Raw genomic sequence first — 140,735 nt, forward strand, 5'->3', positions numbered from 1 at the left:
TATCCAAAATTATACAGCCAGCATAAACTGGACCAAACCCAAGTCTTTTAAGGTTTTAAATGTAGAGTTCATGGACTCCTGAAGGTCTGCAGGTGGGCATCGTAGGAAAAGTTCGTGCGTATGTGTGTTTTGGGGGGTGGCATTCCATATATTTCACCGATTGCTCAGAAGAATGAATCAGACATCTTGGATCTGTAGTCTGTACATGATTAACTTTTTCTCTGATACAGCTGGCCAAACTGAATTTTTTCTCCCTTGCTTTTTGATAATTCTTCAATGTCTATAAAATTTCATATTCAGAATTGTTTCCTCTGCTACCGCATTTTGTTTACTTCTCAACAAAGATGCATACTCCGAAAGGGAAAAAACCTATACAATTCAAACCTTTGACAGCCAGAGTTATTCTGCCTCCAGTCCTTCCTGGGCGCTGATTGCTCTGGACACCGTGAGAGAAGCATGCAAACCTTTTGGGCCTGACCTCTCTGATGTTTTTTTAAAGGAAGGGTTTCACTTAAGAGGCACAGCAGATTAGTGTTCCTGTGGTATGAATCCAGGGATTCCCTCTCCACCAGGTTCCTGCCTAGCAGGCAAACTGTTCGTGTTGAACTCACCAAAACCCCGCGCACCAAAGAACCATGCAATTGTCTCTGCCTCTGGGAGGCCCCATTTCCTGTCATCCATACATTCATGTAATAAGCATTATTGGAGTGCCTACTAGGCTAGAGGAGGTAAACTAATGAACAAGCCAGACCCCTGCCGTCATGGAGTTTATATCCAAGCACGAACTTGACCTTAGTTTCTCAAACTAAAAAAAGCCATCAGGGTGCTAGTGGAACGCGCTCTCTGATGTGGAGACACAGACTCAGTCCTTCTCAAGCTTCAAGTCTGTTGGGAGAGAGATTCCAGAACGGCTCAACTAACCGGAAGTGAAATTGACCAGAGCACAAACTAAGTCCACAAGTCTCGAGGGGAGAGAGCGCAGTGAGGGTGGTGAGAGAAATTCCTGGAGGAACTGCATCTCGCTTTAAGTTTGAGCCCTAAGCCGAAAATCCTAGCTCCACTTCTACGAGATGCCCCAGCTGGTTCCCGCTCAGTGTGCCAGACTGAATAAATCTGTACCTGGATTTGATGGATGTTTAGCTACCCGGGGAAAAAAGTCCTCTAGGAAAGGAGGTGTAAGCAAAGCCTCGGGCTTTCTGAATGGACTGCATCCTAAGAGCTGGGGTGATACCACGGCGGTCTGCTGGTTGGGGTTTCCTCCAGGAAAGAATGTGGAAGCAAGATGTAGTCCTCACGCCTGGCCTGCTGTCACACCGCAAGTATTTCAGACCATCAGGCCTCCCTCCGCTGCCCACTTACTCTGCCTACGCAGCTAGCTGATGGCCTCCAGGCCAACCCCCTCCTCCTCCCAGGTCTGCTGCCCTGAAGCCCTTCCCAGGAACTCCCTGGCTCCCAGTGCCCAGGGGAGCGGCTCGTTTCAACTGACACGGTTCATTTTACCAATCAGGGAGAAACCACATCTGATTTCTGCAGAATCACAGTTTCTGCTGACAAGCCTGGATTTGTTGGCTGGGAAGGGCCTTCTGAAGCCAGACCCTGTACCATTCGCTGCTCTGTTTTTCCTTAGCTTCAAGGGAAGAGGTGTCTTTATTTGCATAGTAGGAAGGTTTGAAATTAGAAGAGGTGACAAAAGGGCATATGAATGAAAAGAGCACAGGATTGAGAGTGTGGGGATGTGGGTTCTGGCCCCTACCCCAGCACTATTCAGCTTTGGGCAAGACACGTCTTCTGTGTGAGTCCCAGCAGCTTCTTCCTCTGGAAGTGAGAAGGCTGGATCAGACGCTCCTTCCTGTCTGGTAGACTGAAGTGGTTAAGGATGGAGATGCTGGAATCAGGCTGTTTAGATTGCATCCTGATCATCGGCTTACTCCCTGGGTGCCCCCCGGGCAAGGTTCTTGATAGCGTTGTCTCAGCTTCCTCCTTTAAAACAATAGACACAAAAACACCATCTGCCCCGCGGAGCATGTGTGAAGATTGAAAGTGATAAGGGATGTAAGTGCTTAATACAGTGCTGTGTCGATCAGTGAGCACACTCCTTGTTAGCTAGTACTGTGAGCCTCGCTCCTCCAGCCTCTGAATTTTGAGTTTGGGACCCTGAGAAATGTCAGATGATGGAATGAAAGGCACAGGAAACATCTGGCCCTGATCCCATTCTTCTGATTCTCCCTGCAGCAAGCTGGGGCACTAGAGCAGGAGAGCAGGACTTTGGCTTCTCCCCATGGCTCAGGATGCCCTGGGTGGACTTGAGGGACGTGTTGCCTCGGAAGAGGTGCTATGGTGACATGTTTGTGTTGGCAGGATCGGGAAGGAAGTGAGTGTGCCTGCATGGGCTGTTATACAGGAACTCAGTCTTTCTATTCCATTGGAGCAAGTTGATAGCTCATTTCTAAAACAAAGAGTTCAGAAATGCAACAAAGGCGTGTTCCTTAGAATTACGAAGCTAAATAGCCAAAGAGGAAGCTGAATGTTGAAAACTGTTCCCTACAGAGCGTAGGAATAGGTAGGTAGGGAGGTCTGGGGCAACTGCCTGCAGGTTTCATCATATACATGCCATCTAAAATTACATACCTGGAAATCTTTGATTAAAAATAAAATTAAATTAGAAAAAAACAGATAAATGCAATATATTATCCTAGGGTCTGTGGTCAGGGGATTTGCTGTTTAGTGAAGGAAGTTCCCGTCTCATATGTTCTTACAAAATTCACAGAAGTAACATAAGTTTACCTTCATCAGTTAGGTTCATGGTCCTTTTCCATTCTGGCCTCCCCTCTGTCACACTTCCCCTGATGTCAGGTGACATTAGAGAGGCCACAGTACCTAGGGGATCTGAACAAGGAGCAGCTGACTTGGGGATGCATTTGGTCTTTAGAGAGTTGTATTTACATGGCTTGGAATCACATCTGTGTGTGGTTAAGATATTGCTACCCATCCTGGTGGAAGAATGGCATTCAGGAATATTCCTTCCACCCATTGTGCTGACTCTTATGACCGGAAGTGTGTGGATATTAGAAGAGAAGCAAAGTTTGAGATGTATGGAGCCAGAAGAAAATGTGTCAGCAATTCTTCCAGGCATCAGACATGTGAAATTGTAAGGCAGAGATCTGGTTTTCATTAAAAGCGGAAGTGGAAACATTTACTCAGTAATGCGGTATATATGATTAGAAATGAACCATATACTTTCTTCTTTTCTAATGGAAATGTCATGAAGTAGAATTTATCAGAATTTCTGTGTTTGTAGGACATAAACCTGTAGCATATTTTATGCATGTCAACTATTGGTGACAAAAACTCAATTTTGAACAACCATACCAAAGGAAAGACTGACTTATTTTTTTAAATCTTCTTTAGAGAAAATAACAGTTAAAAAGTCATTGTCATAGAAAAAGCAAACAAAGAGGCATTAGGTAGTTAATTCATAAAAGTGTAGAGCTATCTTTCAGGATTTTGTGGGGTTTTGGTATTTGTCAACTTAAAAAAATTTTTTAACTAAAATTTTTTTTCTTTTTTGGGGGGAGGAGATAATTAGGTTTATTTATTTTATTATTATTATTGTTATTATTATTTTTTAACGGGAGTGCTGGGAATTGAACCCAAGACCTTGTACCTGCTAAGCATGTGCTCTACCACTGAGCTATATACCCTCCCACTGCCTTGTTAGCTTTTAAAGATTTGTAATTTGTTGTGTTTATTTCCCATTCTAAATAAAAATATTCACTTTTGTCCTTAATTTTGAACTTCTATTTTAAAATTCCTTTTCATAAAAAGCAACCCATGAGTTACAGCCCCAAACAAGCTGAGTTTGGCCCTGGTTGGGGTTGAAGTCTGTGCAGGGTCCAGTGGAGAGTTGATAGATTTAGCAAATAAAAATACAGGATGCCTCGTTAACTTTGAATTTCAGATGAATAAGCACTGAAATGTGTTCATCTGAAACTCAAGGGAGAGGGTGTAGCTCGGTGGTAGAGCGCATGCCTAGCACGCAGGGGGTCCTAGATTCAGTACCCAGTACCTCCGTTACAAATAAATAAATAAAAATAAACCGAATTACCTGCCCTTCCCCCCAAAACACCTCAAAGTTAACTGGGCTTGTTGCATCCCTCCAGTGGGAATATGAAAGAAACAGGAGTCAATTCAACCAGGGTAGGTGTAAGGAGAGGGAGGGGAGCGGGAGAGGGCAAGGAAATGGGGAGAGAATTCGCAAGGAAGCCCCACTGGGCTAAGTCTTGAAAATGGGTAGGTTTTGCAAGGCAGAAGAGCACAGGGAGTGAGGAGGCAGTGAGATGTGGGGGTTTGTCAAGAGAGGTGAGGCTGGAGATGTGGACAAGGTCCAGATTGCGATGGGTCTGAAGTGCCACTGGGAGCAGCCTACCCTTTGTCTTGGAGGCTCCCTGGGGCCCCGCTGGCAGGTTTAGGCTGGGGAAGCACACCGCATGTAGGTTTGCATTTTAGACAGCCTGGTGCCTTGGAGAGGGTAGGTTGTTGAGAGTGAGACCAGGTCAGCGAACCAGGCAGGCAACGCCTGGACTCTTCCCATGACCCATCCCCGGCTCCCCGGCTCCCCATCTCCAGTCTCCACTGGGGACATTTCACGGCTTTTGAGCCACTGAATCCATTGACACAAGGTGCCAAACAAGAACTGGGGCACTAGGTCTCCAGGTTGTGACCGAGAGCCCTGGAGGGTGAAAAAGGAGAAGGAAATACCAGGAAGATGTAGCATAGGTGCCCAACGTGGGTTTGCCCTTCCCTCCCCAGCAGCCCAGGAGTGGCCAGTTTGAATTTCCTCAGGTCATCAACTTCCTGGGTGAAGGCAAGTCAGAACGGCTTGGCTTGGGAGAGTTATGTCACCTCCCCTGCTAAACAGGCCTGAGGTTCCCCACAGCTTTACATTCCATTCCACTCCTCCTGGTGCTGAGATGGGAAGGCAGTGCAGGCTTAGAAAGGCACTGGGCTCTAAAATTAATAACAAAGCTTAGCATCTTCTAATCTTATGATGTGCCAGGCACTGGGCCAAGGGCTACATTTGGTCATTTAATCTACACGCCACGCCTACATGTTGAATATTCATGAAGTGTGATGAACGTCACGTTGCAGAAGAATAAGCAGATGCGCAGAGCTTAACCCTCCGGCCTTCAGTCTGACAGCCCGAGGGGCCGAGGTAGTCCGCCCGAAGCGGGCTGACCCCCAGCTTCCCAGCCGCCAAGACGCAGGGAGCACTGGAGGGGAGCTGGACACACATCACGCATTTTCCCTTTCTTTTTTTTCGGTGGGGGTTGCGTAATTAGGTATTTATTTATTTGATGGAGGTACAGGGGATTGAACCCAGGACCTCGTGCATGCTAAAGCACACACACTACCACTGAGCTACATACCCGCCCCCTGTTTTTTCTTTCTCTGTGGGCTTCCTGTTGTGGCATCTCTGTCCTGAAATGAAAACGGGGTCAGAATACAGTCTGAACACAAGGGGATGAATGCGGGCTGAGAGTCAGCATGGACAGTTTTGCAACCCGCTCACCTGTGAGGCCACCATCTGTGAGCTAGGAGCCAGGGGGCTCAGGCAGTGCCCACCTCCCCTGCCCACCTCCCTCCCTAGGGAAGCAGGGGTTGGGGTGGGGGAGTTCTCGAGACTCAACAGTAGCTCTTTCCCCCCTCCCCAGAAGGAGCAAAGAGACACCTATTAAGTCTTAAAAAGGCGTGGTCTCCTTTTCCAGGTGCCTGGCACACAGCACCAGAATAAATAATATTTATGGAGTACTGACCGTGGGTTAAGTTTATTAGGTCATTCAAATGCTCACAGTTTAATTTACCTATTTTATGGAGCTTCAGAAAGGTGTTGAGTAGCTTGACCAGGGTCTCACAGAAGAGAGAGAGCCAGGGTTTAAATCCAGAGCCACCCTGTGACCACTACAATCTACTGCTTTCCTCAATGTGTATAATTTCATTTTGTCCAAGATGCTGGACAACAAGGCTTGCAGCCCCCAAGCCTCCCTTCTCTTGCATCTACGCCCATAAAAAGTCCTCCATCCTCCCTGTCCGCCTTCCTTCTCTGCCAGTGCCCTTCCCACCCCTCGGTCCCCCAAGTCTGGTTGTGGGGCAGTTTCTGTCATAATTGCACCCCAATCCCTGAGTTGCTTCAAGCTCTATTTATTTTGAGAGGTTGTGTTTGGGGAGGAAACTTTTTTATATACCATCTTTCCATTATGATCACCCCAAACCCTGATTCTTGAAGAACTTGGTGGTATAGAGTTTGTGTGAAAAAGTGATTTAGATGGAGAGTCTTCTAGCCCAAGAGCAAGGATTCCAGGCTCTGCTCCTGCCTCTGCCTCTGGCTGCTAACCCGGTTGCCTCTCAGTCTCTTAGTCTTTCTCTGTCTTCATTAAGAATAAAAGGGCTGTCCAAGGGACAAGATGAAGAGGAAAGAGACGATGCCCAAAGAAACCTTGTGTTTCTGCAAAAGGAAAAGAATGTTCCCCACGAAGTTAAACGCAATAACATGTGGAAAGCATTTAGCGAGTGCCTGGCACATGGTAGGTGGTGAATAACTCAAATGGAGCGAGCTGGAGCCAGGACACCTGCTGAGGCTGGGGACTGGCTGCAGAAGGGCGTGGTTGTTGGGAGGGTGCTTACTGGAGTTTGCCTGCAGGGTATAGTTGGTGGTGAGCTGCAGCTCTCAGGAAAGTGGCCTAGCTTGGATTTTTTCCGTATGGACACAGAATTGCAAGAAATTCTTATTTGCATAAAGATGGGATGTTCAGTTTTCCTAGAGTCTGCATGTCAAGACGGAGAAAAAAGAGGCATTTCTTAATAATGATTAATCAGCTGCATCTCAGAAGAAAAGGAAAGCTCAGGAAATGAGATACTAAGCGAACGAGGGGAAAAACAATCTTCCCCCAGAATGGACCCACCCAGTAAACCTTGACAGCACTTCCTCGTATTCACCTGCATAAAAGTGACCAGCTCTCTACAAGTGGCAAGCAGCAAGGAGCAAGGAGTGAGAAGACACCAGAGCAGCTGGGCAGCACCTGTGAGAGGTGAGGCTCGGGCTGTCCTTCCGCAGAGGCTTTTGTTCCTCACCTTCCCAGCCCTCATCCTTCAGAGCTGCAGAGAGGTGACCTGTTGTCGCTGGACACGGCCGGTGTAGTCCCAGGAGCTGGGTATTTTGTAGAATCCATGCAGAGGATGAACTTCTTGGTACCTTATTTTCAATAAGAAGAGAGAGCGAGTGGGAGAGAGGGAAGGAAGAAAGAAAGGAAAGGGGAAGGAATCTAGCATTTATTATAACCTTTTTGTTCTAGGAACTGCACTGAACACTTTATAATTTATGTATTTTTAGTCCTTTGCGGTAATCAATATCTTTAACAATATCTGATTCAGTGGGACCCGATCAGAAATGCGTTCCTGTTTGTCCGGGGTAAGGGGGTCTGCTGCCTTCTCCGGCTGAGATCCCAGAAGGACAGCGCTGTAGCTGGGGTGGTGCAGTGGTTAGGAGGGTGGATTCCAGAGCCCAATGCCTGCCTTCACATCCCGGCTCCGCCGCTTGGTGGCTGAGTACCTTGGGCTGGTTACCTCACCTCCTTAAGTGTCAGTTCCCTCTTTAGTAAAGCAAGGATGGAAACAGAACCTACATCACAGGGTGGCTGTGAGCATTAAATATAATTGTGGAAAATGCTTGGCACGGGGCCCAAGGCACTAGGATAAATGTTAGCTACTACTGTGATCTGAATCAGCCGTGAGGTCTGGCGTCGCCTCGCCAAGTGGAAGGAGATGCCTTTCTCCTCCACACCGTGTCTGAGGCTCCCGGTGGGGGATGAGCGGGCAACGCCCCACTCTTCTGAGAGTTGCTTGTCAGAAGAAAACCTGTACTCCCTTCTTGTCACTTGGCTTTCTAGAAGTACCCAGGTGCCTTTTGAGGAGACAGCTCTGGGGGATTCTACAGTTTTCCCTGCTAATGGGGTCTTGTTTTGCTAGAAAGAGAGAGGTTGGTAGAAGAGAAATCAAACTCTTTAGTATAATGCCTGCTCTCCAGTGAGGTCTCAGTATACACCTGCCCCTCACTGGGAATGGTGCTGAGTTAAGGAGAGGTAAGGAAAAACGGCTTTCTAAACAGGATTTGCTGTTTCTCGGCTTTCTGGAGAAAAGCCTGGGACTCCGGAGGAGGATCTGGGCTTGGGAGGAGCGGGGACAGGTGTGGCTCACGCTGTCACACAGGCAGCTTCTTCAGTTGGCTTCCTGTGCGTGGTGCCGCCCTCTCCTCCACTGACGCACACACTACACTTACCCCGCGCACACATGGCGGGAAGTGAGTGCTCGGTGGGCACCGTGCAGGATGCTGGGCAGAAGCTGGTCTATTTATGTGTGTCGCCCTGTGACTTATCTTTAATGCTCAGCCCTGTTTGTGAAACGTGTGCGAGTGCTGGGGAAAGTCAGAGAAAGAATTCAACAGGCTGCACAATTATGCTTTGGGCGTGTTTCTCAAGGTGTATTATCCGACACCACTGAAGGTGGGTCAATGAAAAGAGGCAGAGAGGGATGCAGGAACTAGAAGAGGCAGCAGGCCTCTCAGCTGTGGCCCCGGCTAGGGGCTAGCGAGCTGCCAACATCTCCCCACTACCCCCTGACTCAGTGGATGATGGAGGGGAACTGCCATCTTGCCCTTTGCTGGTCTCTCTCTTTTTTGTGGTTAGTTATTAGATGCCTTGCACCTTCCTTCCTCCTTTTCTCATCTTCTCTAGAAGGTGACATCTTCACAGTGGGCTTCAAAGGAAAGATTTTCAGCAGATGCACAGTGAGGGTTTATAATAAAAGGGTGTCACCTATTTTGGGGACAAACATAAAAAAACCAAATATGCTTTTATGATTTTTCGGATCTGTTGCCTAACTCCTAAGGCGTGGATTACCAACCCTGTTTTTCCTATTTAATTTATTAGAAGCAATGCCTCTCACCCCTGTTGAAAAGTGAGCCGTGTTGAGTCATGGGAGTGATTTATATACAAATGTACTCCCTGGGAGTTGGGAGAGCCACTGGATCAGGCTTTCTGGGGGCGGAGGTGGGGAGTGGGGAGAGGGGAAAGCTCACTCAATTGATTCAAGGAAACCAGATGAGGAGACACATGCCCCTGAAGTCTGCAAGGCTAGGGTAATGAATCCTTTCTGGGTTGTCACCCGATGTGCCTCGGGAGGTCAAAAGGAGAACTCAGTCAGGGGTCTCTTCCATTGCTCTCCACTCTGCTGCGAAGCTGACTTCATCCCTTCCTGTAGGACATGAAGGCACAGTGTGTTCACCTCTGTCTCCTGGGTGCGATGCTTTTCCTCTGCTCAGTGCACACCCGGGATCTCAGGAGATGTCTGATTTCCACAGATGTGCACACTATAGAAGAGAGTTTCCGAGGAATCAAAAAAGCCATCGTGAGTATGGGTTTGGGGTGAAGGGGGCGTGTATCACTTTACATCTTAACTTGAAGAGCCAGTTCCTTCTCATTACCTTTGGGTCTCCGGAGAAGATGGAGAACTCACAGCTTGTGTCTGTTCTTACGTTTTCCTCCATAGCAAGCTAAGGACACCTTTCAGAATGTCACCATCCTGTCCCCATCGGAGACCCTGCACAGCATTAAGGTATTGGCCTGCATCTGCTCTTTCCTCCACTGTCATTTTTACGGTGAAGTGGCCCTGAGCTGAGGGAGAAGTCCTCACCCCGTGCTCTTCTCTTTCCTAACCTCCAGTGCCCTCTGTGTGCTCCGCCTTCTAGCTTGTCAGTGGATGCGGGAGGGGACACTTGTGTCTCAGGGACTTTGAACCCCTGGGAGGGAGGGATTAAAGGAGCACCACTTACCCAGGGAGGGGCTGCGGCGCCACACGCTCAAATGGGACAGGGTGTCTGTGCCTTAGGCTGATTCTGGAAGGTTTCATGGGGAAAATGAGCAGTGACTTAAAAGCTGAGGAGGCTGTCGGTTAGTGCCTGAAAGAGAGGAAGGGGCTTGGGGAGAATGGGTGTGTAAGATGGATGGATGCGTGTCTGAGGATGGAGAGGCAACCAGGCTCTGTGTGAGGGACGTGAAGGCGAGTGGAAGAGGATGAGGAGGACAAACACGTTGGAGTCATTTGACCAAGAGCCTTGAAAGCCAGGCCGAGCCTCAACCTTACAAGAGAGGCAGTAGGGAGTCTCTGCAGGGTTTTTTTTTTTAATTTTTATCTTTATTTTTTTATAGCCAAAGACTGTATGACCACAAAGCCCTTTACTTTATTTTATTAAAATTTTTTTTAAATTGAAGTATAGTCAGTTTAGAATGTTGAGTCAATTTTTGTACATGCCCAATAGTTCAGTCGTACATATACATACATATATTCATTTTCATATTCTTTTCCATTATAAGTTACTACAAGATATTGAATATAGTTCCCTGTGCTGGACAGTAGACACTGGTTCTTTACCTATTTTACATATAGTTGTTGGTATCTGCAAATCTCAAACTCCCGACTTATCCCACCCCCACTTCACTCTGGTAACCATAAGTTTGTTTTCCATGTCTTTGGTCTGATTTCTTTATGGTAAATGAATGTGGCCACTTCCTAAATACTATTTCAGCCAATGATGTAAGAGACTCACAGGATCTCACAGCTGGAAGGGGCTCCCAAGGCCATCTGTTCCCAAACCATCATTTTCAAATGACCAAACTGACACCTTAGGAGAAAGAGTGGTTCATGGTTGAGCCAGGAAGACAGCCCCAAGTCTCATGCCTCTGTCTTCAGATTTTTTGTCCTCTCAGGGTCTAGAAATAGCTGACGTGGCAAGAGGAAAGGAGTTAATGAGGATGCAAGTCTTTACCATATTTCTTCTCTCCCCGCTTTCCCTGATAAAACGAAAGTTGCAACTTTTTGCCCCTTTGGGTAAGGACATTGGCAGGAGCAGAGGAAGAGGAGGGTTTTTTTGTGTTGCAGGAAAAGTTTCCATCTAGGAACAGACGCCTGGGCGGGGTGGGGGCAGGGAGCCTTTGCTGCTTGAGTGCTAATGCAGATGAATGCACTGTTGGCTGTAGACCCACCCCTCCCTTCTCAGACTGAGCTATAATTTTCCTGCACTGGCTTTCAAGGCAAGGTGCAAACTGCTGGAAGGAAACTCATCCTGGCCAGCTGCTCTGAGCTGTGCCCTACCAAGCTAGGCGTTTTCCCCTAGAGAAGTCTGCATTCTGCCCTCAGAGGACCTGCACAGATGAACACATTTCTGCAGTTGTCAGTTTCCGTTCTTACACATCTCAGCTCCATGCAGATGATCCCTGAAGTTTAAAAGGGACCAACTGGAGGAGAGCTCCGCAGGGTGGTCAGGATAAACACAGGGTCATTACACTGGAAGAAATACGTGCCCAGCCCACACCTGCTGCACAGCAGCCATTGACTAAATACATGTTGATGGTTCGGAGTTGTTACAGAGAGGCCGACTGCAGCACGGCATAGGGAAGACTTTTCAAGAAGGCCGCTCAGACATTTGTCCTTTCAAAAGGGAGGTGTCTGATTCCTGGAAGCGTTTAAGCAGAAGTTAGTGCTGACATGTTGGAGATGCTGTAGAGAGAATTCTGGTCTATGGCTGGGCTCCACCCCTTGTCAGTTCATCTCCTGGCCACATAAAAAGAGGGTGAGAACTGCGCTCTTCCCTCAGTGCCTTTGTCATCAGTAGCTCTGGTGTTGGCAGGGGAGGAGGGATACTCTGGGACCAATCTGAATTTTAAACAGTGACTTTTAGTTAGCCCACTCCTTCTTGCCCTTATCTAAACAGGCTGCTTTGGTCTCTAAAGTAATGAGGAGAGGGCCTCTGGGGCTTCCTCTGATTTGTGTCTGTAGCCCTCAGATGTGTGCTGTGTGACCAAGAACCTCCTGGCGTTTTACATGGACAGGGTGTTCAAGGACCACCTGGAGCCGAACCCTCAAATCCTGAGAAAACTCAGCAGCATTGCCAACTCCTTCCTCTCCATGCAGAAGACTCTACAGCAATGTGTGCGTCACCACAATGGGATTCCAAGCCTGTGTTTCCCGTCTGCCCCAGGGAGAGTCTGGGATGTGCTGGCCCCGGTCGGCCTTCTGAAGTGGTTCCTGGACTCAAGGGAAATACCCTGCCCTGTTGTCCATCAGGACAACTGTTGAGAATCTCTTCCAGTGGTCCTTTCTTGCCCAGGGCTTCCTCCCTGCGGACACCTATCAGACCCAGTTTCCTCGTGGGCAATCTGCCTGGGGTGACCGACTCACAGCAAAGTATCCGTTAAGCGATCCCGGGGCTGGCCTGTGAGAGAGGCATGCCAAGGAGTCCAGGCTTAGCACAAGCATACCCGTAGTTTCTTGGTTTCTGGCCCTTTGGGGTTTCCATACCAGTTGACCTCTGGGTGTTTCCCTGGTATAGCCTATCCTAAGGGTCACTTCTAAATTCATTGTCACCTATTGAAAACAAACCTCAGAAATAAAACCAACCCCCAACCAAACCCACAAAAACTTAGACCAGGAAAAAACCTGGGTCTGGCCCCATCTCTGCCAACAATTTTCTGTGTGGCTTTGTGGCAAGTTACTTCACCTCTCTGTGCCTTGGATTCCAAATTGTGAGAAGAGGTCATAACCTCTGTCCCACTTATGTTAAGATTCATTTAACCAATTATTTAATTAACTAACCCAACACATATTCATTGAGTGCCTACGCTGTGGGGGCTGCACTTGCAGAGGGGTGACAAGATACATTTGGCACGTATCCTCCAGGCCTTTCCAGCCCTGGTCAAGAGCAGGGTGACTCTATTATTAGTTTTTTTTTTTTTTTTTAATGGTGGTACTGGGGATTGAACCTGTGACCCCATGCATGGTAAGCACACACTCTACCACTGAGCTATGCCCTCCCCGTAAATGCAAGGTGACTCTGAAAACCCTTCTCCTGCTCCGACCCAGGTTTACTGACCTGATTCTCACCTGGGGAGGAAGGAGACCCATCACTCTGCTTGCGGGAGGTGGTGGTAAGGGTGAGCCGGGGTGGTAAGGCCCTCTGATGGGTACTGTCTCCAATTGCTCACAGCAGAAGCAGAGGCTTTGTCACTGCGGGCAGGAAGCAACCAATGCCACCAGAATCATCCATGACAACTACGATCAGGTAAGGGCCGGGATGAGGGTAGGGAAGACAGACAAGAAGGAGCCAGATGGAGAGTGTGTCAACCCTGCAGCCTCCTCTCCACACTCAAATTCATTCGTTTACTCAACAGTATTTATCGCAGGTCTTCCAATTCTGTGTCTGCAAAGAGTGTGTTGGTCTTAGTTCATTTGCTAATTTCCTGGCCTCCCCTTCCTTATCATTTCTCCACCATTTTCTTATGCCCTCACTTATCAGGTCTATCTTAAATTTTGAGGGCAAGGGTGATACCCTTGAGGTGAGGGAACAAAGATCCCCAGTGAATTGTAAGCCGTTATGTGTGAAACATGCTACCTGCTTGGTGTCACTGTGGCCAGTAACTGTCAGCATCCTCTATGGTGATGAAGAACAGTGCTTCTCACATAGATGTAGATGGAGAATGCATGTCTCGTGGAGAGGGAGAGGTAGAGGCAGGGTTTCTTACATGCAGCATGTAGAAATGTTGTTAAAATGCAGATTCTGGCTTGCAGGTCTGGAGTGAGGTCTGAGATTCTGTGTTTCAACCGCACTCCCAAAGGATGCCCGTGCTTTGAATGGCAAGGAGGCGGGGAGTCTGTTGAGAGCTCTGATTTTTTGTGGGGAGGCTCCATGTGACAATATAGCAACAGCTAAAACTTACGTCATTGTCACTACGAGCCAGATATTGTTCTAAGCAGACTGCAGGCATTGACACACTTACTCCTCATGACAATGCTATGAGCCATTATCTGCATTTGACAAGTTAGGAAACTGAGGCACAAACAGGTTAAATAACCTGGGTAAGTTCACACTGCAATTAGGTGGTGGAGGTAAGACTCTCTCCCAGGTGTCTGGCTCCACAGGACACAATTTAAGACCTTACTGTCTCCTTGTAGTCTTCTGAGGAAGAGCTGGAGTAAGTCAGGAGACTTGAGTCCCAGTCCAGCTCTGCTACCAGCTGGCTGTGTGACATTAGGTAGGACACAGACTTAGAGGCTCTGATGCTTTAATGCATCCAATGGAGACACCATATCTCCCTACCCCACTGCTGGGCACCACTGGGACTGCAACCTTCTGGGAGAGCAGAGGTACTAAAGCAAGCTGGTGTGAACAGAAAAATAAGCAGAACTGCCATTAAAGCAAGTTTTTTTTTTTTCTTGTGAAATAACAGGAAATAGTAAAACAGAGGGCAAGGAATGAAGAACTTTACATTTTATTTATTTCTGACATGATCCAACTGCTGGTTTGTGGAAAGCAATTTAAGTCATCTGCTAGGAAAATAACTGGGGGGGTCTTATGCCCTGCAAATATAATTGTTGAATAAAAAGAAAACTTCCCCCAGAACATGGGAAAAGTGGTGTGAAACTATTCTATGGTCTAGAAAGGCAGGTTCTTAGGACGATTTCCCTGGTTTCAGCTCGAGGTCCGATCGGCTGCCATTAAGTCTCTGGGCGAGCTTGACATCTTCCTGGCCTGGATTGACAAGCATCATCACGGAACTTCCGCTGCCGAAAGACAAGGAACCTAATTATTGAACAGGCCCTGTGAGGTTTCCCATGGGAGACAGCGAACTCTGAAGGGGAAGGGGGGGGGCCTGTTTTCATGCAAAGGAGGGTCTTTTGATTGGGAATTCTCTCCTCTGGTTTTGTAGGGGGAAATCTGGGTTTGAGTACAGCTCACCCTGTAGTTGAAAGTCCCACTGGCTGGGCCCAGGCTGTGTGATCCCAGCTGAAAGTAGCCAACTAGCCATATTTATGATAAAATACATCTATTGAAAGGTCCTGCTGGCCTCCCTGGAGGGAAAGGGTTGGCTCCCCACTAATTTATTGTGAAGTTATTTATCCCATGTCTGTGATGTGAGCTAAGCGATGTCCTGTAGTGATCTTTGTGAATAAACTCTATTCATTACCAATTAGTGGAAGTGTCTTCTGATTCAAGGGGGGAGGGCCAATCAAGGAATCATGAATGGAGACCATCAGAAATGAAAGGGAAAGAATGTGAAACCAAATATACGCATGTATATGCATGACTGGGACACTGTGCTGTACACCGGAAATTGACACATTGTAACTGATGGTACCTCAATTAACAAAACAGAAAACAAAAAACAACACATCGAGGGTCATGCAGTTATTGTGGAACCAGGATTCGTTAAATTAATTAAACAAGGAGACCCTTAGACTGAGTGGCTGGAATGTCATGACCCCCTGTGTAAGCAAACCAAAATCTAAGCCTGCAAATGCCTCAAGGTTATGAAATCTAAATGCTAAGGACAACCAATCGCAAACAGCCAACTGGCTTCAAGCCATAGCCAATTAGGTAACTGCCCTTCTCTGCTTCTGCACCTTGTCCATAGATGTCTTTCCCAGGCTCCCAACCTCGGACAGCTTGTAGCCACTTCCAGTTTGGTGCTGCTGATTTCAGCAGAGTTTTGCTCAAATAAACTGGTAAAAAATTGAATATACATCAGTTTCTCTTTTAACAATACCAAGCACAGGGTGTCTTACCCGAAAGCCCAGGGAATGTGACCTGAGCACCTTGCACGCATGGTGGATGCTGGAAGAGATGCTTTACTGGCTATAATGAGCTGTCCCTTCAGGAAAGAAACATTGTTTTATCAACGGTAGTAGAAGAAGCAGAAGAGGAGGAGATGGAGCAGGAGGGGAAGGCGAGGAAGGATGACTGAGGGGGAAGCTTTCTCTCTCTCTTCTGTATCTCTTGCCTACTTGCTTCACTTTGACTATTTCACTTGTCCTCCTGTCCTTTCTCTCCTTCCAGACTTGACGAATGTGTTCTGATTCTTGTGTTGTCCACAGAGGGCCTGGTGCAGAGTTGTGCTTTCGTTTTTGGTGATGTTGTATTTTTGCATTTGTTTGTTTTCACAGATCTGGTGCTTAATAACTATCTTCTCAGGAACCAAGTGTAAAATTCTCTCCCAAATCATATCTTCTGAGTCCTTGGTCAGCCCCTGTGAGGCACCCGTGAGAAACCTAGGGCTCACCTTCTGCTGCATAGGTGCAAAGAGAGGGAACCCATAGCTCATGGTGGGATGATGCAGGCCCTTTATGTATATGACCTCACTTTAAGCCCAGAGGAGCCAAGGAGTCTCATCCCCACTGTGATCAGCAGAGGCATCAGGCTCAGGGAGGCGAAGGGACTTGCCCAAGGTCACATGGCTAAGGGATGGCAGGTCCAGAAAGTGGACCCAGAGCTGATCTTCCTGGTTCCAGTGCATTCTTCCCTTGCTGCTGGGGGAGTTCACTTTGTTTCGGCCAAGACTGTCTAACCCAGGTTGCTACACTCGATGCCAGCAACACAAATCTTTAAACCCAGATGCACAAAAAGTGGCCTGAACTTACCAGCAACCAGCCTGTGAAGTGACACACAAATTTATGTGTGTCAACACAGAGCAAAGAAGCAGAGGCTGACTTCTGAAGGTGTCACATGCTGTTCCTGGCCCAGCTGAGAGTCTGGGCTCCTCCTAGGGGACGTTCTATCCTCCTTGCATCTTCAGAGTGGATTGCTGGCAGCCACACATGCTCAGGGCAGCAGTCTTTTGGAACCACGGACTTTCCCAGAAGTTTGGCCAAATGGATAAGAGGATAAGCTTTTGTGTGAAATCCTGGCCCTGCCACTTACTGTGTGATCATGGGCAGTTTTTTTAACCCGAGCCTCCGTTTCCTCATGTGCACACATTCAGGAGATTGCGGCCTCTTGGAATTGTTACAAGGATTCAAGTTGCCATTTATTGTAGCTGTGTAGTAGGTGAACAGCAGGTGCTCATTAAAATGATGGTTGTTACTATTTAGTGGTTCTCAACTTTTCTAATCTTTTTTTCCCATAGAACACTATTGTTTTGGGAGAGCCTTCCTCTTACATGTTTTTTAAACTAGCAAGTAAGACGAGGCAAAAGGCACTGGCCCAGGCCAGCCGTGCTGTTTCCTGGGTCTGCATCTCCAAGAGGTTCCCAGCTGAGCTTGTCGTGTGGGTGCCTGTAGGTTCTGGGCCATCTGATTCTCCTGCTACCCGGACCCTGCACGCTCTCCCGCACAAGTCCTTGCTCTGTTACAGACTCAGTGAGAGATTCTTCCCTTTACTTCCCTTGCTCCGTTTACGCCTAGCACCATCCCTGGTGCATCCAAATCACTGGATGTCCCCCGTGCAGCTGTGAACAAATGCCTGCGCAGTGGCAGAAGCAAACGACATCATTCCTGGAGGCAGACTCAGGGGCCAGCATGTCATGTTTGGCCAAGGAGTTTGGGGGAGGAGACATTCTTCAAAAGTTATGAGCTCTAGAGCATTCTAGAGATTGTCTATACTTCCAGCTCTGCTATGGAAAGATCCTCAGTTAGCCCAGTCTCAGTCCTCTGCCATGGAGCCACCGTCAGTAAAGACTGGAGTGTTTATAAGAGAGACCTTTTCTGCACAGGCACAAACAAGGCTCGATCCAGGCACTGGGGCTGGGAGAGGGTTTCAAACTCAGCTTTCACACCAGGAGAGAAGTTTCCTCAGCATGCCCCAGTCTAGATGATTCTGGTCACTTTCCTAGAGACTCTGTGCCTCAGTTTCCTTATTTGGGAAATGAAGAGAATAAACATACCGACCTGGAGGGTTGCCTGAGGATCAAGTGAGTTAAAATTTCGTGAAGTACATAGTGCCTGGCAGCCAACACATGCTACAAACAAACAACAGAAGAGCTTGTGGTCATGCTCTGCTGCTGTCCTAGCCCTACACCAGCCTAGACTCAATTCCGCAAGACAGAGTCCCACCCCCAGGCAGAAACAGTCTTCCTCCTGCTCCTTCTTCTCCGTCCCTATCCCTTACCCCCAATTTGTGTTCCCTGGAACCCAGAGTGGTTTTCCAGGCTTTGACCAGTCTGAGATATCTTGGCGTTCATCTCCTCTCTCAGACTGAGCTCTGGGGAGACAGCTGCTCTGTGAATGGCTGTACTCTGTAAATCAATATTCTTTGAATGAATGAATGAATGCCTGCATGAATGAATGGTTCAAAGCTAGCTCTCCCTTTGACTGTTGGAGGAAGCCTGCTGCTTTGCTTTTTGGCGTTAGGAATCTCTCTGGCTTCCTCTAGTCCACCACTGGAACCTCAATGTCTCTTCCGTAGCCCATAGCAAGGAGTCAGGTCTCCCCTCTGTCTGGCCTCCCCAACTTGGGTTTCAGTTTTGCCCCTGATTGTTGTTTTATGGTCCTTGAGTCTGTATCTTAAATCCTGAAGGTCAGTGCCTCCCACACTAGTCCTGGGCTAACAGCCCTTTGGATGTTATGCTAACCCGGGCTCCCGCTCACGTGGGAGCCACGTGGTCCAGCAGCGCTGTCAGTGGGGACAGAGAACTTGAGAAGTACCAACGTCACCTCTTCTTCCTCACCTCCTCAGTGTCTCCAAAACATCCCCCCTACCTAGCTTAAGAAGAGCATAGCTAATTCTAGATGAGATACCCCCGAGGCAGAGTGCAGACAACGTCCCTCTGTGGTCACCCCTGGGGCGCCTTGTGGCAATGGGATTATGCCCACGTGGCTAGAAATGATGTCTTAACGTGAGAGTTGTTGGCATCAGAAAGCTCAGTCTCTCTGCAGGGAGCCAGCACATGAAAAAGTGCTCTGAATTTAGTTAGGGAAACATACCAATAAACAATTTATTCTGCTGAGTTCCTGGGATGTGTGTGATGTTGATCCAGACCCTGAGCAGCTTAGCAAAGGAGAACAGTCGCTGATTCCTTAGAAATGAAGTCTCAGAGTGCAGCTTCCTCAGATTGATGCTCACAGTTCATTGCATTTTGACTCTTTCCAACTTTCTTCAACCCCTACCTCCTTATCCCACCCAGCACGCACACGGGCACCGTCCCTCAGGTAGTGAAGTGCTCTCTGGTCTCAGGAGTTTTGTTCCAGCTTTTCCTGCTATGAGGAGCAAGGGTCCTTCCGCTCCTGCTGCAGTCTCTCCATCCCCAAAGCTCACAAAATTGTTAGTCCTTCAAAACCTTGCCCAAACTGGATTTTCTCCAAGAAGCCTTCCCGGATATATTCCTTGTCCCTCAGAAGTAATCTCAACGCCTCTTCACCCCCGACCCCTCAATGCCTATGATGAACACAGCCGAATTGTTCTAGGAGAGTCCCCATAACAAACGCACCCATCATTCCTATAAACAGCCTCATTCTTCTCAGGCTGCATGTCACAGCTGGAGAGGTGCAGTTGCCATACCCATGGGCCTTTGCGTCTGCCCTTAGATCAAGGACTCTTAATCTTTTGTGTGCCATGGACCCATGTGACACACCAGCAAAGTCTAGAGACCCTACTCAGAATAATGTTTCTAAATGCATAAAATAAAATGTATAGGATTACAAAATAAACCAATTATATTAAAACGCAGCTATCAAAATATGGAAATGAAATGCTTAATTTACAGAATGTATGAATAGCTCATACAACTTAATAACAAAAAAACCCAAATAACCCAATCCCAAAATGGGCAGAAGACCTACACAAGCAATTCTCCAGTGAAGACATACAAATGGCCAACAGACATATGAAAAAATGCTCGATATTACTAATTATCAGAGAAACGCAAGTCAAAACTACAATGAGGTATCACCTCACACCATTCAGAATGGCCATTATTAAAAAGTTCACAAACGATAAATGCTGAACGGGGTGTGGAGAAAAGGGAACTGTCCTACACTGAAAGGAATGTAGTTTGGTGCAGCCATTATGGAAAACAGTATGGAAAGTCCTCAAAAAACTAAAAATAGACTTACCATGTGATCCAGCAATCCCACTTCAGAAGATACATGCACCTTAATGTTCACAGCAGCACTATATACAATAGCCAAGACATGGAAGCAACCTAAATGTCCATCGACAGACAACTGGATAAAGAAGTTGTGGTATATTTATACAATGGAATACTCCTCAGCCATTAAAAAATAATGCCATTTGCAGCAACATGGATGGACCTAGAGATCATCATTCTAAGTGAAGTAAGCCAGAAAGAGAAAGAAAAATACCATGCAATACCACTCATCTGTAGAATCTTAAAAAAATAAAAACTCTATGAGCTCATCTACAAAACAGAAACAAACTTGCAGACATAGTAAACAATCTTATGGTTATTGGGGAAAGGGGGTGGGAAGGGATAATTTGGGAGTTTGAGGTTTACAAATGTCAGCCACTATATATAAAAATAGATTTTTAAAAAAGTTTCTTTTGTATAGCACAGGGAACTATGTTCAACATCTTGTAATAACCTTTAATGAAAAAAGATATGAAAATGAATATATGTGTGTATATGCATGACTGGGACATTGTGTTGCACACCAGAAATTGACACATTGCAATTGACTGTACTTCAATAAAAAATATGAAAATGGGTATTATATAATAAATGTGATTCTTTATTAATGCATTAATTAATAAGATCTAGCAGTGGGACTACAAACTACTGATCTTTTTAACATCATATTTTATCTTATTTTTTAAAGTGGCAATTTCTATTTATTTAATTTATTTTTTTGAGGGGGAAGGTAACTAAACTTATTTATTTATTTTTTAACGAAGGTACCACTACCACTGAACCATACCCACCCCACTACTGATGTTTCTAATTAGTGATTATTATAAATACGTTGAGCTCTCTGAAACAACCTTAATGGGATACAAAGTATCTGTGACTTCTATCAGTGACAAAGTCACAGGCACTACTGGTATTACTGTATTGTTTCCTTCCCTCGTAATTAAGAAAAAGTTAAGTTTTGATTAAAGGTTAATGAAATCATAAGATGTGGCTTTTTCCCATCAGCTCTCTGCTAGATTAGGAGCGTCTGTTCCCCTCACCATGCTCTGAGGTCCCATGAGAGGTCCTAAGAGACCAAGCCTTTTCCACTCTGGTATTCTCGGGGCATCCAGCTCTGTGCCTGCACAAGGGAGTCTCCACACTGGTTTGTGGAATTAAAAGAAAAAGAATTGAGTACATCCCTACTCTCCTAGGGGAGGAAACTTAATTCAAGTCTGCGTCTGGATTTTTGTTCCCTGACTCCATGTCCAGGAGAGGATTTTCCCAGGGGCTCCCACTTTGCAGGCAGGGGAAGGGGATAGTTAGCCAACTTTGGGGACCCAGGTACGTCAGAGGAAATTTCAGCAGAAAGGATGGGGCAGCAAGTCAGGCTGGTTAAACAGACATGATGGAAAAAGGCAGGAAAGGGAAATGACGTCACTCATTCTGTCAGCTTTGAGGACCGGGAACTGCAAATGCACTGTTTCTGAGGGCATCAGCTGCTCCGCCCAGCCCCACCCTGCAGGGAGGTAGCAGGGGCCACAGGTGGGGTGAAGCTCCCAGCACCACGGGCCTGAGAATGGGAGACCAGTGAGCTGAGGCAGGAAGCCCAGCTGCCAGCAACAGTGACGTCATCAAAGACAGGGAAAACCCTAAACTGCCAACTCAGGACTTGCCTTGAGAGAAAAGGAGTGGCTGGGTTTTCTTCTTGGTTTCTAGAAAATTGTTTCCTGCCCAAAAATGACTTGGTTAAGAAACTGAGTTTATTTCACAAGAAAGAATTCTTCTCTCTCCTCTGCTCACCTTACCTTTTCCATTACTCAGGTACTGATTATATGCTGGCCCCCAGTTTCAAAACCCTACTTCTGAAGTTAGCTTGATGTGCTCATGAGATGAACCACCACTTCCCCACCACGGCCACATCATCCCCCATCCACTCCCTCTGAGCACTGACAATGTGCTAAGCACTGTGCTGCCCTTGAAGAGCTCATGATTAGTGCACAGCTATTACCATGTCTCTCTCCCACTATAAGACCCTTCATGACTCCCTCTTGCCTCAGGGTGAGAACAAAGAATTACAGAATCAAAAGGTGCTGCTGAAAGAGATTCATGAAATTATTTAATTTTACTTCCCCACAATTCACAGAGGAGGAAACTGAAGCCCAGAGAAGGGAAGTGATTTCCCCAAGACCACACAGTGGGGTGAAGGTGAGGCTAGAGCTGGGACATAGGTTTCTAGACGCCCAGTCCAAATTCACATTCCTTGGCACAATATTCTTGTTCCTTGATGATGCAGCCCTGTTTCCAACTTGATCTGCTGCTGTGTCTCTACATGAAATCCAGCTCCTGCCAAGGCAGTTCATTCGCCCGTCTTCAAATACCTTGTGACTTTTGCTGCCCGTCATCTCTGTCCTGAATGCCCTTTGTCAGACCCGACTCCTCCTCTCTACCCTGCTCTGGAGTCCTTGTCCATTTAAATTCTTCTCGTCCCTCAAGGCTCAGCTCAAACCCTCCTCTGTTTGAGCCGCCCCCCCCAGCACGTGCCTTCTTTTTTAAATACAATCTCTTATTGAAGTATATAGTCAGTTTACAAAGTTGTGTTAATTTCTGGTGTACAGCATCCTGTTTCAGTCATACATATACATACGTATATCCCTTTTCATATTCTTCTTCATTATAGGCTATTATGAGATGTTGAATATAGTTATAGTTCCCTATGCTATACAGTGGGACCTTGTTGTTTATCTATTTTATATATGATACTTAGTATCTGCAAATCCTGAGCTCCCAGTTTATCTCTCCCTCTTCTTCCTCCCCTGCCTTTGGTAACCGTAAGTTTGTTTTCTATGTCTGTGAGTCTGTTTCTGTTTCATAAATAAGTTTATTTGTGTCATTTTTTTTAGATTCCACATATGAATGATATTATATCATATTTTTCCTTCCTTTTCTTGCTTACTTCACTTAGTATGATGATCTCTAGGTCCATCCGTATTACTGCAAATGGCATTATTTTATTCTATTTTATGGCTGAGTAGTATTCCATTGTATATGTACATCACAACTTCTTTATCCAGTCATCTGTCAATGGACATTCAGGTTGTTTCCATGTTTTGGCCATTGTAAATAGTGCTGCTATGAACACTGGGGTGCATGTATCTTTTCAAATTAGAGTTTCCTCCAAATATATGCCCAGGAGTGGTATTGCTGGATCACAGGGTAAGTCTGTTTTTAGTTAGCATATACCTTCTACTCATTCAGCAGTACTGATTTTCTTTGTGGTTCTGCAAACCTTATCCTCCCAAAGAGGCTATAAGCATCCAGGGGCCAGAAATCTCCCGAGGCATCGCTAATCCTTGAAGCATCCAGCACAATGTCTTATAGATAATGGGCATTTAATAAATGTTATGGAAAGAACAGCTTTTAAAATCTATTCTATCATACACAAGGAGTGATAAAAATCTACTTTTGTGCTTAAAGGTTTGCGTAACTATGCATATGTTTAAAATCCTCCTGGCAAATAAATGAGCCAGACAGGCAAAGTAGATTTTATCCTCCATTTTACTGATGAATCAGTGCATGCCTGAAATGTAAGGGCTGGTCTTGGGTCACCCAGGGTCTCACAAAGGTGGTGAGAATGTATTAGAAATGAGTCTTCTGGCTCTCAGTCTTATGCGGTCTTTTGTCAACACCTTCTATGTCCTTTCCATAGAAGATACATTTCTTCTGCCAGAATTACCATGGGAAAAGCTTCTCTATTGTTCTCATTTTTAAGGAATGTTACTTACTATAGAAGAATAGTTCATAATGGGTTAAAAGTGTCATTTATTAGAAAGAATACTTGATTGATTTCAACCTCCGACTCTTTTACCAGCTGAGCGACCTTGGGCAAGTTACTTAACCTCTTCTGAACCATAGTTTCCCCATTTATAGAATGAGGGAATTGGACTAGATGTCCTTGAATTCACTTCTAGCTTTAATACTCTAGGAGTGATAGTCTACCATTAGATAAAAAATTCTTGCTAGTGGGATAGCATTCCTTAACCTAGAAGATTCATGAACCTTCCAGGTCCTACTGGAGAAGCTATAGTGGCAGGGGTGCCCGTGGGTCCCCCTCACAAATTAAATTAAGAAATGAATCATTGCAAGCCACTGTCTTTGACAGAGGACCTGGGATTGTACCAGCAGGCAGGGGCCAGCTTGCAAAAGGCAAAGGCTCACAATAAAACCCTGCTTCACATTTGTCCTTACGTGACAACTTGAGGAAGTTCATGTTACGGAATGTTTGGCAATTATTTGCAATTATTTCTGGCAATTATTTGCAATACTGAATCAGCATGTTCTTAGAATGATATGATTAAAATGAATGCTCCAAGAAAAAGTGAATTTCATGATATTGGGAAATTTGAAAACGTTCTGATTTCAGGATTTAAGGATAAGTTGCAACAGCTCCTTGCTTGCTTCACAAACTCTGTAACTACACTCATCCTGTTTCTTGGCTATGAGACGGGTGCTCAGGCATCTGGGTATTGTCTGTGACAGGATGGACTTAGTCCAGTGATTCAGGAATCCTGGGAGGGAGGGTGGAAATTGCTAAAGTGAGAAAGATTCCTTCTGTTTCTGTAGATTCAGTGTGTTAATTTCAGAAGGTTCTCAGACAGGTGAGATCGGTGGTCCGTTCTCTTAACTGAATGAAGATCTTGTCAGGACTCTCCCTGGTACGTAGGGCCAGAAGAAGAACTGGGAATCCTGCCCTTGGTACATTCCCACCACTTTTTTCCAGGGCCCTCTTGTCCCCAAGGACATACAATTTAACGCAAAGAGTAACATATTCTAAATTAAGAGATCTAGGTTGAAGTCCCCATTCTGCCACTGTCTCCTTCATCTTCATAGTGCTTCCCTGGGCCTTGGTACCCTCACATCAATGATGTCAGTAGAAAGAAATGCTATTTTTTTAAAATGAGTTCTTTCATTTACTGGTGGGGGAAACTTGGGAGAACCATTCAACTTCTAAGCTTAAGTTTCTTCATCAGAAAATTGGGTTATAGGGCCTGCTTCAAAGAGATAATAATTTATTCAATACATATTTATAGAAAGTTTGCTATGACCTGGGCTCCATTCCATGCATTTCTACTGGAGGGGTGGATAAGACAGACAATATTCTGCCCTCAAAATGCTCATGTTCTTAGTGGGATTTTATGATAATTACATGAGAATAAGTGTATATGTATATATACGATGTTATATATATATGATGATTATAATAACATACAGAGAATTTAATATGCAAGCCCAGGTACTAGGTTTAGGATACTGTATACATTATCATCATAATAATAATTATTAGGCTGAATAAATTGGGAGCTCAGGATTTGCAGATACACACTACTGTATACAAAATAGGTCAACAACAAGGACCTACTGTGCAGCACAGGGAACTGTATTCAATACCTTGTAATGGCCTATAATGAAAAGAATATGAATATGGATATATATGTGTAATTGAATCACTATGCTGTACACCAGAAATTAACACAACTTTGTAAATCAACTGTACTTCAATAAAAAATTTTTTTTAAATTATTAGGTTGAACTGTAAGACAAGCCAGTACCAGACCAGTCTCAACCTAGCAATATTTTTATTACCCTTAATTCCTCCCCTCCCTAGCCCACACATTTAATCCATCTCCAAGTATTTAAACAGTGTATTTACATCTTCTCAAGTCCGCCTACATCTCTGTCTCTGCTGCTACGAGTTCAGGCCACAGTTAATTCTCTTTGGGACGACTACAATGGCTGGATTTCCCGTCTCCAGTCTCACTTCCCTCAAGTCAGTTTTCTAGGGTGTCTCGCTAATCACATTGCTCTGTGCCGAAGGCCTTCGTAACTCCTTGTTTTTGGATAAAGTCTCAGCTCCTTAACATGACTCATATTACTTCTGACCTCCAGCCAGCTTGTCTTTCACTCTCCTGTCCCCATCCTCCTATTTCACTTTACTTTGGGGCCATTTGGTAATTACTGATGGGTTTGTATGTCTCCATTTTTAGGTTCAGCTAAGCCTGAGATCCTGTAGTTTTACGATATAACATAAGGAAGGAACAATTTTGAATCAACATACTCATTCAACAGTCATCAGGCATTTACCTGCCGAGAGCCATCGAGTGTTGGGACCAGAAAGCTGAACAAAGCGCTCTCAGGCTAGTGGGAGATTCAGATATGGAACCCAAAACTGCAGTTCACTGTGATAAGTACAGAAGACATACACAAAGTAAAGGGGGGCAATGGTGAAAGGGAGGCATCAATTCTGCCTTGGTAGATGGGGGTGTAGAGAGAGACAGAAGTTAGGGTGAGGAGTGTTTTAATAGCAGATAAACTGAATCGGTGTCTTTGCAGGGTGGAATGGGATCTACTCAGTGGATTTGAAAAAACAAAGTATTTTGCTATGGGAAAAGGAGAGACTTCATTATTAAAGTGAAATTGGGATTGTCCATGAACAACTAAGTTTGCTTAATCGTCACGGTTAACTTAGGACCAGACAATCTTGGTGAATGGAAGGGAATTGACTGGCAGTGTAACAGCTTATATTTCCTGAAAGTCTTGATTTCAAATATTCTTGTCAGACCATGTTTCTCAATTTTACTTTAATCACAGTTAAGGATGATCATGGAAAATTGTTTTCTTAACACGGAGGATGGAAAAAGAGGCGTGAGCCCAAGAGATATTCAGGTTAGATATTCACACATGCTTTCCAATATTTATCAAACATGACAATGAAAAGTTATGGTCTTCGTTTTCAAGGAACTTTAGGAAGACATTTAAAGACACTAAAAAGAATGTTCTGATCAAAGGAAGAGTGAAGCATCACAGGAACACTGAATGTCAGAACTGGAAAAGGTCTTACTCATTACCTGTTCTATAGTTCCCACTTTGCAGCCATGCAAATTAAAATCCAGAAAGATGAAATAATGTGCCAAAGTCATCCTGTAAACTAGGGAAGCCCTAGACTCAAATACAGGACTGCAGAGTCTTAGTAATTGGGTAGGAAAAAGTTGCAAAGGAATATAGTATAATCCCTACTATCTTGATAGTTTTCAAAGCATTGTCTAAGGTTAATCTCAGGTGCCTTCATTTAATCTTACCTCTAGGTGTGGTCCTACCTGATGGATTAGTCCCTGTCTAAGAATATCTTCCAAAGACACCTGCACCCTAATGTTCATAGCAGCACTATTTACAATAGCCAAGGCAAGGAAACAGCCTAAATGTCCATCAACAGATGACTGGATAAAGAAGATGTGGTATATTTATACGATGGAGTACTATTCAGCTGTAAAAACAACAACTTAACACCATTTGCAGCAACATGGATGTCCCTGGAAAATGTCATTCTAAGTGAAGTAAATCAGAGAGAGAAAGAAAAATACCACATGAGATCGCTCATATGTGGAATCTAAAAAAAAAAAAAAAAAGAACATAAATACAAAACAGAAACAGACTTATAGACATAGAATACAAACTTGTGGTTGCCAAGGGGGTGGGGGGTGGGAAGGGATAGGCTGGGAGTTCAAAATTTGTAGATACTGACAGGCATATGTAGAACAGATAAACAAGATTATACTGTATAGCACAGGGAAATACATACAAGATCTTGTGGTAGCTCACAGTGAAAAATGTGACAATCAATGTATGTATGTTTATGTATAACTGAAAAATTGTGCTCTACACTGGAATTTGACACAGCATTGTAAAATGACTATAATTCAATAAAAAATGTTAAAAAAAAAAAAAAAGAATATCTTCCAGTGCCATTAGGGAGAAAAGGCTAAGACCCATGAAACAGAGGACAACATTAGACTCCCTTGTGTGTCAAAGAAAAATCTGCTATTGGAAGTCAGAGAAGGGAGGGTTTGCTTTGGACTAGAGTAGTGTAGGAATAAAGAATTGGGGTCCACTCTTTAATGATGAATGGAGAGGAAGTAGGGTAGCTGTTGTTGGAGAGAAATGTTGGGAATAGCAAAAGCAAAGGAGAAACAGCAAGAGTGAGCACACAGTGTCTGGGGCTGGGGAGACACCTGGTTAGGAGAACTGGGTTTAGAGGAAGGGGCAAAAGCACCTCCTGGAATTCTCTCCCTCTTCTGTAATTTAGCAATCTTTTCTGTCCTTAAGATCATGTTACTTCCCTTCTGGAAGGGAGCCAGGGAGAACGAGGTATCTTTTAACCAATAACTATAACCGGTAGTCTCCAGAGAAGTGCTTCGTAGAGGAGGAAGGTGTTGAGGTAATCCAGCCTGCAATTAAACTGCCTGAGGCTGGGAGGAAGTGCAGTGTCACCAGAGAAATTCCAAGGGAGTTTCAGCCCTCACCTGCGGGAGCTGACTTCCTTCATGTGGCATATATATACACATACATTATTGGAGACTCTTAGCTTAAGACACTCCTAGGAGACCGGAAGCAGCAGCCCTTCCTGAACTCAGGTAAGAAAGCTCCCTCTCTCCACGCTATTCACACAGTTCTGGGGAGCAGCCCAGTTCTCCCAGTCCTTTACCCAGCTGTCTTCAGGGCCATGTCTAAGGGAGCCCTTTCCATTAGGACAAAATACCCGAGAAGGTAGGAATTGTCAGGTTTATCTTTGTACTCCAGTACCTAGCATGATATTCAAGACAGTGGGTGCTTAATAAATGCTGATCGAATTGTTGAATTTAATATACATTTACCATACACCTACTATGTTCAAGGCAACTAATATCACTCCCTATTTAAAATGAACTGATGACTCACTCCATGCTAGGCGTATAAATCATGCATCATTTTATTTAAACGTCCAAACAAATTTCTGCGGTGAGTTTAATTATCACCACTGGTGGCTAAGAAAACAAAACTCAGGTGAGTTGATTTGTCTAAGGTCACAAAGATATAGGGTGATATAACTCATCTAGATTTACCTGTCACTTTTCCAGTTTTAAAACTGAGAGTCCTATTTCCTGGACCCCCCTCAGTCCTGGGAGAACTGGGATGACCTACACTGATGGGGACTTGTAGAGCCGAGGTATGGACCTCGTTCTCTCGTCTTCAAACCCAGAGGTCTCGCTGATACTTTGGGGTTTGGTTTGTTAATTCTCTTTCCCTCCATTTGGCAGTATCGCAGGTGGACATGAAGGTAAAGTACACCTAGCATATTGCCTGGTGGGAAAAATTTAGTAGGTGTTGTGCCAAGCCGTATTGGAGCCTAAGGCACAAGGGAGCGATGTACACCCCTATTTATATGTGTTGATTATATTATGTGGGTTATTTTTTCCAAAACATTAAAGTAGTTGAAAATTATTGAAAAATTTGAAAGTATCTGTATTACAACTCACATTATTTTAAGCTTAAATATCTTATTTATTTATTTATTTTATTGAAATATAATCAGTTTACAATGTTGTATCAATTTCCAGTGTAGAGCACAATTTTTCAGTCATACATGAATATACATATATTCATTTTCACATTCTTTTTCACCGTGAGCTGCCACAGGATCTTGTACATATTTCCCTGTGCTATACAGTATAAACTTGTTTATCTATTCTATATGTACCTGTCAGTATCCACAAATTTCGAACTCCCAGTCTGTCCCTCCCCACCCCCCGCCTGGCAACCACAAGTTTGTATTCTATGTCTATGAGTCTGTTTCTGTTTTATATTAAATATGTTATTTATGTCTCAGACAGAATTTATCATCATTTTGCTTTCCTATTTTTAAGGGAAGAAAACTCCTAATTTTTTTTTATCATATATTTCTGGGAAAAATTAATCACTAAAGATACATAAAAACATAGATATGGATAAAGATACACAGACAAAGATAGATAGATAAGCACAGATATAGGTGGATAGATAGACAGACAGAGAGATAGGAGCCCTCATTTTCCCTTTGATCTTGGCTCAGCATGGCATTTTCAGATTCTGTCTTTAAATGATGGCCACTTTGTTCGTCATGGATTTTCCCATTAATTTTGATATCACATTAAAATATTATTTAACTTGATTACTGAGACTTTTTCCCCTTAAATATTTATTTATTCATTTTTATTATTTTTTTTACTGACACATAGTCAGTTTACAATGTGTCAATTTCTGATGTACAGTATAATATTTCACTTATACACATACATACATATATTCGTTTTCATATTCTTTTTCATTATAGGTTACTGCAAGATACTGAATATAGTTCCCTGTGCTCTACAGTAGAAACTTGTTTTTTCCTCCTTAAATTTTGTGCCTAAAGAGAGTGCTTCACTCTCCTCACCCTAATCCCAGCCCATTATCACTTTTATCTTAAAACTCAGCGGACACCATAAAGTGCCCTCTTACAGAGCAAGCCTCACCCAAGAAGAAATGGGTTCCCTCCCACCTTTCTCCTCTTTCTTTTAGGGTCACTTACTTGATGGCCTGAGTGACAGGTCTAGGAAAACAGCTTACTCATGGATTCATGCCAGGTGTACCTGACTACAGTCCTCCTGCAGAGGGCACTGAGGAGTCCAGATACCTCAGGAGGGAGGAGAAGTGCTGGGTGGAAATAGGCTGATTGCCCATCAGAACTTGCCTTTCCCTGGCAATAGGGTGCTATGATATCACTGACTTTCTATTTGCCTTTGGGGCTGAAATAAATCTGTTATCCTCAAATAACTGATCTGATGTCAGATAAATGCCAAATAGAGCTAAGCTCTTCTGCCCCGGGGGTGGCCATAAAATCCAGACAGTTTCCTCCGAGTGTTTTTGGTGGCTCAGCAACAGCTTCTATGAGGTTGCTTTCCCCCAGTTCCCCTGTGGGTCTGCGGGGACCAGAAGGGTGAGCTCCACAGGCATTCTGGAGGGGAAGACTATATACGTCAATTCGCCAAAACAAGTTTTGACATTTCCCCTGAAATGTCATCCTCTGTCTACTCATGGCAAGTGCCTACTGCTCCAGGCCTTACTTGTTGGGCAATGATGATATGCGGCTAGGATGGGGACAGGATAAAGCAGCCAGGACCTGCAGCACCAACTCATACTCAGAACCCTGAACGAGCACTCGAAGGCTTCTCTTCCAGGAGGCACGGCAGTTTTTCTTAGTAAGTTAGATGAATGGGCCAGACCATTCAAAGTCAGAAAAAGCAATTAAGTTTCACCAAGGACGCTGAGGGTGGGGAGGCATGTCCCCGGCGACTGGATTGGCTTCTTAAGGCATGAGATGGAGAAATCAGTAAGTCATGCTCTTTCCTTTGAATTCCTAGCTCTTGTGGTCTCCAGATTCTGGCACAAGATGAGAGGTTCTGGTCTTCCCCTCTGCCTTCTCTCTGCTGTGTTTTCTCTCTCCTGGGCACCTTCTGCCAGTCTAAAGACACTCCATTTGGGAAGCTGTGTGATCACCACAAACCTTCAGGGAATTCGAAGTGGATTTGCGGAGATACAGAGCAGTGTGGTATGTAAGGGAGGCACCCCACCCTTCTCTTGGTGACCATGTCGCCTCTCCCCTTCTCTGTTTGTCTTTCAGCAGTATGATCACAAAAAAGACAAGCTGGGGACCCCTTATCAGGAGGATGCATTCCCAGGAAATATCTGTAGTTCATAACTTAAAAGTGTTTTGGAGAGGGACACTGCCCATGGGACCGTGTCAGGGAGGGGATGAGCGGTCTTAAAGTCAAAGACCCTGGCAGCAGTCACTGACCTGGACTTTCTTGCCTTGCCTTGCCTCCTTCTGTTTAGCAAACCAAAGATGAAATCCTTGACATCAGAATCTTGAAGAAGACTCACTCTTTGCAAGACACAACGGTATGTGCTTGGTCTGTATGAGTTCTGGGAGGAAATAAGAATTGGGGGCATCTCCATCACGCTCGTCCCTGGACACCCTTCCCCCACCAACATACTCGTCTGCTTTGTAGCCTGCATATCAGTGCTGCCTCCTCCGCCACATACTGAGACTCTACCTGGACAGGGTGTTCAAAAACTACCAGACCCCTGACCACCATGTCCTCCGGAAGGTCAGCAGTCTCGCCAACTCGTTTCTTGCCATCAAGAAGGACCTCCGGCTCTGTGTGAGTAAGAGTCTTGGGTAAAAGGATCCGTTTCAGCACATAGCTTCGATGACTTAGCAATCACGTTCTTTCTTACCCCCATTTAACAAATGGAAAAACTGAGTCAAGAGTTCTAACAACCTGCATTGAGCCATGTAACTAGGTAATAAGAACTCGGTTATATTGACTTTTGGACATATGCTCCATGCAAAATGTCTAAAGAACTCTAAAGCACTAGCTATTTGATGTTGCTGATAATTGTCTATTATCCACGAAATTGTACTTTTTCTGTAGGTGAGTTATCCTACGGTGTACTAGTGCATCCTGTGTCCAGAGAGCCAATCAGCAAACCACTAGACTCAATCTCAAGATAGGGTCAACATAGGATCTGTCCAATTCTCTCTTCCCATGGAGGATCTCTGGGAGGGAGTCAGGGAGAGCTGGGGTGAGGAGTACAAGCCAGACGGGATCCCGTGATCACAGACTCCTTCAATGCCACCTGTTTCTGAAAAGAAGCAAGGTGCTCCTATTTGAGCCTAAAAAGCTGGCTTCCTCTTCCAGCTGATGACGAGTTTAGCAATTCCCAGTGATGAGTCTGAAAAGACTTTTCTGTGGGTGGAAGAATCGCACTTCTTTTAATGGCAAAGGCTGAAAATCAGACTCTTTAATAAAATCTGTCATTCTTTGGTATTCTTTTCAGCATGCCCATTTGACATGCCCTTGTGGAGAGGAAGCAATGGAAAAATACAGCCAGATTCTGAGTCACTTCGAAGAGGTATATGTCATTTTGGCCTTGGTTGGGATGAATGTGTTCTTAGAACTGAGATCATAGGTGGATGGGATGGGTACTCATACTCAAAAAAATCCTATAGCCTTCAGGCTAATGGCTCTGTATGGTCATATGGACTATCTACCCTTCTGCTTTAACCCGGGGATACCCAGTCAGGCTCTAGAAGGGTGCTGCCTCCAGAAGATGCTCTGGGAATCAAGGAGGAATAGCCATGATTCCTTCAAGTCACTCCAGAGACATCTGGATCTTCCAGCTACACAAATGAGAGGCAATAGTTTTCTGCCGTTCACACACTTATACTCACCTTCAAAAACAGTCACTCACAATTTCACACATGCCCATGCCATGCTGTTTCTCACCTCAATGCATTTGCACATCTGCCAGGAAAGCCAGAGTCCACTCCTCACTCACTAATTCCTCTCATCCTCCGGGCCAGCTGAGGCATCACCTCCTGGAAGGTACTGGCTGTATCTCTCAGAGTTAGGTGTCTCCCTGCCGTCCTGTGTGGACTCCATCATCTACCTACCTCACTACATTTTCATTGCCTGCTTCTGCCTGTCTCCCTCACTCGACTGTGAATTCCCCGTGGGTCGTGACTGTGCCATTCATCCCTGAATCCCCAGTCAGCCCAATGCTCAGCACGATAAACATTTGTTCCAACTGAAGTATGCACAATAGGCAAACCGTGGACACAAACATCCACGCACACACACTCACACAGACACACGTCTTTATTTAAAAAAAAAAAAAAGCCTAATTACTTTAATCTCTGTGATTCAAGAGTCTTGGGTTGTGGTCCCAATTCTGCTACCCACCCTGGTCTTCTTTAGTTTCCCCGTGTAGGACTAGGGTGACGGACTCAGTGATTCTTCTTCCTTTTGTGAGATCTTGAGGTTCCATAATGTCTTTCAAGCTCTTCATCTTAGGAAAAAAAAAAAAAAAGCCCTGCTTACTATCCCCAGCAGTCCTACCAGTGGAAGGAGAGGATTACTGTTGGAGGATGTGCTGTCTCTCTATGACCTGCTCACCACTGCACCTTGTGTCTTCCAGCTTCAGCCTCAGGCAGCGGTGGTGAAGGCTTTGGGGGAGCTGGACATTCTCCTGCGATGGATAGAGGCGATTGACTAGGAGGACAGTGATGCTGCTGCTGAGAGGGCTCCGGGCCAAACCCCTAGTCCTCAGGAGGCATGGCCCCTAACCTCCATCCCTTCGTTACAGAATTTAGTGCTGGCCACCGTGTATATTATTTATACATTATTTGTTCCCTTATTGTGGTTATCTTTATATGTTCCTGCTCTTAATCTAGACCACAGCCTTCTAAGATTTTAGTAACATCTTTTCTACTGTTGGGTATATTTATTAGTTAATATTTTTATTTATTTTTACTATTTAACTTATTTATTTTTGTATTTGAAGAGAAGACTTTTAAAAGCAATTCATGGATTATATTTAAACCCTGACTAGAATAGGTATGAAAACAGGTTTTCATATAGTGAACAAACCCTCTAAATCTGGGGGAGTGGCGGGGTGAGACTAGGACATGTTTCCTGACTGCCTAGGCTCTCTGAAATATTTAAAACTGAGCCAATGACGCTGAAGTGTGGATTGTGGAAGAAATTCTGAAGTGAAATCACAGACTTGTTTTAAAATTACTGACCAACCCCAATCCACTCCCCAACCCCATACTTGTGTTATTTTTCAGCTATGGAATCCTGTGTGGCCAAAAATGTAATTTTACAAATAAAGGTTTTTGTTTTTTTTTTGCACAATATCTGCTTGGAGTTTGAAAATGCTTGAGGAGCAGAAGCAATGATGGGGATGAACTTGAATCTCGTATTACCTGGGGGCCTCTTGCTTCTTTGGGGAAGGAAGATGCAAGCGGGAACCTGGGCCTTCTGTCCTCTGCCAGATGCGTTCCCAGCTCCACCTCCTCACACACTCACAGCTCTGGTCCCACGGCTCTGCTCTCCACATTCAAGGCCTGTGACCAGGTGAGGGGCATCGGCCCTCCCTGCTCCAGCCTCACTGGCATGAGCACCGTCTCCTCTGCAGGCTGTTTTCTTTCTTATTTCAAGCTCTCATCCTTTTGTGTCAGAGGCCTTGACTGCAACACAAATTACAAAGGGCTGCAAATAGAGGAGGTTCTATGTTAAGAGTTAAGAACACACAGGTGCAAAGGCCCTGAGCCTTGCCTGAGTTGGGGCATGAGCTCTCTTTCGAGGCCCTCCCATTTTGGATTCTGGCCAACCCCCATGTCTAGGTTGTTCTTGGATCAAGTCTTTGTGTTTAGGACCAACTGTGAAATCAGTGTTCTCTTTCCAGGCTCTTTTCATGCCAAGCTTCCCTGGGCTCTAAGGAGCCAGAATTCTGGCCTGGGCTGCTTGCCTCCTTCCTCCCCATCTTGCTCTGAACTGCACCTCAGCTTAACAGTTTAGTTTTCTCAATTTCGGGAATAGCAGACCGATGCTCCCACAGTGAGCTGTCCTTGCTGTTTCCAGTTTGTGCTCCCAGTCCTCACCCCGGGCCCCGATGGAGTTCAAATCACTTAGATTTCTCTTTTCACATTATTCAATAACAACTGCCTGATAGAGAAAATTTCAAAAATACAAAGAAATATAAAGAACAAAATCAGAATCACGCATAATCTGATCACCCACAGACAACCACTCTGAAATATTTAGGTGTATTCTTTCCAGATTTTTTTTTTTTTTTGGATTCAAATCACAATTCAACTCTTATTATCTGAGTGATTTGGGCTGTAAAACTTAACGTACTTGGAATTTAATTTCTTCCTCTGAGAAAACAAGATAATGACATCTATTTCCAGGGTGATGGAAGAGATAGTCTTCCGTGTTCCTTGAAACAAGGCATTTTCTGCTTTCATACGCCACATTATTATCACTCTTCTTCTATCAGATCTTCCCATTGCACATATCCTGGTTTCCTCTGACCAGTCTGACAAACAACTCAGCTTTGATTCTCAAGGAATAGTTGAGAAGCCAACTTCACTGAACTCGGTGTTAAGATTAGAACCAATATGTCCAAGAGACACTGGATGGCAAAGAGGAGGCTGGTCTTCCCTGCCAAGTGTGTCTTTCAGATGAACATGTCTCAGGTTGACCCACAGACCTGAGGGTGAAACTCATCTATTTGCTTCCTAGGAAGAATTTCTAGCTCTTCTGAAAGCCTTGGCCATGGGAAGCCTTGGTTTTTTGGAACTCCACGTTCCCATGTAATCACTGACTTGTTACCTCTTTGCCTGTCTATTCCTCTCCCCTACAGGACCCATCTTCCCCTCCAAGTCATTTGTCTCATCTCTGCTTGTCCTACCATAGCACCAATAATGGGGAATCTAGCAGTGGAGGGTCAAGCCAGTATGGGGACTAAGGCAAAACTTCATGGAAGTGGGCCCACTGAGGCACAGACTCTAAAGAATAGTTTACAATCGTCACTTCCAATTCCAATAATTCAAAGGATTGTTGTCATTTACTACGTACTTGTCACATGCCAGGCACCGTACTGGGAACTTCACATACACTATGTTATTTAATCCTTAAAACAACCCCATGAGGTAGATAGCATTATTACCAGTTTGCAAGTGAAAATGTGCTCAGAGATGGTAAGTAATTTGTGCAAGGGCAGAACCAAGAGTTGAATTTAGACACACTGATACCACAGCCCTATATGCTTCCCCTGTCTGCTGTCTTCTTTCCCAGCTGTGACATCCCATGTTCAGAAGCACAGAGAGAAAGAATAATGAGTTTGGGCTTCGTAGAGACATGAGTGAATATCCTGACTCTGACACTCACGACCTTGGACAAATGACATAACCATCCTTAGTTTCTTCACCTGCAAAGTAGGGACCCTACCACTTACCACGCTGGGCTGACGCGAAGACTGAACGGGATGGTCACAGCTAACGTGTACAAGCACGTATTAAGTATCAGTGTGTTGCAAGTGTCCGTTCATTTAATTTGCACAAGAGCATGATGAAATAGGCACCATTGCCATTCCTATCTCACAGATGAGGAAACTGAAGGCTAGAAAGCCAAAGTATCTTGTTCAAGTTCACACAGCTAACAGTGGTGACAGTAAAATATGAACAGAGTAGGCAGCCTGGAGAATCACACATTTAACCACTTCGTCTTGCTGGCTGGTTGGGTTGCCCAGGACACAGAGAGCACTTGATCAGCAGAGGTTACAGCAGGGAGTTCTGTCTAAAAATGAAAGTGATGAGGCTTCCTGCCAAACTGTAGCACTAACTATTAATTTCCTTGTGCAACTTATCTCTATGACATCTGTATGGAAAGTAATTATTTCCATGGGTTGAAACCTTGTCTCCTCTGCGAGCAGAACAAGTTCCTTTGAAGGGAACAGGATAAACACACTAAATCTCAGGTCAACCTTTCAGTTCTGGTTACTCTTAGCTCTTAGATCTTGGATAAGAATCTTAGACCACTCTGTTTCTCCAGGTCTCGGTTTCTGCTGAGAGACTGAATATATAAGTGGACTAGATCATGCATAAAAACAGAACTCTGATCCACCATCTGCAGCAAAAAGCTAAGGAAACCAACCCATGATTTGCATAATCAGTCTGCTGTCTGTAAGTCAGACTTGTATAAAGTAGGACCACTGTCTCTAGGAACCTGCCCAGGAAGCCAAGACAGCCAAATGGCCAAGACTTGATTAAAAACCAAGAGCTTCCCTAAATTTGGTCCCTCGAATTGGTTGGAACCTAGCATGAACCAGAAAACAACAAATAATGCACCCCTAACCAATCACATAAGATGCCCTGCTTCTAGCTAGTCCACTGACAGCTTCCCCATGCCAACAGCCTCCCATCAAGGCCTACATGAAGGCTTCTTTGGTTTCTCTTGTAAAGCTTTCCCACTCCTGCAGGCCTTTGAGTCTCTGCCAGAACATGTGATGTTGGCTGACTCCCTAGCTGCAACAAGCTGTGAATAAACAGCCTCTGCCTGCCCCTATTTGATTGGTTTTCATCTAGTCCACATTGCATTTGTAAAATGAAAGAGTTGGAGCAGATGATTCTGAATTCTAGAAACTGAATATACTACCACTGTGTGGGGGAGTCAGATGTAGCCACTGCTGCCTTCCATTACCCGAAGGGGTTTGCGTGGTTCCTGTATCACCAGCTTTGGATTCAGAATTTGAGGTGAGGACATCCAATTGGAAAGACTTAGGTGATGCCCTGGATGTCAGGGAGGCTGTACAAGCCTTCCCTCTGGTGGGAGGTGGGCTCCTTCTCAGAAGGAAGAGCATCTCTCAAATCTAGGAATAAGATCCAGATACAGAGAGACTCAAAAGAACTTTTAAAATCTGCTATACTTCACATTCTCACCATGCCTTGGAATTGCCCAGTTCCCTACTTTCCAAGATTCAGAACTTCTCCAACATAGTCCAGTGCAATTCTGTCTGCCTGTTCCTCTCCCATACAAATGGAGAGCAGGTGGACCATTCCCCTGCTGGACTCAAGTTCCTTCAGGACGGGACTGTGTCTTTTCAGTTTTTTTTAAAATCTGAATTCTTTTTAATTGAAGAATAGTCAGTTTACAACGTTGTATCAATTTCTGATGTACAGCATAATATTTCAGTCATACATGAACATACATATATTCATTTTCACATTCCTTTTCATTATAGGTTACCACAAGATATTGAGTATTGTTTCCTGTGCCATATAGTATAAACTTGTTGTTTGTTTTATATATAGTAGTTTGTAGTTGCAAATCTTGAACTCCCAATTCAGCTTTTTATTCTACCTTATCTCAGCACAGTATAACATTACATTATTGATAAGGACTGAATTCAAAAGCAGGAAAATGGAATGTGTTTAAAATGAAAACAAAAAAAAAATGAAGTTTCTTTTTCTATGAATGTGGCCCTCAGCTAATTTTTTCGTGAATTAAAGACTTCAGCCTTTGCCCTGCAGGCTGGGTCTTGCCAACAGGAGGCAGCAGAACAATTGGTGAAAGAATGAACCAAATGGGCCACTCCCCTATTTCACTGGACAGTTGGGAGGAGAATAAGTGACACTCTCTGGTTCAACCCAACTGTCATGGGCACAATGAGTCAGCTGCATAACGGGAAGAGGGTAGGACTCAGAGGCCCGGAGGCAGGAAGCTGTGGATTACAACCAGAGTGCTAATACCTTTCAGAGTACATCCTTTGTCTCACTGAATGTTAGAGTTCAGGGAGAATTTACAGATCACTTTACAGGTAACTGGGCTTCAAAGATCAAAAGGGACTTGTCAAAGTTTCCACAGTGAGTTATAGTAGAGTAGGTATTGAAATTCAGGTCCTTGTACTTCCAGGACCACTACATCTCAATTCAATTCAAGAAGAAATAAGTCACCCAGATTGGAAATGAAGAAGTAAAACAGTCTTTATTCAGAGATGACCCGCCTATCTAGGTAGTTCTAGCCAATGGAATTTACAAAAAGCTACTAAAACTAATATAAAGTTTTATTTGCAGAATGCAAGATCAATATACAAAGATAGATTGTATTTCCATATACCAGCAACACACCATTGGAACTTGAAATTAAAAAAAAATACTATTTACAATAGCATCAAAAAAATTTGAAATCCTTGGGGATAAATCAAAAGCAAAAGATGTAAAAGATCTCTTCACTGAAAACTGCAAACCATTGCTGAGAAAATTGAAAGATAATCTAAATAATGGAGAGATATACCATATTCATTGGTCAGAAGTCTCAATATTATTAAAGCTGTTGATTACTCCCTTCCTCAAAACTGATCTAAAAATTCAATGCAATTACAATAAAAATATCAGCAGCCTTGTTAAAGGTAGAAATTGACAAATTCACTTTAAAACTCTTACTAAAATTCAACAGATTCTAAAATAGACAAAATAACTTTGAAGAGAACAAAATTGGAGGATTAATATTATTTGATTTCAAGACATATAAAGCTATGACAATCAAGACAGTGTGGTACAGATGTAAAAACAAATAGATCAATGAGTCAGAATGGAAAGTCCAGAAAAAGACCCACACATCAAGGGACAATTGATTTTCAACAACAGTACAAAGTTAATCAGTGGAGAAAGAATAACATTTTCAAGAAATGGTGCTAAAATCATTGGATATTGTATAGAAAAGAATGAACTTGGATCTATACATACAAGTTATGTGTGTATGTGTGTGTGTGTGTGTATATATATATATATATAAACTCAAAATGGATTATTGATCTAAATGTACAGTCTACAACTATAAAACTTCTCAAAGAAAACCTGAGAAAAATCCTTTGTGACTCTGGATTAGCCGAAGATTTCTTAGATCCAACACCAAAAGCAGAATCCATTAAAAAAAAGAGCAAGTTGATAAGTTGAACTTCATTAAAATTAAACACTTCTGCTCTTTAAAAGTCAAATAAGAAAATGAAGACCGCTGATAATCTGAGAGTAAGTATTTGCAGATCCTGGATATAATTAGGGGTGTGTGTCCAGAAAATAAAAAGAATACTCAAAACTCAATTATCAGAAAACAATCCAATAAAAAATGAGCAAGAGATTTGAACAGACACCAAAGAAGATAAACACATGGGAGAAAAGAAGCACATGAGAAGATGCTCAACCTCATTTGCCTTTAAGTGATGCAAATTAAAACCACAGTGAGATACCATGTGATGCCTATTAGAATGGCTAAAAATAAAAACATTGACAATACCAGGTGCTGGTGGAAGATGTGGAGGAACTGAAACTCATATACTGCTGGTGGGAATGTGAAATCATGCAATCACTTTGAAAACAGTTTGGCAGTTTCTTAAAAAGTTAAACAAACAGCTGCCATGTGACCCAGCCATTTCACTCCTAGGTATTTAACCAAGAGGAAAAAAACATACGTTCATGCAAAGCCTTGTACATGAATGCTCATGGGAGCTTTATTTTTAATAGCCCCACCTTTGAATCAACCTACATGTCTACCAACAAATGAATGGTTAAATTGTGATGAATATGTTCATTATTTTGATGGCGGTGATGGTTTTCCAGATGCATAAATATGCCAAAGCTTATCAAATTGCACGTTTTAAATATGTGCAGTTTCTTGCATGCCAATTACATACCAGTAAAACTCTTTTAACATAATTCAATTCAAGGTAATTTCTCTTTCGAGGCATTGTGGAGGTTGGAGGCATATAAAGAGGGTGAGGCTGATAGGAAAAGTCATTGCCAGCAATATAAACTCAATGTGATTAAGGAAAGATATCCATGTGGAGAGGCAAGGGAAGGCTTTCTGAAGGAGAGATCCTTGGATTAGACCTTGAAGGATGAGCAAGGATTTCAGTGAGTGGCATAAAAAGACAAAGGACCTTGAAGTCCTCATACCCCAGGGAAGTGGTTCCATCTTGGGCTAATATCAATATTCCCCATCAGACCTATAGCATATGGCAATTCAAAGCACCTTTATTTAAAATGCTCAATATTGCTAATTATCAGAGAAATGCAAATCAAAACTACAATGAAGTATCACCTCACACCAGTCAGAATGGCCATCATTAAAAAGCCCACAAATGATAAATGCTGTGGAGAAAAGAGAACCATCCTACATTGTTGATGGGAATGTAGTTTGGTGCAGCCATTATGGAGAACAGTATAAAGACTCCTTAAAAAACTAAAAATAGACTTACCCTATGATCCAACAATCCCACTCCTGGGCATATATCTGGAGAAAGATGCTTGCACCCCAGTGTTCATAGCAGCACTATTTACAATAGCCGAGACATGGAAATAATTTAAATGTCCATCTATAGATGACTGGATAAAGAAGTTGTGGTATACGTATACAATGGAATACTACTCAGCCACAAAAAATAATAAAATAATACCATTTGCAGCACAATGGATGAACCTGGAGATCGTCATTCTAAGTGAGGTAAGCCAGAAAGAGAAAGAAAAATACCATATGATATCACTTATATGTGGAATGTGAAAAAATGACACATATGGACTTATTTACAAAACAGAACAGACTCACAGACATAGAAAACAAACCTTTTGGTTACCAGGGGGGAATGGAGGTGGGAAGGGACAAATTGAGAGTTCAAGATATGCAGATACTAACTACTATATACAACACAGATAAACAGCAAAGATCTACCATATAGCACAGGGAACAATATTCAATATCTTGTAGTAACCTATAAGGAAAAATAATATGAAAAGGAATATATGTATGTATATGTATAACTGAATCACTGTGCTGTACACCAGAAATTGACACAACATTGTAAACTGACTATAGTTTAATAAAAAAATGGAAAGAAATGATACATACAACACAGCAAGATTTAAGGACAGTGGATGAAAACACTTGTAACACAGATAATAAAATAAAGTTGAGCCAAGATTGTTCCACAAAGGACATGTCATAATGTTCTGAATCATAACTTGCTAGAAAGATCAAAATTTGGCTCCAAGCTTTATCAAAGCTGGAACAAAGGAGGAAACATGATTATTACAAAACTCACTAAGCGCTTTGGGTTCTCTCATTCAGTCCTCCCAGGCCCTGCCCAGCAGATGTACAGAGGTTTTTCTGAAAGCTGTTGGGGAGCTGGTGAGTATGTGGAACTATCTTCCTCTTGGTCTGTTCTGCCTGAAGGAGGAAAAACCTGTTGGCTTTTAGAGGAGCCTTCTCATTGAGGAGAATTCAAGAAAAGTTGGAAAAACCAGGAAATACAAAAACAAACAAACAAAAAACCTGTTTGATCGTTTTGGAGACATAACAAGACAGGCATAATTCCAGGGCTAAGATCTGCAAGAGGGAAATCCAGAACAGTGAGCCGAGCTGAGTCCTCACTGGGGACTACTTTTCCTTGGGGGAAGTCATCTAAATTGAGAAAAGTTGATTAGAGGGTGGGAGACTGAGAAGATGTCTGGAGCTTACCACAAATTTACAGGATTGGGGCCATAACAAGAGGTGATAGGAGCCTGCTGTTGAGGGGCCCTGGTAACCTCCCTGCCAAGCTCCCAGCTGAGATCCCAAAGTGCTGTCCCCTTAGGCATCATGGTAACCCACAAGTAGCCTGCCCCGAGCACAGACAGAAAATCAGCTTTGAATCATCTCAGTCTATGACTGGATGAAACTAACATGGAATTACCAATCCTCTGCCCTCCTTCCAGAAGCAAATATAAATTCACCTCAGAGGAAGATGATATTCTAAACTTGAAATTAGCTTTATAACTTTTCGAATGCAATGCTCGGAAACATTCAGAATAGGTGAAGCCATAGGGGCAGAAAGTAAACCAGGGGTTTCCTGGGACTAAGGGGACAGAGGAGAGGGATGTGGTGCTAATGAGTGTGAGGTTTCTTTTTGGGGGGTAATGAAAATCTTCTGAAATTAGGTAATGGTGCTGGTTGCCCAACTCTGTGAATATACCAAAAACCACTGAGTTGTACACTTTAAAAAGGCGAATTATATTTCAATAAAGCTATTATTTAAAAAATAAAGATGAAATGAAAACATACTCAGATCAACGAGCTTTAGAGGAAAGTAGAAATGGTTAAGGTACAATGATTTTAGGACAAAATGATTTGGCTTGTCAGGGAATGATTCCGTCCTCATTTACTTTAATTACAATTGTTAATCCAAAAAGAGCCCACTCAATGAATTCTGGTCCTGAAGCTTTCATATCATATTCTCATATGACTTCTCTTGGGGCCGGACTACTAATTTTTTAAGTATCCTAAATTTCCCCCTTTTTTATTGAAGTATAATTGACATACAATATTATATTAGATTCAGGTGTACAACACAGTGATTTAATATTTATATACATTATGAGATGGCCCCACAATAAGCCTTGTTACCTTCTGTCACTTTACAAAGTTATTACAATATTGTTGACTATATTCTCTGTACTGTACATGACATCGTCACGATTTGTTTAATTTATAACTGGAAGTTTATACCTCCTAATCCCCTTTGTCTATTTCTCCCATCCCCCTATTATAATTTTAAAGCAACTTTGCAGGTTCCCTAAACAGACTGATAAACGCTGGGATCAGCCACAGTATATTCTCCTGTTTCTATATGGGATGCTATTATGAGCCATTAAAGTATTTTTTCCTAAACAGAAGATCATAGAGTTAAAGGGTGAAAGTTGTGTGTAGCTTTCCCAAGCTCTTCTCATTGACAAAAGGCACTAAGTGTGCCATGGTAATATATAAAAATGATAGCAGTAGTACTTTAATAATAGCTACCTCTTGCGCATGCTGATTTATGTGTCAGGCTGTCTTCTATGTGCTTTGCATGTATTTTCTCATTGAATCCTCACAGATGCCTCTGAGGTGGGTAGTATGATTATTCTCCCTTTCCAGATGCGGGAACCGAAGCACAGAGGAATCAAGTGACTTACCCGAAGTCACACGGCTAGGAAGTCACAGAGCCGCGGACACGGAAGCGCAGCGAAGCACGGCTGCGCGCCCCCCACACCCCACCGCGCACCGCGCCGCCCCCCCCCTCGCACAGCGATGCCCCCTACCCCCCACCCCCCGAGGCTTGGAGTCCGAGACCTGCGGCCAGGTCTAGGGAGCTCTGTTCTCCAGCTCCGTGAGCTTAGGCAAATCACTGTCTAGTGACATTTTCTTTCTTGTGCGGGCTTTCTAATGAATAACGCGGAGCTAATGATACACGCTCTGCTTCACGGGGGTTTTGTGACTATCAAATTGTGGCGGTATTTGGAATAATTTGGTAAAAACTAGGGCTGAGAACTATCCCTAGCCACCCTCCCCACCACACCCACCTCCAAGAAATGATGAATTCCTGTCCGGTGCTACCAGAAGCTGCCCCAGACCGAGCGCTCTGGAGGTGTGTGGACATCCTGGGGCCAAGAAGGGCTCTGAGTGTAAACTGGGAAAGCGGCTTCACTGAACTCTGTGATACTTTGGGCCCAAACACCCCATTAGGGGTGAACGTGACCTGGCAACATTTTTTTTGGCTGGAGCAAATTGGCACTGAGAACCTGGTGAGGAGATCCCGGTTCTCACCACCTCTGGGGCAGCATTTGGAGCTTGCAGTCCCCAGCCTGGCCCGCCCTGATGGCACAGATGGTTCATGGACAAGCCTATGAGAAACCCCCTTATGAGAGTTCTCAAAACACGCCAGAGAGTGGGGCTCTGCAGGAGCCGGCTAGCTCTACATCAGGATTTGGGACCATAGCACTTTGAGATTTTTAACTTCTAATTTTTCATCCCCGGTTAATGAAACCAAGACATTCAGGCTCTGCTATTCCAGGTTATCTTTATTCTTATTTTATTGTGAGAAAGCAGAATTAATTCAACCAGGATCAAGAAATCAGATCCATTAGATCTACTTTCTTGTGGGGCCATCCTCTGGCCTGGAAAGAGGCATGGTCAATTTTCAAGGCAGGAAATACTCCACAGGGGAAGCACCATGTCTTTATTTTCATGAGTAATACATTTTCCAAGAGGACATTTTTTGGAAGTTCAAATCAGAGTCTGAGTGAAGAGAGCCCTACCCACTCTTGCTGGAAGCAGCTTCTCCTCTTCACCAAGTCCTTTGACTTTTGATGGGTTTGATCAATTGCCTGTGGGCAAAGGCTGGTGATAAGGAGCAAAGGAAAAAAAAAAACTATTGGTTTAAAAACCCGAGTCATTTTGCATTAAGTATCATATGGAAGCTTTTTCAGGGACACAATCTCTACTTTCTCATATTCTGGGGCAAGTTCAGACGTGCTGGGTCTTAGCCTTTCTTTCTTTACAAGTTTTAAAATCCATGTAGTAAATGAGTATGTGTGGTGGGTGTGTGTGTGTGTGTGTGTGCATGTGTGTGTGTCTGTTGGCTCGTCCAAGACTTTTTATAGGTACCTTCAAGGAAAAGGGGCCTCTCCATCACCCCTGCTGAGAGCATAGGGCTCTCTCCTGCCCATAGGCTTTTAGGCTTCCATCCACGCTCCATTCCAGAGCTGTTCCCCTTTATGTGACTCCTGAATGACTGAGCAGCCAGTGGCTGGATCCCAAAGTGGGCAGCATCATGCCATAACGTGACCTCATCCCGCTGAATGCATAGTTTACATTGTGTCCAAGAAGAAAGCAGTAACTTCCATCAAAGGCTTTTGAGAATCACTGTGACTTATAATGAGTTGTCTAACTAGCATATAGCATAACAGTTTTGCCCACAGCAGCGTCTACATTCATTTTCTGAGAGTTGAAAGGGATTTTCAAAGTGTTTAAATCCCTCTCCCCTCTAACATTCCTTCTGTATTAGTCAGGCTAGGCTAAGTTATGCTGCAGTAGCAAAGAACACCTTAATCTTTCTCAGTGGCTTATTGGGACAAAATTATTTCTCATTTATATTATGCATCCAGTACAGGTTAGTATGGGGAATCTGCTCATCACAGATACTCAGGGACCCAGGCTACAGGCTTCCACCCTATAATGCTGGCATCTCAGCACAAGCAGGATGTGAGAGAGCATACAGAACTGTGCACTGGCTTTTAAGTGCTTCCACCTAAAGTAAGGCATGATTCTTCCACTTATATTTCATTGGTCAAAATAGTCACGTGGCCTTGCTGGGCTTCGGTGGGGGCAGGGAAGTGCAATTTTCCTGTGTTCCAAGGAGAGGGAAACTGAAGGGAAGGAGCAACCACAAGGCCCACTGTACTTTCAAGTGCATAGCCCACTGAGAGTACTTTCAGGGGTTCAAAATTCCTTGTTCATGTGATGAGATGAGCCCACCAGAATGCAGACTTCGAACCATTCTGAATACATTCCACATCGAGTACCTTACTCACTACTTGTTTACTTATTCGATAACCTACTCTGCTGTGCTGAGCAGTGTGAGGGAAAGAAAAGGATGTATCTGTGCCTTTGCCCTCCCAAGATCCTGGATGGTGACTGGCCAAAGTCTTTGCTTAGAAATCTGGGACCCACTGCTTCATTCCTGTCGGTAGCTCCCAGGGGTCAGTAGCACCCTAGGTCCTCTTACTTGCCCTGCAGCTGTATTTATTTATTTATTTTTTTAATGTTTTAAACTCTTTTTTTTTTTTTTTTGGTGGGGAGTTAATTAGGTTTATTTATTTTAATTTTTTTAATGGAGGTACTGGGGATTGAGCCCAGGACCTCGTGCATGCCAAACACACGCTCTACCGCTCCCTGCAGCTGTATTTAAATTGTTGTTCCCCATGGATTTCTATCAATCATCAAGCAAATAATAATCAGTGACCCTCCCTCTTCTAGCAGCCTCCAGAAATTTCTTCTCCTTGGTCTTCTACAGTAGCTGTGTGGCCATAGAATTAGTGGAGGTCACAGGGGTCTCCAGCAGGTGCCCTCCCTTTACATTTGCTGGCAAACTCCTGTTCGGGCTTCAAGCCTCAGCTCAAATGTCACCTCCACTGGAAAGCTTCTCCATCCCTTCCAGCACCATCCAAGACTCTGCCTCACCAAGATTCTGCCTCACCTTGATGCTTCCGTAGGCTCAATCTTTCTGTTAGTGATGTTAACACAGTCCCATGACTTGGTGTTGCAGTATATCTGCTTGCAAGTGTATCCACTCCACCGACTCAGTAGAGCACAAGGACTTCATTCATCTTTTAACAACTTTACTGAGATATAATTTACACACCATAGAGTTCACTGTTTTAAAGTGTGCAATTCAATAGTTTTTAGTATATTCATAGAATGGGTCCCTATAATTGTTGAACATTTTCCTTATCCCCCAAAGAAACCCTGTACTCATTAGCAGTCACTCCCAATTCCTTCTACCCACCCGGTCCCTAACTCCAAGCCATAGGTAACCAGAGCTCTATTATTATTATTTTTTGTCTCTGTAGATGTGTCTGTTCTGGATATTTTACATGTTACATATTTTAAATGTTACCATAGTCATTTATTTTTTGTATAGCCTTTTCTGACACTCAGTCGGTGCTTAGAAAATATTTGGTCAGTAAATGGATGAACACATGCGAGACTGAGAAGTGAAGGAAGGATGGTAGAGGAGAAAGAATACTGGACTGAGAACCAGAAGACCTGCACTCTCGTTCTGATTCTGTCATGTATTTATGTGACCTAGGGAAAATTGTTTGACTTTTCTGACTCTTAGCTTTCTAATCTGCAAAGGACAGCTAATAATATCTATCCTGTGTATCTCAAAAGGTTATGGTGCATATCAAATGAGGAAATTCACCTGGAGGTATTTTGTATATGTGAGCATGCTGTACACATGTAAGAATAAGCAGTGTTTGTTTTTACTCATCCTTTGAAGTGCCTGTAATAATAGATCATTTATTACACCAGTGACAAAAGCAAGGTGGAATGGCAGGGCGCCTGGCTAAGGGGGCCAATCTGCGGACACCCTCCCCTCATCTCTGCTCTTGGAACGACTGCAACTAAGACAGGGAGAAGAACCAACAAAAGCCCAGGAATCCCACATCTGTCACTGCCTAAGTCTCCTAGCCAAGCAGGGAGATAACAATCTCACTCAGAGTAAGGATTTAATCAATTCACAGGAAGACAAATGATGATGTAACTTTCTTTTATCGCTTGGAGTTCAGGAAATCCTAATTAGCATTTTCATCACTTCTTTCCTGCAGGGCATTTCCATCAGTCGGAAGGAGGGAGGGAGTATTCAGATTTCAGAGTGAGCTCTTTACTGCCTCACTCTTCTCCATCCTGGTTCAGTGCTTTTCTCTCTATGTGTATAGGTTTAGGACAATTTGTAGGGGATGTGGGTGGGAATAGATATACTTCTCAAATGTAAGATTCAAACTTTGCAGAAATAACATGATATACACACATGCATACATACATACACGACAGAGACGGCATGAGAGTAACAGAATAAACCCCCTACGTCTAATAAACAGTATTTAGTGGGGAAAGTAGCCTTGTAAATCAAAGTTTATCCTCAGAGGACCTTTTCTCCCACCCAATATTTTTGTAAAGGAAATTCTCCAAGTTCCAGAGCACGGAGATTATAGAGATTAGGAGAGCCTCTGGTCTTAATCTGCTCCAGGATGGAGTTTGGATGAAAACACATGAATTTGGACTAAAGGACCAGCCCCACTTTCTCCAACCTCCCAAAGTCTGAGACTTGGAGCTTCCCCTGGGGGAAGGGGTGGTGAGCCAGTGAGCCAGGCCTCTCCCATCTGCTCCCACCAGGAGGCTTTTGGCACTGCCTTCCTAGTTGCCATCTTGCTTTTTCCTTCTCCTGACCATTTCATCAGTCCACTGCTCCCCACTCCCCTGCATTTCCCGAGAAGGGTCACCTTCTTATCTTCTCTGCTCCTATTTCAGCTCTTTCCCCCACAGCCACTGCTTTCCTCCAGCCCGTGATTTCTTAGCCTCAGCACTGTTGGCGTTTAGGGGTCATATGATCCTTTGTGATGGGGGGCTGTCCTGTGTACTGCAGGATGTTTAGCAGCATCCGTGGCCCATTCCACTACCTGTCAGTAGCACTTCCACCTCCCGTCGCTCACCTCCCCAATTATGACAACTTAAAAGTTCTCCAGACACTGTCAGATGTCCCCTGGGGGCAAAACTGCCCCACTGAGAATCACTGCTATAGTCTCTTCTTCACTTGAAGCCTTTACCAGGTGGAAGACACTAGGTTGTCCTTCATGTGTTTTATGAAAATGCTTCTCAAATTTTAATACACACAAAAGTCACCTTGGAAGTTTTTATAATGCACATGCTGGTTCAGTAGTTTTGGGAGAAGGGTTTGGGGTCTTGCATTTCTAACATGCTCCCCGATACCCTATACCCTGTACCTGATCTGCTGGTGCAGACCACACTTTGAGTGGCAAGGATCTATGTCATTGTGTCCTTGTGGCCCTGCAAGGATTTGGTTTTACAGATGAGGAAGCTGAGCTCAGAGAGGCTCACCATGTTTTGGCCCCAGGTCTGCCTCCATGCGAAGCTCCTACTCATAACCAGCGATCTCGTTTTATATTGGGCCAAGGCCCTGGAGTTCTCTCCTTGCCCTGGCTTCCAGGGAAATCTTGCTACAATGAGCTCAGCCAAGCCTGAGACTCAGGCCCGTATTTGCCTGGAATCTCCATATTATATTATGTCTCCCTTAAACAGAGTGAGCTGCTCGGGATCCCAGGTGGATATCCCGGAACCTCCCAAGCTATATCCATGACCTCAGGCCTCTGCCCTAGCCTGCCCTGCTAACAGCTCATCCCTCCGCCCCCCTGCTGATCAGCAGACAGCTGGCCAGGATTGCACCCAACCTAGGGACTCATTTTTTCCTTCCCGTTTCCTGCCTTAGCTGTCTAGTCTCTCCAGTCCTTCCCCGCCTCCCTAGCACTCTTTGTCTTCTCTCACTCATACCTCTTGGCATCTTCTTCCCGTAGTAGTTAGGGATTGTTAGTAATGATCTAGACCCTGAAGGGAAAAGGTGGGTGTGATGCGGGCCCCTGCTTTGAACTAGAGGACAAGACTCAGGTCTTCCAGGAGCAAACGGCTCAAGCTTGATCTCCGTAGTGGCAGTGGCAGCAGGCCAGCCTGCCAGACAGGGATGACAACAGGTGTTTGACTCGCTAAAGAAAACAAACAGCACTGTGTGTGTGATGGGGGCAAAGGGTGCTGGTGCCAGAGGGATTCAGGGTCTGCCGACTGGAGAGACTGGAAAGGGCTGTTCCTCCCAGGGTCCCCTGATCTTCCGAGTGGGAGAAAGTTACCCCGCCCCTCACATCATATTTCTAAGCCCATCTCTTTGCCTGGACCCAGGTTTAAGGAAACTCTTAGAAAGTTTGGGCAAGAAGGTAATTTAGAGCTGGGCTCTGCAAGGGGCCAGATAGTAAGTATTTTCGACCTTGTGGGCCAAATGGTCCCTGTCACAACTGCTCATCCCCGTCAGTGTAACACAAACGCAGCCATAGACCACGTGTAAACAAACGGATGTGGCTGTGTCCGTATAAAAATGCTATTATGGACACTGCAATTTTAATTCCCATACTCTCATGAATCATGAAACACAAGTTCTTCTTTTGATTTTTCTTTTCAATCATTAAAAAAGGTAAAGACTGTTTTTCAGCCACCAGGCCAAGCCATTCTTAGCGTATTCTTGGCTTATAGTTTGCTAATTCCTCATCCAGAGTCCAGGGTTTCTCAAAACATGTTTCCCAAGGATGTGGTCAAATACTGGTGGGAAAGGCTGGGCTAAAGAAAGTTAAACACATGCTGACTCCCCCCACCCCCCCAGGGCACTCTGAGTTTCCAAAAGAGGCTAGAACGTGCCAGGCTTCTCTGATTGACTGACCAGGAAACCCCTTGTTGCACGCACTGTCTTGCAGACACTCTTAGATTCCTAGATTCTGTGGGACATGCTCTGGGAACACTGCTCCAGTCTGCCCCTCATTTTACACACGGAAAACCTGAAGCCTGAGTGTCTTGCTAGCTGAACTCATGGCCTCGTCTCTTGATGGCACTGATGCTCCTGAAATGCCACAGCCCCGCATCCCTGGGCGATTCCTGGTAGAGCAGCAGCAGCAGCCGAGGTGAGGCCACCAGCAGCCCGGAGCTGCCAGCTTTCCTGGCCACACTCACTACTTTCCTCTTTCTTCCTCAACCCAAGAAGGGGCACGTCTCGGTTAAGTGATTATACGCCTGTGTGGCTGCAGGTCAGGAAACACTCCCCAGATTCTTGTCCCTGATGCATTAAATAGGAGAAGCATTTCTCAGCTATCCTCGGCCTCTTGGTTACTGTTGCATCATTAGTAGCGCTTAATTATTGAGTGATTTAGGCAGGAGGGAGACTAGCGAGCTGTGCACAGCAGCAATTGATGTGTGAGAGCTTACAGAGCTTACAAAGCACCTATGCGTCGTTTTCCCATTTGTTCCTTACACCTGTCCTCCGGGGGTGGTGGGACAGTCTGCTGTTTGCTTGCTTGTCTTACTTTGGAAGATGCAGAAACTGAGGTTCAGGAAAACTGCCCCTAGTCACACCACCAGCGACAGAGCTAGAACTCAGAGCCAAGTCTCATCTCCTGTCAGGGGCTGCTTTCTCTCCCCATTGCCCCATTGTCTCGGAATGAAGGGGTGAAGTAATTCTCTAGGAAAGCATGACAAATTTCCCTTGCTCCACCTCCCTCTTCTCCCTCCGCCCCTCTCCTGCAGCCCCCGTATAAATGAATCTCCACAAAGCCTTGCTTGCCTGCGCACCGTTATCCTTGAAACAGCTTCTGTGGCTGGAACAGGAGCCTTCTGTCCACAGGTACACCTCTGATCAGTGAATGGTGTGGGTGCCTGCCCAACCTTCTTCCCCCACAGCAGGAGCCAGGCACCTCCAAACAGTAAACCCCCAGCATCACTTCAGGGAGCTGAGGTGAGTGATGGGAGATTCCTGAGTACTTGGCTTTGAAGCATTAGACCGTCCACTGCCTTAGGGGGAATGGGGGCTGGGGGTGGCAGAAGTCACCTTTTCCGAGTGTTTATGGAAGGGTGAGCTATACTATGGAAGAGATGCTGCTTTCTCGGGTTTAACACCAAGAAGGACTTAGACTGGATGAGAGGAAGGCCAGGAAGATCATGAGACCCAGAGATGAGTTTGTAGGAGAGGCTGCAAAGCCCGAGTGTGGGGTTTGAAAGAAGAGAACGGAAACACCAAGGGAGATGCTGAGCCCAGAGCTGCAAGACAGGACAGCGGGTGCTGGCCCGGGGCCCGCTTCTCTGGCCCGGGTGTTGGCAGGCGCTCCAGAGACACGCCTGCTCCCAGCTTCCCGCCCAGTCTAAGGGTGGAAGGAAGCCTGAGCGTCTTCAGGTGTGAGACCAGTTCCTGGAAGAAGAAAGGGAGGCAGAGAGCGGGGGGGGGGGGGGGGGGGGAGGAAGGGGGGGGTAGGCAAGAAGGAAGCAAGAAAAGCAAAGGGCAAGAAGTCAGGGAGAAGGAATCTGCCCACAGCCATGCAGGCAGACGGACCGACAGCAGGCTTGCTCTCCCCTAGCTTGGGGCTCCTCACACAGTCATTCAGAGGAAGGTTTTCAAGGTGATTCATCCAGAAATCTGATTCCTCCTCTTGCTCAGCTACCTGAAAGGTTAGCACTTAGAGTCAAGAGTGAGTCGGTCAGTTGAGGTGGCAGAGGGAGTGTATGACCAGAACCTGCCAGCTGCACCCTTCTCCGGGCGCCAGGATTAATCCCGTGGCTCGCTTCTGAGGATGAGTCAGAGGTGGCCTTCTCCTGGGGGAGGGGACAAGACCTGCCCACGTGTGCCCTGTGACTTAAGGGCAGGACTCAGACAAGCAAATGCTCGTTAAGCTCTCTATTCTCCGGAGTTTGGGGCTCTGTCTGTGTGTTCTTTGGCATGTGATGAGTCCCCATTTCTTCACTCTTTTTGGTCAAATTCTGACTAGCAAGTTGTTGGCTATAGACAAGTGTCCTGGAGCAAGGAAGGAGATGCAGGGTGTGTGTGTGGCGTGGCTGGGCGTGGGTGGGGGCGATGGGGGCAGAGAGTGAGTTAGCCAGATTGGTAGGTATGAGATTGAGGGGAAGAAAGACCCTTGCCCCACCCCAGAGCACCCCAGTCAGGCCATGCGTTTGTGACATTCTAACACTGGGAACCCACCCTAGTCTCAGGTTTCCCATCCTGTGTCCCCGAGGCTGGACGAGGCAGAGTACCCCTCCTGGGGCAGAGAGCTTGCCTCAGTGGGATGCCTCCCTGTCTCCCAGCAGGATCGTGCTGGTCCCTCCTTTGCAGCACATGGGCTTCCCGGTGCACGCGGCTGCCCTTCCCCGCCTGAGTCTGATCCTGCTTCTCTGGAGCTGCGGGCCCGGGGGCCAGAGCCAAGAATTGCAGTTTGGGCCCTGTCGAGTGGAAGGGGTAGTTCTCCAGAAACTGTGGGAGGCCTTCCGGGCCGTGAAGGACATTGTGGTGAGTGAAGTGCTGTCCTGGATCCAGCCGTGGGGGTGATTGTGGGTGGCAGGTACCATTTTAAGGAGCCCTTCACAGCTTGCAAATCATTTTTCTATCTAAGAACATTGTGTAGTCAGAGATATCACAAGCCCACATTTCCTGCACATGAGGAAACTGAGGCTTAGAGGGTGTGGGCAGTCTCTAGGAAGTAAACACAGCCCACGGGGAATAAGGAAGGGAGCTTGATTCATCTGAGCATCATCTACGTCCCAGCGGGACACGAGACTCCACCAGTGGGAAGTCATAGGAAATCCTTGGAGACCCGCTGGAGTTTGTACCTACTGCTTTGCCTGCCCCTGCTAGTGTCTTCCCACCTGCCTTGGCTAAAGGTCGGGAGAATGGTTAATGCAGATTGGGACACGTACTCCTTAAAGGACAATCCAGATGCACGGCAGAAAGAGGGAGCTTGACAGGGCAGCCTGGGGAGAGGGGGGAGTGCTGCACTGGGGACCAGACATCTACCCGTGATCCTGACCTTGAAACCAACTAGTATAGCAACCCCACCCCCGCCCCCATCCTTATTTGCACCATGAGGAGGTGGGACAAATGAGTTCTAAAGTTCCTTCCTCTCAAGGATTCTTTGACTCAAAATCCAAACACTGGGATGAGTGGCTGGCAGCCCCAAGGAGTAGCCTCCACCACCCCTCATGGAATATGGAGGTAAAATCCTGTCCTGAGTCGTTCTTAAACCCAATGGGCTTATTTCTTCCTGCCGCAAATGACCAAAGGAATCAAACAGATCCCTCAGCAAAGCTCTAAGAACTCCTAGGATTCCATTTGCCCCCAAAGGCCAAGAATAGTGATTTTCTGTGGCTGGAAACTTGTACCCCCACCCCAGGGGCCAGCTCAGCACGACCCTTCCTAGGTCCTCTGTCTGGCCTCAGGGATCTCACAAGCTGGATAGATTTAGTGGTCTGGGGAAGCAGCATGAAGTTGCAAGGCTGGTTTCTATGGTGACCTCCTAACCTGGAGACATCTTTTCCTTCTGTTCCTGAAGCAAGCTCAGGATAACATCACGAGTGTCCGGCTGCTGCGGAAGGAGGTTCTGCAGAACGTCTCGGTAATCAGACTCTGGGGAAGGAGGATTCCTCTCTCTGGGTGGCTGGTCTTCTTTGGGTGAGGCTGAGGGGTTGTCTAGGTTGACATAAAATTTCACTTCCACCCTGGGCTGAGCCCACGCAGGACAGGGCTGGGTAGTGAGCCAGAGAACTGATGTCTGGGGTCATCAGCACAGTATCTGGGCCACGTGGTTACATGAGTGTATGGCACAGGGAGAAGGGCAGGGATTAAGGCTTGTAAACATCTGTCTCCATTTAGCAGACAGTTGTCATCAAACTTGCCTTCTCTTTGGCCTGTGTCAGCCCGGTGGGCGTCTGTTAGGCCTCTTCCATGCCCCTCCTTTTTTCTCACCCGTCCCTCCTCACCCATCTAGGTAGTCGGTGAGCACAAACGACTGAGCCCTCATCCCTTAGAGATGCTGAACTTCCCTCTGCGGCACCTCAGGGGGCCAGTGTGCAATCCCCGTGCTCCAGGAGGTTTTCTTTTCCCCCCAGGTCCTGTCCCTGCCAGCTCTCAACCACCAAGTTCTAGTGCTTTTCATCAGCCCCCACAGCTATGAGAGAGGCCGTGTAGTGCAGAAGGAAGAATATGGACCAGATGGGGAGGCAGGAGTGCTGGGAGCTGGGCTTGTGTCTGCCACTGACCAGCCATGGGACCCTGGGCCTGTCCCTCCCCTCTGGGGCTGAGTCCTCCTGGCAAACAAAAGCACCTGAAGGCTCCTTCAGATCTAACGTTTTTCAGCATTTCCTAGAAGATCCCTGCCCCGCTGTGGATATCTTGCTTTGCATGGCTTGTGGGTTGTTCAAAGCAGGGCTGGGGTGGGCAGTGGCCTGGGCTCCGCAGTGACCCCACCCCTCCCCAGGAGGCTGAAAGCTGCTACCTCATCCACGCCCTGCTGAAGTTCTACTTGGACACCGTCTTTCGAAACTACCGCCGTAAGGCAGCAGAGTTCAGGATCCTGAGGTCATTGTCTACTCTGGCCAACAATTTTATTGTCATCATGTCAAAACTGCAACTCAGTGTGAGTAGAACAAAGCTGGGACCGGGGCCCACAGGAAACACTGTGTTTTCAGAAAACTCCTCCCTTATCTGTCCTGGCTTTTATTCCATGACAAGGGGCTGCAGCTGTCCTGGAAAGGAGCACAGGCTCTGGATGTCAGCAGTTCTGGGTTCAAGTCCAGGTCTTTTTCTAACCAACTGGGTGGGTGTCCCTTTGCAAGCGGTGGGGGGACACCTCCCTGGGCTGAAGTTTTCTTATCTATAAAATGCAGATGATCACCCCTACCTGGCAAGATTGCTGTGAGAATTAAAGGAGGCAGTCCCTGCCAGACGGTGGGAGGTGAGCATTGGCTGCCTTGAGGATGTGGGGTTTACAGCTGTCCTCTTAGGCTGTGGGATGCCCTCTGGCATCACTAGGAATGAGTGGGAGAGGGCTTGCCTCTGCTCCCAGCCAACACTTGGGACAATTTTTTTTTTTCTGTTATCCAGCAGGAAAATAAGATGTTTTCCACCAGGGAAAGTGCACGCAAGAGGTTTCTGCTGTTCCAGCGAGCATTTAAACAGGTAATCAAGGCCTGGACTGAGAGCTGCCCAGCCAGAAGGACATTAGCTTGAATTGTCACGTGAGACTGCCTCAGGGACCTAATGCAGAATTCAATACAGGTGACACCACCTGGCCTGCCTCAGAGCCACCTGACGTAGCAGGAGGGCAGCTACATCTGCACAAATTGGCATATAGTTTGCGTAAACACCACAAATGACGTGGCCTAGCCTCCTGCCAGTTTCAGATTAAAACGCTCTCATATTTCCCTACATGATGGTTTCACTAGCAGGGACATTGAGGGTAGGCAAAGGCAGTCAGAAGAGAGCAAAAAAGAAGGGAGACCCCCCCCCCCAACGACGACAGACATCTGCAGTATTTTTCATAATGCTCAAACGGTCTAGTTTGTGAAAAAGAATTGTGGGAATTATATTGCCTTTTCCCAAATTGAGACAACAAAAAAATCCAAATTTCATCCTCAGATCCCCCCAAAACATACACAATTTTGATCGGTTTTTTGATCACCAGCTTATAAATAAATTGTGAAGAGCAGTGACATACAAGGGAAGGGGGCCACCTGGGCCTCAGTTTCCTCATCTGCATGGTGGATTCAGGAGGTAGACCAGATCCACCCGATGCTGGGGTTCGGTTATTCCTGTTGTCAGGGACTCCAGATACTTTTCCCGTGTTCCTTATCTGCTGCTACTCACTGGCCCATTTGTCATCATCCCCCGACACTTCAAACGAAGCAGACAACACGCATAGACAGGGAACAATCGATGGGTAGGTGACGTCATCAGAGGCCATCCCATAGGTGACGTCATCAGAGGCCATCCCATAGGGGATGCAGCCCACGATTTGGAGTCAGGCAGGGTTCAGGGGTTGGATGGAAACCTATTCTTGTGGCTAACGTGACAGATCTTCAACTATCTTTTCCCTTCAGTTGGACAGAGAAGCTGCTGTGACCAAAGCCTTTGGAGAAGTGGACATTCTTTTGACCTGGATGGAGAAATTCCAACAGCTCTGAACGCCTCCACCAGGATACCCTCCTTGGCCTCCGTGCCATTTCAAACGAGCGTCCCTTTCTGTGATTTTCGCTGGGCACCCTACACCCTTGACCATGAATCCCATTCCGTTCCTGGCCCAGGCTTATCCTCAAAGACTTCATCCTTTAAGTTACAGGAGGTTCCCTCAGACGCTGTAAATATTCCACAAAGCAGATTCCTGTATTTATTACAACTCTATTTAACTCCTATCAGTGTTTTAACTGATGCCATATTTATTTATCAGACTGAAAGTTCTGTGAAGGCATCAAGGACAGTGCCCCACGCTCCTCTCTTACCCTTCACAACCCTTGCCACCATGTGGGGCAGTGATGGATGCTCCATAAATGCTTAATAAACTGGATTTAAAAAGCCCCCCAAAACTTGTCTTTGAATTGTTGAGGAACAATGAGAAATGTTGGGATATTAAGTTGAACTTCAGGACATCGTATTACCATGACATCTGCAGGAACAGAGCATTCGGGTGAGGGGCGCTGGTTTGAAATGTACATGATAAAAGACAATGTAGAGGCGTGCCTGGCACAAAGCAGGCTCTCCCTGAGCACTGCGCTCCTTGCCTGCACTGCCCCCCACGCCCGCCTTCCCCGGCCCTTCGGTGTGCTCCTTTTTATCCCATTCACTCTTCCCTTATCTGCCACCTGGGCGGGGGCCAGGGTCAAGCTGATAGTGCGGATGGTGTCATTGTCCCTGGATGCACTGTCCCATCTGTGGTGACATTCCCTGCTAATAAAAGGCAGGGACCTCGCGTCGGGGAGCCTGTTCTTTCTATTACTGGACACGTGTCCGGTGAGGCTGAGTTGTGTGTCTGGGAAAGACCTTATTCCTAAAAGCAAAACTGGGCATTCTCTAGTCTCAGGCTCTGGCTGAACTTTATAGTTGACTTCCATCCAAAGACATAATGTCTGCCTACCTATGCCTTTGTTTAGTGCATTTACCAGAATGAGTACGCACAAGAGGTGGGATGTCTATTCTCCCGTGATGTGAATGCTATCGCAGAGCACCTGGCCCTCCGGGAATCCCAGGTCACCTTCCTCTCCTCCTCCTCCACCGGCTATAAGTTACCTGGACTGGCAAAGAGGTGAGGTGAATTTCTGAAAGCAGAGAGGCGTAATGGTTTTGGGTAGCTAAAATAGACCAAGGTTAAGAGAAGGGCACAAATATCAGTGCTCGGCTCTGGAAGAAGGATAAATAGATGACAAAAATGATTCTATTTCCAAAAAAGAGAAAACGCTGGAGTGGGGGTACCTATGTACATCAAGGGAGGAAGACTCAGAGTGAACAGGACGTATACATATATCATGAGGACAAGCATGGTTCTGAAAATTTACAACCCTTCATCATATCAAAATAAATTGTCTGCACCATAGGACTCCAGATGAATAGAAACTCACTAGTAAGTGCCAGCCCTAAGATCAGGGCAAAGATGTTGTCTGGGGCGTTTCATACCAAGGGCCCCTTCCTAGCTTAGGGCTGATGCACGTCGTCACAAAGCATTCCAGGCATCTTCTATCGGTGTGAAGCCCAAGCCTGAGAAAAGCTTCCGAAGTAACAGTGAGATCTGCACTCCAGCCTAACGTCATGTGGTCTAGGGCCAGAGCGGCAAAGACCCTGTGATCAAAGACACTCTGCAAATCCTAGTGCCTGTTGCATGGCTTGGAAAGGAAGCAGGTGGCATTGGGACAGAAGTTCTGCATCCCCAGAGCCCACCGGAAAGTGGAAGAGGGCTTCAAAAGTGTTCAAGAAGAGTAAGGGATGGGGCTGAGGGTGCTAAGTTATCTCAGAGCTAACGGACAGGGATGAGACTCCAGGTGGCGTGGCGGGGGGAGGGTTCCAAAAACAGACGGAGCAGGTGTCGGAAACCAGCAGGCAGACCAGACTCATTGGCACCCAGGTCTGGGCCCCGGGGGATGGCTGGAGAGTTGAGTCAGGCAGGGTATGTTGATGTAGTCATTGGAATCAGAGTCCTCCATCTTGGCAGCAGGCTGGTGGTAGAAACTCACGTATTCACAGTTGACCTTCAGAGACGGGGCATGGAGCCAGGGAGTTTCAGACACCTGGGGACAACCAAAGAAGCATCACTGGATTTGGGTAAGGTGATTGTAGTATCCACAGTGGGCAGTGGGGCCATGGGCATAGTTGCTGACCCCTAGAAGGCAAGACACAGAGGTGGCTGAGTTCCATCAAGTGGCTCAGCCTTGGGGATTTTCCGCATGGTGTCTCACCCTAGATAACTGGAAAGCTCTTTGATCTAATGTAGCAGGAAGTGACGTCAATAGGGCTCAGACAAAAATCATGTGACTGAGCACAGGTCTGAAGGAGAACCAGGGTCTGGAAGAGTTTCCACTCTATAGAATTAGATGATGTGACTTGTAGAATAAATATGCATCTTCTTAGGGAGGAATTCGGAAGTAGGCTGAGTTATCCCTTGCACCTCCATAGGGCTTTTATTCCATGGAGATGCTGTGAGGTGACATGACAGTATGTTCTAGGAAGAAGCCGGCTGGTGAAGGGGAGGAAGGTGGCAGGCCATGCGGAGCTCCTCTCCCTTGGGCAGAAACTTCAGGACCATCTGCCTTCAGGATGGGTCAGTTCTCAGAGGGCAGAGCTGTCCCATGACCTCAACATGGCACAATTATTGTAACATCTACCCAAAAAGGCTGCAGTAGGGACAGTCACATATTGTAACCAAGTGCCGAGAACTAAGAGGCCAGCCCCCCTGAACATAGGAGGCACTGAGTAAGAGCTCACTGAAAGGAGCTATTATGTTTCGTACTGGACCAGAGAGGGAATGAGCAGCTTGCTTCCAAAATATATCTCCCACTACCTGTTACAGTTCGTCATTTGAGATTCATTTATTGAGCTTAAACATTTTTAAAGCCATTCCTTATCAAGGTTAAAATAATCAGTCATTCATCATATGAACCTTGTTGTGAACTTGTTCCATCAAAACTTTGGTCTCTGATAGCAGAACTGTGAGTTTCAAGCAGGGAGGAAGGGTGAAATTCGAGCAAGGTTCAGGCACAGGTGAGGGCGTGTGTGGTTACAGAGCAGTTTAAGAGAAAAGGGCTGGGGTAAGGGGAGAGCAGATGGGCACCGCTAGATCTACCGAAGCTACTGTGAACCTTCTCTGGCAGGGCTGGGTAAGGGCAAGGTTAAGCAGCCGGACGTGACCAGGGCAGAGCTGTTGCTTGCTGGTGGACATCACTCTCCCCTTTATCAAAACCCGCAAGTTTGCTGAGCCAGGAATACGTTTCTCGGCCTCCCTTGAAGGCAGATGTGTCTACGTGATTAAATTATGGCCAATGGGATGCCAACGGAAGTGATATGTGAAACCACAGGCTTACGGTCTTAAAGAAGCAGCGTTCCCTTTCCCTCTCCTATGGGCTGGGATGCAGATACAGTGCTGGTGATTGAGCATCGACCATAGACGAGGTAAGACTCCACAGGACAGTGGAGCAACAGACAGAAGGCATTTGAGTCCCTGGATGACCCCGTGGCCCAGGCCACCTCTTCCTGGCCCCCCGCCTTTACTTAAGAGGAAGACAGGCTTCTACCCTCTGAGTATGGTGGTTGAGTGCTTGCCTCAGCAGCTTAGTCTACACCCTAATTAAAACGGGGACATTTGCCCCATTTAGTTTTTCCTGGTTACTGGAGTAATCATGTTTTAGCTACTGTGGGCTACTTTAGAGAATTAAATGTTTCCCTTTCTTAACTTGGGAAAACAAAGATGAATGGATGGTTTAAAGGTTTTTCACCCTCCTTCTGCCGATGGCCATCGACAGAAAGATGAGTTCCCTATGCCCGTTCCTGGACTTCAGGAGGAGTCTTCCTCACCCAAAGTGCTGAATCCTTGTCTACATCTTTTCATCTGCCAAGTCATCCTCTAGGCCAGGCTTAGCTGCCTTCAGTGATGGGTAAACTGTATCCTCTCATCTTATAGGGTTTACTAGCAAGTACTTCCTCATATTAATGTGAAACTGGGTAACTTCCACCTACTTAAGACCTCCTAGAAATCGAATCTCTTCCACACGGAGGAAAGCCTTTCATGCGTTTGGAGAGTTACCATCTATCATTCGCTAAGCTCCCATTTATCCCACGAGAAATGCTTGGCTAAAAGCCACGCAACTAAATCTACCACAATTGTAGGGTAGTCGTCTACTGACACGGTTTAAGGAGGAAACCTATCCTTCGTCCCGGACTCGCGCGGGAGCCGCTGGGAAAGCCCGCGCCCTCCAGCCAAGCCAAGCTGGAGTGACTGCGCGCGGGTCCACGCCCAGGCCTGGGGCCGCCCATTCGGGCCGAAGCTGCCAATCATGGGCGGGGCGGGGGCGGGGCGGGGCGGGGCGGAGCTTACCTGTGGCCTGGCGGGCGGCGCCGACGCCCCGGGGCCCGGGAGAGGTGCGGTCTCCACACCTAGGGGGAACGGGGAGGGCCGAGATGAGGGCGGGGCTAAGGGTCCAGCCCCACCCCCAGCTCTACCCTGGGGACCAGGGGCCGATCCTGCCGCCCCCCAGGCGCTGCCCTCCCGGCTCACCCTCCGCGCCGCTGGTTTCTGCTGCTGCAGCTCCGGCTCCCGCCCCGTCCCGCCCCGCTCTCCCCACACCTGCCCGCGCTCTCACCAGCAGCGTCCGTCCCCCGAGGGCGCCGAGGGCAGGCGCTGTAGATGTTGTTTTGGGTGCGCGGCCTCTGCGACACGCGGGGCCGCTGCGACACGGGCCTCTGGGAGGCCTCCAGGGCGCGCATCCTCACAGCCAGTCGGCGGACCCGCCTGGAGAGAGCTTCGGGGCAAAACCACGGGGAGAGAGGAAAAAAGCGTCAGAGGCCCATGGCCACCCCCTCCCCGCCCCAAGTTTTAGGAAACTGAAGGCTGTCTTCCTCCCCGGTGTCTGGCAACGTCTGACTGTAGATGCTCAGAATGTAATGTAAGAGGCACAGCCTTGCCCTCTGCAGAAGACCAAAGGGTCCAGGCCGCGCTCTTCCCCGTCCCCATTTCCAGACAAGTGAGCCCCTCCCACGTTCCTCATATCCTAGGCTGCTCATCTAAAGTAACTGAGTGTTCCCGGGAGATCGGAGTGGTCTGAATGCTCTGGGCCCTTTGGACAGCTCAGCGCTCCCTAACGGAGCCCGACCCCCTCACCTTTCCTCCTTTGAATGACCCTTTTTGCCAACAGTCCCATAAATGCCAGCAGGATGAGACTCAGGATGGTGGGGATCAGGATGTGGAATCCTTGGTCTTCCATCGCAGACATCCGTCCTGGGCTGTGGTTGAAGGCTCTGAACAGGAAAGGAGGGGGAGAGAGACAGTAGAGGTCAGGAAGGGAGGTGGGGTTTAAGGCAGCACCCAAGTAGCCAACTTTTATGGAGACCCCCAAAAGAGCCTGTCTCTGGAGTCAGGAAACCTGGATTCAAAATCAGGTTCAGCTTTTTCTGGCTGTGTGATCTTTAATTAGTTTCCTAACTTCTCTGAGCCTCATTTCCCAGTAAATGGGTGTCGGAAAATGTGTTGACCAGATTGGTTTAAGGATGAAAGAAAATAGTGAATGTAAAAAATTTAATGGACCTGGTCTAAACAGCAGCCAACAAATGTCAGTTCCACTTCCAACTTTCTGCATCTGCTTCCTCACGAGATCATTGCTAATATTAAATGAGTTGGTTTCTTATAACTGTGGAAAAGAGAATGTTTTTCTCGTGGTATTCTCTCTGCCTAGAAGGTCCTCCCTCCATTTTTTCCCTACATATTGAAATCTTACTTTCTTTAAAGGCCCAGTGCCTAAGTCCTCTTTTCTTCTCCAATCATGGTGAAATCAGAATCCTTTTTTTTTTTCCCTCTGTGTCACCACTTCAACCAGTTACAACCCTTTATCATAGTCATACTGCATTAGTTAATAATCTAAGACCTGGATATCTCATGTTTGCAACTTTTTTACATCTTCAGGACATAGTACAATGCCTGGCACATAGAGATTTGAGAAAATGTTGGTTGAGCTGACTTGAATTCTCTACTAGTAGGCTGGTATAGTTTACCGAACTAGGAATCAGGAATCCTGGTTCTGGCTTCAAATAGAACTACGGCTCAATTCTCATGGGCTCAGTCTCCTATCTCTATGACCCAAATGATGTTGGAGGTCCTTTTCTTTACTAACGTGAGTGTCTTTGCTTAGGCAAAAATAATTTCAGTTAGTATTATAGGTTTTCTTTGGAGGATGCAATGCCCCCTAGTGGTCCGTTGCAGCACTTTCCTGGGTTGTACCCCTGCCTTAAGACCAATGCTGTCCAACAGAGATGTTATGTGACCCATATATCTAATTTTACATTTCCTAGTAGCCACATTGAAAAAGTAAAAGGAAACACGTGAAATTAATTTTAATAGTCAATAGTTTAGTAGCTAATTTTATACTCCTTTAGTTCTTCCCCATCCAAATAGATCTGAATAAATGCTGAGAGACTGAAAGATTTAGATCTCCTACAAGATCTCCTGCTGGGGCACTAAATGTGTTCTTGTTCAGAGAACTAATAAGTTAATGTGTTATACTCATAGGTGGTATATTTCACAGTGGCTTCTAGAGACTAAGTCAAGAAAGGTCTCTGTTAATAGACACTTCGGGAAGATTTCAGTGGATCTCCTAACTCTACATTACTTTGCTGGTTTTAGCCCATCCGAGATGGTGGAGGCTCCTTACCTCTGCCTGTGAAGCCGGGTTTGGTGGTTGTAGCTGGCTGTCTGGGGCCTGAGCAGTTCCTCCCGAGCTGAGATTTTTGAGGTTTTGGTGGATGGCAGGAGGGTTGTGGGCTCAGGAGTTGCTATTGAAGATACCCTGGAAACTCGAGGGCGGTGGGTGATTGAGATTGGGGGGGAGGGATGGTGTGTTGGAGGGGCCTCCGTCCTTTGAGCTGTTGTGGTTGCTGCAGGAAACAGCAGGGAAAAGTGACCTTCCATATACACACCCTCATCTCCAACAGCATTGTGTCAACCATTTCTTTCCTGAACACATTCTTCCCTTTTATCTAGACTGCCTTTTTCCTGCACTTCTCATAGCCTGAAATGCCTTCTGAGCATGCCATCTACACCTAGTAAATATCTTCAAACTCCTTTTCCTACTGGAAGCGTTTCCTGACTTCCAAGGCAGAAGAGCTTGCCTGCTTCTGAGCATGGAGAAAACCTTGTCTGTGGTTCAATTCCCAGCCTGCCTTGTGCTATACCTATGTGCTTGTCTAGTCTCCCCCAGCCCACACCTGTCAGTCACAGCCTTGTGTATACAGTGAACTCAGTTACACCATCCCCCTCTGGGTAGCCAGCAGAGTCCTCTAGTGTAACAGTATTCAATTAATGTATCTATCTCATGGGGAAGATATGAGGATGTGATACAAATATTGCATGTCAAAATGCATTTGAGACACGAAAATGATAGAAACATAAAAGTATAAGTAGTAAATCCTTATTAATCTTTTTATTGCAAAATAGAGCTGTTAAATCACTGTATGCCAGCAAGTGGAAGACAGCCCTATGGGGAGCAGGAGGCGTGAGGGCCTCTGGCTGAGAAACGTCTGCCCAAGGCTTGATTGCCACAGTCATTCATAAAAGAGCTAGACTTTGTGAATGGAGCACAAACTTCATTCCTTATGGCGCCACCTGGTGGTAATATGTAAGTTCTGCAACTAGTGCCAAGCTTCCAGACTGAAGGATGGGCTTGAAGGACATAGAACTTCGATCTCAGGGAGGTACCCTCTCCTAAGGCAGGGAAATACACACCTAGACTCAGCTGTTCTCTGCCAGTGACTCTGAACTGAACACATACCCTCTTCTCTGTTTTCACAACGCCATAAAATCTCCCCCACCCACCACCCTAGCTTTGGTGAACTGACCTTTGGATATGAATTGTAAAGGGCTGGCATGTGCAGGCATCTGGAACCAGGGAAGCATGTGCAATTGTAGGAATCTATTAAACCATGCTGGAGGCTCAGGTATTGGCTCTTCTTCCCAGAATGGCTCGTAATCTATGGAGGCAAGAGGAATCCATTGGTGGCCTCTAGGATGAGACCCAGGCCTGGGGAGGGGTCTGCTGGTATGAATTGAAGCTGACTCAGTCAGTCAGATGGCAGCGAGGGGATGAGGGCAGGGCACACCAAGAGGAGCAGAAGAGAGAGCTGGGTGGGACTTCCCTGAGAGAGATATTTTTTCACCCTAACCCAGTCAGCATTCCCTGAGGCCGCTGGGAGTCTAGGTTGTTGAGTTAGTGCTGTGTGTGTCTGAAGAAGGCAGAGGAGAACAGGAGGAAGGAAGGGTTCTGGAGAAATAAGGAAAGGACGGGATCATAAAGTAACAGGTTTGGTCTACAACTGTGGCTTGAAATATGCCTGTCTTTCCTCTGTATTTATCCCTGTTATTTCTCATGGGATGATTATGCGGCCAAGTACATCCTTTTGCTTCCAGTTTCCTCCAGTCTCAGCCCCTCCTCAGTCTCATCCCCCACCTCCCCTCTTGCCCTGGACAGGATGGGTACAACACCACCCGAGGAGAGCATCCTGTTCCTTTCACACAGTTTGGACAGAAAATTCAGTGGACCATGAAGTTCACTGACTCTATGAGGTTTCAACTATACAAATCCCAATTCCCACGGGACTGGCTAACATGGCAATGGTTAAAGAGTCTGGGGACTGCTATGATGTGATGGTTGCTCCAGCCTTTTGGAGAGGAAATGTTTTCTGGGTGGCCTGAGCCTCCAGTTGGGGGAGCACCTACCACTGTGAACAATCAGGGTGACCTGCTGGGTCTTGCCTCGGTCTGTGTTCATGCCCACCCCACAGGCATAGACCCCGCTGTCGCTCCTGGTCAGCTCTGTCACCTCCACCAGGAACAGGTGCCTGTCTGGACACAGCTCCAGAGTGACTCTGTGTTTGTATTCCTCACTGACGAAGTTCCTGTTGGACACCACGGTGCTGCATATTCCAGACTGGGCCGCCTTCCGGCACAGATAGAGCCTCACATCCCTTTCAGGAAGCGGGCACTCGATGATAACAGATCCTCCCAGCAGTCCCTCCAGCTTGACTTCTGGAATGACCTTCAGAGCCCCAGATACTGCAGGGAGAGGGAATTAATGTAGAGGAAGCCCCACCCCCAGCCCCACCCCCAATTCCAGCCCTGTTTCCCACCGAGGCCCCAGCCCAGCCTCACCCTCATCCCTAGAGCCAACCCCCTCCCTGTTACCAGCCTGAGCCTCAGCCAGCCCTCAGCCTCTGCCCTGTCCTGATCTGCAGCCCTAGCCTCATCCTCCGCCTCCTCCCAACCCTATTTACATCCTCAGTCCAGCTCTGTATTCACCCCCCAGCCCTAAGCCCAAGGCTGAGCCTCTCCCCAGCCCCAGCCTTAATGTAATCCTCAAACTCATCACCAAACTCAAACCCATACAGGTCCAGGCACCAAACTCCTGAGAATACAGTCAAAACTACTGTCTCACTCCAGGGGGAGAGGATATGCCACGGTGCCCCCAGCCAGCACCTGATCCTCAAGTGACTTCAGTGTGATGTTGGGAGAAATGGTAAGATTTGCTGCAACAGGTTTTCCAGTCCAGTTTTTTTTTGCTCGGCACCATCCAACCAAAACAACCATTCACCTCCAGTTCTTTTCATCAAGCATTCAACAGCTATCTATTGAATGCATTTCCTATGACGGTAATACGGCTGGCTTCCCTCCCCTCACAGAAGGAACCACGTCTTGGGAGGCGCAGATGGACAGCCAAAGCACAGCAGGGCAGCACGGCACGTTCCACGGCAGAGAGCCGCAGGGCTCCGTGGAAGCAGCCAACAGGGGCGCCTGGTCCAGGCCGTCCCGGAAGATGATGTAATTTGAGGAAGGCTTTCCAGAAGAAATGACGTCTGTGTTGTAACCTGAAGGGCTGGGTGTGGAGGGCAACTGAGGGAATGATGGCCATCTCACTGCAGAAGGGAACGCAGAGGGAAAGCAAGGCTGGATTTGATGTGTGTGCACAAAGTATGTGCATTGGGGAGGGTGTGGAGCAGGGAGGAATAAAAGGGGAGGTTCCTGAGTCCCTGCCATCAAAAAGCTTATGCATTGGCTGAGAGAGGGTAAAACAAAGTATAATTAATTGTCAACAAAGGGGGTCCCCATAAATGTCTGTATATTTCTGGGAGGATGATTCAGAGGGTGAAGTGTGTGTGTTGGTGTGGGGCTGGGGGACTTCGGTGGAAGAGAGAACCTTCCAGAGAGTGAGAACAGCCCCCATAAAGGCTGGGACAGGAGAGAGACCATGAACGTTCATGGTGGGGAGGAACAGTCACAAACTTCCTGAAATTCATCTACAGACCACACATTAAGAATAGACCCAAGGAATTTAGCAAAATGAAGAAAGTCAAGGAAAGAAGCAGGGATGGAGGATTCTGGATAGGCAGAGAGACCTGAGGAGGACGTTCTGGGGAGAGGCGAGAATGTGAGCAATAGTAAAGAGGTGGAAACAGCCATGGGAGCATGAGATGGGGGGTAGAGGAGGTGAGAGAGTGGCTCGACCTGGAGCATTCACAGGCATGTTAAGATCGGAAGGTGTAGCTGGTTACCGTGGTAGGGAAAAGCAGAGGGGCCGGCAGACATGCATGCTCTGACATGGAAACCTTCACACGAATAACCCACACTGCTTTAAATCCGCTGGAAACAGACACATGAGGTAGCCTTGTGACTGGAACACGCCAATGGAAGAGTGGCCCATTCAAAGGACAAGGACCCAAATCAAGGGGGTAGGGGAATCCCCCATATGTCCAGAGGGGCCACACCTGTGTGTAAAGCCCAGCACCCAAGAGTGAGCATGCAAGCATTTTTGGACCCACCCAGCCAGAAAGGGGCGTGCCTGTTGCTTTCTCAAGGCGGGGATGCTGTAAAATGGGCAGGGGTAAGACAGAGCAGGAGGAAGGAAGGGTTCTGGGGAAATAAGGAAAGGACAGGATCATAAAGTAACAGGTTCGGTCTACAACTGCAGACAAGACACCCCAGTGGCTTCACTCCGCTCAAGGATGAGCTTCTGGTAAACCCCAGCTTGCCCAGATCCCCTGTTATGGACTGTATGTTTGTGTCTCCCCAAAATGCTTGTGTTGAAGCCCCAGTCCCAAAATGATGGTATTAGGAGGTGAGGCCTTTGGAAAGTAAGAGCATTAGAGGAGGCCATGAGGGTGGAGCCCTCATCATGGCATTAGGGTCTTTATTCCCTCTGTGCACCCAAGAAGAGACCATGTGAGCACACAGGAAGATGGTGGCCATCTGCAGGGCAGGAAGAGGGCCCTCACGGAGAACCAGATCTGCTGGCACCTTGATCTAGGACTTCTTTCTGGCACTGTGAGAAATAAACATCTGTTGTTTAAATAACACAGTCTATGGTATTTTGTTACAACAGCTTGAGTTGACTAAGGCATCCTCATTGTGCAAACACTGGGCAGAAGCAGCACAAGGAAAGCGTTGGGGCACATGAGCTCCGGTCCCAAGGAAGCAGTCATTGGAGAGGTGAAAATGTCCAGACCCCAGCTCTCCCTGGAGTTCATAGTACCTTCTCAGCTATACCCCAGGCATAGATTTGTGGATTTTCCAAACTTGGAGCTTAGGCACAGTGTGTACTACTGTCCCCCTGTGGGGAAACTTGCTAGGATGCAGATGACCCTGTCCCACCCTTAGGCACGGTGACTGCATCTGTCTAGGATGGAGCCTATGAATCTGCATTCTTAAATAAGCATCCCAGGTGCCCTTGAATTTCTGCAGTTCTGGGCTCTGTGACTGCATTTCCAAATGATTTGTAGGGGAGCAGTGGAAGAAGGCATCCAATGGCACCAACCTGTTTAATACCTATAATTACAGCGGCTGCTAAGTGTCATTAATCTCGAAAGGGGTGACTTGATTTTCAGTGTTGATAGTAGGGGAGAGGGTTATATGTAGTTCAAAAACTCACTCTCAATATATAATTGGATATAAATATGTGTTTGGAACATGGTAAAAAAGTGTCATTTTTATAATGCATAAGAGGTAAAGGGCCCCAAACCCTTGGCTGGTGGCATTGCTCTGGGCTCAGACTTCGGATTCCCTGTATCCATGATTTTCCAGGTGGGAGTGGTGATGAGGACCGTCTAGACTCCTCACAGCCGAATCTCTGGAAGAAAGGCGCTAGCCTGAGAGGTTTCTGTTTATCAGACGGAGCATGGATTTGTTTTTTTAAAGGATGCAAAACATCCTCTGCTCCTTCCCACTTCTGCCAACACCGAACTGTGTGTGTCCAGCCTGCGGTCTGCCCTTGGTCCTGTCGCTGTGAATGGACTGTCCCCTTCCCCTCACCTGTCACCTCCTTTAGCGCCTCTCTTCCGTAATGAGCCCCTTCCCCTACCTGCCTCGCTGGTTCTCGTCCTCCGGCACCGCCGCGGGTGACACGCGTATGCGCCCTGATGGTGCCCACATTGGAAAACCCCTCAGTCGACTTTTCAGCTCCCCTTCATCTACCCCCCCCGCCCCACTTCTGTTTTCTTCCTCAAAATCACTAAATCCACTTCCACATCTCCCAATTCCTCTTCCACCTACATCTGTCAGAATTTTATCTCCGATATTCCACTGAAACGGCTCTGGTCACGGTCACCAAAATTTTCCTTTGTTGCGCGGTTGGGTGGTCACTTCTTTGTCTTGTTTTTCTCAACTTCTTGGCAGCATTTGGTGGAACTGAGCCTTCCCACCTTGGAATGCTTTCTCCTCTTCCCTGACACCCCGCTCTCAGTGGCTATTCCTTTTCAATCTCCTTATGTGCATTTCCTTGTTTGTTCGCGCTTTCTTCTTCTCTAACAGTGCTGGGCTGAGGCAGGGGCTGGTGTTGGGGCCAGTTCTCTTCTCTGTCCTCCTTTGCTCCACCCTCCCCACCCCAAGCTCATCTACTCCCATGGCTTTTAATGCCGACCCTACAGAGATCTCATGGAAACATGGATCTCCAGTCTCGGCTTGGACACCTCTACCTGGACTTCACTCAAACATCTAAGATCTATTTCAAATTTATAACGGAAACAAACAAACAAACAAACAAAACTTCTATTTTTCCTCCAAAACCTGTTCCTTCACAAGCTCTTCCCAACTCAGAAAAACAATACTGACATCCATCCAAATGCTAAAGCCCTGAAGTCATTCCCAGATTGAAGAATCAAGAATAAATTTTGCAAATGATAACCCATATACATAAAAATAGATAGAGAACAAGTTTTTTTTTCTGTATAGCACAGGAAACTATATTTAATATCTTGTAATAACCTTTAATGAAAAAGATATGAAAACAAATATATATGTGTATATATATGCATGACTGGGACATTATGCTGTACACCAGAAATGGACACATTGAAAGTGACTAGACTCCAACGTAAAAAAAGAAGAAATTTTAGGTGTGTGTACACTAGGTCACACCATCAAGTGTATGTATCATTATTGTGGGTCAAAGTGAAAAGGTTTGAAAGCCTACACTATGTGCAGCTGCCTTGCTTTGTTACGAAACTCCACTGAGGGCTCTAGGAAATGTGCCTCATGCACCGGGCTCTGAGACCAGGACCATCCCAACATTTGCAGGACCTGGGACAGGAATACAAATAAGACCCAAATATCATATGTCTAAGTATTTTAAAGTTATAAATCAGGCTAAGAAACTGTTGAATAAAGTATGTTCTACCCCCCTATCTTGACAAATTTACACATTCCTTGGATGTCCAGTCTAAAACATGGCAATGCAAGAAAAAATGGCCCGAAGTCTGTCTCCAGTCTCTGGCCTCTCTCCCTTCTGTTCTCATCCCTGGCTCCTGCCCACACTGCAAGGGTCCTGGCATTCACATGGTGGGTTACCCAGATTGCATGTACAAGCTCCATCTGTCACCTTCCCAAACAGCTACCTGTAGTTACCCTTTTATAGGCCAAGGGGTCACCCTAGGATAGAAGACCCAGGATAGAGACTCACACAGTTGTTGACAGCGGGCCCAGAGTCATTTGGACAGGGAATTTGAGGTCTAGAGGAGGGGGTGTGGGTGTGGGTGTGGGTGTGGGTGTGGGCTTAGGGTGGGCACATCCTTTTGCACCTTGAACTCCCCATCCTGTGGGGATGGGCACAAATGGAGAAGGACCAGTCCCAGGGCACGGCTCTCTCTGGCTCAGCTAGAATGGTGATATTGCTCAGGACAGACAGTGGTGGTACAATTTAGATTCCGTTCTCCTAGAGATCTTCCACTTTCAGCCAATACCTCTTCCCTCTCAGGTCTAAGTTAACCATCCACTGTGCTCACATATGTCTTACTACTTCTCACAGAGTCTATTTCATTAAATCTCCATTCCCTTGGGCTTTTAGGGCTTTCCAATCTTCGACTCAACCAACATCTGACTTTCCTCTATGCTCCAGCCATCGCACAGATAGCAAATATGAATAAAAAACCATTTTGACCCTCAAAATGCTTATCATTGATTCAATAAAATATGGTGGACACACCCCGACCCACAGTACAAGGCAGAAGGGGGTCAGCTGTTGGGATTCAGAAGAGGAGGCTCTAGAGAGTGTATGAGAAGGAGGTGGAGGTTGAGATGGATTTTGAAGGACCCATAAATGGTGGAGGTAAGAGGAAGGATATTCCTGGCAGAAGGAATGGCAGGAACAAAGGTATGGTGGCAGGAGTCTAGCACATTCGTGTTCAAGGAGGACGCCCGTTGGCTGGAGGTTAGGACAGTTCAGGGGAGCATGGTAAGCTCATCGTGTAAGAGGGGAGTCCGAGGGAGGAGTTTGCGTTTAAGGAGTTTGATTCAGTAGACAGTGGGAGCCACTGAAGACTGTTGGGAAGGATGATCATAAGGTTAGAGTCAAGATCAAGGAAGGTAGATGTGGCGCTACAGGCAGGTCCAGCCGAGGAAGTGGAAGAGCTAGTTAAGAGGTGGTCCTGTGCTCCCTCGGTTACGCCTCTAGTTGGGGCTGCCACTGCTTCCCATCCTGGTACATACGACTGTAGAAACTACATGAATTGGCCGTTGCTGGGGTCAAAGTCTGTTTGGAGATAATAGGGAAGAGGTGGTGAAGAGCTACTTTGGCATTTTGCAGCTGATGTCAGAGATAGTTAAGACAGATCGAGTAGCTGATTTGGGTGGTGACCAGTGAGGAATGTGAGGCTGAGCGTTAGGCTTGTTGCATTTCCGACCTTGATGGGATAGGGAAGTTGGGGTGCCCAGGAGGCCGCTGGAAATTGGGATATGGAGCTTGGGCAATGGATTAGGGCTACCAGATGGATTAGAGAATCTTCATTTAGATTTGAACTTTGAAAATTCAGCAGTGAAAGAGATCCAAAGAAAGAGGATGCAGCAGTAAGAAGAAGGAATTTTGGAGGCATTTACTTTGAGATCCCATATTACCAGGCTAATATGTCTGGGAAAGGTGACACTTCGGCTCTTACGAGTCAATCCCTGAGCCAAACAGGAGGTGTGTCTGGAGAGCAGAGAGGGGCTCTGGCTGGGAGTAGGGGGGGGCCTCCAATGCAGCCTATGGCCTTCATCCTTGTCCTGCCCTAAGTACCAGTTTACAACTAAGTCCATCCAAAAACATCAAGCAACTCCCCTGCCTGTGGCCAATTCAACCCTCAAAGGCATCTGAGGTGTTTCCCCAAACACTTACCCGGCAGGAAGTAAAGTGACCAAAGCCAGAGGTCCATGGCTTCTTCCAGAGCAAGGTCCCATCCAAGAGCCCCCGGAGAGGGAGACCGAGACCCTCTGCTCCCCCAGGAACCCTTCACAATTTGAAGCTTGAAAGAGATTTCTGGCCCCCACGAGGAGTAGGGCTTGAAAATGAGGAAATGACAACTGGTCTTGTTTGCTTATAGTGTTAGACCAAAAAAAAGTGAACATCCGTAAACCACAGCGGAAGTCAGAAACTGAGAAAACATATTGTGTTGAGTGAGAATGGGTCACCAGGGGCCACAGGGCCTCGAGGCAGCTCCTAAAGACTATTAGGAATGACCAGGCTGCTATTTCTTTGCCTTGGAGGGCACTTCCATGCTTTATTCACATTTATTGACTTTTGAGCCAGTCATTACCCGCTTTATTCCCATCTTCAGGATGGAAGAGACTCTTCACGGATTTTCTCCATCTGAGGGGTGCTGTGTGGACAGAGCTTGGGCCCAAAGTCAGAAGCTGCTGGCTGTAGCCCTTGAACTCCCCTGACAAATGCCTCTGAGCACCTGCTCTGTGAGGACACTATGGATTTTGAGCAAGTCACGACCACCTTTCTCTGAGCCTTGATTTATTTATCTAGAAAATGAGGGTGGGACTGGAGGATCCCTGGTGTTCCCTCCTGCAGAACATCATTCCTGGGGCCTTCACCACGGCTCACCCCACCTCATCTCCCCCGACGTTCTCCCTACGGTGCTGCCCTCCGGCAGGGGCCCAGGCCACTGTCCGGTGACCACAGGGGCGATGCCAAGAGGGGTCAGCCTAAAGTCACAGCAGCCTAGCAAAGCCATCCTTTGGGACCCGGACGGCCCAAGGGCGAGGTCCAGTGACCCAGACACTGAAGCAGCCAGCTGCACAGTTTCACGGAAAGGGCTTTGTGTTCCAGTCCGAATCCGGGTTCTGGTCCTGACCTGGCACTGCCTAGCGTGGGCCTCAGTTCTCTCACGGATAAACTGGGGGTGGTGCCCACCCCGCCCCCTCCCACAGCGATCCTGAGGTCCTCCCAGAAACCACGGCCATGCCAGTGTGTACAGAGCCCCTGGTGGAGACGTGGGGGCTGTTACTGGCCGGAGGACTCCTGGGGCTTTGCTCCGGGATGCTACACGGAGGCCGGCTTCCTGGCCCCACCTCCAGGTGCTGCAGCCCACGGTGGGGGGGTCGGGGGCTCAGGCTGTTCCCACGCCTCTCTGGGAGGCTCTTCCGGGATCCCCACTGGTCCCACACCCCAGCTCTGTCACACGCTCCCACAGCACAAACAAAGACATCCGCAGCAGAGGGTGAGCGAGGCTCCGAGCAGGTGCAGAGGAAGCGTGTGTCGGGTGGGCAGCCGCCCGCCCCCCTTCCTGGGTCTCCGCCAGCCCCAAGCGGCTGCACGTGTGACTTCCTCCAGCCCCTCCACCCACCGGCGCGGTGTCTGAGGGCAGCCTCGGGGCTCTGGTTTGAGTGGGTGGCTGTGGCCCCCATCAGCCCCTGTCCTTCCCTGCTCAGTGGCCTCTTCCCAATGCCCTGCTGCTGCCACAGCTGGGCTTGAGGCCTGGGGTGCCTCGGAGGGAGAGAGAATGAACGAACTAGTGCAATGTGCGTGTGTGACTGTGGGCGTGAGAGCATGTGAGTGTGTGTGGGGTGTGTGTGTGGTTGTGTGGTGTGATGTGTAGTGTATGGTTGTGAGTGTATGGTTGTGAGTGTGTGAGTGTGTGGCGTGCGGCTGAGTGTGCTGTGGTTGTGAACGTGCTGTGTGTGTGTGACGTGTGTGTCTGTGTAGATGAGGGTGGGCTGCGCTGTGGCCGGGCCTGCCAGGCAGTGCAGGGACGTGTGGGGTCAGAGTGTGCGGGAGAGATTTCACAGCACGTGTGGCCCAAATAAAACCCTCAGAAACCTCACACTGGGTTGCTCAGAGCAGGACTAGGGGGCCAAGGACTGCCCGGCAGGACGTGAGTGTTTGGCGTCTGGGGAACCAGACTCGCAGACCTGGGCCCGGCCAGTGGGTACCTTCAGGTGTTGGCCCGGGGCCTCGGGGGTCAGGGCCCCAAGGCAAGGATGGCCCCTGGCTGAAACGCCAAGTGGGAGAAGGTCACAGTCCACCTCTCTTTTTACCTCGTCTGCATTTCACTTCTCCTTTCTGACCGACGGGGCTGCCGTGCGGCCCCGGTACTCCTGCCCCCAGGAGAAGCTGTGAGGAGCGGCAGCCCACGGACAGGCAGGGGACTCTGGAGCTCGTGTCCTCTGGGGCCAGTGCTTGACCAGAAAGAGGGAACCCGAGGGGAAAATGGCAGTGGGAGGGAATGAGTAACACCAGGCAGACCGGGGGCCGCGCTAAGTCCTTCAGGTAAGTCGCTTACCCTCCATGGTAACTGAGGTTTTCTTATCCTCCCTCTGTGGGATGGGAAGAACATTTCTCATAAGGTTCTTGTGAGGGGCGCACGAGGCAGGCACTACTACAGAGGGCTGGAATGCGGTGTGAGCGCGGAGGAGACCAGCCCTTGTCGTCGGGGTGGAAGTTGTCCCCATGCGCTCGGCTCCATCATCACATCACCCAGCTTTGACCTCCCATGTGGCCAGGCGCCAAAGGACCATCTCCTGGGTTTTCCAGACGGCGGGCCGAGATGCTCAGGTGCCCCTCCCTGTGACCCAACACTGCTCCCCGCGAAGACAGCCCATGAGAATCCCTGGTCCCCTGCACTCACCAGGGAGCCTGCCCAGTTAGAGGCACCAGCCTCAGACATCCTGTTCCCTCTTGCTGAGAACTCGGACCACAGTCTGGCCTGTCCCAGAGGGAGCCACTCCGTAAGAGCAGGGCTTTGAGGAAGGTTACCCTTTACAGTAACTAGACTTTCTGCTACCAGAAATGGTGGAGTTTTGGTAAGATTTCTTTCCTGAATACTGTCACATTCCTGTTGGCATTCTAAGGCTAGAACCCACATATGTGGAAATTTACGACGAATGTTAATGTGATTTATTAGCAAAGACCAGGATTTTAGATTATTTGCCTTCACACAGATAAACAAAGACTTTTGACTCTCGGGAGGGTGGATTGGCCATCCATTTCTTTATCGACCTTAGGAGAGGTTTGCAAGCTTCTAGAACTCCTTGAATTTCACACCTCAGCTATGTCCCTTCCCTTCCTGCTTCAGCTCTGGCCAGCTGGAGGCCGTCTCTCTCAGGCTTGCAGCTTCTCTCTCCATGCGCCCCTGTCTGCTTATATACCCAGTCTTTCTGAGATAATCTCTTATTATTTTTATTGCATGAGCTCCTTAGTGGAGTTTGTTATTCCTAAGAAGCTTAGGGGTGGGGAACTCTGTCTCTGCCTTGGGGACAGACCATAACAGAGTCAGCTCCTCTCTGCTGTCTGCTGTTCTGAGGAGAGATGTCCTGTCCCAAGTCTTGGGAAAGTCTTGGAACAAGTCATATATATATATATATATATATATATACATACATGGTAAACCAAAATCAGCTGCTGTAAACAGATTCTCAACCGCGACTTGGTCTTAGTAAAGTGTAATCATTATTACATATGGATTTTTAAAAAGAAAAAAAATCAAGATAATTCAAGAACCTGGGGAAGGTTTTCTTATCATTGGAAATATTTAAGTAGTTCCCAATGGTTGCTGGACACTGAGCATGGTTATCTGGTTTATCATCAACAGCCCCACAGTTGATCATTACTCTCCTGTTCCGGGCTGCATAGTGTGCCTCCAAAATTCGTCTCTGCCTGGAACCTCAGAATATGACCTGATTTAGAAGCAGGAACTTTGCAGATGTAATTTGTTAAGATGAGATCAGGCTGGATTAGGGTAGGCCCTCCATCCAATGACGGTTGTCCTTGCAAGAAGGTCACATGAAGGCACAGGGGGACACCCATGGAGGATGCTGGGAGATGATGCAGGCAGACTTGGGGGATGCAATTACAAGCCAAGGAATGCCAAGGATGCTGGCAGCCACCACAGGCTGGGAGAGAGATAGGAACGGATTTCTGCTCAGAGCCTCCAGAAGGACCCGACCCTGCCAACATCTTGATTTCAGACTTCTAGCCTCTAGAATGGTGAAAGAATAAATTCCAGTCATTTTAGGCCACCTGGTTTGTGGCACTTTGTCACAGAAGCCCTGGGAAATTAATACCCCTCCTAAATGGATGACTTTTAATTTGTTAGTTACCCCATTCAGGCTACAGACCAGCTTCCTTCTTCAGAGAAGGGTTTCTCTGTCCAGTGTGCTGCATGGGGAGCAGGTGGATTTGGGGTGGGACATATTATGCTTACTGTCACAGATTGACAACATCAGTTATTTTGCAGTTTTAGTGACATTTCTTGGCCTTTGATTCTAGGAACCTGGATAAACTGCCTGAGCTCAGGACGGGCTTGCAGGTTATGCATTAATACAGAAGCCATACCTTAATCCTTCAGCCCCAGACATGACTCTTTGGTGGGTCAGAGAGCAGCTTCCTGGGGGGGCAGAGGGTGATAGGTTCTGACCTACCTTGTAATTGTGGTTCTCCTGGAATGGTTTGCTCTCACTGCAGAAGCAGCTAGATAGTCATCCCCATCATAGAGAACAGAGACCTGAACATTGCTGACGACCACGTCTCCTGGCTGGAGAGGAGCCCAAGGCTCTGGTCCTCTGATCCAGGCTCCAGAACCAGGAGTGGGCACGGCACTTGGTGGGGCTGAAGGGGAGACGCAGGAGGACTGTGGAGGGCAGACTGGGGGAGCACGCGGCCTAGAAAGCATTGTGTTCAAGGCCTGGGTAGATGCAAAGGTTCTGCCCCATATCAGGCAGGACTGAAGGCTGGGAGGAGCTCTTCCCCAGAGAGAGCTGCCCACACACAGACACCCCGAGGGAGAGTCTGGGGTGGTGTTGGGGGCTTATAGGATACGGCAAGGTTTAGTACCAGAACCTAGCAATGGCCTCAGTAGACAAAGGGGTCCTTTATCTAATCACTGTCCCCCAAGAGACTTTGGGTCCACCATTCTAAAACCTAAGTCATCATTTAACTAGTCTCCAGCTGGTAGTCCTATGAAGGGAGTTTATTCATTTGATTAATTGAGTTTTGATTCACAGCATCTTGATCTTCAAGGTTACCCCAGGCAGGTGTGAGATTCAAGGTCAAGTATTCCACAGATGCTTTACCAACATTTTGGTTAATGCCTAAGGGAAGCACTGGTTATACCTGCTTTCAGTTTATTCCATCATGAATAGTCTTAATTACGTTTTATAACACAGAGCATGGGGGTCTTGGCCATTGGTGTCGACCCCAACCTGTTCTTTCATGGAAGATCATCTTGGTCCCACTAGCAGGCAGTCTCCTTGCCCCTCTTAGCCCAGCATTGGAGGTGGGGGAATGTCTGGTTTAGACACATGTCCTGGGGTACCTAAAAGTGCAACCAAAGCAAACTGCCCAGAAAGGGTTGTCTGGGAAACAGACGGTATGGGGACAAATGTGGTCTGAGCCTCCTCGGTGGCAATCACAGTCTTTAATTATTCATTAATTCACATTTTTGATTTGTTAGCAAGTGCCAGCTTGTAGGTGCTAGTTGAAGTACAGAGCTTAGAGGGAAAAACAAACAAACAAACAAAACCTTAGCTCTCTGGAGATCAGCCCCTCCCTGGCACCATCAAACTGCCTCTTTCCTCCCCTTCCACTCAGAACTCTTCAGATAGAGGGGCTGGGAGAATCTGACGACCCTCATACCCTCTTAGGTCTCTGTGAGTGACAGAAAGGGGAAGGACTGTCTCCCCTGAGGTGGGGCTTGTGAAAGACCAGTCCCCATGTACATTTTCTCTTCTTCCTCCTCCTTACTGTAGAATTCTGTCTTCCCCAGGAGAGCAGAGGCTCTTGTAGAGAGATAGGAGATGCTAAATCTAGCTTCAACACTCGTGTGTCTCACATGCTGCCCTTGAGCAAACCACTTCACCTCTGAGGATCTCAATTTTCTCACGTCAAATGTTAAATGCTAAGAACGTGTGTTTACGGCTCCTTGTATGTATGTGCGTGTTACATGAGCCCTAAGGCCTTAGGACTCCTCCCAATGCAGGCGGAAGTGAGTGTATCTGGTGAGGATTTCAGACCATGGTGAGTACACAGAGATGCTGTGGCTTCCAAGAATTCAGTGATGTTTACAGAAAGGCTGCCGGTTGGGTTTGTGGCGCAGTGTCTAGCAGAGCACCTGGGTTCTAGTGAGTATCCAAATACGTATTTTTAATGAAAGAAAGAAGAAGAGAAGATGGAAGGAAAGGTGGGATGGAGAGACACAGGGATGGTAGAAGGGAGAGCCCATCACTGACATCCCAAACTAAAGGTGCAGAGAAGCCCCGAACGGTCCTCCTTTCTGAAGTCATCTCCCCACCCCTTCTGGTCTCTTTTCTTTCTGAGAGGCCCCTCCAGGATCTTAAATCTCCTTCCACACCTTAGTTCTGTTGTTAGGACTCAGCTGCCGGTGGGAACTCCTCACGTCACCTCACCCCCAACAGGAACAAGTAAGCCAGGCTTGGACCACCGAGAAGGGACCGACACACCCTCTGAGGACAGGGAGGAAAAGCCTAGGTGGGGGTGAGTGCAGGCAGTGGAGCCCCCGGAGCTGAGGGCCCTGAGAATCAACGTGATTCTGAAGGTGATTGTCGTGTGCGGAGGGAGGGGCAGCCCGGGCGCTGCCTAGGCTTCTCTGGGGCCGTCCTGGGCGCCGGCGGCCATGTTGTTGGCCTGGAGCAGGAAGGCGGTGAAGGCCGCGTCGGCTTCCTCCTTGGATGACTGGGGGCGACAGGAGAGGAGTCAGTGTTTGGGGCGTTGGCTCCGTGAGGGGGGGGGTAGGAGGGAGGGGATGCACGAAGTATCCTAAATTCCTAATCTTGGCCCAAGCATCCCACGCCCGTGTTGACCCATTGTTCTTATTCCAGCCACCGTGCTCACCAGGAAGGCCTAATTTTGAGAAACGGAAAGTTGCAGCTTCTAAAAATATCACCCTCTGTCTCACTACCTCCTTCCAACACATGGAGTGGAACCACCTCTGTTGCCTGGGCCTGTCCCCGGAAGCCCTGCCCACAGTCACGGCCAGGGCGGCCTGGGCTGGTGTTAGCCACAGAGGTTTACACTCTTCTTTCTCTACCAGCTCAGAGACACAACACAAGGCTGAGGGGGAGGGCTGGTTCCCCTAATTGTTCCAAATGCTGGGGTCTCTGCTGCTGCCAGGCAGAGAGGATGGATAACAAGCACGGGTGCCCGGGGGTCAGGGAGGCACCGGGAGGGGGTGACATGTGACCCAATGGCAGGGGTCGCCTCTGGTAGGATCTCACGTGACGCAGCACTTGGTTGGGGCGGAGAGGGGCACCTAGTGACTATAACAGCACCTCCCCCACCCCACGAGCAAATGTCCTCCAGGCCTGGGGACAAGCTGCCCCCACAAACCCTCTAGCGAGGGTGATGACCTGGGTCCCACGGCCCGGAAAGAACACCCACCTAACCCCCAGTGTTTGACACTGAACTGCTGACCCTGCGGCCGAATCTTTAATGCCTTTGCCTTCCTCATCACCCGCCCCCCGCCCCCGTCGTCTCCCTCCCTCCTGCCTGTTTACAGCCTATAAGCATGGCTCACCTCCTGCCTGTATTTCAGCCACATCAACACCACAACAGGAAAGGTATACACCTTGCCCTTGAAAAGTCCTCCTGAATGCTCCCCTACTCTGGCCCCAGCTCCCAACTCCTGAGACAGTGCTTTCTGATGTCTAACTGCAGTCCCTCCTGCTGCATTTCCTCATCACCCACACGAGGCCTCCTTCTCCCTCCTCGCCCTTACCCTTTTTGCCTTCTTGGGTTCTTTGGTCTCCGTGGTGTCCTCAATAGTGGGGGCCGACTCTGTGTGAAAAGCAGGAATGGGTGGGTCAGCCCTCCCTGCCTCCCATTCCTGCCCCGGACGCAGAGTCAGGGCTAATTCTTGCTCCCCAGGGCATGGGCATGCCTTTGAGTGAAGCTCGTACCATCTTTTCCTCCAAGACTCGTCTCCTGAGTGTCTGGAGAGGCTGCCGTGTTATCGTGGGCTCCAAAGTCCCTGGAGTTCTCAAAGTCCGACATGCTGATGTCCGTCCTGTAACTTCTGATTGAAATCCGGTCTGCCAGGAGAAAGAGGAGTTGGTGTAGGGATAGGGGCCGGGGATGGGCCAGGACAGGGGGTGCTGCTCGTCCCTGGGGCAACCCACGGAGAGCTGAAGTGGGGCCAGGTCTCTGCCGCTTGTCTCTGACAAGGACCCAAGGCAGAATGGAACGACCCAAGTCTCCTCCCCAGTCCCCTTTTCACAGACAATCTAGACTCAACAATCCCTGGCCATCGTTTATCAGTCTGTGACCTTTCAGTGCACAGCGTCTTGTTTTGTCCTCATGTGAGCCCTCAAAGGTGGTTATTATTACCCCTGTCTTGAGCCCTGAGGAACCCGAGGTATGAAATGGGGACACCCGGTGTCACACAGCCCAGGTCTCCCAGCATCTTTCCCTCCTCTTCCCAGCAGCTCTGTCTCCAAACTTAGACCCTGAGCAATGGACCCGGGCTTCCAGAGACAGCATTTGGACAGCGGCACCTAATGTAAGTTTTGGGCACCTGTGGGTTTATCTTTCCCCATCTCACTTTCCCAGACACTTGCTTTGAGCCTATGAAAGAGAAAGGACCATGACAGCTCCCTGAAGGGCCGCTGAGCCAGGATGGAGGGTTTGGGGCTGGAGGTGGGGGACAGGGACTCACCGACGTTCTTCCTGTGCCGCGCCCTGAGCACCCCAATCACCACAACTCCCAGCGCCAGCACCAGGGCCACGGGCACCAGGACGGAGACCAGCACTTTGGAGCTCCCGCCTTGTGCTGCAGAGCTGGAGGAAGGATTACGTTAGTCAGTCGCTGTGAGGGAAACCGGGGGTCCCAGGAGGTGCTGGCAGGTTGGCTCCGGCTAGTTCTTCCTCCCAGGTTAATCTGCTCCCCTTCCTCCTGCCACAGCCTCTGAGCTCCATTCTTCTAAGAAGCCCTCCCAGACATGACAAAGGCAAAGACGGGGCCTTCCCTGCATCCCACCCAGGCCTGGGAAACTGAGCTGAATGGTGATCGCTGCCCCAGCCCCAGAAGAAGGGCGGAGCACAAGCCGAGGCAGTGAGGGCTGCCGCCATTGTCCAGAGGTGGACAGGCTCTCCTCCTCGGACCTGGTGGCCCAGCCCCAGGCCTCTGGTGTCTGGAATGTTCTTTAGGTGGGAAGCCCCAGATCCCTCCTTACCTGCTGGAGTCTGCAAGTACTCCTCTCCCACCAGCTGGGTCTCCAACTTTCTTCACTGCCCTTTCCTCCGCAGAAAGGCTGGGACCCAGAAGAACTTTGTTCTCAACGTCCCTGGCCCGTGGCTCTATGGCAACCTCCTCACCAGCAGCACTCGCTTGGCGGGCATCCTGGGTCCCTGGAGAGAGCAGAGTGGGGCTGGGTTACGGTCCTTTCTCTGTGTTTTCTGCCCTTGAGGCCAGGGAGTCAGAGAAGCGGGACCTCATCAGGAATCCCGGGCCAGGGTGAGATCTCAAGGCGGCTGGGATAGGGTCCCGGAGGGCACCAAGGGGTGGTGGTCTTCTCGTTTGTCACGGATGATCTCTGTCCCATTAAGATCAAATTCATTTCCTACAAGCTACAAGGCTCCGAATTACAGATCCAGCTATGCGTAAGGGCTGACCCGTCATTCGCGGACAGGGAGATTTTTTTCCCACAGCTTTGAAACCCTGCCAAGGCCTCCTGACTGCAGGGCTGGGCACCATAGTGCTGCCCCCTGGTGGTAGCGTGGCTAGGGTTCCCTCGTCAGTGAGCCAGGATGCTGACATGGTAGGATTTCCAGAGGGACTAAAAATACCCTCACTAGGGATAAAACATTTCATGTGATATTTTTAAAAGAGGCTTAAAATGCAAACTTGCCAGCAGAGGTTGCCCTAATTTTCTTTATCAGACCTTGAATCAGACCGTGGTGATCTGAGTCTCTTTTGAGCAGGCTTTGGCAGACTAAGAGACATATAATTGTGACTTTGACATTTCTGTATATAGAAAGAGAGATCTACATAGAGAAAGGGCTTCAAAGTGGCCTGAAAGGGCAACCATGGGGCTTGTCTTGAAACTGAAGTTAAATGGCAGATCCACTATTTTTAATTAGTTTGTATGTTTTGGGGGATGCTCTTTTGGGAGGCCTAAAGAGACTATGTGGGGGCTGAAATCTCTCCCTTGCCCCCACTTTTTATAGCCAAACCCAGGGACCACCCTTGATGGAGACACTCTTAGGCGGGAGTCTTTCGCTGGGGTCTCAGGGGGATGTGGGCCTGGCCCTTGGACACTCACCCTTTACCCTCGTCTCCACCGCCACGTAGACAGCCGCGGTCTCTCCGTACTGGAGGCCGTCCTTCACCCCGCACCAGTACCAGCCTTCGTCCTCCTTGGTGACGGGGTTCAGGTTCAGGGAGGTGATCTGGCTCTGCTGGCTGCAGTTCACGAAGGCTTGGCTGGCGCCCTGGTCCTGGCTGGGCAGTGTCCTGCACCCGGTGTTGCTCCATTTGCACCAGTACTTCTCGGAGGAGTAGAATTTGCATGGGAAGTGGCAGGGCAGCTTGAAAGGCTCTCCCAGCCAGGCAGTGACATTCTTGGATACCTTGAGGCTTGGTTCTCCTGGAGCAGGGAGATAGGGAGAGATAGGCACAGAAGTTGGCACTGGTGATGCCACAGGGAAGTGACTGTGCGGGGGCACCTTTGTCCACAGTCCACATCCTCTTTGGACAGTGTGGTGACTGAATACACTTCCCTGAACACTTAAGCACTGCAATTGTGTGCCTATGTGGTAGATCAGCGAGGACCGCCGTGATCAGCCCAGTCTATCACAGAACATAGACCCTGCCAGCGACTTGCGTTCACTTTCCCTGCTGTCATCTTCTCTCCTAGACTCAATACAGAGCCGCGCTCTACCCCAGCTGATGCCGCAGATAAAGAGGCCAATGTTCTCGATAATAGGAGGTGTTACGTGTGGTAGCTTGAAGCATGTGAGGTAAGGGAGGATGCTTGTTAGAGGTGTGAAAATGTGACCTCTCGACAGGTGGGCGCTCTCCTGAGGCCCATCTCACCAGCATGGAGGTGGGAAGAAGAGTGACTGGGGCGTGATGCTGCAGCCGACTGGAGGCATCCTGGGGCTGCCTCCCTTCCCTCCTGCCCCAGCTCAGCTCTTACCTTCAACAATCTTGAGCTCCACCACGGACCTCCAGCTAATATCGCCGTTGGTCAAACACCAGTAGAAGCCGGCGTCCTGGGTGGTGAGCTGGTTGAGTATGACAGTGTAGACGCCGTTGCCCGGCTCCTCATACAGCATGAGCCTGCCCTCGTACTGCTCATCAACCAGCCCGTTGCTCTCCACCAGCTGCCGGCAGCGGCCGTTCTGAGTCTCTTCCCAGCGACACCAGTACTTCAGGCTATCTTTCTCCTTAGGGTTGTAGGGGCAGGACACGACCACGGAGGATCCCACCACACCCTTCACCACCGAGCGGCTTTGGGGAATCTGGGTCTCTGGAAGCACAGACAGAGGTGGGATGGAAGAACACAGCGTGGCTAAGCCAGGGTGGAGAGTGGGGCTTAGACCCATCCTATCACCCTCCGCAGAAAATGAAAGGGACTTGCCCAGTGTCACAGAGTTCACAGCTGGAGCCATCTGACCAGACTCCAGGGATCTTCACCACTTCACTGAATGAAGTGCCTCATTCCCTATCCCCTCCAATTCTGAGCAGAGACGGGAAGGAGGTTAAAGAGCAATGATCAGCCTTTCTCCTCGGGCTTCTTACCAAATCTCCCCCCGGGGACGTTTTTGTCTGTTTCTGAGCCTGTCCCACAAAAATGGCCAGATGGTTTTTCTCCAAATTAAGAAAATATATTTATAATAGTAGGATTTGAAATGTGTAGCAGAGGTAAGTTTAATTGTAGAGGACGCCAAGGGCCATCTCCAAGAGAACCATGGCCATCCTCCCAGGAGAGAAGCTGAGCTTCCATGAGAACCTGGGGTGACAGAAGATGCTGAGGGGCGTGGTGAGGGCTGATCTGGATGGAGAAACAGTGCACAGGGGGCGTGGGCCCCACGGGAAAGTCACAAGGGCAGTGACCTTGAACCACAGGTGCTGGTTTGCTGCTTCTCATGAGGGTGACTCTATGCAGAGCACTCCAGGTTGAGAAGGAGCAGGCATTTAGCCAGATCGTGCTGAATAACAAATGAACCTAAAGGATGTTGGAGGGGAGAATTTAGAAGCTGGGGCATTGGCTTTCTGGCAAAGCTGTGAGACCCACAGAAGCCAATCTTTCTTCCACCTGAGTGTGAAAGATGAGATGCTGTCCTGCTCGAGGGTCAGGGAGATCCTGTGTTAGGTCCTCCCCGTGGCTCTCTGAAACCCAGACAATCTACAGGTCTGGTCTCAATCAGGGGCTTCACTCCCTCATTCTTATTGATCAAGGACAGCCGTCCAAGGCCTTTTGATAACAGAGAAGAAGAGTTAGGAGATCACACAAGACAGAGGCTATGTTTTCTGGCTCTCGCATACAGCTGCCCACGGAGCATCCGGTCCAGGGTTGATCAGCGAGCAGACATTGTCAACTGACAGAGGAATATCAGATAGGTTCACAGGGAGTGAGCGAGGCTCTCATCTGCCGGACTGCCCACCCCTTCCCTCTCCCCGTCTCAGGTCTCACCTTCGTTGACGAAGAGTTGCCAAGCCTGGGTAGACGAGCCTTTCTGGGGCACGCCGTCAGAGTCAGCTCCGCACAGGTAGAGCCCTGCATCCTCTTTCTTCAGGCCGGTGATGTGCACAGTAAAGCGGCCATTGTTGCCGGTAGTGAGCAGAATCCTGCCCTCAAAGTCAGGAGACTTCGTCTTCAGTGTGTTGATGACCACATCACAGGCTTCCTCATTTTTCAGCCGGCACAGAAATTTGGGCACACTCTTCACCTCGGGGCCCAGGTCACAGTCAATGGTCACTGAGCCCCTTAGGTCTCCATAAATCAGCTCAGGATCGGGCTTCAGCACTTGGAGGTCAGCATTGCTCTTATCGGCGCTGGAATCCTCCCCCGCCTGGCAGACGTACATCCCAGCATCGCTGAGCTGGATTTGGTTGATGACAAAGCTGAACACTAATTGGCTGGTACCCTGAATACTAATATGTGCTCTGCCCTCATAGCTGGGGTTCATATAGTTGTTGGTGTCGGCGATGAGGACACAGCTCTGGCTCATCATCTTGCACACCGATTTCTTCTTCTGCAAATTTGCAGCCTTGAAAGGGCAGCTGATGGTCACTGTTCTGCCCAGATCTGCTGTGTAGACTTGGACATCATTTATCTGCCCAGGACCTGTGGGATGAGGGGCGGGGGGCCAGTTGTGATTTTTTTCTTGCCACATAGGACTGCTCAGTGTTGCCAGTGAGGGGCTGGGTGTGCCTGTCACCAGGAGTGCCCTCTTCCCCCAAGGGATGCTGTCTTCCAAGGCTCAGCTGCCTCCTCCAAGAAGCCTTCCCAAGCTGGCACTCATCTCTCCCTCTCCTGTTCCCCGTTGAAACTTACTTACCCTGTGTCACTCATTACATCCAATCCTGTGGTCTTTGGGCAAGAATCAATCATTTAATTTATGATGAGAGTTTTTTTGTTAATTAAAATTTTTTTATTTTAATTTTCTTGGAGGGGAAGGTAACTAGGTTTCTTTCTTTCTTTCTTTAATGGAGGGACTGGGGATTGAACCCAGGTCCTCGTGCATGCTAAGCATGCACTCTACTGCTGAGCTATACCCTCCCCGCTATGCTGACAGTTTTGATGGACTAACGGATCTCAGGTAAGAAAATGCATCTTAAAAGAAGTTTTCTGGTGACCCAAGGTCTTCATCTGAAGGATGCTCTAATAGCAGGGATTTAAGGCTCCCTCTGAGTCTCTCCCTGCTCACCACCCTCTTGTCTCGCCCGCAACAAATGGAACGAGAGAAGCTGGCCTCCTGATGATCCTCCAAGATACAGCCTTAGTAAAACCTGACAATATTTTAGGCCCTGAAAACCTAGATCCAGCCGCCCTCCCCTCCCCTCAGCAGACCTATCTGCCTCGTTATCATATTCTATTATGCAACGTCCTCCACACCACATGGACCCACGGCCTTCCTCAGCCCATGCCAGGATGCCCTTCCCTCTTGGGAGATTCTACCCTTCGAGCCCTTCTGTTGCCCCTGAGATGATTCCCTCTCACTTGGCCCCGGGGTCTAAGAAGCCTGGACTCTCACCTCGGCTGACCTCCAGGCTCACATCGAAGGACAGGCCTCGGCTGCTAATGCCCAGACCACACTTGTAGCGCCCGGAGTCATTCTGGGTGAGCTGGACGACATCTATCACGAACGTGCCATTCTCCGGAAAGTTGGTGAGGTTGGCTCTGCCCTTGTAGTCGTCGGAGACATACCCCCCCGAGGAGATGAGGGTTGTGCAGCGGCCCTTGGCCTCCTGCCGGCACCAGTATTTTCGAGAATGCCGGTTGACGGAGGTGGATGGGTAGAAGCACCTGATGGACACCGAGTCGCCTTCCACCCTGCTCACCTCCTGGGGGCCGAATATGGGACTCTTCATGGAGACCACTGTGGGGACACAGACAGAGGCTTTCTGAGGCTGTGGGAGGTCCAACCTGCTGAGAGGATCCAGACAGCCCACACCAAGAAGATGAAACTTTCCTCCTAACACACACCTTCTGTGGATAACTTACTATGTGATACAGCTAGACAGTTGCTGCTTGACAATTGATAAATTGCAGTTATTAAACATCTACTAAATCCTAGTCACAATTCATTAGCGATAACCACTTTAAGGGCAACGGAATGGCCAACTTATTTAATGATATCCTTTGTGTATCTATATTAAAAAAGCCCCCCCCCCACCATGGGGTGCTACACTGTTGCATTTGTTATCTGTCATTTCCTTGTTTTTCTAAAAACGCTTTATCAATTACTTTCTTTTTTTCCAGATAAAAATATTGAGAGCCACAGGGGCAGGGCATTTTCCCCAGACCCCAAAGCAACTCATAGTGATGCCTAGTTCAAGGTCAAGGTCTTTATTTATTTTTTAATTAAAAAAAATTTTCAAGGGGGAGATAATTAGGTTTATTTATATATTATTTATATGGAGGGACTAGGGATTGAACCCAGGACCTCCCACATGCTAAGTGTGTGCTCTACCACTGAGCTACACCCTCCCCCCCTTTTTCTTTATTGCCAGTGAAGTCCCTTCACCGGACCCCTGGCTTTGAAATCAGGAAGTGCCATTTCCATTCCTGATGCCCAGTTCTCTTTCACCAGTCCATTTGCGGAGGTGGCCTTTCTGCATTGTCTCTGTGGCTCCTCCTCAAGACAGGGCAAGCTTTACAAGGGACGTCCCCGGGGATGGGCCTGATTTCAGGGTCCCCAGAGAACTGGGTCTTGCATGGGGGTGGGCTGGGACCTGGCCGACGCACCTGGGAAGACAACCAGCAGGCAGACGAAGATGAAGAAGCGTGTCATCGCTGGTGGCTCCCGCAGGGCTGTGTCACTCAGATCAAGTTCCTGCACAGTTGCTGAAAGACAGTAGCACGAGGTTGTGAAACTCCTGTGTTTTCCAAGACTGTGGACCTTGGAGTTCCTGTAATACCTGTTTGATTTTGTATCTCCAGTAACGGACATAAAACCTGTTGAAGAATGAATGGCTCCGCCTTTCCCATTACAGTTCAAAGTCCCAGCTTCCCATAGGGATCTTTGTTCCTTGTTAGTTATAAGTAGAGTTTTACCTTCTTAACTAAGCTGCAAGCTCCTTTGGGATAGGAACACAGGTGTCATTTCCTCTGTATCCCTGTCCGGGAGACACGGGCCTGGGACAGATCTGTTCTCAGGAGCAGCTGGCCGGATAATCGGTTACTTCCAAGAAGCAGCTGCATCTCTCTGTTTTGACTGCCCTCCCTGCGTCCGTGGGGCGTATTTTACAATGCATCATATGAGTAAACTGAGACTTACCGAGGAGGCCTAGTAAGGATTAAAGTTGTAAATTTAATGATGATGGTCGTAATCACCACCGATGATTCCCCTACCTTGTTCCAGGCACTGTGTCAAATAGTGTATGTGTATTGTCTGTTTAAACTTGACATCGCCCCTAGGAAGTGGGTATTCTTATCCACATTTTATGTAGGAGGAAGTGAAAGCTTAAAGGCCAAGTGCTGTGCTCAAGGTAGTGCAGGGATTAAGTGTGGGGATAGGTGGGGTGGGGGTGGAGGAGGTGGGCAAGACCTGAGCCCAGCTTTGCCTGACCCCAAAGTCCGAGCCCTTAGCCTCTCTCATTGCACAGGACTGCCCCTCAGATTCAGTGGGATGCTCACTGCTCGTGCCCATATCTGTTATTTCTAGAGCCCCCTCTGCTTATCAAAGCATTGCTGTTTACACTATTTCAAAGCATTGTCATTTATGCTATTTCCCCGGAGCTTCCTAAATTCCCTTTAGATGAGGCAGAACAGTTATAATTACAACCATTTCATGGATAAGAAAATCAAGGTCTTGAGACTCTGAGCGATATGCCTATGATTTCCCAGAGACTCAGTTACAGGGCCAGGGTCAAAACTGCAGGTGTTATGGCCTCTTTCATTCTGCCAGGCAGAGGCTGGGCAGGCGAAGATGGAGAATCCAAGGTAAGGCCACTCGGAGGGTGCAGCGCATGTGGACTTGGTCACATCTGTGGCCATAGTCCAGAGTCTATGAGCGCCCCAGGGCCCAGCCTGACCACAGGACCCAGACTGTAGCCTAGAGGAGGAGAGAAGAGACAGGAGTCCCCACTTTCCTGTGGACTTTGGCAGGTTTTCAACTTTGGAACGGACTTGATGTTGCGAGTGTGAAAGGAGAAAATGTGTTCACAAGCACTAGGCAGGAACGAGCGCCCATGAAGATAAGGAAGCTCTAAGCGGCAGAGAGCTCGGGGAACCATCTCTTAGTCTCCCCTTTTTGCCTTGGCCCTGCTTCTGCTCCCAGAGACGCCCTTTGCCAGCTTAAGCCAAAGACAATAGAGCTGTTTATCTTGGTTATTTCCCTTCCGTGGGGGAATTCCCAGCAGGAACCCTTTTTATTTCCTTGTGGAGATAAAGGTATTCTGTTTCTCCAGTTCTTTGGAAGGGTAAGGGGAGCGGGTTAGGGGAGGTGGGGACAGATGTGGGTGTCAGGTGGCAGCTCGAGGCTCTCTTAATTCCGGTTAATCGTCCTGGAATTTTCACACCAGGCCAATGATTAACTTCTGGGTTTGGGGCCTTAGCCAAATGCCAGCATCAGCCGCCCCAGCCCGGATGTGATCGGGGGATGCTGTCTGGAGGACCACTTGACTGGGCACCACAGGGGCCATGGGATTGACTCCCAGGTGGGAACAGGGGAGTCTCTCTCTTCTGGAATGCTCACTGCAGAGTTTCAGGGCCGCTCCCCCTGCTGTTTGCGCTGGCCTAGGGTGCAGTGGCTGGCAGGAGGACACAACGCCTCGTGCTTTGAGGAACCCAAACACGTAGCAGCTCTCTTTGATCCTGGTCCCTGTTCTCACCTGTAAATCAGCAAGCTTCCTACTATTTCTGTAAGACCGGAGCGGGTGTTCCCATAGGCTGAGCTGGGGGATGCAGCCCCTCCTCTGGATTGGTAAAAGCCTTTGGCCCTGGGGTACAGAGAGTCAGATGCCAGGTTTTCCAAAGTGGGGGTCCCAACTTCCAGCCCAGGCTCCTCTCATTTGTGACAAGCTTGGACAGCTGTGAAGGTCCATGTGGCAGGGGGTGGGGGAGATGCACGCACGGACCCATTACCCTTTGCATGGCCTCACACCAGGGTTGAGAGCAGCAGGCAGGCAGAGAGCCTGCCTGGAGGGCAAATCTAGCAGAAACTGACCTTGGGAGGGAGGCACACAGTCCAGTCCCCAGGAAGACTGGACCCTTCCTGCGCTCCTACACTCTCAAAAACAGAAAATCTTTGCTCAAAGCTAAACTTGAAAAATTTCTCTGCTAGCAGCTGAAAGGACCCTGGGCTTTGAGAATCTTCGGTGATCCCTTCCTCTCAAAACCAGACTGTCTCCCAAACCTGGGAGATTCAGGTCTCAGGGAGGCCCCAGTTCCACGGTGGCTGAAGCTGGAGTCAAAGGATTTGCTTAAGGAAGGAAAGAAAGAGCATAATATTTATTGGGTATCTACTGTGCTCAAGATGCTGTTAGCTTCTTATCTAACTTCATCCAACATCACAGCAACCCAAGAGATAGACAACAGCTTCACGGTGCAGATGGGAAATCTAAGGGTTGGAGAGATTCTTGGCCCCAAGACTTCACAGCAGAAGGGGGCCGGATCACCACCCTATTATCACTGCTTGGATGAACAGAGGGGCCTGTTCCTTTGGGATACACGTAGGCTAGTATGTCATGCATGAAGCACCTTTTCTGGTCCTTAAAATAGGAGCTGTAATTTTAGTAGGGAGGTAGTGATATCCTAGGTCATTCTCATTTTACCAAGTTACTGCCCTTGATATATTCATAATGTGTGTCTACACAACTGTGGATTGAGGTGGGGTGTAAGCTGTGCCGAAGAATAGAGGTGATCTCCTTATGAAATTAATCTAGCTAGCTCCCCTTCAGTTAGCGTGACTGGTCGTCAGCTCTTGTGGCTTGGAGTCAAACCCCTGTCCCTCTAATTGTAGGTTTTCTCTTTTTTTCAGAGGGAGCAGGACCTCGTGGACCAGGTCCTGGCTTGGTTGCTGCTGAGCACATGGCCTTCAGCAACTCTGAATTCTCCATCCATTTGGTACACAGCAGAGGGTCAGCTAGGGGCTCTCACAGTCCCTGGGTTTCCGAGGGGACAGAAAGCAGGCACTGTAGGGGCTCTAAGTCAATTTGGCAGTCTCTGACAATATCCTGTGAGTGTGAACTTGGGGGAGCAGAAGGGTTGGAACTCAGAGGAGTGGGGAGCGGCTGGTCTGGCTGGGGAAGGGGCTTTCCTTGGCTTGGACTGGCCGGCCAGGAGAGGCACTGACTGGGTCCACATGGGACTCTCACGCCCCATGGGTGAGGGGCCTGAGCACAGACCAGAGCGAGTCAGGAAACCGCAGTGTCACTAGGGGAGGGGAGCAGCCTGCCTGGTTCGGAAGGGCCTCGGACTTGTGGGAGGTTCGGAGAGGTTATGCAGTTTGTGCAAGCCCTGGAATGTGGGAGAGTCTCCAGGTAAAGGCAATGTTGGAGAAAGGGACTCTCCAAAAGACTGGGAGATGGAGGAAGGGCAGCCACAGGGTCCAAAGAATGTGTGAGCCAGAAAGATCCAAGACGTTCTGGTCCCATCCCCGTCAAAAGTGGCCTGCTATTCACGCAGGACTGAAGCAGAAATTAAGCATTTGGCGTATGAGTTCCATGAAGCTCTGGGAATAAGCCTCGTAGATTTTCCACGAAGACTTAGGACCTCTGTTGTGGAGTCCATCCCATTCTACCCCAACGTATAAGTGTTTATCTCATCTGCTCTACCAGATGGCAAGCTCCGGGAAGGCAGGGCCAACTGAGATCAATCGTTGCCTGGCGAGGACCAGCTGCTCAGCAAAGATCGATCGGACTGAGAGTGGTTGGTTACATCCTTATTTCCTCTCTGAAAAGGGCAAAGTCAGGGCTGATTTCTCTTACTTTGCCCAGTGCCTCCTTGGTTCTGGGCACTCAAGGGACAGTCGTGTGAAGAGGCACCTGGAGGATGGAAGAGAACCCAGAGGTCCAGAGTCCTGCTCTGTCACAAGCTACCAGAAGAGCTCTACCATGTGGCCAAAATAAGCTGGCTCGAGTCTCTCACCTGTACAATGAGCACTGTGGCTCCTGACTCTTCTAGGCTGAAGGGCTACCGTGGGATGGAGGAACATGGGGGAGGGGCTGCTGGAACAACGCATGTGGGAGCATATCAAGTGCTCTTCCACCATGAGAGGTTACAATTACTCCTAAGCACAGGAAGGTGGAGGACCGTGCACTTGACTTTCACAGTTACCATGCACTTGGAGAGAAGCACAGAGCATGGACTCCTCACTTGGCTATCAGCTCTCTCACTTGGGGGCTGTGTGATTTGGGGCAAGCTGTTTAATGTCATTGAACCCCAAGTCCTCATCTGTAGGCCAGAGATAATTGGACCAGCGAATAACAGGTAATAGAGAGTTGCCGTAAGAATTAAATGATGAAACATGTGTAAAGTCCTTAGTAGGGTGTTCGGCTTTTAAAAAGTTAGTTTCTTGTCCATATCCTCTCTGAAATCAGCACAGTCTCCTCTTTTTCCTGTCCTAGAGTGAGAGGAGAACAGAAGTCTGTTTGCTGAGCATCCTTCAAAGTAGGGGCTGAGCTGTTCAGTTTGGACCAACGTGGCCTGAAAGAGGAGACTCGCTATGGATTAGGTTAGGAATTGAGGGATTATAATTGTAGCTAGCACATACTGAGTTATGTTTGAGTGCTTTACATGTGTTAACTCATTTAATCTTTGCAGCCACCCTAAAAATTTAAAAAAAATGGGCAAACCCATTTTACAGATGAGACAATTGAGGCCCAGAGAAGTAAGAAATTTGCCCGAAGTCACACAGCTGGTAAGTGACTGGGATAGGATTCCAATTCAGGTACTCTGGATCAAGACTACATGCTCTTAGTCACTATGCTGCACTGCAGAGGGTCTAAAAGTTGAGAAGAAGCCACCAGGAGGGGAAGGAATGGGACATCCAACCTTAGAGGAGAAGTTAGTCCATTCTTTCCTCTCCGCTTTTCACAGGAAAGGTAGTTCCTGTGAAGAGACTCTACTTAAACTCAGAGGTAGGTGCCAACAGAGAAATTTCTTCCTGAAAAATAACAAAGGCTGCTATTTATTTAGCACTTACCATGTGTACGGCATGTTACATTCACTTCCTGTAACCAGACACATGGCCTCCAAAACTTTCTGCTCCACCACTATGTCAGTGCCATAGACTTTGGGATCCCGGCCCCAGCCCACCCTGAGAGGGGTCAAGACATAGATGAGGGGGGTTTCTGCTGAGCACATGCATGCATAGTGCTACCTTTACAAAAGGTGGGGATTTTGCTTTTCAGGTAATGTCAACATGTCCCCATCAAAATGGCTGTACCAAAATGTCATCGTTTGTACTTGCTGGGTGACCCGACACCACTCACATTAACTCACAGAGTCTTTGTTTCCTCAACTGTAAAATGGGATTACGATGCCTACCCTGAGTAGCTCCTGGGTTTGTTTCAGGTGGGAAGGAGATGAAGCCGTGAAAGCCCCGGAAAGCCGCTACCATCACACTATTTATAAAATAAAGCCACAGAGTCCAGAGGTGCTAAGAGACAGGCAATGATCACAGAGCTGGTTGCTCTCCTGGCTCCGGGCTCATTGCTCTCTCTGCTGTATCGCCACGTCCAAGGCCAGGGAGAAGGATGGATGGAGAGTTTCAGTGCTGGCTCCGGGCAGACCAGATAGCTGCCTTCTACCCTAAAGCATGAATTGGCACATTACCTCTCCAGATGTTCAGGGACCTATAATTCCCCTAGTGAAGGGGGAGAGTGATGGCAAAAGCTATGGTGCAAAACATCGCCAGCAGCTTAGGTGGGCAGCTGCAGAGAGGGAAGTGGGAGCAGTGAGGATGGAGCTTGCCTAGCTGCTGCGCTTGCGAGGGAGAGCCCCAGGACTATCCTGGGGATGCTGTCAGGTTGAACCAGGGGAAAGCTGATATCTGAGGCCTCCTGGGTGCAGAGCCGGGAGGAGCATCAGGACTGTGGAATGCAGTCTGTGCCTGGGAGGGGGCTCTGCCCACCTCACTTTTCCAGGAAGGACCTCAATACCTTAGCAGGCACAGGATGATACAGTGACACACATTTTACCTTGGTGTGGCAGGAATCTGCAGGACCAAAGCTGGGTTGAAATTAGAAAGGATCTCAGAGTCTCTTCGAAGCCCAGAACAAGGGGCTGCAGGTGTCCTCACAGAAAGCTGGAGGTGGAAAGAGTCAAGGACTGAGAGTGCCTGCCACACGCCAGGCACCGCATATGCGTTACCTTATCCGGGTCTGTCTGGTGCTCAGTAAGTCCTGAAGTAATTGAACTGAGTTGAAAAACACCAAACAATTGTTATTCAGCTCTAGAGCTTTCAAAGCAATTTCACATAGATATTCTCATTTGAATCTCACATCAATCTTAAGTGATAGGCGATTTTTTTCTCCCCATTTTACGCATTAGGAAACTGAGGCGCAGGGAGCTAGGAGGTGACCCGCCTAAGGTCACAGTTAGAGTATGGAGGAGTTAGTCGGGAATTCAGAGACCCAACAAGAGCAGAACTACACCTGCTGACCCCAGACATGCCTTCTTCCCACTGGCTGATCTTTCCCACGGGCGTCCTTACTCATCTCTCTGGGATGTGCCCCCCATGCTCGGGGGCACGGGCAACAGCCGTGTCCGCCTCTCCCCACTGTCTGTAGGCTGGGAGTCGTGCATGCAGAGGGCATTGCCTGAGTCACCATCCCAGGCCCTTCCCAGATGGCATCCTGTCGGGGACCCCAGAGCAGCCACACTTACTGTTAGTTACTTCCTTCTATCCCGTCGACTCAGTTTCAGGGGCACAGCCTGCTGGCCAGTCCGCAACCCCTGCCTTTCTAGAAGCCACCAGCAGGACACTGGATGCTGCTGCCAAAACTGAAACTGTGTGCAGTGCTTGACCCACACCTGGGCTCTTAAAGGGACACTCTCCCAGGGGCATGGCGGCTGGCCAGCGGCACGTGACTCCACAGATCCCTTGCTTTCCTTTCCTTTTGGCTTTCCTGGCTGGCTCCATTTGCCTCCCCTTGACCTTGGGGACTCTGATACTTGGGAATCCTCCATCTTTGCAGCTGCGAGATGCGAGACATGGTATCAAGCATGAAGAGTCTGCCCTGTGGCTTCCCAGCTCCAAGATCCTAGGAAAGTCAGACCTTCACATTTCTTTTCACCTGGAAAGTGGGGAGAGTGCCGTAGCCAGATAGTAGATGCGAAACATCTGGCCCAGAGTGTGGTGTGCAGTTGACACGAATTCGATGGGGCACAGGTGACAGGAACGGCTTTTAGTCCTTGGCCCCACAGCCCCACTCCCCGGGGAACATGTCCCCCCACTCCCTAGGATACTAAGCCTGGATGAAGCCCACAATTTACACATCTTCTGCAGAGCTCCCTTTTCTAGCCCCAGAGGTCCCAGGAACCGGGGGACCATGCACTCCCCTCCTCACTCGTTAGGGGAAGTGGAAGCTCTGGCCGCCCCTCAGCACCTCCGCACCCGCTGCCGAGAATGGTAGACCTCGAAGCCCTGCTGGGACCCGGGCTCGGTGCCGCAGCCAAGAGGGCGCTGACCCGTCGAGCTGGGGTAGAAATCTCCTTCCCTATGTCAGTTAGTCCTTGGTGGTCTCCCAGACCTGACCTGGTTAGGGCTCCCAGGAGTTCCCCCAACGATCTTAGCAGCCCTGTGTCCCACAAGTGAAGCTCACTCCCTAGCACACACGTGCATCTCCCATCCCTCCCCACGGGTGCCCGCTTCCCCAAATCCTGCCCCGTCCTATCTGTGCAGGCCTGGCCCAGGCTCTCCCTACAGCATCCCACAGGGCAAACCCCATTAGGGGAAGGAGGGAAGGGGAAGCAGAGTCCTGGAAAAACACAAGACATCAGAGCCCTGGGTCTTAGTTTAGCCAACCACTCACTCACAGCGGTAGGGTGGAGAGGGGCTATCAACCTGCAATCATGGGTTTGGATGGCAAGAAAAAAAAGTATTTTCTATGATGGAGCTTAATTTCAGACTCTAAACCCACAGTCTGACTGATGCAAGAGTGAATTTACCTCGCCACTTCCAGGCAAATCGTGTCCAAGTCGATGACAACTTGGTCACTTTACTCCTGATTGAAAACTTAGTCTCCTTCTGGCTTTTCCTTCTTTTTGCCTCCCTCTGTCCTCGGGTGTTTATGTGACGCCTGAGGTGAGTGGCATGGGGATGGGGTGGCTTCTGCCAATGGCACTAACGAGGCAGTGAGAAGGAGGGTCCTGCGGTTTGGGTCTTGCTTTGTCATGGTTCTGTGTTAGCCTCATGCTCTAGAAGGAAATGGTTCTGTCCATTGAGGTGTAACCCGTCCCGCTGGTTGGTGGCCTTTATCCCTGCCCATCCTGAAAGGTCTGCGGTCCACCTGTGCTCTCTCCCTGTCCCCACTTGGGGGCTTCTTCCGGCAGGACTTCCGGGCCCCCTCCACCCTCTCCTGCCCTTCTTGTGGGAGCAGGACTAGTCTGGCTCGTCTGCATCTTCCCGGGGCCTTTGGAGGAGCCTGCACAACAGAGCCAACTTCTCCCCTCACCTCCTAGCCATCTGTGCTCATCTGTTGCCAGGTAACTGGGGCTGCAATGGACATGGGCGAGACTGCTGACCACCAGAGTTCCCCACAGGGCCGGCAAGGGGCAGGCCCCCTCGGCACTGGCATCTCCAAACCCTTCTGGGTCTCTCCATCACTGTCAGTCTCCTCTCTCGACTGCAGCCCTGGACTAAGCCCCTTGAGTGGTGGGTGGGAGGGCACAAAGACGCAGCGGCAGCTAAGCCATCTCTCATCCCTCTCAGCAATCCTTCTCTTCCCCAGTTCCAGGGTGGATATCCAGTGGGCGGATGGGAGGGGAGGTGGACCTGGTTCGGGGACAATGGTGGGACAGTCCTGGTTCTGCCAGAGTATAGCTCCTTCCAGAGGGTTTCGTTCTTATCTCTCCCTCCTTTAGAACTCAATCATCAAGGTATTTGTTGGTCTTGTTTTCTTATTCTCATTAACCCACTTCCCCCAAAGCAGGGATAGCTGGGCTGGAGTCAGGGTTAAGGGAGGCCCACCAAGCACTGGGACAGAACCTTGATGAGTGCAGGCCTGTGGGGAGGGAGGGAAACACATCCATGAAACAGGTGCACCTCGCGCTGCCGTGGGAGCCCCCGATCTCCTCCCCCATTCCCTTGTTCTGTGATCCTGGCAACTTTCCTAGATCACGTCTTGGCGTGTGTTCCCAGAAGTCCCCCAGACTATCTTAGCAGACTGAGCCAGACACAGACATACACACACACACACTCACCCAAAGCCCGCATGGCCTGGCAATCCAGCTTAGTGAAAGGGGAAAGTAAGAAGTGGAACCCAGGAAAGAGCTGGGTAGTTACAACCCTGCATCCTATTTTGGGCTCAGCCACACTCCAGTGGTGTGTGTGACTGGGGCCAACCAGCTTCCTCTCTCTCACTGCGGTTTCCCTACCTGGAGCCCATTAGCCCTAAAACACAGCTTCTTCCTCCTAGTCCTGGGGGAGGAGAGACTGGCCAAGGGGGTCTACCTGCCCACTTCGATAGTAATGATGGTAACAGCAGGAATTATACCCCCCAAACTGACATCACTTCATCTGCTTAAAAGCTCCCCTTCCCTCTTAAAATGATAATATGAGATGAGCAGAATATAAGAACAGCTTCTCGCTTGATTTTCACGACCCTGGGACTCGGCATGAGTCAGGGTGGGGAAGCAGGGAGCCCTGGTCTGGGGTCAGAACACCTGTGTCCTGGCTCCGGCTCTGCCTCCAACGTGCTGAGCGACTTTTGCCAAATCACTTCCTCCTTTAGGGCTGCAGTCATTTCATCTGTTAAATGGGAGGGCTGTGGCAAAGTGTCTCCAAGGCTCTCCCAGCTCTAGGAGTCTGTGTTTTTGATGGAGCTCTGAATTACTTTCCTGTGGCTGCCATAAAATAGTACCACAACCTTGGTGGCTTAAAACAATAGAGATGTATTCTCTCTCGGTTCTGGAGGCCAGAAGTCTGAAGTCAGGGTGTGGACACCATGCTCCCTCTGGAGGCTCTAGGGAAAAATCCGATCCTTGCCGCTTCTGGATCCTGGTTGCTGCTGGCGCCTTCGGCTTGCAGTTACATCACCCGACTCTCGGCTCTTCTCCTCACATTGTCTTCTGTGTGTGTCTCAAATGTCTCTCTGCCTCTCTTACAGGGGCACTTGTGATGGCATTTAGGGTCCACCCACATCATCCAGGATGATCTCAATCTCAAGATCCTGAACTGAATTATACTTGCAAAGATCCTTTTCCCAAAGAAAGTAACATTTGCAGATTCCAGGCTTCAGGGGGTGGACATGTCTTTGGGGGACCATTTTTCAGCCTACCCCAAGCGTCTACTATGCCTATGACCAGTTCCAGGTCCAGGGCGACTTAAGGCATGCAGGAATGGCCATCCCTGTTCCCCAAGGGCATATGGGCTAACTGAGGGGTCATCACCTCCACACGCTACTGCTAAGGAGCAACAGCAGAACGTTCCCACGCTCCAGACCCAGAATGCCCTGGGTTCACATCTAAGCCCTGCCACCTGCTAGCTGGGCGGCCCTTGATAAGGTATTTAATGTCTCTGGATCTCGCTTTTCTCACTTATAAAATGGTGCTAATTATACTCACCCCGTAAGTATGGTATGAAGACAGTATGATGTGGACAGTGGCTGGCAGCTAAAAGGTGCTTATAACAGTGTCAAAAGCAAGGGACAACATAGGATTTCGGAACAGAGGGATTCCCCACTGATCAATGAGGATCCAAGGGCAGGGACGTGGAATGACGTGCCGAAGTTCACACTGTGAGGTGATGGCATGGAAGCACCGTGAACCAAGGTCTCCCAGCCCTGGGCATTTCCCTCCGCTTCTCAAAGCCTTTACTCTCCAGGTTCTTTTGAATTGTATTTCCACAGGCAGCACAGGGCTCTCATTTACTCTTTTGATCGATCAGGGGAAGACTGGAGAAGGCCAGGGACAAAGGCCTCCTCAGGGCCTGCCCTCCACGTTGGTACCACTGGTGTGATGCTCCCAGACCCTGGGCTGACCCAGCCACCAACAGAGATGGGGAGACCTACGCCACACAGTGCCCCCCGGATCGCCACTGCCCTTCCGGCGTCACTCATGCACGGGGTTTGTGCCGGATGAGTGGGATGAGACTGGACGGGTGAAATGCTTATTGCTGCTGTTTACCGCCAGCTCTCTGCTCCCATGTGCAGACCTTTGGCTGAGTCAATGTTTAACCCCTGTCTGGAGTCAATGTTTAATCCCAGGCCAGCCAGCCCTGAAATTCAGCATTCCTTGGTAAGCTGATAATACGCAGCATTTTAGTCTCAATCCCTAAAAAACAGAATTATGACAGTGAATCTACCAAAGCAAAATAGCAAGCCTCCTTCCCCACTTTTTTTAAAGGTGTTGACTGGAATTATTTATGCCCAAGTAGCCTGCCCTCGCCATTGGCAAATAATAACCTAATATTTCCCGATCCCAGCTGTCATCCGCTGGCAGGAGTGCAGCGTGTACCCTTCCTGTTCTAATTTCACCTTTTGGGCTGGGGAGAGGGCAGGGGATGGGGACGACTGCCCTTCTGTGCAGCTGAGCGTGCTGCCTGGCAATGTGGCCCCTCGCGTGGTTGCTGCCTGGAATCCCAGACTGGAACAGTCCGGTTGGCTGGACTTACTTGGCCAAGCTTTTTGGGAGTTTCCGAGCCCAGACTTAACGTTCAGAGGCCTCCTGGTGGGTCTCCCTGTTAGGGAGGAGGTAGGAGGAAACTTGGTTTAAACACTCCGTGATTGCCTGGCTATTGGATGATTTCATGGGCCTCCCCAGGGCCCTTCTTACGGAGCTTGGAACACAGCATCCACGGTCTGGCAGCACTGCATCCACACCAAGAGCAACCTTAATGAGGGAAAAGTCAGACTGGCCCGCTGGGTGGTGGGCATGGGGGCGTGTGAAAGAGGGAAGTGTCTGTGACCAGATTAGCAGCTCTGATCACTGGACAGTGTTGAAGAGGGTGACTTACTCACCACGGTGTGTGCCTGAGCTGCAAACCTTTTCTTTTTTCTACATGAACCCACTGAGTCACCTCCTTCTCCCTGACGACCTGCCTCCCTGTGTCCCTGCCCAGAAGGCCAGCCCCTCACCTGTTTTCCTAGCTCTGTTGGCTCCCAATCAGAGAGTAAAACAACATTTCCTCTGGGCCCTCGTGGTGGGGGGCTTGTCTATGCTCTTTATAATGGGGGCTGGTGGAGGCCTGAATGCAGGGACTGTGGTGGGTCCCCGCGCTTGGCTGTGTCTTGCCCTGAGATGGCGAGGAGCGCTGAAACTGAACAGGAAAGAGCTTGGAAATGTAAATTTGGCCTTGGTCCCAAGGCTCCCTCAATTCCCCCTGGGTCAGTTCCAGGCCCCTAAAGAGCTTTGATTCTCTGGTTCTGAGAGGCAGGAACAAAGGAGCAAACGTTTTTCTGAGGTTACCAAACCACTCTCTTGCCCTCTACTGCCTCCATGCCGTGGCCAGGGAGGGGCGGAAGAAGGAAGATTTTCAGAGTGGACATCCAAAGTCAACAGGTGGGGTGTCAGGTGACAGGGCCCAGCCCCTCTCATAAGCCACTGGGGTCCCCCTGAAGACTTGCTGCTTCCTTGTTCCTGGTCTGAGTCTGGCCTTTAGCCCGAGGTTTGCTTGGCGGGCAGCCATTGGAGAGATATCCCCTGTGGTCCCCAGCAGCCTGTGCCCATCCGAGCCTCAACAGTCCCACTGTACGATGGCGTGCAATTGGCTTCTCTCTGGCCACGGATACTTTAATTAATTTTCAGTTGCCGGCGCTGCTCAAGTGGAGGAGAGTGTGGGCAAATGGAAGAGTTTCGACAAGCTGGGTCTCCTAGCCGGCCCGCCTTGCCCATGTCAGGCTCTAAAGAAGCCAGCTCCCCAATGCTTTCATCCTGATCTCCTGTCTGGAGTGCAGTGCAACATCTTCAGACAAACTGTGGGAAAATTTGAAAAGTGTCTTTGGTCTTGATCATCCTGGCTCTCTTCCTCCTATCTAAGATACCCAGGGTTGGGGAGCCAGCATGTGTCACTTTAGGGAAGGAAGTGGCCCATGGTGGCCCTCTACTCTCAGAGCCAAACTGGTAGAACTAGATCAAGGCAGCAGACAAGCAAGGGGTAGGAACTCGGCCAGAGGTTGGATGAGGCAGAGCAAGAAGACTCTAGATGCTAATCAGGGAAGGTGCCTCCTCCACAAAATGGGACCAGGAGGCAAACAGGGGCCTCCTGACCCAGGGCCTCAATGCTCGTGATTTCTACAGGTTTCTGGAAGTGTAATGCAGGGTCCCCCCTGTAACTGGCTCCTCTCTGCTGCCCCCTGGGTTTCAGCTGACCCCTTGGAGAGTGGGCCCTAGGGTGACAGCTCACATCCTTGCGGACAGTGACCAGAGCAGTTTGGCCTGGAAGGGCCAGTGCTACCTGTACTTAATGAGAAATGGAAGGCTTGTTGGCACCGGACCCTGCACACGGGGCCACCTACAGAGAATACGTTTCCTTTTGTGCAGGATCTCCATTCTCCATTCAATGTTTGTCAGGCTCTTAGCCCCGGATTAACTGCACCAATGGAAAATAATCACATAATCTGTGTCTACTTGGCTGAAGTGAAGTGTAAGTCCTTCTCTCTTTGGATGCAACTGGAACTATTATTAAATGGATTCTGTATTTCCCAGACCCCACTGGCTCCTGGAGGAGGGGAAGAAACCCCCAAAATCTTAGCGAGGAACATGAGAAGTCAGCTGTGGGGTCAGGTGTTCGCCCTGAGTTACTGGGAGACAGGGACACCCCTGCAGGTGCTTCGGACCTGAGCTCTATTTGTACAAATGCTGGGGAGGACCTCAGGGCCCTGAGTGAATTTTTTGCTTTTGGTTCCAGCTCCCTGAACTTTTCCACTTCACTTAGCCAGGACAGGAATAAGCCAGCTCAGTGACTGAAAATAACGAATTATTGGAAATGGTTATGAAACATTTTACACGCAGGTCTGAAGGAGGAAAACAAAGAAGGCTCTAAAACCTTAAACAGGGAAGAGCCTGACCAGATATGCAGGCTGTAAGTCTAAGCACGGAGGTGCTGCATCGTGATCAGGGATCTAGGCTGCGGCCACTCTGCATTCAGTCCCCATGAATGAGTGTAGCTAATTCCTGTAGCTAATTCCTGTCTCTGGCCTCAGTCTTCTCATCTGTAAAATGGGACTCGTCATACTAGCCTTACAGAAATGTTGCATCAAATGCAACATGGAATGTTAAAGCTGCTAGGGGCGTGCCTGCTATGTAGAGATACTTAAGGAGCAGTAGCAGCATTAATAAGTAGCGAGGCGAGAACTGGAGAGGTTTTTTTTGCCCCCTAATGCAGAGAAACTGCCAGATCATAGGAAAGTCAATGCTTCTCTGTATCTTGGATTAGAACCCTCCATGGACAATTCCCTGATTCCAGCTTCAGGGCTGGAGTGTCTCACTGACCCTCATCCCACAGATGTGGGTGTCATGCTGGCTGGGGGTATGAGATTAAAAGCCAAAGCACTGACAATACCCAGCGGTGGACTTGATCTGCTCAGCCTGCTTGGCCTCTGGACCTTTAAGTCCAGGCTCCTGCCCCTCTCCAGGCATCCGTTAGCCCATAAAGGAGAGCTGTAAGCATTCGGGGCTGCCCCACTTCCTTCCTGGCGAAGATTTCATTCAGATCTTATCTCTGCTCAGCTCCAAGGACTTTGATCTTGGCTCTGTTCCATCCCTTTGAACATGCACTGGCTCCTCCGGCTGGTGGACCTCGGCTTTCCCTAGAACACCCTGATCTGGCAGCCTTCCCCACTTCTAGAAGCTGCCTCTGACTCCAGTCCCTTAGCCGACACCCCTCGCCTTGTCCCCTACTTCCCTAGATGGGGTGGTCAGGCAGGATGCCCCAGCTGCTGAATTCCAGACAGGATCACAGGAGATGGGAGGGAGGAGGAGGTGGGGGTCAAAACCAGGAAAGGGGTCAAGGGAAGCTTTGCGGGAGGGTTGGGGTCTGCTCCTTCCTCTCAGAGCAGGAACAGGAGAGTCTTGTGTGGTTTTATGGTTCAGCGCAGGGATTAGCAAGTTATGGCTCTTGGACCAGATGCAGCTTGCCACCTGCTTCCGTAAATCAAGTTTTGTTGGAACACAGCCAAAGTCATTCGTTTATGGATCGTCCTGGCTGCTTCTGTGCCGCCAGGGCAGAACAGAGTCTTTGCAGCAAAGACTGGACAGCTTGCAGTCTACAGCATTTACAATCCGGTCCTTGACACAAAAGCATTGCTAACCCCTGGTTTGGTGCATCAAGCTTCCCAAACAAGGAGAGATTTGATGAACGCAGTCTTGTGAGGTTGCTTCACCAAAACACAATAGCCCCAAATCCAGAGAAACGCTGATAATATCCCTGCCCTTCCAGGACTATTCACAATGCACCTTGGTGTATTAGAGTGCTCACAAAATCCTGCACAAAACCTGTTTGTTGTCTAACCCACATTTCCCAAACTTCTCTGGTCTACAAAACCTTTTTCTCGGGACGCGTCTTAACAGTCCTCAGAAGCTAGTGTTCTGTGATGCCCCTGGAACACACTAGGTAGGTGGAATGACCCAACACAGGCTGGGATCTCCCCAATCCCTGCTCTGATGAGCTGAGTGACCGTGGCTGAATTATACACCTGTAGGGCCTGCTTCCTCATTGGCTGGATGGGATAACCATGGCTGTCCTCTCTCTCTTACAGGCGGTTCAGGCAGGTCACTGAGATCGTGTGCACGACAAGGGTCAGGAGCTAGGACTCTGGGGTCCTTGACTGTTGATGATGAGTTTTGCTCCGATACCTTGTTTAGCAAAGGCGGAGTGGGGAAGGCACGAGGTCAAGGTTGTGAATTCCCTTTTCTAGCCCTCCCTCTGCTATTCCTAACTGGGTTAATTGAGGGACTTCCAACAAGTCACTTTCCCCATGGGGCCTGAGTTCCTTCACCCTGGGCTACCGGTTTTAGACTGGTTAATCTCTGAGGGTCTCCTAGCTCTGAAATTCTGTGCTTCCGTTTGGTTCTGGCAGGCAACTTCCCTACTCACCCCAGCAGCTCTTTCTCTCCTGAACCTTGCAGACCGCATCGCGTTGATTGGACCGGAGCGCGTCTGCGGTCAGCCCCAGCTACGAGGAGGTAGCTAAAGAAGGATTTCTGGTGCTGCTGACAGCTTAGGAGGCAGGGCTGAGCCTTCTGGGAATGTCTACCTGACGATTCGTGACTTGATAGGCTAGCTTTTCCAGGCTTGCCTTCTCTTCTCTCCCATTGCTCAAGGGCTGCTCTGTCCAAACATGCAGTTCAGACAGCCCGTTGACAGATCCAGCAAAACAAAAGCATAGATGTGGGTCCTGAAAAGACAGTGGGCCTAAGACTGGAGCAAAATTCCCCCAACAGGCATGAGGTAAACTGACGATGAAGCAGAATCCACATCAAATTCCTCTTTGCCACCTTCTCTCTTATCTGCCCCTCTGACCACAGCCATTTTCCAGCTTCATCAATGGTCCTTGATATCACGGATTTATTTATTTTTCTTTGATAGCACAGATTTATAAGCAGTTGAATAAGAGGAGCTTTATGAAGAAGATGCAGACCTACTGAAAATCCCTCCTCTTCCATGAATTTAGGAAAATCCCAGAAAATCTTGACTGGGTCAAAAGATTGACAGTGTGATAAGTATGGGGCCAAATGGGGAGGGATGAATTAGGGACAAGTGTTCTTCCCTTTTTTAGGGGGGAGCAGGGAGTAGGTAATTAGGTTTATTTATTTATTTATTTAATGGAGGGACTGGGGATTGAACCCAGGACCTAGTGCATGCTAAGCATGCGCTCTGCCACTGAGCTAGACCCTCCCCTTTGCCAGTGCTCTTCTTTTTGGTCCCTATATTGGGACCTATGGGGTCATCTAGGAGACTCCAAAATCCCAAAAGGGATTCAGAGCCTCTTTGTGGGCAGGGTCATTTCAGTCACAAATATTTATTGGAGGCCCTATGGAGTTGAAGTTCTCTGGGGACACAGTGAGCTGGATAAAACACAGTTACTGCCCTAAAAACTTAGAATCTACCTGTAAAGAATATAATTCAGTGTGTGCAGCAGGCTGAGCGTGAACAGATGTCAGAAAGTCGGGTGGCGGGGGACCTACCAAGGGCTAGGAGTGATGGCTGACAGGAAGCCTCTCATATTTTCAAAATTCCAGGAATGGAAATTGCACTTTTCCAGGTTCACTGACCTCCACCAGTAATTAACAAATCCTTTCTTGCAGGCTTCTTGGAGTCACACCGTCACCTTTGGCTGTGGAAGATGCTCGGCCCAGTGATGGTCAGGCTTTGCTTCCCCAGATGGGGTCCCAGCTCCCCCAACTTCCCTTCGTACAGGCGGGGGAAGGAGAAGAGGCTGGGGTCATGGTGTTTGGTCCTGGTCTTCCTTCTACAGTGACTGAGGAGCTCATCCTTCTACTCCTTGGGGTCCAGGGTCCCTCTCTGGGGCAGTCAGGCTGCATGGAGATGGGGAGGGTCATCCTGGAGCAGCTTCCTTCCCACCTGGGCCAGCAGGTCGGGCTGGATGCTCAGCTCTGGGGACTGTGTCATCTGAATCAAGGCGACCTTCGATGACTTCTTTATCTCCTGAGTTGCACAGACACAGAGGACACTGTGAGGGCCCTGGGTGCTGAATTCAATTTCCTGAGAATCCCCTGCTCCCACCACAAGTCTTCAAGAACTTCCTGACACAGAAAACTTGGAACTGAGATCCACCAGGATTGGGCCAGGCCTTCAGGGCCCTGGGTCTAATAATCTTAGCCCCTTCCACTTGCTCCCAGAACATCTCACCCTTCCTTCACCAGGTCTAAACACCATGGAACACTCCCTTTAGGAGTGTGTAAACCTGGGCCCGTTGCTGTAAGAGACTTTCAGCTGGGCCGTGCAGAAAGGGCAAAAGTAGTTTGGTTCCACATCTGGGCCCTGCACTCCTGCTGCCTGCAGCCAGGGCTGCTTGTGTAGTTCATACACCTATGGTTGACCACTTCTTGCCATCCTCCGAAGAACTTCTCCTTAAGCTCTGGGATGCCACTGAGACCTAAATGCGTGGATGCTTTTCTCATCTGATTGATAAAGAAACCAAGGAAGGCCCAGCTCGACAAAATGGCTCAGACTAACATTTCTACATCTAGGAGTCCTGGCACCAAGTCTGACCCCACCCAGACCTAAGAGTGTCAGGTGGAAACAAGCACTCCCCTCCCCAGCCTTGGGGGCGACTTTCAACTCCACTCACAGTTCCTCTTTCTCTGGAGCTTCCTTTGCAACAGAACAAGAGCCGCCAGTGTCAGCAGGAACAGCATGGTGGAGGGTGGAGCCAGGACCCGAGAGATGCTTGTCCCTTCCAGAGACACACTGGAGCGGAAGTAGCAGGAGTGGGGATGGGAAAGCACAGGAGAGGGGACGTTGGAGCTGGGCAGGGGTCTGAAGACCCTTCAGCCCTCGTCTCTCATTCTACAGGGGAGAAGCAAGCCGGCTGTCCTCACTCCCATGGAGTGCTGGCTACAGAGCTGGGACCAGACCCCTGTCTTCAGGGTCCCAGGCCCTGCCTCCTTTTCCCTACTCCACTGCCTGTGCATGGGCCCCACTGATGGGCCACCATGCAAAAGAGAACTGAGTGAGGTCAGGGAATCTAAGCTTGGCACTGGGCTCTGCCACAATCTTTCCTTGTGGTTCACTGAGTCACCTCCCCTGCTGGAGCTTTGTTTCCTGATCTTAAAAAAAAAAAAAAGTTCCAAAGGTCCCACCTAAATATTCTGTTATTTTATTGTTGAGATTTTTCCTTGAAAACCACATGAAAATACCCAGATGGCATTCTCCCAGCAAGGACCCTTGAATGAGGGAGGATTCTGACTTTGCATCCCTTGCTTTTTTACTGTCTTGTAGTTACAAAAGGGAGAGGAGAGAGCAGATGGAGAGGGGCACATGGGTCAGCTCACTGAAGGGGCCTGGAAAGGGATGGGGCAACCAAGAGGGGGTCCTTGGGGTTTACCTCTTCATGGAGGGGTCCTTGCCTGGGGGCCTGAGGGGCCCTGCTGCCAGGGCCTGGCTCGGCGTTGCTTGGGGACCACCATCTCCAGCAGGGTTGTCTAGGTCCCCTGCGCCGCTTCCCTCGGCAGAGGCCATCTCCGTGCTGGTCGGCCCCGAGGTCCACACAACTGCAGCTGGTGTAGTTCCTTCAATGGAGCCCAGGGCTTGTGGCTTAGAAACCAACGTTTCATCGTGGAGGGTTGTCCACATCCATTTTTCTAAGACCCAGTTTGACGGCCTAATGGTCCCTATGACCTTCCCAGCTGTGTGCAGGGCCGTACTGACCCTCTGTGTTTCCCCTCTTTGCCCATCCGCCCCAGTCGTTGTCGCCCTCTCTCTTCTGCTGGCCCTGGTCCTGTTTGCGTCTGAGCTTCTGGTACCCCACACCTGAGCAGCTTCTGTAGTAGTGGACACACTTTTGATTGTTGAAGCTGGACTCAATGGAGTGGGGACCGTTGCCCAGATGGGACCCCCTACCTGGCCGCCTGTCCCTGGAGCTATGGTCGCAGTTGCTTCTGGGGTTTGCCTTCCCTTAGCTAAAGCCGTTGTTTTGCTAGTGTCTAGAGTCAGAGCAACACTGTCCCATCCTGTCCCCTGTCTTTCTATAGTCTGGATGGTTCCTGGTGTCCATCTGTTGGCTGCTGGTGATGCTGTTCCAGAGGACCCCATGTTGGGCTCACCAGCAGCCAGAGTGGCTGTGGGGATGGTTCTGGAAAGACCTGTGTGAACAGCAAAGGAAAACCAAATGAGAAAGCTATCCGGGTTGCCTATAGGACTTAGCAATGATGCCAGTCTTGAGGTCTTTACTATGTGGAATGGGACCTCACTGAGCAATGCAATCTTTGGCCAATACGTTGGACAAAATAAAAAATTGGGAAAACCAGATTTATCCTCCACTCTGTTGCAAATATTGACACTTTATGTTCCTATCTCCTTCTTTTATGCCCACATGCTCTCTCTCCACTTGCCCCAGGACCCCATGCTGTCCCCTTTCCCAGAAGCCCACAGCCAACCATGAATTTCTCTTCAAATAAGAAAAAAAAGAATTTTAGTTGCATTAGAGCGGGCAGTCACAGCACATGGTTAGATTGCAACAACTAGCCAAACAAGCCCACCCTCCGGTGCTCTCGTGCCTGCCCGCACCATCTCTCTGGCAGACTGGCCTTTCACAGCCTGGATGCCCTGCGTGTCTTCACACTCTGGGCACCTGACTGGGGACCATCTCTGTGGTACTGGCCACCCAGGGCGTGGACCTGGTAGCTGTCGGATGTCTGCTGAGGAGCTCAGTCTCAGGAAGAGCCCAGTCCTCGTTCTTCTGTCCTGCCCATCTTACCTGCCCTGCAGGTCTGAACAGACATCATGACCATAAGAAGCCACATTATGCAATTCACCACCTTCATGGAACTCTCTTCAAATATATATGCCTCAGCGTTTGGAGGGAATTGGGTAGAACAGCTTACGTGCATTCAGCAGGGAGGTCTTCCCTAACACCTATCTTCCCTCTGAAGAGGGTTTCCTTCTGAAATGAAAGCCTACATATTAAAACCCTTTCCCTTCCCCAGCTTGTCATCATCACTTCCTTCGTGTTTAAAGCCCCCTCGGACCTCAGTGTCTTCTGTTGCCCCCCACCCCCAGCATTCATTTCACCAAACTTGCCCCGCCGGCCAGCAGCCCATACCTGCAGAGACGGTCAGGTTCATGCTGAAGAACAGCATGTCGTTTGAGTTTCCAATGCCACAGCGGTAGCGCCCCACATCCTCTGGGGACAGCTGGGACAGCCTCACCACAAAAAAGCCTTTTTGCGGGAAGTCTGTTAGAGACACGCGGCCGCGGTAGCGCCGCTGAGTGTAGTGGTTGGTGGAAACGACAGTGTGGCAGAGCCATGGCCGGGGGCTCAGGCGGCACCAGTACTTCCTCTGGTGGCTGTTGATGAGCAAGGGGGCGTAACGGCACTGGATGGTGACAGATCCCCCAAGCTCCCCAGACACCAGCCTCGGGCCCTTCAACGCATTTGCAGCTGCAGGCAGAGGAGAAAAAAATAAAGTCCAAGGGGAAGGAACACTGAATTTGTCACTGTTTGGGGAGATCTGAGCTCCAAACTTGGCCAGAATTAAGGGGCAGTTCAGAAAATAACCTCTGTGAAAGTGAAGCTAAAAAGAATCAATACAGACCTTGTTGTATAATTTTTTTATATCTAGTAGTTAGTATCTGCAAATCCCAGACTCCCAATTTATCCCTCCCCACCCCTTTCCCCCTCTGTTAACCACAGGTTTGTTTTCTGTCTGTGGGTCTACCGTATAGCACAGAGAACTATATTCAATACCTTGTAATAGCCTATAATGAAACAGAATATGAAAAGGAATATATATATATATCTGAATCACTATGCTGTATGCCAGAAATTAACACATTGTAAATTGACTATACTTTAATAATAAAAACAAAGAATCAATATAGAAATGTCAGAGTTTAGACATTAGGTCAGGAGTAGCCCCAAGATATGGACAGAGCTGTGTCCAAGTTCCCATCAGAGAGATGGGAGAATAATATTACCCACTACTTAGCTAACCACTGTTTAGCTTCTCATGTGCCAGGGGATTTTGTGCACGTATGTCCAGAGCCTGGGCTCATTCCACTGGGCTCCCATGCAGATGTTTAAAAAGCTGCCCTCTGCACCTGTGAGAGGGCCAGGGCAACCTCTGATGGAAGGGCTGTGGTTTGTTTGCATGGAATGTAAAAGAGAGATGTGAAATAATAAAAACAGATGAGTGCTTTTTCTGCTGAAAGGAGACAGTGCCCGGAGGTACAAGAATCCTGGTCTGCTTGGTGGGTACATCCCCAGACCAGCGCTTGCGGAGATGTTCATTCTGGCCACTTTTTTCTAGAAATGGAAACAAGCAAGTGCCACCGTCAAGGCACAGAAAAGCAGTATTGTGACTTTGCCTGCTTTGGTAGTAGGCTTAAATCACAGTCGAAGCACAGTATATGGCCCTTTTACTGAATACCTTAAATTTGACCGGATGCAAGCAGAGACACAGTTTATTCTCTCTCTCACTGCGTCTTCAAACTCCCTCTGTGGACTCCTCGGCTCCTTGATGAAATCTCAGGCATAATTTCAAGAACAGTAGCTTTCCAGTCCAATGACTGTTGCATCTCCAATCTCTTACCCAGTTCAAGCCTTTTCCTTTCTCCCAGCTATGCTCGGAGGCCTGGTGTGGAAGCGGGGGGCAGGTCGGGGTCTCTTGCTCCATTCGGCCCCTTCCTCTACTCAGAAGTGCTGTTTGGATCCCCTCTAGGATTGAGTGAGGAGGGAAGGGGAGAGGCGTGTGTGGGCAGTTGTGATTGTCTTGTGCTGCTCAGGGCACAGCCGACGTCCTGAGCTGAGTCCTCTCTTGCCTCCCAGGTCCCCTCTCCTGCTGGCCTCCTCCATCACCACCAACCCTATGACTTTGGGCCACACTCCTCTCTGGAGGGTCCTCTTGGTGGAGGTCCCAGGCCAGCTCCTTTCTGTGGGACCCACATGTGGCCCTAGGAAGCACAGCTTTGTCCTGCTGTCAGGAGAGACCTGGGACACATGGCAAGCTCACTGAGTGTCTTCCTAGAAGTTCCTTCTCTTACTTGGCTTCAAGTGGGGGGAGGGGGAGGTGATCACTCTTGTTCTCCAGGGGCAGGTGGCAGAGAGCATGACACACTGACCGCTCTCCAAAACAGCTCTCCTGCTCTCCGACGGCTCTTCAGGTGACTCCGTGCCGGGCTCTCGCCGGAACAACCAGCTTCGCCATCTCTCTCAACATCTTGCTTTTGAATGTGGGTGCCTGACATCTATCAGTTTGTTCTATGTCTTTAGCACCTCTGAACCTGAGAAAGTTCAAGCCTGTTGCCAGGACTGGCTACATAATCTGCAGGGCCCTGGGACAAAATACAAATGCAGGACCCGATGTTCAAAAGCTGTTCAGGATCTCACTATGGCAATAACAGAGCATTAAACCGAGCACCTTCTCCAAGGGGCCCCATGTGACTGCACGGGGAACATGCCCAGAACGCTGGCCCTGCCTGTTGCTTTTGTCTTAAAGTCTCATCATAGGAAGAGTCAAAGCCACAAATGTTATGGATAAATCAGTAATCACTGTAGGTTTAATTAAATGACCCACGACAAGGATGCCACTATTGATAGAGTTAAATGGCAACTTACTGTTAAAAAGCAAAAATATTTATAATTACCAACAAGAAACCATCTCAGGATGACAGTGATGGTGCCCCATTAAAGGGTTCACACCCCAGATTTCAGGAATCTGTGTGTGATTTACACGTGGTTTGGGCGGGAGGATTAATGCACCCTATTTGTCAGCAGGACAGACAGTTCCGACTTTGCAACTGAAAGCTGATTAGGGATTGCAACTCTCGCAAAGAACATTTTCTTTCTTTTATTAATACCAAATTGCACTTACCCTCAAGAACTCATTTGGGGGATGAGTAGCTCTTACTTGTATGTAATTAAGGTTTTTGGAATTTTCTACTAGGTATCTAGGAGAATTAAAGAAAGGCTGGCATTTTAGGACCAGTGATGTTCCCCTCAAAGGGTCCCTTCGGTGATGGTGGTGCCCCTATTCTCCTTCACCAGTCACCTCCCGGCTGTTGTCCATTGTATGGCTCCAATCAGATTGGGCCTGCCTCGGGGGGACTGGAGCCTGACTTGGTCAGAGAAGTGCAAAGGGCCTGCGGTAGGAGCAGGGAGAGCAGAGGTTGCCCCTGAGATGGAGCGCTCCTCCCACCAGCAGAGGTGGGAGGAAGGTGTCCGTGTTTCCCTGGGGAGAGAGCCAGCCTGCAGCCATCTGAGATGGGGTCTTTTGCCTGGAGGGGCCAAAGCAGAACCTGGGGCACAGAGAGGAAATGAGCCATCAGGGGGCCATCTAAGGGTCCACAAAGAAACTCAACAGAGGAAGAGTGAGCCCTAGACCCCCCGCCAGGCCAGAGAGCTCCAGATCATCCCATCAAGTGAGACCTGCCTGCCTCCTGCCTCTGCTCCCTCCCGCCCGCTGTGACCCTGCGGGGATCCCAAATGCCGGCTGCTTCCACCTGGAGGAGAAAGAGCGGGGGAGGGGAGAAGGCGGCCCTACACCCCTTCGTGCCTTCCTGACTGCAGACCTAGGCTGGCGAGGGGGGCATATCTTTGAATGAAGATTAAACTGCTAACTAAAATATTTAGCTGGACACTTAACATGATCAAATTTAGAACCTTAAAGGAACTAAGTTAGGACTATCACCTGTACTTTAGAAGAAAAATCGTGAGCTTGCCTGACTTTTCATTTAGGAGCAGGGAAACCTACTCTTACTGAAATATTTTAAAGGGAGCCATGGAGATTCAGACAAAGAGGTGGTGTGATTATATCACAAAGAGCTCTTGCTCAAATATTAGCTACTTTTGATTCATTACAATTTTGATTTGTTTATAAGCCAAACACAATGTGTTTTTTGGGGGTATTATAACATTTATTCATTCATTTTTGTTTTCTTTCAGCAATTACATTTGTTAGAGCATCTACTTGGGGCTACGTTCTAGGTACCAGACACTCTAGACATACACTCACTATATTCCTCAATGGCTCCCCATTACCATCAAAATAAAACCAGACACCACAACACAGAGAGGGGGCCATTGGTCACGTGGGCCTGATCATCACACCAGCCTGCCAGGACCTATAGGGCAGGGATCCTGTCTTCCATTCATCTGTCCCTAGTGCCTGGCACATGTTAGGTCCTCCATAAGTGTGTGCTGACCAAATATGTAAATGTGTAGATGTGATTCACATTCACGCATCTGGTTTCTTTGCAGAATCTACACTCTTTTAAGGAGAGCAGTGTCTTCATCTTTATGTCCCCAGTATTGTGCCTGGCACTTGGTGTTTTTAGAATGAGCGGTAATAAAGCAGGGCTACCTCTGTCTATTGTATGCCCGGGAACCCATATCTTGCAAATGCAGCCAACTTTCAGTTATCAACTTGAATGAAAGACAGCAGGGACATATCATAACTGAATATTCCAGAAGTTGTCAAGTCAGGCATATGCCCTCTCATGTAAGCTCTTGCCTCCCTCCGTCCTTCTGGGCCCAGATTGATCACTCCCCAGATCCACGGCCTGGCCTTGGATCCCAGGGGAGCAAGCCATGGGGATACCCAAACTACAGAGGGGGTGCTGGGTGCCACTGAGATGCCCGCCAGGCACGTCTGCAGCCCGGAATGTGCGAGTTCTGAATCTGGGCTGAGTTTGGGTCTCACCCTGCAGCAGGCACAGCATGAGGAGGACGGGCGTTTTCCATCCTGCCCTCTGGTTGGTGACCTGCAAAAAAACACCTGGTGAAGAGGCCTGAGGGGAGGCGAGTTCTCTCAGCTGGGTGGGCAGCCCCAGGGGTCCAGGCGAGCCTCTTCTCCCTCTGGGATCTCAGTTTGCTCGGTGCTGGGACTGGACCAGCTCCATCTAAGAGCAGGACAGAAACTGCCCTCTGAGAGAAGCTCCATCCTCCCACTCGCTCCCCAGGCACCCCACTCCCCGCCCCGTCCAGCAGTAGCATGCACATTTGGCTGGGGTCATCGCCACAAAGGCTAGAACGTCCCCTACTCTGGAGGTTTCTGCGTGCAGAGGGGTGCAACACCCTCTATGGGATACCAGCCCTTGCACCCACTTGCTGGCATGGAGCTCTGGTTTTGGGGGTGCGTCGTGCAGTGGAAAGACTCCAAGCTTCAAGTTTAAACCTTAGCTGGAATTGAGGAACCTTAGAAAGACTACTCAGCCTTGGCGATTGCCTTCCTCTCCAGGGTAATGGGAGACTCTGTTGGGGCTGTTGTGCCGCCCAGATGAGATGGTTGAGCGACAGTGGGCCTGGGTCAGAGTTGCTCACTTCCCCCCTCTCTCCTCACCCCTTCTCTTTTGCAAAAGGAGAATTGCTTCCTTCAAGGGGAGCTTTCTGTCTCACTGGCAGTGTGCCTCCAGCCACTGACAGGAGTTAAAAATTAACTCTCAGGCCAGCAGTTGCCTGCCCGAGGGTCCTATTCTGATTCTTCTCCACAGCTTCTAGGAAGCCCTTTCTGGCCCCCAGGCCACGCTGCTCCTCCCGCTGCTCCGGTCTCTCCCACGGGCCTGGGCAGCTCCTAGAGGGTAGGGCTTTGAGCCTCCAGGCTCTGAAAAGAATCCAGCTCTGTGCAGGTGCCCAACGTGCTGCTATTGTGAATGAGAACCGCCCACTATTTTGACAGATACCTTACTGACCACTACTTAGAGGCCTTTTGTGGCTTGCTGATTAATAACCTTTAACGAAAAAGAATAAGAAAACGAATATATGTACATATAAGCATGACTGGGACATTATACTGTACACTAGAAATTGACACGTTGTAACTGACTATACTTCAATTAAAAAATTTTTAAAAGATTAAAAAGAAAAGACAGGAATTGTACGCTACACTTCTTTTGTAGTCTCCAGGGGGATTTCATGGAGGCTTTTTGAGTGATTAAAAATCTGTTCCTTGAATCTATCTACAGTCCATGGTTCTGGGGACCTATAGATTTTTTTCTAAAGAAAGCAAACTTAAGTTAGCTGGGGTTTTTTCCTTCCTACACTAACACATATCTCACAGAGGTTAAGAACAGGCTCTGACGGTCAGTGGTCAGATTTGGAAAAGCCCAGGGCTCCTCTGCCTCCGGTGCCCTCTTCTTTTTAGCATCTCCCCTGCCTTGGGATTGTCATGGCAGCCTGAGGCCTTCCCTGCCTTCCAGAGCTGCTGGCTTCCTGCCCTCACCTGGAGAGCCTGGAGGTTCTCCGGGGTGTGCCTGCCCCTTATCTGTTGTTTGATTAATGTTCACCAAGTCCGGGCTAATTCTGAGGCTGCTGCCCGCGTTCCCCGAGGGTAAGCTTTTCTAAAGCTCGAAGTACTGATGTAGCCCATGCTGGGGCCAAAGTCCCTCGGCCACACCACCCAGTTCCTCTGAAGTCTGCACAAGTGAGTGCTGCTATCTCGGCTTCAGGAGCAAAAGCCGCCTCTGAGGGGCAATGAGGAAGCACAGGGTGTGAGATAAAATGCCTCCAAGGAGTTATCAGCCTTGATTGGAGGCGGCAAGGATAACAGTCAACGGAAAGTCTCCAAGTCACCCACCTGTCAATGACCTTCAGAAAAACCTCTCTCCAGAAGACCGGGAGCCCCATCTCAGTAGCTTGGGGCCATGGGTCTCTGTTACCTTGCACAGCATTTAAGAGTACGAGGCCACATTGGGCGACTCTCTTGTCCCTCAGTCCTGCCTGGGAGGGATTGACCCCATCCATCTCCAGCCAAGACTGGAGTACGACTCCCCAGATCCCTAGTGCCCACCCCCAGCCCTGAGCCCCACTTCTCTTCTCTTATCCCCCACCCCTGGGGTGGCACACGAGAAAGGAAGGAGCCAGTGTGCTGCAGAGGGAGAAGCACAGAACCAGGATTCAGGAGGTTCCGTGTTGCCCGTGACCTTGGGCAATGCATCTTTCCTCTCCACTGCAACACAAGAGCCATGCTTCCTTCTCCTTCTAATGTGGCTCTAAAGCATTCAGGGGCCTGTTAAAGAGTCATGCACTCTGGTGGGAGAGAGTAGGGAGGGAGGAAGGAGATGCTGGCCTAAACTCCAGAATCCTCCCCTGGGTCCCCCCAGGAGCCAGGCCAGCTCTTCTCTGGGAAGGGCACTCGGGCACATGCTGGACAGTTCCTGCTGCCAATCAGGGTCCACATTCGGAGACAAGCCCCAGCCTCCGGGAGAAAGCTTCACCTCACCTTTTGTTCTCCAGGCTTAGTTGGGGCTTTTCCATCCATCTTAGTCCAGAAAGAAAATCCACTTGGACTTTTCTTTTTCCCTTTTTTGAGATGCTGGTGATTGGATGTCTTCTAGTTTCTTTTCTTTAAACCTTGAGACTGGGTCGGCAGACAGGGGTTAGCACTGGAAGATGGATGTATGGGGAGTAGCCCTGCCACTCACGGCTCCACAACTCCCATCAAGTCACTTCACGCTGGACCTTGGTTTTTACTTCTTAGAAGAAGGAGCCCTGTCCTGGTCTCTTGTTCTCACTGTCACTTATTCCTACAGAACTTTTCCAGAGGTGGTGACAGTAGATCTGAGGAAAACACACTGACCCACATCCTTCGACCTCTCATTGCCCCTGCAGCCCAGGGTCCCAGCTTTTCAGGATGCCCCAGCTCAGCCGGCCCACTCGGGGTAAGTGATGTAACAACGTGGGCAGGAGAGAAAATTCAGGAGAGGAATTCCCCTGCTGTCTGGCTGGCAGCTGCTGCCTCCAAGCTGACCTGGCCCCTTCAACTCCCAGGGGGAGGCAGTTTGAGTCCCCAACTCCAGCCGCATGCCTGGTGGTTAACAACTCATGCCCTGGACAAAGCACATGATGGTAAATGAGATGATCTCCATGGAGAGGGAACACTGACAAGTGTGGCTTATCCAGAAGGATGACACACTTCAAAAATACCCCAATATTTCCCTTGGGAAAATATTTCATGAGTTGCTTTTTTTAATCCCTGTAGAAGATGTGATCTGCCTGCCTTTGTTGGTTTTATTTATTTTATTTTTTAATATTTAAAAAAAATTTAAAGGATACCTTTGTAATTCTTTACATTTTGGTGGGGGGAGGAGAGGTAGTTAGGTTTATTTTAATTTATTTATTTTTAATGGAAATACTGGGGATTGAACCCAGGACCTCGTGCATGCTAAGCATGTGCTCTACCACTGAGCTATATACCCTCCTCCTTGCTTCAAACTGACATTAAAATGGCTGGTGGAACCCAAGCACTCAACAACGAAGGGGCTCTAGGGGATAAGTGCTGCAGACTATTGTTAAAGACTCTCAGCAGGACCCCTGATAGACTATGTAGCACCCTTGGGCCAATTAGAAAGGGTACTTCTTCCTCAAGAAACAGAAATTCAGCTGGTGTATTGTCCCACATTGGATAACCACAGGGGCAGCATGTTTGACCTATGCATTTCCCCTTCCAGGTCTGAAGACAGGGCAGGGGTAAGAACTGAGCCACTGAAAGCAATAGGAGAGGAGAAGAAACAACTCTATGGGATGCCTGGAGTGTGGCTGGGACAAGATAGTCTTGTGCACACCTGTGTGTCAGTGACTGTGCACAGCCATCCCAGGACTTGGTCACAAGCGCCAGCCCTGGAGCTCCAGGTCTTCACAAACGCCTAGAGCCTCCAGTGTAAGTTAGAACCCATCTACTGTGCAAATGGCATTCCCCCTAGTTGTGGCATGCTTGAGCAGTCCACAACCTGAAGAACTGTTCATGGTGGCCCTGCCTGCAGAGGCTTATCCCCAGAACTGAATGATCCTCGTGCAGGTGGTAGAGAGGGTTAATGCCTGGCTAAATTCTCCCCTCCCAGCTCCTCAGAGAGCAGTGTAGCCTCATGGTTGATCACACAGACGTTGGAGTCAAGACTCCCGCCAAATGAATATCCCGGTCCTACTTTTTGTTGGGAAAGCGGTATGAGTCAGATTACTTATCTTCTTTAAACTTCATTTTCGTAATCTGTAAAACAGGAGGATAATAGCACTTGCTTCATAAAGTTACTATGCAAATCAACTCAAAGTGCCTAACGTGCAATAAATTCCCAGTAAATATTAACTGGTGATATTAACAGCTTAGCTGACCGCAACAAGGAGCAGGTGTCTCACAATGACCAAACCCTCCCCAAGAAGTCCTTTTTGAAGGTTTTCATCTGTTCAGAGGCCTGCCACTTTGTTATTCTTTCGGCATTTGATCATTTTGGTATTGGAAAGATTAAAGAGAAATCAACTTGTGTAAGGACATGTCTGGATGGATCTTGTATTTAACAACAAACATTTGTTAAAGTTTCATTATTTTATAAGCTATACAGTCATTTTACGTTCTTAAGGGTATCTTTTTCTATTCTGTCTACTTTTGAACATTTTGAAGACTCTTTGATTGTAAAAATATAAATTATAGTAAAGTCTGATTAGTTGTGAAGCATGGGCCAGTTTTCAGAGCACTGATCCGGAGCCAAGGTGGTTCCCTCTCCGAAGCTTTATGGGGGAGAAAAAGGAGTGCTGGCTACTTCTCTTGGGAGAATAATTGAATTCTCTTGCTCAACACAAAGCCACAAGTGGCTTCTTCCCATAGGTTCATACTATGATCTTCTAATTATAGGACCCAGACTCTGGAAAAAGGCTACATAATCCTTACACCACATGTCAGATTTGGGAAGAGCTTTACCCATTCCCTGACCCCTCACCTCCAACCCTCAATCCCAGTTTTAGCAAAGGGTTTTATTTGGCAAATAAACACACAAGAGTGAAAAATCCGCAGATAGAATGCTAAGCAATGCCAGAGGAGAACCATTTGTGCTGTAAAACCATCTGTATTGATCTCTTTCCTCTCTAACACATGTATTCTAATGCATAATGAAGAGCGATGTATAAGGATGCCTTACGCGTCCCTATGAGGTGGTCAACGCTGATCTTCCTCGTTATATATCATTGCAAAGTTTTCTGCTTACTCTAACCACACACATGAGCTTTTTTCTAACCTTGTTTTTTGTGGGAGAGATGCCCCCTCCCCCTCCTCCCCTCCCCTAGGTCTGGTTAGAACACTGAACGTTGCTGCAAAAAAAAAAAAAGTTGTTTAAAAACACTTGGATTACTATAAGTGCTTTATCACTTACTGAGAAACTCATAAAGGAAGGTGAACTATGAGACTTGTCACTCCTCCAAATGATAACAGAATAAAAGTATTTGTACAGCACAAATAATGATTTTACAATGGCAGTAGCAGGCATCTACAATCTCAACCATCATTTGGCTGATAGCAGGAATTACCATCCAGCAATATTCACACCCTCCAAACAGAAGACATTCTAAAGGCAGCCAGGAGAGTGCGGAAACGGTGTAAGTTCCTGTACGCGCTGCTGGTAGAAGCACAGAGAAAAGACTCCCAGGGGACTACTCCCTAGATCACAGGAGTACACATGGTGCCTGAGACTTTAGCTGTAATCATCTCAGGATGTCGATGCAGATGGCTGCGGGAAAACGTGACCAACAGCTCTTAGCATAAACTTTCTACAGTGACTTGAGTGTGGGGATTGAAACAAATACATTTCTTACTGGGTGCGATTATTTGTTTATGATGCTATTTGGAATAGACATCATCCTTGATAATGAATCACTGGCCCTTGCAGGATGGAAGGGGCCCCAGATGACCATGGGGAAGGCAGCTGGCCCCTGCGAGGAGTGGTGCTTCACGGGGTGCTCAGTGTTCAGCTCTGTTGCTAGCAGGTTGGAGGCTCCTTGGCAGCAGGGCTAACCTCAGCCTTGGTTAGTGGGAACCCAGCCTGCTTGTGGGAGCCCATAGTCCATCCCTCTGTGACTACTTCCCTCTGGTGTCCATTGTGCCAGCACCATGGTGGCCAATGCCTAGAGTTGGCTGATGTCAAATGGTCAAGTCATTCTGTCTGCTTGGTAATTTGGTATCTCTTTCATGGTGGGTACACTCTGGTGGGCGTTAGTCTGTGATACAAAGAGCTTCACGCTTCATCCCACTCCCGTGTCCATCCACATGCATCTCATCAATCTTCCAATCTTTCCATTTCCAGCTGTCTATGTGTATTCTAACATCAGGCCATTTTTCCTATTGCACAAAGTAGCTGGCCAGGTGCACTGCCCAAGGCTCTGTTAATTGGAAGAACTTTCTCTTGTCATTATTGTTCAAGGGCACTTCTCACAACACATCTACTGCTCACTTTCAACTTGAACCAACTCATGCACAAAAGAAGTCTGGGTTTTGTTTCCTCTGCCACTTGGTTATAAGGTGTGCTTCTATGCGGCCCCTTGGGAGCTGAGGAAGGGGCAGCGGGGCCCAGGGGAAGTCAAGATGAGGGGCTAGGCTGCTTATTCATGCAACTGGCTTGTGACCTCAAGTCTTTATCGTGCTTGGTCCCAGCTGCACCGCTTCTCACTTATGGCCTGCTGCTGGCCTACGGGACCTTGTGACTCGGTGAGTGTAACAGCTCTCAGTTCCAGGTGCACACTCTCTGGTGCCCGTGTTCAGGTGTTATGTCTCTCCCAGGGCCCAGTATCACGCCAACAGACATGCACCATTCTCCCTTGCAGATGGCATGGCCTTGCAAGAGATGCACTGGGGACTATGTGACGAGGTTGTGATTCCCCCACTGGCGCTTGCCATAAACTCCACCTGGCATCTTTTCCCAGCCTTTACCACTAAGAGGCAGGACCGCTTCCATCTCAGCCTGGACCTGCTGCAGAACCCTCTCCTGATCTGGGCCCCGCTCTAAGACAGAAGCATTTCATGCCACGTGGTGTATGGGCTAAAGCAGCACTTCCGGTGTCAGCATTTTCCTGACATGTTTGCTGCTTCCTTCATTGTGGGTGGAGGTGCAGGATGGACCTTGTCTTCCACTTGGGATGAGGACTCCTGGCAGGCCTCTGATCACTGGACCCCTAAACATCATGCCGATGTGGCAGTCCCCTGGAATCTCCCTAGTGTTTCTGTCCTATTCTCTGAGGCGTGTGCACCTTATGAGGCCTCCAGCTTGGTAGCCACTTCTTGTTTACATGGCCCGATTAGCATAATATTGTCAATAAATAATAGATGGATGTGACATTCTTCAGGATGTCCAGATGGTCCAGATCCCTTCGGGCTATATTATGACAGAGGGCACAGGAGTTAACATGGCCTTGGGACAGCATTGTAAATATATGTTGTTATTCACCTTCTAAATGCAAATGGTCTCTAATTCTCTCCTCCGGAGGGACTAGCAAATAATGCTTCCCCAAATCAAGGCTTCCTACCACGGGCCCGAGGCCACGTCAAATCTGCTGGAGTAGATAAACAGATACAGTGGCTGAAACTGGGGCTAGCAGTTGGTTGAGTTTGCATTAGTTTGTTGTCATCCTCCAGGGCCTCTGCAGGGGTCAAAAATTGAATTAACAGAGATATTTTGGGAACTGATAGTCCGCATCCTTAAGATCCTTAAAAGTGGTACCAATAGCAACAGTTCCTCCCTGTCATGCCACATGGTTTTGTATTTATTTTCTTGGCTGAGGACTGGGCAGATTCTTAGGCTTCCACTTGGTTCCCGCTCTGGCGGCGCATATCCCACAAGCCTAAGACCCAATGATCCAACTACAAGCATGTCAACCCCAGTTACACATTCAGGGGCTGAGGGGCTGACCCCGGGTACATCTGCAGACCTGGTGGGCACAGTGTAAGCCAAACCTTGGCCGGGACTTTAGTTATTACCTGGCCCCCCATGTGCCCCATTATTGAGAACAGGGGGGCACGAGGGCTCTTTGGTTCTCCGGGAATCGTGTCAGCTTGGATCCCGTGTCCAATAGTCCTCAGCACACTTGGGGGCCCTCTTTCCCCAATGCAGAGGTGCCCGATTAAATGAGTGTGCGTCCCTTGGAGAAGGACTTACGGAATCATGACTGTGTGTGTTTGCTGTGGTGCTGCGGGGTTGCTTTTCCTCTGGGGGACCTGGCTGAGTCTGAGTCTGACACTTTATGGGGGTTATTGCCCTTAGACTCCTTGTCATCCCTCCTTGACTTCTCTTAACCGCACAAGCCAGGCAACACCCTTGTTGGCTGAGTATTTCGCCTTTAGGGTACCATGTTTTTTAAATCATCTCCGTAACTCTCTGGGGTCAGGCCCCTTTGGCTGCCACGCCAACCCTGTTGCTCATCATAATAACTGTATCCACTTGGCTTCTTTGGTCCTGGCACCTCATCACTGTTGGTATCCCACCATAGCCTGGCTTATAGAGGATAGCCCTGGTCAACCTTTTTGGTGATCATGGTGTCCTCTCAGTAGCTCATTTCTTTTAGCTTTTGTGCATGGTGTATTCCCTGGGCCTTCCCACGGGACAGAATCTTCTGGTAGGTCTTCCAGCCTTGCGGTATATCCACTCCAGCATGCTCCCTTCCTGAGCCTTTGCACTTCTTCCTCTACTGCCTGCCAGGGCAGCACTGACATTTCAGCTGCGTCTAGTGTGGGTCATCAGTTTTTGCGTATTTCTAGGAGCCATCTGAATGGGGAGGTCATACATCCCGAAGTCTGTGCCAGGGTGTTAAATCTTGTATCCCTGGGGAGTGCACCCCAAACAATAAACTCTTCCCTACCCCACGTAGTGTTTCAGCCCCCTTTGTCCAGCACCTTCCGAATCCAGCTCCACACAAAACTCCTGTCTCCTGCTGATCCACGCAGGCTAGGACTTGCAGCTCATCCTGGATCTGTTCCCTTTCTTCCGCTATCAGGCCCAGCACGTCCCAGCTGGGACTTCTCTCTAGTTACAAGCCTAGTTACTAGGAGGGTAGATGGTGGGGAGGGGTCTCTAGTGTCTTCAAGCAACGTGGGGGTATTGGAGTTTGGGATGGTAGGGAAAGTGGTGCTTGTTCTTAATCGGGAGAGATAAGCCAATTCTGCAGAAAAAGCTGGGTCTTAAAAATTTGGAGAGGTCATGCACCAGATGTCCCATCCCAAGTCCCTGGGTCCCATTGCACGCCACCCACCCCCCCAAGATATCTCCATTCTCTTTGGTGTTAAGCCTGGGTATGTGTATGAAATAGAAAAGGCAAGTTCAACTTTCCTTTATTGAGAGGATGTTATGTTACTTGCCCAACTTTCCTGAAATCTCACAGGAGCTGATATTAGGAGGCTCTCACGGGCCATTTCCCCACCGAATACTGAAACAAGCAGATGGATGCAGTTAGTCTCCAGACTTGCAGCAACGGGAAAGGTGTCACAATGATGGGGAATCTGATTCCCCTTTAAGTTCTAAGTAAAGCCTGTTTGTTCACACTATCATCTTTTAAGCTCTACAGTGAAAAAGTTACTTAATTGAAGGCAAAATATCTTCAAAGATCATTACCCCTAATTCTTCCTTCATTCACCCATTTTTTTTTTTATGGTTCTACACAAAGATGCCTAAGGGAATGCTGAAGCCTCACTTTGCATTTCAAAACCTGATGCATAAGATTCTCAATATTCCAAGGGTTATCTCCTTCCTGACTGTTCTATTTATGAAGCTGAGGTTTATCTTGAAGGAGAGAAGGGACTGGAATCCTACATCCCCACGTTCATCGTTCATCATGGGAGCTCTGCTCTCTAAAATCAGGACTGGGCTGGATCTTCCCTTCCTTCCTGATCACTCTTTGTTGAGAACTCAAAAGACCATACGGAACGATGCTGGATGCCTTAGGGAGAGGGCAATAAGGCATAAATATAAAGTATGGTCCTCAAGAAAAGTACTACCTAATTGTGGAAAGAACATGAAAACTCAAATATCAATACAAACTTATATTCCCAAAAATAAGACCTCAAAAGAGTGAGAGAATTCAATGAGCCAAAGAAGTTAGAAAAGGAACCATAGAATCATGAATTATCATAGAATCATAAAGTGTAAGGGATCTTAGAAGTGACCAAATCTCTCCTTGAGGCACGATACCTTCAAAGACGTCTTTAATTATTAGCATCTTTATTGTATAGTTGATTTACAATGTCGTGTTAGTTTCTGGTGCACAGCATAGTGATTCCATCATACAAATAAATGTATATTCTTTTTCATATTCTTTTTCATTATAGGTTGTTACAAGATATTGAATATAGTTCCCTGTGCTACACAGTAGGACCTTGTTGTTTATCTGTTTTATATATAGTAGTTTATTTATGCTAATTCCCAGCCCCCAATTTACCCCTCCCTCACTCTTTCCCTTTTAGTAACCATAAGGTTGTTTTCTATGTCTGTGAGTCTGTTTCTGTTTTGTAAATACGTTTGTCTCATTTTTTCAAGGTTCCACATAGAAGTGATGTCGTGTAATAAAGACTTCTTTTAAAAGGAGGCATTCCACCTCAGTTTGATTACCTCCAGTGAAAGGGAACTCACATAAAGCCATCCCATTTTCAAACACCTCTAAGGTTTAGGAAATTTTAATTGAGAAAAAAAATCTAACTGCTTTTCATTCCTACCTGTTCGTAATGCTTCTATCTTCTGGAAAGAGAACTATCAGATTAAATCTACTCCCTTCTCCCTCAGCAGTGTTTGAACTAGTCCACTAGAGTTTTCTGTTTGCTTACCTGAACAATCCCTATTCCTTTGCACTAAAATCATAGAATATTATTGATGCAAATATGCATCATTTACCGAATGTCTGTTTTCTGCTGCTTCCTGTGCCTGCTGCGATGTCATTTAAGCTTTGAAACAACCCCTAAGCCAGCATGACTCTCCTCGCTGCAGAGATAAGAAGTTTTATACTCAGGGACGTTCAACACTCCTCATCCCCCACCATCTAAACTGCTCACTTCTAGATGAACTTGCCAGTATGTCTCGAAAGCAGTTGGAAATTGAACCTGTGAGTAATGGTTTTTTGAGCAGGGTAGAGGAGTGGACAAAGTGTATTAGACAGCAAACTTTTGAGAAAACCTGTTAGGAAATTCTGACGATAACCAAAGGCGATGACATTGGGTTGGTAGTGGTGGGTAGCATCGAGTCAGGCTGGTACCCACTAGGGTGGGGGGAGGTAAGCAGAGGGAGGGGGAGGAGAGGGGAGTTAATCTGATGAGTCCTCAAGTACTTATCAAGAATAAATCCGAATATATGCATGGATATGCATGACTGCTGTGCACCAGAAATTGATACACTGTAATTGACAGTACTTCAAAAAAATTAAAAAATATACACCAGGGTGGAGGGTATAGTTCAGTGGTAGAGCACATGCTTAGCATGTATGAGGTCCTGGGTTCAATACCCGGTACCTCTGTTAAAAACCACAACCACCACCACAACAAAGAATAAACAGTGTAATAGATAGCCTGGCAAGACACTATACTGGCGCTAGAAATGGACAGTGAATAAAACAGGTATGTCCCTCCCTTCATGGAGCTGAGGGTCTGGGGAGGAGGGGGCATGACCCCATCAGCGTAGAAGCAAGTACAAATACTAGTGACTATTAAGGAGGGAAAGAACAGGGCTGTAAGAAAGTCGTCAAGGACAGGTCTGGAGAGGCACGGTGCTGGCAACACTCAGGGTGGCTTGCCGTTCGGATGGGTGAGAAGCTCATCTCCTCATTCAAAGTGGTAAGTTCAGCCCCCTGCCCAGCCCCTGCGAGCTACTGCCTGGCTGAGAATCTGAACTGGAGATTTGGATGGTGCCAGTCGAGCAGCGCCCTCTAGTGTCAAGGCAGGGAAGGTAAGCGCCTGAAAGAGGGAGCTGGGGAAGGAAGAAAGAGTTTAAGGAGGGCCTTGTTTTGGAGCTGGGTGGCCCAGTCCTTTCCTTAGGTCAAGAAGAAGTCCCCAGGGACCTGTGCTGACAGGTTAAGGTTTAAGCTAAGCACCGTCTGGTACCCCAGAGCACATACCTGCATCCCAGCCAGTAAAACAGATAATGAGCCTGAAACCCTTCCACTGCTCTGCATGTTTATTCATTTACTCTTCGCAAAAGCTCTATGAGCAAAGCCCTATTTTACAGGTGTGGAAACTGAGGCACAGTCGTTAAGAATTTGCCCAAGGTCACATGGCTCGTAGATGGCACAGAACATAACCATGGTCAGTGTCACCCTTCTGGTGGCCCTGGCAAAGTGCTTGGTCCCAGCACAGGTTCAGGTTGCTTCAGATGTGCTTGGCTGAGCTTCTCTTTGCAGTGTTTTTGCCTGGGGGCTGATAAAGAAACCCAAAGGGAGGCGATCAGTGAGGATGCTTATCGCACGGTGGATGCAACAGGCAAATCCTAAAATCTAAGCGGTTTAACACGGTGAGCCTTATTCCTCAATCAAGCAACACTCCATGTGGGTTGGCAGGGGCTCTTCCCCAGGGAGGGCCACCTCTTGGGAACCAAGCCCCCTCCATCCTGTGCCACTGCCCTCTCAACACTTGGCCTCACTGGTCACATGGCCCCAACCTAACCACAAAGAAGGATGGGGAAAGTGTAGGCACGTGGATCATGGGAGAGTGTCGTCCCTGCCATAAAGTGGGACTGGCCCCAGGCCCAGCAGCAAGGCAAGGGAACAGTGAGTGAGCACGAGTAGGACTCATTCATCCCTGAAGGAGGATGACATTCCCCCTGATTCTGGGAGAAAGCAGCCTGTCTTTGACCCGGACCAGCCTGTCCTCAGCTCTCACTCTCTGCCCCGTCCCAGGAGTTAGGGGCTTCCTTCTGTGTCATGTCCAATGGGCAGCAGAGAGGGAGGAGGAAGTCTAGGGAGGGAGTCATCCCACAGACTAGTGAGACTAGCTTTCAATTTGGGGACGGGGAGGAAAAAATAATTTTTATCATTTGGATGTGTTGGGGAGACAGTGACCAGGCAGAGCCTTGTGCGTCCGGAAGGTCAGCCTGGAAACCTGATCCCCAGCTAATTGTTTGCTCACCCTCCTGATAGAGCGTGGCCCCCGTGATCCCTGCCTCCTGGTTGGTGTTCATGCTTTTTCTCGTACGTGAGTGTGGTATGTGTGGTACGTGAGTCTAAACCGGTGGCACTCAGCACAGGTGGGGAGAGGTCTCTTTCACGATTCAGATGCATAAGATTGCAAGGGGACTCTTTCCCCCGCTGGCTTTTCTAAAACCAGCTGCAATGTTGTGAGCTGCTCCGTGGAGGGGGCCACGTGGCAGGGAAGTGAAGGCAGCCTTTGACCGGCAGCCGGAAAGAACCAGAGGCTCTCAGTCCAGGAGGCCACAAGGACCTGAATCCTCCCAAGAACCATGTGAATTTGGAGATGGATTCTTCCCCAACTGAGCTCTCAGATGAGAACCGGGCCTTGGCCGACATCTTGATTGCAACCTTGCAGAGAACTCAGCTAAGCTGTGCTGGGACTCTCAGCCCAAAAAACCATGAGATAATAAAGATGTGTTGTTTTATCTGCTGACTGTGTGGGAGCAATGTTATGCAGCAATAGATGCTAATAGGTAAAAGTGTGAAGTGAAAAAGTTTTCTGGGCCTACTGCAATGATGTATTACAAACTAGGTGCTGAAAATAACAGAAATTTCTTCTCTCACAGTCACAGAAGCTAGAAGTCCAAAATCAAGGTGTTGGGGGGCCATGATCGCTCTGAATCCTCTAGGAAAGATTCATCCTTACCTCTTCCAGCTGCTGGTGTACCCAGGTGTCCCCTGACCTGGGGCAGCAGCATCACTTCAATCTCTTTCTCTCCTTTTCTTACACAGACGCCAGTCGCTTTGAGTGAAGGGCCAACTCTTCTCTGTACGGCCTTATTTTAACTAATTGCATTTTTAATGACATTGTAAACTAGCAGGACCCTGGGGGGCCTTCTAGGATCAGACCCCTCCCCACTGTCCTCTGCTGCAGCTCCTCTCTGAAGTACCCAGATAACAGTATCTCATGCATATTTTCTGAGTTTTTCAGATGCTTCAAACCACCACCAAAGGGAAGAAATTAACTACCGGATGATCGGCGTGGCCCCCAGACCTTCTGGCGCCTACAAGTTGATAGTGTTGACACCCTGTTACCTCAGTGTCAACCAGTCAGAGAATTGTGCACGAGCTGATCACGGACCCTGTGGTCCCACTCCCTTACCTGGCCTTTAAATATACTTTGCTGAAACCCTTCAGGGAGTTCCGGCTTTTCTTGGGCATAAGCCACCCTGTCCTCCTTGCTCGGCCCTGCAGTAAAACTTCCTCTGCTCCAAACTTCAGTGTTTCAGTTTGTTTGGCCTCATGGTGCGGTGGGCACACGAACTTGCCTTTGGTAACAACATTATTTTCAAATAATGCTATTCTGAGGCCCTGGGTGTTAGGACTTCAATCTATCTTTTTGAAGGATGAAATTCAACCCAGTAACAAGGGAAAAAAAAACAGAAGAAGAGACTTGACAAAGTGTCATCTGAAAACAAATACCTTCTTCATGGGCCAGTGGGACACACCTAAGTAGTGTGCACCGTCAGTGCAAGGACTGGTGTCGGGCGGTCAGGGTCTCAGAATCTGCTGCTGGACAAGCCCTGCCCTGGGGATCAGGTACCGAGGTCTAATTTCACAGGCTGAGAGTCCCCAGCCTGAGGACAGCTTCTCTCACAGCTGCCAGGTCTGGGGATAGACAAGATGACGCCCTGACAAGTCCTTGCATACTCAGGTACCCTCATTTCCTTGGTCTGGTGCTGTGTTTCTGGCTCTGTCCTGGGTTAATGAAGGGGCCACTTTCTCCACCACGGATGCTGGAGCCACACGCACGCTGCAGTCCTTTTTCAACTGTGGGCAGATGCTGCCACCTTGTGACCAAAAGGCTTCATAGCTAGGGTGACCGTGTCATTTATTACTCAGACTAGGACACTTCTCAAAGTGAAAGGGGGCTTTCAACCATTGTGTTGGGACGACAGGTGTAAATCAGGGCTATGCCAGACACATGGAGACTCATGGGATATAGGGGAACAAGAGGATGTGCAGGGATTCTCTGGAGGCAAATCTGGCAACATCTTCCAAATTGTCCCACTCTCCTGTGTTTACTCCCAGTATGAAGTTTCCTACAGCTGCCCACGTGGCCATCAGCCACCTCATACAAGGTTAACAGTACATCAGAGAGTTCTGAGCCCCTAGATGCAAAGGGTAAAGAAATCCCAACTATGCCTGTTAAAAAAGAAAAGGAAAAAAGAGATAGATCTCTTTCTACATTGCCTATGGGGGCACAAAGTGCCCAATCACATTTAAAGCTTTGTTCTGACTCCAAAAGATACATTTTGAACCAGTGAAGGAACAGAAGCCCAGAAAGGGCCTCAAATGCGTGTATGTGTGTGTGTGTGTGTGTGTGTGTGTGTGTGTGTGTGGTGGTAGTTTCAAAATTCATAAATATGAAAGTATAATTTTTATTATTTTATTTATTTTATTTCTATTTATTTCATTCATCATTTATTATTAAAATCGCATTCCATTCTAGATGCTAAGTTCTATTGCTAGCAAGGATGACGTGGCATTGGCAAGAGTCTTCCCCCTGATGATTAATGCTAACTTAACCTCTTCCACCTTGAGCACATTTTTAGGTGAAGCACTCACTTCAAAGCTCGGACTCCTAAGAACATGAAGGGGCCCCTCTGCTGCTTCTCAGGATGGTGTCTTGGTGCAGTGACTTTGCTCAGATAGCCCCTGGCTGTCCTATTACAGTGAAAATTTTACATTTGGTAAGTGTCCCTGAATAATAAATAAAGGAAGAATAGTCTTAATGAGCAATTTAGAAAATAGATTGCTCTGATTAATTGCTGACATAAATTCCAGATGGATTAATCAATTGAACACCTGAAGAAAAATAAAATCACTCAAAAAAAAAACTAGCAGAAAATAGAAATGAATATTTATCATAAATCTAAAGGAGTGATTTTCTAAGCTTTAAAGTCTTAGAAAAAACAGTATAGGAAAAGAGAAATTTAATTGTACTTGAAAAAATCTACCCCCCCCATTCCCCAAATGACAATATAAATAAATAAAAACAAGATTTGGAAAATATTTCCAGTACATATAAAAAGCAAGAGATATTACATTATTTCTAACAGTTTTTTTTTGGTGGAGTCTTCAGGGTTTTCTATACATAAAATTATGTCAGCCACAAATGGTGACTGTTTCACTTCATCCTTTCCAAGTTAGACGGCTTTTATTTCTTTCTTGCCTAATTGCTTCAGCTAGGACTTCCAATACTATGTTGAATAAGAAAATCACAAATTTTAAACTCACTGATTAATGTATCACAGTGTTGCGAGCTACCAAATAGTAAAGCAGGTAAACAAAACTCCAGAACTGCACACATGACTTCATTATAACAGGGTCAACATTATCTATGCATACGTGCAAACACTGCAGCGCAACAGGGGAAATATTAAGCTAATTGATGTGTTGGTGAGGAGAGAGCACGGGTGATTTTTTTCTTTAACACGTTTCCTTCCTATTAGCCATATGTAAATACCAGTCTTATTGCTCGTGACAAAAATTAAATTGTGTTATGTCCTGTAATACAGAGCCTTCCCGGGTCCTGTATTTCCCACCTGGTCTCCGATGCTCCGCTATGACTTCTTCATTCCAGTAAAGCCGGTCTCTGCACCCACACCTGCTCGTGCCAGCTTTGATGTCTCTGCTTAGGCCTGTGTTTATCAAACTTTAGCCATCTCAGAATTCCTTGGAAGACTTGTTAAAACACAGTCTGCTGGGCCCCACCCCCAGAGGGGCTGAGTCTGGGCGGGGCCTGAGGATTTGTGTGTCTAACCAATTCCAGGCGATGTTGATACAGCTGGTCCAGGGACCCCACTTTGAGAACCGCTGGCTTAGCCATGCTTCCCACCGGAAATGTCTCTTCTTATTTCTTCGCTCCCCGCTTCCCTTCCCTTCCCCCTTTCTTTCTTTTTTCCTTCCAAAACACTGAATGAAGACATGCTTGCATAATAAGCATGAGCTTCTCCTTAAGGTGTTTTTTGGCTGGAACTAATATAATTATTCATGTATTTCACCTACCTTTTCTCAACAAATCAAAACTCTAATTATTTACTGTGTACCACCCCTACCACTTACATAATCCAGCCAATATATCAAAATAGTCAAAATAAATATATCTATATTATTTATATATCAAAATAAATATATCTGTATTATTTTAAACATACTGCTGCATACCTTTGTAATCATTTCATACATTTTTTTTCCCTCCTTAACCAGCCCTTTGAAGCTCAAACAGAATATTCTCTTTCTCCTTCATGGGCACAGAACCAATGTCTGCTGATTGGGGCTCCCAAGGGGCAAGCACACTGTCTATTAATAGGGCACTGGCTTTAGACACCTGCCTGATCCAGCTGCTTTCCCACCTTTGCGAGTTCTGATGTGGCCTGTCTTGCCCTGTCCCTGCTGGCCGTTTTCCAGGGTCCTGCTCCCCTTTACAGAGACAGTGCCTCCCAAAACACCCCGACAGGCTCCGCTTACATCAAAACCAATTCTCAAAGACAACTGTGCTGAGGAGATGGGAAAAAAACAAAAACAAAAACAACTACTTACTATTTTTAAAATTGATTTTATTGTAAAAGTTATAATAAATACAGTTTTATAGTTTTATGGTTAAAAAATTATAGGAAAATCAAAGAAGAAAATTAGAATTTACTCATAATCCAACCACATTAAGGTACCCAATTTTAACATCTGAATGTTTATCTCCCATATGCTTTATCCCACAACATTTTTCTGTAAATGCTGTTTTTCAAGTCATGTGTGTTCATTTGTCAATATATCCAGACTTATCCAGACTTACTTACTGATGTCACTTAATCCTCTATAACATCACTTCAGGGCGTTACAAAGCTTTACATCATATATAGAGGCAATGAGTTATTTAACCAACCCTTTAATGATTAGTCATCAATCACTTTTGTTAATATCAATGGTTCAGTGAGTATCCTTAGTCATCTCTGTACACCTTCCAATGTTGATCAAACATACACTTTAAAGACATTGACGCATATTGAAATATCACCAACCAAAATGTTCGCGTTCCCCTCTGCAGTGTATAAAAGGTCCATGCAGCTCCTCCCAGGGTGTTGTCATCTCATCAGTGGAGATGGCATTTTGTTTTAACTTGAACATATTTCATCATTAGGAAAATGAGTTTTAAGTGAGTATGAATTATTTGTATTTACTTATTTTTGTGGTTGGATTATGGCCCAGTTTTCTCCTTACTCTTTTTATAACAGCAGATTAAGTAAGATACTCCAAATGAATCACTACGATGTAAGAGATAAATGATTCCAGACTGAGATGAGAGGCTGACCTGCAGAAAATTCCACCAAGAAATGCCAGTGAGGTAACGCCCTGTACTGAGGATATGAGAGGGTTGGGAGTGGAGCTTGAGGGGCAGTGAAGCAGATGTCCCCGCAGGAAGCCGTGCTGAAACTGACCTCCCTACCTCAGGGAAGGACATGGTGGTGCTTGTCCTGTGCCTCCAGTCTAATGACACGGGCTTCCGTTGACCATGCGGTGCTCCCTGCCGTCAGGGCAAAGACTGACTCCTGGCCGTGGAATCCAGGGGAGAGGTGAGGCAGGTCGGCTACCTGCTGTGGGAGTGGAGCAAGCCAAGAAGAGTTGCTCAGCTTCTATCCAGGCCAGGAATGAGCTTCCTGTGGACCAGAGGTGGAGGTGGCCCATCCAGGAATGAGAAATGGACTGTAGCCGTTTGAAATCCCACCTCCTGTAGCGGGCAGAGTAATGGTCCCACAAAGATGTCTGCATCCTAATCCTTAGAACTTGTGGATGTTACGTTACCTGGACAAAGGGGCTTTGTAGACAGGATTAAATTAAGGATCTTGGCCTGCAGAAATTATCCTGGACTCTTTGGCTGTCCCAATGTAATCACAATTGTCCTTATAAGATGAAAGAGGGAAACAGGCGGGTCAGAGCTGAAGAAGATTTTCTATAACTTGATCATGTATGTATTTCTGTTATCATCATGTACTTTACAAGAACCTTCTATTTTCAGAATCCTTCTTTTAAAATATATATAATTTTTTGATATATGGTTGCACTATCCCCTTATGATTCCAAAGACTAATTCTTTTTTAAAAAAAGGTTTGTTAAATTTCTTTTATCCCTGCATTGTGTCTGTTGTCTCCATGTTCCTTCTCCCTGTTTGTTTATTTTGGTCTCTGGCTCTGATTTTAGAGGCTTCCCTCAAATATCTAGTGGTCCCTGGGTTCATACTTAAGACTGAGGCAGACACACAGATCTGACTGCGTATTTTTGGAGCTTGTCGATAGTCTTGTCAAGTTTCATTGTAGGTCATTTCATTGGCAGAAGCTCCAAATTCAGTTGCAGTGGTCATCTTTCTCTTGGACTGATTGGTTTCCCCAGAGAATCTTCCTATTTTGTGCCGGGTGGGGTGTGATGGGGGAGTGGAGGAGCAGGGGCAGGGATGGGAGCGGGGGGTATACGCCTCTGTTGGCATTTTTGAACCAAATGGAGAAAGCCTGGGGGTTTCAGCTCTTCAGAGTAGACAGCCAATTAATCCCCCAGTTCTCAGATGTGCCTGATGTTTCTGAGTTCAGAGTTACCTGGTATAAATTCTCTTATTTTTAGCTAAATTCCTCCACACACACACCTTCTGAGTATCACATTCCTCTAATTCCTGAGATATTTATGTCTTCAGCACAAAAGGCTGCTTCTCTGGGCGGCTTCCCGTCTCTGTAGGCCTGGGGATTCCCCCTCTCTGCCCCTCCGTGCCAGGTCCCCTCTCCTACCTGCTTTTCATCTTCCGTTATCATCTCCTCTTCTCTTTCCTTTGTCTTTGAGGATTTTTACTGTTTTTATTCTTTACCATGTTCATGGGATTTGGGGACAAAGTGGAGATAACATGTTGTATCTATTCCACCATGCTTAAATAGAATTTGAGATTTTTTCCCTAGCTGAACACAGTGTGATTTGTCCTGCTCAGCTGTGACCTCTTGTTCACTCTCGAGGCCGGTGACAGCCTTAGCTGTAAGGTCTGCTGCTTGGCTCCTCGGATGTGACGTTTCCCGCAGCATTAGAGGAGGGTGGGTCCAGGTTATCAGATTCTGAAGGGAAGGTTCTTAGTTGCCACAGTGTATAGTTTGAAGTGGTTTTATAGTTTAGTGAATAGAATAATTCACTTCCCATCATTTATGTCATCTTGTGAGACCAGCCTTTATTTTGTGAGTCTTTCAGAAGAATTAGTGATATACTTGGGGTGTTTTGAAAGAAGCCTAGAGAATCATTGTCCAACACGTCACTTGCTTTTAAAAATACACTGATGAGAAGTTAAATTCCACTTTGTGTTAAAACAACCTGCAGTCCTCCTCTGTGTCTCCTTTACTTCTACACAGAACACTTCACTTCGGACACTTCTGGTCACCAAATGCATGTGGGATGTTCACACAGTGAGCAATTCTGTGGCACCAGCTGAGTGTCCTACACTTTAACTCAGTTCTGATACTGTTTACGGGGAGATGACATCAGCTCCCACAAGTAAGGGCTCCGTCCCACAAGAATGCCCATGCCACCCCGCCACCACCCATGCCAATCACAAGCCCAGTTTGTTACTTGTGCTTCTGGCCAGTTGGCTATAAATTGGAGGTTCCCACAACACTTTCCTTGGGTTGGATTAATTTGCTAGAGTGGTTCACAGGACTCAAGAAAAAAGTTTACTTACTGTTTATCAGTTAATTATAAAATATGATAAAGAGTGAAGATGAATATCCAGATGGAAGAGACGCCCAGGGCAAGGTTTGTGGGAAGGGGCATGAAGCTTCCATGTCCTCTTGGGGTACTCCACTCTCCCAGCACCCCTACGTGTTCACCAACCCAGAAACTCTCTGAAATCCTGTGCTTTGGGGATTTCTATGGAGGCTTCATCACAGAAGCACGATCACTTATTAACTCCATTTCTAGCACCTCTCCCCTCTTTGGAGATTGAAGAGTGGGGCTGAAAATTCCAAGCTTCTAATCATGGCTTGATCTTTCTGGTGACCAGCCCCCATCCAGGATCCATCTAGGAGCCCACCCAGAGTCCCCTTGTTAGAATAAAAGATGATCCTAAGTTTTCTTATGACTTAGGGCTGTATAAGGATTAAGAACTCTGTGCCTGGAATGGAGATAAGTGTTTTATTTTATTTTGTTTTGTTTTTTCATAGGACACCAGTCATATTAGATTAGGAATCCACACTATTCCAGTATGACCTCCTCTTAACTAATGACCTTGCAACTGAACCAAATTCATCTTGCCTGACACGCAGGAAGCCAAAATGCCGAGACGTGCAGGTTTGCAGCAAAGAAAGGCTTTATCTCCAAGGCAGCCAATCAAAGAGGTGGGAGAACAAATCTCAAATCTGTCTCCCCAAAGGCAAGGATCTTGAGATATTTATGGGATAAAGAAGCAGGGTGGCTTATTTCACTTAGAATGATGATCTCCAGGTCCATCCATGTTGCTGCAAATGGCATAATTTTATTCTTTTTTTTTTTTAATCACTGAGTAGTATTCAATTGTATAAATATACCACAGCTTCTTTATCCAGTCATCTGTTGTTGGACATTTAGGTTGCCAGAAAGAGAAAGAAAAATACCGATGTTATCACTCATATGTGGAATCTAAAAAAAGGAAAAAGAAAAAAGAGGACACTAATGAACTCATCTACAAAACAGAAATAGACTCACAGACATAGTAAACAATCTTATGGTTAGTGGGGAAAAGGGAGTAGGAAGGGATAAATTTGGGAGTCTGAGATTTGCAAACGTTAACCACTATATATAAAAATAGATAAAAAACAAATTTCTTCTGTATAGTACAGGGAACTATATTCAATATCTTGTAATAACCTTTAATGAAAAAGAATATGAAAATGAATATATATATATATATATATATATACACACACATGACTGGGACACTGCTGTACACCAGAAACTGACACATTGTAACTGACTATACTCCAATTAAAAAAAAAAAGAAGCAGCAGCCGGCTGGTCTGAGGTGTGGGGAACGGTGATTGGAAGTGGGGAAAAGGTGAGGTACTTGGTATTCTGCTCGGGTGCATCTGAGTTACACACTTTTTCATGGGATGTATGTTCAAAAATAGAGGCACTTAGCATGATCTGAGGGAGGAATTTTTGGCCTTCTGACGTCAAAAAGTTATTCATCAGACACCTGCCCAGGCCCAGTTTTAGGGTTGGTGGGTCCCAAACAGTCTTAGCTGGCTCAGGCTTGAACTAGACACAGCTGGCTTCAAGTTCCTGGAAAACAACTGGGGCAAACATCTTATTGTTCAGGCTACTTGAAGCATGGAGGATATGCAATTTGCAAAAAAATAATAGTAAAGGCGAGCTTGCGTAGTGAAGGCAGAGTGCGGGCAGAGGGGTTTTTAGTAAGCTGTAAGACATGCTCAGGAATTTCTGTTAGTCACCAGTTTCTGTTAATCCTGTGGGGCACGGTTCCAACCTCACCCGCAATGACCCTATTTCCAAGTCAAGGTCACATTCTGAGATATTGGAGACTAGGACTCAAACATATGAATTCTGGGGTGGTAGGGGGTGGGCTCACAATTCAACTCATAACAAGTAGCTACAGTGAAGTTTGTAAAGGGACCATTCAGGTAAGGGAGGCTGCTGAGGCCAGTGGCAAATGGCATGTGCTCTGGAGATTTACACTTGGGGTTGGAATTCTGGATTTATTATGTGACTTGAAGCAAGTTGCTTAACTTCTCCGAGCCTCAGTTTTCTCACCTGTACAATAAGAAAATGAGGATTCATTTTGAAAGCTTTGCTTTGAGGATTAACTGAAAGAATCAAATGAAAAGCATCCTGCAAAGCACCTGACATACAATAGCTGCAATTCTGTGCAGCAATAGTTGCGATCATTGTTACTCTGTCTGACTTCGAGGATCTAAGTGCCTCTCCCCTACATGGCTGTTGTTTATCAGGGGTCTCCAAGTAATAATAACTATCCACCCCATCAGGTAATATGTCTGCGTACACATGTGCTCTGTGTGTGTATGTGCATCCATATATACACACATACATGTACATTTCCTCCTTTGGTAATTTATTATGTACATCAGAATGGATACACACACCAAAGAAATAAAAAGAAATGAATGGAAGTTTGGATAGTTTCTCCTACACCCCGATGGTACTTCCTGTGCTTCCTACGTTCACTTTAGAGATTGAAAAGTGCCCTTGATGAGGTTAGAGAGGCCAGCATTTATCGGTGTGACTTCTACTCTGGTTACAGAGCGATGACTGTTAGCTCCCCCACAGTCCACACATTCTCCGCCTGCTCCAGCCCCTCCAGGGCAAACCCAGGCAGCCTTGACCTTGCGCTCTAGATACCCTGATCAACTCCCAGTCCCCAGCTCTAATGAACTCTGGCTTTGGGATATCAGTAGAGAGACATTTGTCCTGAGTCAAAGTTTCCCAGTCTCGTGGATGGTATTACGCCTCTTGAATCGTGCTTTTTGCTCAACACCTTCCTCCTGCAGCCCTCGGGCGTCCTGCTCCACGGTGGGTATCGTTCGCTCACAAGACCTGCCGCACAGCTGTCCTGGGGTGTCACTGCTCTCCTGAGTCTCTTCATTGCTCAGAGGTTTTGTTTGTTTGTTTGTTTGTTTGTTTGTTTTGCAATTTAATTATTACTTAGAGGAGTCTTTGATGAGAGAGAAGAAAACATGTGTGGTAGGTCTGGCACCTTTAATCAGAAGTTAGGTTACTTTTAAAATTAAAAAAAAAGAAGAAAAAGAACTAATATTTATTGAACACTAGCTGAAGGCCAGACACTGGTCTAAGAACTCCACATGTATTATTTTCTTAATCTTCACAATAACCCTATGAGGTAAGAGCTCGGATTTTTTTCCTGCTTTACAGATGAGGACATTGAGAGACAGAGATGGTAAATAACTCGCTAAGGATCCCAGGGATAAGCAAATCGTAGAACAGGGTTGTGGATACAGGCAGTCTGACTCAAGGAGCTGTATCCCTAACCATCATGTGACATATATGTACAGATATGATACATACATGATAGATAGCTACCCAACCCGAAGCCCCTATAATCAAAATCATCTCAGAAAGAAAAATCAAAAAGCAGCCCTGCCCTTCATCGGGTGGTGAGGACAGACCAGATAAAACCAGTGGCAAAATTGACAGAAAACATTGTCTCTCCCAAAGTCACGCAGCAGATGTAAAATGTTGTAAAGAGTGAATGTCTTCCTCTTTGAGTGACCACCTCTTTCTTACCAGTGATGTTCCCCGACTCACTTTGCTCTGTTTAGTATTGGGGATACCCTATTGCTAAATGGCCCTCAACTCATAACAACACCCAATCCCTAGTTAACATCCACGTATCTGAATCCTGCATCAGCAACAACAATCAAGTCAGAACTGAGCCCCATTCCCCAAGACTGTCCTCAAAATTCTGTAGCAGGAACCCAATCCTTATACAAGATGCTTCCTGTCTTCCATATTGTCAAGGCTCATTCTACATTTCTGGAACACTCTCTCTCACTGCATTGAGTCAATAAATGTGATTTTGTCAGATTTGTGCCTGGTGGTCTTGGTTGGTTAGGCTTCTCTGTACGTAGGTTTATTCTTAGAGATTCATTCCTTTGGCATAAACTTAGGAGTTTACCCACACTACCGAGCCCCGGGAGGGGTCAGATAATGGAAACCTCATGAAAGCCTTGGGAGAGAACGGCACTCTTGAGAGGAAGCGAGGTTGAGACTTGGAAGGCATACATAGCTACTTTATGTTTCATCCTCTGCTTGGCCTCAGTACTCTCCTTTTCTCTAGTCACTGGGCACTGAATCCTCCCAGGAATTATCTCAGTTGTAGGCATCAGCTTCAATCTTGCCCTGGGCAGTTGCAACTGCCATTTCTGAACTGATAATGATCTCCACCCACTTCCCTGGGAAGTGATAGAGTTTCAGGAGAAGTGAACCAGCCGGGAGGGAGGGTGGTCTAGACAAGGTACCCAGGGCCATGTGGGAGCTTCCCTAACCTAGTGCAGCAAAGCAGGGCTGCAGAACCTCTGCCCAGTGGCCAGAGCACTACTTCTGGGGCCCGAGATCAAGGGTGCCCAGTGCTTGCACAGCCACGTGGGTCTCCATGGACATAAGGTTGCTATCATCGACTTTGTTGCTAACATTGGTATTGTTATTAACACTTTTTATCTTAGTATTATATTTTTCGCTTTTCTAAGTACCTTCACATCGATCTTTTTTCTCCCCTGTGAAGTATACACAATGTGAGCGATCATTTGCCCATTTTGAAGTGAAAGAAACTGAAGCCTAGAGAAGTCAGGCTACCTGCCTACTTTGTTGACAGAGCAGAACCCTAAAACAGAAGTCCCCGCGCCCCAGGCAGTGGTCACTCCCATTTCTCACAATGGAAAAGAAGAGCACTGAACAGCGGGTGTCAGGGGACCCACCAGAGCCTGGGCTGACAGCTGTGGTTACGCCCAAAGTTTAGACCATTGGATCTCAGTGGGCAGAGTTGCCAGGACTAGAAACTCGTTCTTATGTCTACATCTCCCACCCAGAACCTATCTGTTAATCCCACCTCCAGAAGCCACCCAGCCCCACACAGGAGAATGGAGCAACGCCCCGGGCTCAGGCGATTTACGTGGAGGCTGGAGGGCTGCCCGCTGTCTGGGTAGGAAGAGGCGGTCCCCGGCCTCCTGTGGGTGAGTCTGGGCACAAGAATGCGGCGAAGCCACTTTGAACCCAGCCGGCTGGGTCTTGGCCTTGCAGGCATCTCTGAACTGGCAGGTTTGAACCAGTTTGTGGCTTAGCCCACACTTCAGAAGGGGGTGGTGGTGGCTGTTCTTTTTTTCCATCCCCACCCTAAACCGGGCTGTCTCATCAAGAAGGAAGGGCGTGGAGAGGACGAGAGGCAGTAAGTTGGGACAAATGTGCTTCGGGAAGGAGAGGGCACTCAGGCCTGAGGATGCTGCTGCTCTTCTGAGCATTGACCCCTCCAGTCTGCTTCCAGGCCCACAGACACTTTGGGTACTTCACTGGGAGTGTTCCAGCCATCAGTGCTGCTTTAGCCCAATTCCAACTCTGCTGAATGCACCCTCGCCTTTTCATCTGTTCTTCCAATAGCCAGAGGGATCTTTCAAAAATGCAGACCTGATCATCTCACTCCCCTGGGTCTGTCCCTATCTTGACAGGAGAAAGGTACAGACGCAGGAATCCACCTGAAGGCGT

At 47.9% G+C, this 140,735-nt stretch overlaps 6 protein-coding genes and 1 long non-coding RNA gene across 11 annotated transcripts; 4 read left to right on the top strand and 3 right to left on the bottom strand.

Moving 5' to 3' along the window:
* The first annotated feature begins 9,315 nt into the window (after positions 1-9,315).
* Positions 9,316-14,690, top strand: IL19 (interleukin 19). The gene is made up of 5 exons (XM_010991412.3): positions 9,316-9,459; positions 9,601-9,666; positions 11,887-12,039; positions 13,094-13,168; positions 14,580-14,690. The coding sequence occupies exons 1-5, from the start codon at positions 9,316-9,318 to the stop codon at positions 14,688-14,690; spliced, it is 549 nt and encodes a 182-aa protein (XP_010989714.3).
* Positions 14,691-31,224: 16,534 nt separating this feature from the next.
* Positions 31,225-34,220, top strand: IL20 (interleukin 20). 2 transcript variants are annotated; one of them, XM_010991411.3, is made up of 5 exons: positions 31,225-31,383; positions 31,668-31,733; positions 31,844-31,996; positions 32,676-32,750; positions 33,816-34,220. In XM_010991411.3, the coding sequence occupies exons 1-5, from the start codon at positions 31,225-31,227 to the stop codon at positions 33,891-33,893; spliced, it is 531 nt and encodes a 176-aa protein (XP_010989713.3). In that variant the 3' UTR covers positions 33,894-34,220. The 2 variants fall into 2 exon arrangements, with proteins under 2 accessions (XP_010989713.3, XP_064333074.1); XM_064477004.1 differs by lacking the exon at positions 32,676-32,750.
* An 18,628-nt stretch (positions 34,221-52,848) lies between these two features.
* IL24 (interleukin 24) lies at positions 52,849-57,693 on the top strand. The gene is made up of 5 exons (XM_031438681.2): positions 52,849-53,639; positions 54,679-54,741; positions 55,603-55,761; positions 56,229-56,303; positions 57,224-57,693. Exons 1-5 carry the CDS (start codon positions 53,208-53,210, stop codon positions 57,305-57,307), a joined length of 813 nt encoding a protein of 270 aa, XP_031294541.2. The 5' UTR covers positions 52,849-53,207; the 3' UTR covers positions 57,308-57,693.
* An 840-nt stretch (positions 57,694-58,533) lies between these two features.
* On the bottom strand, positions 58,534-73,182 carry FCMR (Fc mu receptor). 3 transcript variants are annotated; one of them, XM_031438680.2, is made up of 8 exons: positions 73,001-73,180; positions 66,085-66,420; positions 65,208-65,339; positions 64,025-64,247; positions 62,482-62,618; positions 61,964-62,122; positions 61,699-61,757; positions 58,534-59,398 (listed from the first exon to the last, which is right to left on the bottom strand). In XM_031438680.2, the coding sequence occupies exons 1-8, from the start codon at positions 73,035-73,037 to the stop codon at positions 59,222-59,224; spliced, it is 1,260 nt and encodes a 419-aa protein (XP_031294540.1). In that variant the 5' UTR covers positions 73,038-73,180; the 3' UTR covers positions 58,534-59,221. The 3 variants fall into 3 exon arrangements, with proteins under 3 accessions (XP_031294540.1, XP_064333199.1, XP_064333198.1); XM_064477128.1 differs by lacking the exon at positions 58,534-59,398 and adding an exon at positions 59,413-60,314; XM_064477129.1 differs by lacking the exon at positions 66,085-66,420 and having other exon boundaries at positions 73,001-73,182.
* A 1,882-nt stretch (positions 73,183-75,064) lies between these two features.
* Positions 75,065-85,888, top strand: LOC116148685 (uncharacterized). 2 transcript variants are annotated; one of them, XR_010377121.1, is made up of 4 exons: positions 75,065-75,379; positions 81,547-81,620; positions 82,023-84,079; positions 85,752-85,888. It is a non-coding gene; the product is annotated as an uncharacterized LOC116148685 (long non-coding RNA). The 2 variants fall into 2 exon arrangements; XR_004132223.2 differs by having other exon boundaries at positions 75,067-75,379; positions 83,977-84,079.
* Positions 78,508-88,620, bottom strand: PIGR (polymeric immunoglobulin receptor). Its single transcript, XM_031438678.2, has 10 exons — positions 88,537-88,620; positions 87,323-87,667; positions 85,759-86,412; positions 84,259-84,591; positions 83,383-83,706; positions 82,294-82,468; positions 81,777-81,898; positions 81,022-81,153; positions 80,841-80,899; positions 78,508-79,798 (listed from the first exon to the last, which is right to left on the bottom strand). The coding sequence occupies exons 1-10, from the start codon at positions 88,580-88,582 to the stop codon at positions 79,703-79,705; spliced, it is 2,286 nt and encodes a 761-aa protein (XP_031294538.2). The 5' UTR covers positions 88,583-88,620; the 3' UTR covers positions 78,508-79,702.
* Positions 88,621-105,452: 16,832 nt separating this feature from the next.
* Positions 105,453-117,313, bottom strand: FCAMR (Fc alpha and mu receptor). The gene is made up of 6 exons (XM_064477130.1): positions 116,797-117,313; positions 114,280-114,340; positions 109,683-110,021; positions 107,967-108,723; positions 107,211-107,329; positions 105,453-106,564 (listed from the first exon to the last, which is right to left on the bottom strand). Coding segments are annotated over exons 1-6 (1,317 nt in total). The 5' UTR covers positions 116,836-117,313; the 3' UTR covers positions 105,453-106,562.
* Between the last annotated feature and the right edge of the window lie 23,422 nt (positions 117,314-140,735).

Source organism: Camelus dromedarius, chromosome 21 (genome assembly GCF_036321535.1).
Source record: "Camelus dromedarius isolate mCamDro1 chromosome 21, mCamDro1.pat, whole genome shotgun sequence".
Lineage (NCBI taxonomy): Eukaryota > Metazoa > Chordata > Mammalia > Artiodactyla > Camelidae > Camelus > Camelus dromedarius.

Bases quoted from the DNA above. Each gene is read 5' to 3' on its own strand.
- IL19 (XM_010991412.3), top strand. From the start codon at position 9,316: ATGAAGGCACAGTGTGTTCACCTCTGTCTCCTGGGTGCGATGCTTTTC. The intron at 9,667-11,886 runs GTATTGGCCTGC...TTGTGTCTGTAG, and splicing joins AGACCCTGCACAGCATTAAG to CCCTCAGATGTGTGCTGTGT. The intron at 12,040-13,093 runs GTGCGTCACCAC...AATTGCTCACAG, and splicing joins AGAAGACTCTACAGCAATGT to CAGAAGCAGAGGCTTTGTCA.
- IL20 (XM_010991411.3), top strand. From the start codon at position 31,225: ATGAGAGGTTCTGGTCTTCCCCTCTGCCTTCTCTCTGCTGTGTTTTCT. The intron at 31,734-31,843 runs GTATGTGCTTGG...TCTGCTTTGTAG, and splicing joins ACTCTTTGCAAGACACAACG to CCTGCATATCAGTGCTGCCT. The intron at 32,751-33,815 runs GTATATGTCATT...TGTGTCTTCCAG, and splicing joins TTCTGAGTCACTTCGAAGAG to CTTCAGCCTCAGGCAGCGGT.
- IL24 (XM_031438681.2), top strand. From the start codon at position 53,208: ATGGGGGCAGAGAGTGAGTTAGCCAGATTGGTAGGTATGAGATTGAGG. The intron at 55,762-56,228 runs GTGAGTAGAACA...TCTGTTATCCAG, and splicing joins TGTCAAAACTGCAACTCAGT to CAGGAAAATAAGATGTTTTC. The intron at 56,304-57,223 runs GTAATCAAGGCC...TTTTCCCTTCAG, and splicing joins TCCAGCGAGCATTTAAACAG to TTGGACAGAGAAGCTGCTGT.
- FCMR (XM_031438680.2), bottom strand. From the start codon at position 73,037: ATGGACCTCTGGCTTTGGTCACTTTACTTCCTGCCGG. The intron at 66,421-73,000 runs GTAAGTGTTTGG...CTCTCCCTGCAG, and splicing joins GTCACTTTACTTCCTGCCGG to TATCTGGGGCTCTGAAGGTC. The intron at 59,399-61,698 runs GTAAGCTCCGCC...GGTTGTCCCCAG, and splicing joins CGCCGCCCGCCAGGCCACAG to GTGTCTGAAACTCCCTGGCT.
- PIGR (XM_031438678.2), bottom strand. From the start codon at position 88,582: ATGACACGCTTCTTCATCTTCGTCTGCCTGCTGGTTGTCTTCCCAG. The intron at 86,413-87,322 runs GTGAGAGTCCAG...CTCATCCCACAG, and splicing joins GAGCCTGGAGGTCAGCCGAG to GTCCTGGGCAGATAAATGAT. The intron at 81,899-82,293 runs GTAAGGAGGGAT...TCCTTCCTCCAG, and splicing joins GTACTTGCAGACTCCAGCAG to CTCTGCAGCACAAGGCGGGA.
- FCAMR (XM_064477130.1), bottom strand. From the start codon at position 116,835: ATGGATGGAAAAGCCCCAACTAAGCCTGGAGAACAAAAG. The intron at 110,022-114,279 runs GTGAGACCCAAA...CTCTGCCTGCAG, and splicing joins CATGCTGTGCCTGCTGCAGG to CTGCAAATGCGTTGAAGGGC. The intron at 108,724-109,682 runs GTATGGGCTGCT...CTGTTCACACAG, and splicing joins GAACCTGACCGTCTCTGCAG to GTCTTTCCAGAACCATCCCC.